This window comes from Beta vulgaris, chromosome 3, assembly GCF_026745355.1.
Source record: "Beta vulgaris subsp. vulgaris cultivar EL10 chromosome 3, EL10.2, whole genome shotgun sequence".
NCBI lineage: Eukaryota > Viridiplantae > Streptophyta > Magnoliopsida > Caryophyllales > Amaranthaceae > Beta > Beta vulgaris.
This window is the reverse complement of record NC_079204.1, coordinates 12,445,956-12,584,740: the sequence shown is the minus strand read 5'-3', so window position 1 is coordinate 12,584,740 and position 138,785 is coordinate 12,445,956. Positions and strand designations below refer to the sequence as shown.

The following is a 138,785-nucleotide window of genomic DNA, read 5'->3' as shown; positions in this document are numbered from 1 at the left end:
CCATTGTATTTGGTTAATTTTTGTTAGCTTTTTTTATTGTTCTTTTCACACCAGACCAAATCATAAACATTTTGATTTTATGGAAATAAATCTTCGCTTTTCTTTTAATTGCATGCAACTTTCGTGGCCAATTTTCACTTTATGGTTTAAAATTTTAGAAAACTATAAGATATGTGCTATTTTTTTTTTTGGAAAATGTTTGAGTAACCCTTAGGGTTGTCAATCCTCTTAGACACATTAGAATAAAATATTGATATGTATGTAATAAACGAGGAGAGAAGAGATATAAAAATAATGTTTTAATATATTCCTAACCAATGAAAATTCAATAATAAGAGGGTTGGCAATCCTTAGGGTCACTCAATCAATGTCCTTTTTAAATTTTAGGAAAGATATATCTCTATTTATTTGAGGAGGTGAAGGAGTGGCGGGATCAAAACTCAAGAAACTCATTTGAGGAATCTCCCTTGTCTATTCTCAAGTGAGCCTACTTCATCTTATTTTAAAAAAAAGGTGTTATTTAATCAAGCTTTAAATTCATCTTAATGTAATCAATTTGATTTTAAAAATTGAGAACTAAAAAAATATGAAAATAATAATTTTTCATTTCCATATATTTGTTTTATCTATCAAAAATAATTGTTATATAAAGAGCTAGATGTAAATATTTTATTTAAATTATTAAAAAAAAAAGGTATGAAGTATATATATGGAAAATGATCTGCTGTATACTACAAAATCCAGAGATATATTAGTTAAGAAATCACAGTTGAATACCCATCACTCTATCAGATTCTGTTTGGTATTATATATTTTTCCTTACTAGAGCTGCTTTCTTTCCATCTTTTTATTTACTAGCATTTTTTACACGCGATACGTGCTTCGATTTTTTTCGAGATAGAAATTCGGTTTTCTTCAACATAAATAAGAGTCAAAATTTGAACATTAGACATACGAGGTATAATTGTTTTTAGTTGCAAAATTTGATTGGTTTAGTCTCTATCACTTAAGTCTCTCACCAATTATTTTTTTTCAAAGTTAAATTCTATGAACAAAATAGAAATTTTATTGAATTTATTTAAGATTTCTAATATTATAATTTTTTAGTTGATTTTTGAATTAAGTACGTACTCTACTTCATAGATTGTGAAGAAAGTGGACACTTTGATTTCAAGTCAAATTTTTGGTGAGTATGTATTGACGTTGTAGTGTATTAGTTGTAGTTTGTAAGTGAATTTTTTAGTCCAGTAAAGTTTCCTCGTTTGACTGATTTGTATAATGTAAATTATGCAATTATATAATTTTAGTTGACTTGTGAGTGAATATTATAATTTTATTTCCAGTATTTTTGTTTGAAGTCCCCTTTCGTTTTTAAGTGAATTTGTAATTTAGAAAATTAGGGGGGGGGGGATAAGATAGTCTCTTCATTAGGGGACACCATACCTCCCCCCTTCCCTTATATAATATAGATAATGGAACTTTTTTCCATGCATGTTTCTACCCATTTAGTCATCAATTTAACATGAGTCCGGATCCTCTATAAGGTAAAGTTATATATGAATCATACATTTTTAAATTAAGGGCTCATATTGGTGAGAAGGGAGAAATAAGTGGGTGGATTTTGATAAGAAAAAATAGGAGGAGTTTTGGAAAGATAATATATATATGAGCCATTAATTTTTTATTCAATGATTGATATTGCTCAAACTCTATCTTAGAGTTTCTTCAAAACTTTAGAGGATCCAAACACACTTAACATGCCCTTTATATGTGAATTTTTCTAACCTAAGCCATAAGGCATAAATTTCAAGATTAATTTCATTAAAAAAATATATAATTAAATAAGTATAGATACTTAAGATATATAGAGATAATTATATAATTTTTTCAGTTTAATTTGATTGAATTTTGAAATGGAAACTTTTTATATAATGATAATCTTATATAGGATTTTTGATACTCTAACTTATGCCTTATGACATGTTGGAAAAATCCAATAATATATATACTATACCCATTGCTTTTGGGAACAGTGATTTATAACCCTTAGTAAATGATAGACTAGTATCCCTTCATCTAAACAAAAAATATTTCTGATTTCATAAGAAAATTATACTAGTGGATGCCAATTAGATTAATTATATTGATTAAAAACTTAAAAGGTGGTGCCCAAAACGTGGAATCATATTACGTCTGCATCATTTGCTCTTGTGAGCTTGTGGCTCTCTCTACACACCAATAAACAAAGTTATACTAAAATACTCAATTCCTTCATAAGGCATCCAAATTTTCTAAGGTTGAGGAGAACATAATCTTTTTACAGCTTGCATTATCCTCGTATGAGCTTATTAGTTACGAACTTAAAAAATTTGAGTCCATTAACTTATTAAGATTTATTGTGGTTGTTGGTTGAATTCAAGTGCTCGTTATCAAATTTAACTTATTTATGACTTATCTAACCTTATTTGAAGTTAATCTTGAACTTACATTACCTCAAATAAGTGAACCTAAAGTGAAGTGAACAATAGCCTAATTAAAACGGCAAAATTTTCATCTCGTAAATAGTTCTTCCATTATTTTTATAGTATTCTATTTGACTTTTCAAGTTCAAACTTTGTAAACTTCAACCTAACATTCTTTCTAGTATATAAATGATATTGATATAACTAAAATCAATCCAATAATATCAATTTATATAACATCAATTTTTGGAAACAATGAAAAATACCTCAAAGAAAAAGTATAAAAGTTTAGAAGAACACTTTACTTTAATAAATGCCTTAACACTTGAGCAAAATTTAGCTAGATAGCTATACCAAAAAGGAAAAAAAAAAGTACTAAACGTTCACAAATTTATGACGGAAAACATGGCGGCCCAAAAAAAGTCAAAAGCGAGAAAGATAATAATGGAGGGGCTTGATTTGGCAACTAAAAGGTGGAATCCTAAAAAGACTCTACGAACATAATTTTGATATTTAGATATTATTAGTACGAGCATAACTACACTTGATAGATTAATGGGTAAATTACTTATTGGATAAACTAAATTTTATCTAAAAAGACTCTAAAGGTGGAGTATATGTTTTGACGGTGAGTTGGATTACATCATATTTAAATTCTTATTGGATAAACTAAATTTTATCCCATTGTACAGTAGTATGTCTTTTCCAATAGGTAAGGTCAAAATAGTACCACTTGATGTCTATTGGAAAAACTATACTTATCTTGGTAAAATTGATACCAAAAATTATACCAAAATTCACTTACACTAGGTATTAAAACAATAGCTATTTTGGTATTGGTACTTATTTTACTGAACTTTAGTATAAGGGTCTGTTCTCTTCGGCAGAAAACAGCTGAACTGAACTGAACTGATTGCAGCTGAATTGAACTGAACTGATTGGAGCTAAATTGATTGGAGCTGAACTGAACTGAACTGAATTGAATTAAATTGAATGTAATAAATATATAAATAATATTTAAACATAATAATATGAATATTAAATAATAATTATAATGATGAGTAATAATAATGAATAATAATAATAATAATAATAATATTTTGGATATTTTTAAATGATAGTTATAAATAAATAATATTAATAATCATAAATTAATAATAATAATAATTAATGATAATAATGATAATTAATAATAATTATTTTATATTATTTGTATTAATATATTAATACTTGATGATGATTATATAATAACAATAATATCTAAGAAGTAAATTAATATTACTATTTTAATAATTAGATTTAATAATATAATAATATTTAGTAATAAAAATAATGATTGGGTTGGACCGCGAAAATTGCATCATAAACCGTTTTGACGCGATTTGATTGGTTTATGGGCTTAATAACGTGGGTTTATTTGTGCTTTGACCTAAACCATGATCCTCCTAATAATAATAGTAATAATAATGAGTAAAGCTATAATAAACAAAATAATATATAGAAACAACAACAATTAACAACAATAATAATAAAATAATACTTCCTCCGTTCCATAATAAGTGAAACACTTATCTCTTTTATGTGAGAGCTTTTTTAGAGAAGTGTTTCACTTATTATGGAACGGAGGAAGTAATAATAATAATAATACTTAATAGTAATGATATAAAAATAAATAAATAAATAATAATTATAATAATTATAATAATAATAATAATAATAATAATAATAATAATAAGAGTAATTAGTAAATATAAATTATACTAACATAATAATAATATTTAACAAAATGGTTATAAAAGAATGGAGTTGAACTGAACTGAACCGATTGGAGCTGAACTGAACTGAACTGAAAATAAGTTGGTGAGAACAGGTCCTAAGTTGGTGCCAATGTTGAGTGTCTGTTTTTTGTCTTTTTGTGCGAAATGTCAAGCGTGTCCCTATGAGAGTCAATTTTGGCCTCTCACGATGAGAGACATAGAGAAACTTAGGGGTATTCTGTGGTTAACCATCCCGAAATAACATTTTGATTCACTCTTTTGAGAACCGTAATCGTTTAGACCGGTTACCGCCTAAGCGCGGTTAACCAATTTTTCATTACGTTTTTCGGTTAACCATTAACCGTTATTTAAGTTATACTATTATGTTTTACTTAATGTACATATATATTTTCGATTTTTGTGCATATATTTTAATATTATATATATACTCTAATATAAAATGTATTATAAAGTGGATAGTAATAAATCCATTGTAAAACATAACTAACACTAAGAATTCACTGCATTTCCTAATTATAGTGTTTATATTTATACTAGAGTTTTTAAATAATTACATACTTTCTCTAATTGTTGTAACTTATTAGCAACAAATATTAGAATTAATGTAATTGTTTGAAAATGTTTCACAACAATTAAATAGAGAAAAAAATATTTCGTTTAACCGTTCATTCAAAAATCATAAGTACTGTAATCGTACCATTTAACCGTTAATTTTATCGGTTCGACGATTCGGTAACCGTACTGTTAAATTTTTTTTTATCAATACGGTAATCACCTATTTAAACCGGTTTTTTAATACGATTTTTCGATTTCGTTTTTTATGAAAACCCTACACAAACTCGGACACTTTCTGACCACGAAGTCGTACCCAGACTTCCTGACCACGAAGTCGTACGTACCCGACATGCATGTGTGTCTATCAGTATTCCACTATAGCTTGGAGTTCACGAAAAGAAAAGAAAGAAAAAGAAAACAAGAATATGTTCGTCAACTGGCTTCAATACATATTCTCACAACATATATATATAGCTGCTATTTTCATTTCAATTAATAAGCAGATTGAGAACTCGACATATTTTCTCATTTCAAAGCTATTATTATTATTATTATTAGCCCACAAGAAAAGGAAAAAAAATGAACTCGAGTAAAAGTGAACGAGATGCAGAAATAAAAGCATTTGATGAAACAAAATTAGGAGTGAAGGGAGTCGCAGATACTGGTGTTTCAACCATTCCCTCTTTTTTCATTGACCCAACTATTATTACACCCACTTCTCAGTCTGATTATGCTGTCTGTAGTATCCCAATCATTGATCTTAGCGCCGCCGCCGCAGTCGAGAAGATTCGAGAAGCATCTGAGGAATGGGGTTTTTTTCAAGTGGTGAATCATGGGATTCCTGACACTGTTTTAGAAGAGATATTGAAAGGAGTAAGAGAGTTTTTTGAGGAAGATGATGAAATGAAGAAAAGTTACTATTCTAGGGATTATGAGAATAAAACGTTTGTTTATAATAGTAATATTAATTTGTATAAAGGAAAGACTGCTAATTGGAGAGATTCTTTTGGTGTTATGATGGCTCCTTATCCTCCTCTTCCTCATCAATTGCCTACCCCATGCAGGTTTGTCTCTTTTGATCTATTATCTTCTTATTATTTATTACTAGTATTGTTTGCACGCGATGTATGCGAAAACAAACAAAAGGTCAATTGCGTAATAATATATACAAAAAATTGTTCATAGAGTTCATTGTATATTAGTTTTCTAGTTTTTGAAAACCAATAAATCAAGGACGATATAAATATTTTGTTAATTGAAGGTATAATGGTAAAAGATGGTGAATTTGTATTTTATTACTTAAGGGGGTTTATAGTTTTTGGTGTCCCCTTCCTCTTCGCTTATCTTATATAATTTTCCGAAAAACTACCAAATACAAAAATGTTGTGAAAATTAAACTACATAATATATTGTTTTATTTGTTGTAAAATACTACCATTTCTCTCAATTGATAGACAATTTGGTTATATATGGTTTATATATGGACGTGTAGGGAAATACTAATAGAGTACTCAAAGCAAGTGATGAAGGTGGGAAAAGTGTTGTTTGAGCTACTATCTGAGGCACTTGGATTGGAAGCAAAGCACTTAAATGAAATAGGTTGTAGTGAAGGGCTAAATGTTATGGGTCATTATTATCCAGCTTGTCCACAACCAGAATTAACACTGGGAACCTCAAAACATGCTGACAATGTCTTCTTAACTCTGCTATTGCAAGACCAAATTGGTGGTCTTCAAGTTCTTCATCACAATCGTTGGGTTGATGTTCCTCCCACTCCTGGAGCTTTAGTGGTTAACATAGGGGACCTTTTACAGGTAAATAAGTACTTCTATATATGTTGAGTATGTTGTATGTTACTCCCCCGTCCCAAAATAGAGTTCACGTTTCTTTTTGCACAGTCTTCAATACATATCTTTGACCTACAATATCTTTAATTTTGTATTAGTAAAAATTATAAAAAGTTGATATTATGAATGTACACATTAAGATGAATCTAACAAGATCTCATATGAAGATGTTTTAATCTATACATTAACGAGAATATTTGGTCAAAGTTTCTAAAATTTGACTTTCAAAATAGAAACAAAAACTATATTTTGAAACGGAGAGAGTATATTATATACTTCCATTTCAGTAGTTCAACAATTTGACTAGTGCCTAACTGCCTTTGTCTTCTTTTTTTCTTTTTCCTTTTGTCAATATCAAACAATAACATATAAGTTTAAATGTGGCAACTGGACATATACATAAATTTAATGTGTCTAATGTATTTGCATGTATATTTTCAGTTGATAACAAATGATAAATATAAAAGCGTGGAACACAGAGTATTAGCCAACAAAAGGGGTCCAAGAATATCTGTGGCATCATTTTTCTCGACATTTTTACTTGAGACATCTAGAAAGTATGGACCTATCAAAGAATTATTATCGGAATCAAATCCGCCAAAGTATCGTGAGACCACAGTGAAAGAATGTAGTGCCTACTTCATAAATAACGGGCTTAATGGTGGCTCAGCTCGTGAACATTTCAGACTCTGATTGACATATTCTTCCGTATATGTACCTCATACATGATGCAAGAGCATGCGGCATTTCATCTTTTAGAGAATCCTAATTCTATTAGGATTTTTCATAGTATCCTAGTTCTATTAAGATTTCTCATAGTATCCTAGTTCTTTAAGGTTTCTATTTATGTACGGTAGTATTTTGATTAGTAGTATTAGCAGTATTTTACTTACAAGTTTTTACTACTCTATTTAAAATATGTTTTTCTTGTTTTATGTGTATTATGAGTTCTAGTTTGCTTGAATGAGGAAAGAAGCGTGTTGCTATCTATATATTCACGCCAAATCCGAGTTCGCCCCCTAGGATTAGGTTTGTAATGCCTATTTAAAGGCACATATATTATTCAATAAAGGTGAAGATTTAGAGAATTAAAATTACGAGAGTTTTTTTGAGTTGAACGTAAATTAACTACTTGATTTTCAAGTAATAAATCAAAATCAAACAAACGAGAAGTGATTTATCCGCTCTTAATCGTGACTTAAGAGCCCCTATCCTTTTTTTTTTTAGTATTAGTTACTTTTCATAAGTACCACAAAAGATCTTGTTTTCCACAACCGTAATCACATCGCTGCATACACGCGATGCGTGCGACGATTTTTTTGGCATAACTGTTGCTCATTATTGAAACAAACCATGTAAAGAGAAGATCAATACTGCTAATCAAGATTGATATATATTAATTGAGGTTCATGCCAAATCATGTCCAGAGGAGACAAGATAAATATAATTTGTTTTCATGATTTTATTTAATATTATTGTTTCACTTATAGATAACCAAGTATGATTAACGTTAGTTGTTTGTTAATAGTCCAAAAAAAATTGTAGCCAAAACCACAAAGCCACAGGTATGCAAGTAACAAACCCACATAATTTTACCCATCTATCCATATGACTATCAATCCCACCTACCATATAACTATCCACCCCATATACCCATATGACTGATGTATCTCACTTTTTTTCATCTAATCCTCCTTTCATCTTCCCACCTAGAACCTTATATCTTCCCTTCCCTCAAAAAATTAGAACGATTCTTTCAGAAAAAAATAGATAGACTCGTCTACTTATCCTCGCTATCATTTATAGCTCACTAAATAAGATCGAGATTTCATATTTATATTCATATTTCATGGTAAACATCATATTAATAAGTCAATTATGGTGTCATAATTAACCCCATTAACGCTCCATTAATTTTTAGGATAATTTTGGTCTCTGTTTTTGTGGATCTTTTTAGGTTTTTCATTTCGATCGTGTGGTAATGCTCAAAACGTTCGTGGAAATAGAATTGAAATTGGAGTTATGTGGTTGACGAATTAAATGAGGGGCCTCAAATCTGAAGATGGTAATTCTTTACGTTTTATGATCCTGATTTTGTCCCAAATAAGTTCTTGAATCATCCACTTTTCCTTTCCCTTTTTTTTTTTTATCAAGACTTCTTCTACTCCTTTTTCTGGGTTTTTAATTATTCATACTTTTTCTACTCATTTTTTTGGATTTTAAATTATTCATAAGAAATCTCAGTAAAATCAATCATTTTTCGGTTTTTAATTTCAATATTTGTTTTGGAAAATTAGTGTAATTTCATTTTTAGTTTGTTTTTTGTGTGTTATTGTATTCAAAATTGATTTATATTTTATAATGCCTTTTTTTGTTACAAACATGTACTGATTTTTTTAAATAATTATTTCGGAATTTATACCATACAATAGAGACTTAAATTATCCATGTAATTCGAATATAAGAGTTAGTTTTTTTTCAACTAATTTGAAATAACTTGCAAGACAAAAAAGAATTATGTACCTTTTTTTAGAAGTTCGCATATTGCCAATGGACAAATGTGAATCTTCCCGTCAAAATCGTATGTTTTTCGTAGTTTGTAATTTGTATTGACGTTGTAGTGTATTGGTAATTTTTTTAGTATGTAATTGTAAATGGTTCTTGGGAACGGAGTATGCAATTGCTATTGGGTTATAGTTGGTAATTGAATTTTCTTGTTTTTGTAAAGTTTCCTCATTTCATTTTTTTTGGCCCCCACTGGGGACCCGTTGATAAGAAGAAGGACCCTACTGGACCAACACCTCGCTCAGGTCAGCCAGCCCAGCAACACAAGTCAACGCTTGAGAGTAGAGGGGGGTATAAGAGAATCTCTACTCCCAAGCATATGTAGGTAGTGGAGTTCGAACTTGTGACCTCCAAGTCACAAGGTGAGTTCTCCACCACCTCCACCAAGCAAGCTTGGTTCTCATTTCAGTTATTTGTATAACGTGAATTATGCAATTCTATTGATTTCAACTGACTTGTGATTGATTGTTATAATTGTATTTTCGGCAATTGAAATTGGTCTTGTAATTCAAAAAGAAAAAAAAGGGTAAAACAGTATATTCAAATGCGGACAAATGAGTCCACTCATGGAACACTCGGGTGTTCCATGCTCATGGTACACCCAGGGACATTTTCGTAATTAATTGCAAGTTAAGGGGCACGCTGGTAATTTCGGGGCAATAAATGACAAAAAGCAAAAGGCAAAAATCTGAATTCAATTCTTCTTTCTCTCTCCTCCTTTAATTCGAAACCTTATAAACAGAAAAAAAAATGGAGAAACCAACACAACCTTGCAGATCATTAATGGCATATTCAATTCAAACACAATAATGGAGATCTGAAATTCGCTCATTTATCTCAATTCTTTCTCGCCGGTAAAAAAAATCTGATTTTCAATTCTTTTCTCTCTCATCTTTCCAAACCTTCCAAACACAACAATGGAGATCTGAAATTCGTTGAAAAAAAATTCCAGATCTGAAATTCACGAGATGAACGATGAGATGATGATGACGCGGACTCGAGATGATGATGATGAGGCGGCTGAAGAGACCTACGACCCATCCACGACGATGATGAAGACCCACGACCAAGGTCTGATTATATTTTTGCTCATTAGTTTTGTTGTTGTTTTGCTCATTTCCCCTCAGTTATTCGTATTGCATAAACCAGTTGAAGATTATGTGCTCATTTACATAATTTGTGTTGGATGATTATTGGTGCTTAGTCAACTCTTATGTACTTGCTCTAGTCTTTTTTTTTTCTATTCATTTCATCTCTTTCTTTATTTTCTTTTTTGCTCACCTGTAATTAGTTTGTTTTCATAACTGCTCATTTGCACCAAGTTTGCTCATTTTCTTAAATGAGTAGAAATACTTGCTCATCTGCTCATTTCTCATTTACTCATTTGATCCTTTGCTCATTTTGCTCATTTGCTCATTAGCCCATTTTGCTCATTTGACGAAAATAGCCTTGGGTGTACCATGAGCATGATACACCCAGGTTTACTATAAAGATTCTCCGGACACTATAGCTCCTCCCTTCCCTTACATAATAAAGATATGTGCAGAAGTTTTCTTAAAAGAAAAAAAAGAAGACAAAAGCACTAGTCAACAATGTGACTACTGCCTTTGTACTACTAAGGCTGCGTTCTATTCAACTTATTGGCCCTGAACTTATTGGACCTTATCTGAACTGAACTTATTGAACCTGAACTGAACTTATTGGAACTTATTAAACCTTATTGGACCTGATTCAACTTATTAGACCTGATTGAACCTGATTGGAACTTATTGGACCTTATTGTAACTTATTGACCTTATTGAAACTTATTAGACCTTATTGGCCCTGATTGAAACTTATTAGACCTGATTGAAACTTATTAGACCTTATTGGACCTGATTGAAACTTATTTGACCTTATTAGACAAAAACATTGGACCATGAATAAACATAAATATTACCACTAACGTAAATACTACCCTCAAAATTTTTTATGGAGTAATAATTATTATAATTAGCCCTTTAAAAAATAATGATTATTAATTATCTCTCATGATAATTAATTTAACAAAAAAAAATTACTATTTATATATTTGCCTATACATAACTTTCACCACTAATATATCTAATAGTCTTATTTCGATTCTATAAAACACTAGTAGAAAATCAAAAATTTATATCTTTCGTTGTTATTAGTAACAAAAACATGTTATCTCTAGTTATTAAAACTCGAATTGCAAAATATTGTAATTATAATTATTATTATTATTGTTAACCTTAATTATTTGACCATGATTATAATATTATTTAATAGCAATATGAATAATCAAATAATAGACAATAATACAAGTATAATACTATACATTGTGGTACTTTAATAAAAAATTCTAATAATAACATAATCAGCTAATAGTAATATGAATAATAAAATAATAGACATAATACAAATAAATAATAAAATAATAGACACTAATACAAGTATAATACTATATAATCATTGTGGTACTTTAATTAAAATTCTAATAATAATATAATCAGCTAATAGTGATATGAAATTATGAATAACAAAATAATGGACAATAATACAAATGTTTATTAAACATTGGCTATTTGGACCTTATTGGACCTTATTAGACCTGATTAAAACTTATTGGACCTTATTAGACCTGATTGGAACTTATTGGACCTTATTAGACCTGATTGGAACTTATTGCACCTGATTGGAACTTATTGGACCTTATTAGGGTGCGTTATGTTCAACTTAAAAAATTAAGTTTCAGGTCCAATAAGTTCAGATAAGTTCTAGTAAGTTGCAATAAGGTCTAATAAGGGCAATAAGTTCCAATAAGGTCTAATAAGATCCAATAAGTTCCAATCAGGTGCAATAAGTTCCAATCAGGTGCAATAAGTTCCAATCAGGTGCAATAAGTTCCAATCAGGTCTAATAAGGTCCAATAAGTTCCAATCAGGTCTAATAAGGTCCAATAAGGTCCAAATAGTCAATGTTTTAATAAAATATTTGTATTATTGTCCATTTATTTTATTATTCATAATTTCATATCACTATTAGCTGATTATGTTACTATTAGAATTTTAGTTAAAGTACCACAATGATTATATAGTATTATACTTGTATTAGTGTCTATTATTTTATTATTTATTTGTATTATGTCTATTATTTTATTATTCATATTACTATTAGTTGATTATGTTATTATTATAATTTTTTATTAAAGTACCACAATGTATAGTATTATACTTGTGTTATTGTCTATTATTTGATTATATTCATATTACTATTAGGTGATTATATTATTATTAAATAATATTATAATCATGGTCAAATAATTAAGATTATGATTGGTGACTTCGTGTTTGTGTCTCTAATGGAGTATTGGAGAAAAGCAAAAAACAGAAGGAAGAAAGGAGAAGAAAGGAGAAGAAATGAATGCAGCGATGTTGCAAAGCTACGTTGATTTTGAGCATTTTTTTTCTCTTTCTTTTTGTTTTTTTTTTATCTTCTAGTACATTCACATAAATGAAAGGAGAAGAAAGGAGAAGAAATGAAGGAAGGAGTTAATGCTATCTACTTACCTTCACATTAATGAAAGTGAAGTGAGAATTTTTTATATGTGCGAATTTTAATTTGTTAGCAATAAATGTTATTTAATTTTTGATTTTCTACTAGTGTTTTATAAAATCAAAACAAGACTATTAGATATATTAGTAGTGAAAGTTATGTATAGGCAAATATATAAATAGTAAATTTTTTTTGTTAAATTAATTATCATAAAAGATAATTGATAATCATTATTTTTTAAAGGACGAAATATAATAATTATTACTCCATAAAAATTTTTGAGGGGTAGTATTTACGTTAGTGGTAATATTTATGTTATTCATGGTCAATGTTTTTGTCTAATAAGGTCAAATAAGTTTCAATCAGGTCCAATAAGGTCTAATAAGTTTCAATCAGGGCCAATAAGGTCTAATAAGTTTCAATCAGGGCCAATAAGGTCTAATAAGTTTCAATAAGGTCAATAAGTTCCAATCAGGTTCAATCAGGTCCAATAAGTTGAATCAGGTCCAATCAGGTTTAGGGTGCGTTCTATTCAACTTATTGGACCTGAACTTATTGGAACTTATCTGAACTGGACTTATTGAACCTGAACTGAACTTATTGGAACTTATTAAACCTGATTGGACCTGATTCAACTTATTGGACCTGATTGAACCTGATTGATCTTATTGGACCTTATTGGAACTTATTGACCCTGATTGAAACTTATTAGACCTTATTGGACCTGATTGAAACTTATTATTAGACCTTATTGAACTGATTGAAACTTATTTGACCTTATAGACAAAAACATTGACCATGAATAACATAAATATTACCACTAACGTAAATACTACCCCTCAAAATTTTTTATGGAATAGTAATTATTATAATTCGTCCTTTAAAAAATAATGATTATTAATTATCTCTTATGATAATTAATTTAACAAATAAATTACTATTTATATATTTGCCTATACATAACTTTCATCACTAATATATCTAATAGTGTTGTTTTAATTTTATAAAACACTAGTAGAAAATCAAAAAATTAATTTTATAAAATACTAGTAGTTAGTAGTTACTAATCTAAGCTGAGCAAAAGGCAGTGAACTTTCATTGTGAAGGGCTTGATTATGGGCCTGATTCTCCTTTTCCTAATCAATGAAAATAAGCTGAACATTTATTGCTAACAACAACTCCTTCATTCATGCACACTACATAATTTTATTCGTGGCAACATGCACGCTACATAATTTTATTTGTTTACATGATTTAGGAATTCCAGTTTCGCAAGTAGTTGAAACCATGGAACCAAGAGCTGATTTAAATTTGACTGACAAGACGAGAACAAAGAATATGGAGATAACTCGGGCGAAAATTGCAGATGAAATATGGTTGGCTGTTGATGAAGAAAACGTATTGATTGAAGAGGATGATGTAGAAGATGAAGAAAGATACTCCGATGAAGAAAGATACTCCAGTGATGATAATGAAGCAATCAATTGATAACATTTATATATTTCATAGTTATTAGTAACGAAAACATGTTATCTCTAGTTATTTAAAGACGAATTGCAAAATATTGTAATTATTTTAATTATTATTATTATTGTTAACCTTAATTATTTGACCATGATTATAATATTATTCAATAGCAATATGAATAATCAAATAATAGACAATAATACAAGTATAATACTATACATTGTGGTACTTTAATAAAAAATTCTAATAATAACATAATCAGCTAATAGTAATATGAATAATAAAATAATAGACATAATACAAATAAATAATAAAATAATAGACATAATACAAATAATAATAAAATAATAGACACTAATACAAGTATAATACTATATAATCATTGTGGTACTTTAATTAAAATTCTAATAATAACATAATCCGCTAATAGTGATATGAAATTATGAATAACAAAATAGTGGACAAATAATACAAATGTTTATTAAACATTGACTATTTGGACCTTATTGGACCTTATTAGACCTGATTGGAACTTATTGGACCTTATTAGACCTGATTGGAACTTATTGCACATGATTGAAACTTATTGCACCTGATTGGAACTTACTGGACCTTATTAGACCTTATTGGAACTTTTTGCACTTATTAGACCTTATTGCAACTTATCTGAACTTATCTGAACTTATTGGACCTGAAACTTAATTTTTTAAGTTGAACAGAACGCACCCTTAATAAGTTCCAATAAGTTCAGTTCAGGTTCAATAAGTTCAGTTCAGATAAGGTCCAATAAGTTCAGGGCCAATAAGTTGAATAGAACGCATTGGAACTTTGCCCTTATTAGACCTTATTGCAACTTATCTGAACTTATCTGAACTTATTGGACCTGAAACTTAATTTTTTAAGTTGAACAGAACGCACCCTTAAAAAATTAAGTTTCATGTCCAATAAGTTCAGATAAGTTGCAATAAGGTTTAATAAGGGCAATAAGTAGTTCCAATAAGGTCTAATAAGGTCCAATAAGTTCCAATCAGGTGCAATAAGTTTCAATCAGGTCTAATAAGGTCCAATAAGTTCCAATCAGGTCTAATAAGGTCCAAATAGTCAATGTTTAATAAACATTTGTATTATTGTCCATTATTTTGTTATTCATAATTTCATATCACTGTTAGCTGATTATGTTATTATTAGAATTTTAATTAAAGTACCACAATGATTATATAGTACTCCCTCTGTTTTTTTTTTATCTTTCTCACTTAGAATCTTGACACTATTCATGCATAGAGAGAATCTTCTCAAATGTTCTGATCTCAATTTATAAGAAAAAACATAGTCATGTGGGGTCTTGTTTGATTCGTCTCAATTAGTACTTTATTAATATTCAATCGTTATAATTTTTACAAATATATAATGAAAGATATTTAAGTTTTAAAACGCGCATTGGAAGACGCGCACAGAAAAGTAGGAATGATAAAGAAAAACAGAGGGAGTATTATACTTGTATTAGTGTATACTATTTTATTATTTATTTGTATTATGTCTATTATTTTATTATTTATTTGTATTATATCTATTATTTTATTATTCATATTACTATTAGCTGATTATGTTATTATTAAAATTTTTTATTAAAGTACCACAATGTATAGTATTATACTTGTATTATTGTCTATTATTTGATTATTCATATTGCTATTAAATAATATTATAATCATGGTTAAATAATTAAGGTTAACAATAATAATAATAATTATTATAATTACAATATTTTACAAGTCGTCTTTAAATAACTAGAGATAACATACATGTTTTCGTTACTAATAACAATGTAAGATATAAATGTTAATTAATTTTTGATTTTCTACTAGTGTTTTATAAAATCAAAACAAAGACTATTAGATACTCCCTCCGTTTCCTAAAGATCTTCCCACTTACTGTTCTTACAGATACCAAGGAAAATCAAGTTGTGTGGGGCATGGTGTGAGTAAAGTATGAGAGAGAAGGGGGTTAAGATAAATAAACAAATAAAAAGGGGTTAAAGTAGGAGAGAGAAAGGGAGTAAAATTGAATTAATAATGTAATGGTGGACCATATGATAGTGACATGAGAGGGTAAATAGGGAAATTTGTTTTGCCAAATAAAGAATAAAGCAAAAGAGGGAAGATCTTTTGGAAACACCCTTAAACGGAAAGAGGGAAGATCTTTAGGAAACGGATGGAGTATATTAGTGGTGAAAGTTATGTATAGGCAAATATATAAATAGTAATTTTTTTTGTTAAATTAATTATCATAAAAGATAATTAATAATCATTATTTTTCAAAGGACGAATTATAATAATTACTACTCCATAAAAAATTTGAGGGGTCGTATTTACGTTAGTGGTAATATTTATGTTATTCATGGTCAATGTTTTTGTCTAATAAGGTCAAATAAATTTCAATCAGGTCCAATAAGGTCTAATAAGTTTCAATCAGGTCCAATAAGGTCTAATAATAAGTTTCAATCAGGGCCAATAAGGTCAAATAAGTTTCAATAAGGTCAATAAGTTCCAATAAGGTCCGATAAGTTCCAATCAGGTCCAATAAGTTGAATCAGGTCCAATCAGGTTTAATAAGTTCTAATAAGTTCAGTTCAGGTTCAATAAGTTCAGTTCAGATAAGGTCCAATAAGTTCAGGGTCAATAAGTTGAATAGAACGCACCCTAAGTATTATCATAATTAAATGATTTTTGTACTACTAGGGGTTAGCCATTGATTTTCTTGTTTTCTTATTGATGGAGTTTTAATTATGCACTTGGTTGATAACAAATGATTTTCAAGTTTTCTTATTGTAATATCTCGAAAATTTAAATTGGTTAACATTGATAATTAGCTTAAATAAATTATTTAAAATGTATTTATTATTTAATCACTTTTCTAATATATTTGAAACAAAATAAAATCAAGTATTTAATAAAATAACTTAAGTTAAATTTGTAGTAGATTAAAAAAAAGTTGGAAAAGTTACTATTTTAGTAATAGCAAAAGAATTAGAAATTTTCCCAAAAAAAAAGGAAAATCACCATGACCACACAATTCATCTTCTTCCTCAAGCTTTCTCTCCTTTTTTTCCAAGACATTTTAGAACATCTTTCAAAGTATTCTTCAACATTAAAGTATCTATTAGTTTAACGAAGTTTAATTCCTAAAACTTACTATAAATAGTATGATGATTTCACTATTCATCTCCACCCAAAAATCAAAAGATCTCAAGCACAACCTCCATAAATATTCTGGCCGCCACCACCACTCGTCTGCCCCCTCGCCGGCGCCGACCAACCGTGCATGCCACCCTCCCTCTTTCTCCTCCTCTTCTCCCTCCTCTTTTTCTCGTTGCTCCCCCTCCCCCCTGACTTCTCTCTCCTCCTCGGCCCCACCTAGGCTGTTGCGCACCTGACGCACCGCCACCCTGCCGGCCAGCACGCCTGCTCCTCCGCGCCACCTGCTCGTCGGAGCTCCGACCAATAGTACAAAAGGTTTTATTTTTCAAAGAGACTCTACTTAACTAAAATATATAATTAGCTAACAATAACTTTTTTTTTACAGGAATAATAACTTAAAGTTTAAGGCTCATTCGGTATTAATGTGGTTTTATGTATTTGGTTGTTCGATTTTCAAAGTCATATCACATATGATATATGTCCTATAACAAATAAAAAATTAATCAAATTTATTAAAAACATGATAATTTTGAAAACTGATTACCAAAAAGTGAAAATCACTTTTTCTGGTTTTCAATATTGATTTTTAATTTTTAGTTTTTTCAAAATAAAAACTGAAAACAAAAAACGATAACGAACGGACCCTTAATTACTTAGCTACTAGAATTTTTTGCACGCGATGCGTGCTTGAATTTTTTTCGAACAGAAACTCAAATTTCTTCGGCATAAGAGTCAAAATTTGAACATTAGACATACGAAGTATAATTGGTTTTAGTTGCAAAATTTGATTGGTTTAGTTTCTGTCACTTAAGTCTCTCACCATTCTTTTGTTTTTTTTTTTTACTTTTCAAAGTTAAATTCTATGAATAAAATAGAATTTTTTTGAATTTATTTATGATTTCTAATATATATAATTTTTAGTTGATTTTTGAATTAAGTACAGTACTTCATAAATTGTAAAGAAAGTAGCACTTTGATTTCAAGTCAATTTTTTATAGGTTGTAGTTTGTAAGTGAATTTTTAAGTTTTTGTAAAGTTTCTCATTTTAGTGATTTGCATAACGTAAATTATGCAATTTTATGATTTTATTGACTTGTGAGTGATTATATAATTATATTTTTGATATTTTTGTTTGAAGCCCCTTTGATTTGTAAGTGAATTTGTAATTTAGAATGGAAGGGGTAAGATAGTCTCTTCATTCGGCGACAACATAGCTCCCCCCTTTCCCTTATATAATAGAGATATGTTGTACTTTTAAAATTCTTGAATGATATTTATATAAACCTTTTTACCTTGATAATTTATCGCTATTATATAATAGAAAAAATACGTCCAAATATATGTAAAAGTTTCATTATATATAGGAAACACTATAAAAAAAGTAAATAATTTTTTTCCTTGTCTAATTTCTAAATTCTGATTTCACTACAAATACACCTCTATTTTTTTATCATGACCCACCATTAATTGTGAATGGTTCTTGAGAATAGTGATTTATAAGTAAATTTTTTGTATGTATTGACGTTCTAGGTTATTAATTTTAGTTTGTAATTAATTTTAAGTTTTAATAAAGTTTCCTGATTATTTGAGTGATTTGCGTGATTTTTATAACGTGATTTTCTCAATTGTATGGGTGATTTGTAAAGTTTCTTCTTTTAAGTGATTTGTGAGTGAGTGTTGTAAATTTATTTTCGGTATTTTGATTTTGACATTCATTTTGTAATTTAGAAAAAAAATGGGGGCAAAATAGGCGTTTCAAAAGAGGACATCATTGCTCCCCCTTCCCTTATATAATAGAGATATACTCCAACTCAATACCGGATCTAGACGTTCTCAAATCTCAAGTGACAAATCCTTCAAAAAAAAAAACTACTTCCTCCGTTTCAAAATAGATGGTACATTGTGATTAAAACGGACTCCTAGGCAAAATTTCATAAGTATGTTTAAGTAGTATAAAGGGAGGTAGATTAATTCTAGTGGTCCCATGTGAAGAGGAGGGAGAAAGAAAAAGTTGGGGACCACATGTATTAATCAAGTAAAATGGTAAAAGTGTAAGGCAAAAGTTACTCAATAAGGAAAAAAAAAATAATGTATCATCTATTTTGAAACACCCATAAATAGACAATGTATCATCTATTTTGGAACGGAGGAAGTAATTCTAAGTGACGGAAGCAGTGACGGCCCATACACAATTATAGTCAAACTCAATACCGAATATGACTACGTGGGGGGTCATACACTCATACTGACTGACATTCATTATAATTTGTTTAAAACATTTTTGCCTTGGAGTCCACGAAAAGAAAAAAAATCTGTTTGTACCTTGCTTGAGTAAGAGTTGCTGACTTGCTTCAATATATATTCTCACAAGTCATAACATAACTTCTAAGTTCTAAGCTACTAAGCCAGTGTACATTTTTGTACTATTATTACTAGCAAAAAATGAACTCCAGTAGGAGTGCACGAGAAGCAGAAATAAGAGCATTTGAGGAAACAAAATTAGGAGTTAAGGGGCTTGTTGATGCTGGTGTTTCAACTATTCCCTCTATTTTCATACATCCCAAAATTACACCCACTACTTCTCATCATCTTAGCTTTAGTATTCCAATCATTGATATTTCTTCTGCCGCCGCGAATGCCGCCGCGGCAGTCGACAAGATTCGAGAAGCATCGGAGGAATGGGGATTTTTCCAAGTGGTGAATCATGGGATTCCAGACATGGTTTTAGAAGATATAATGAAAGGAGTTAAAGGGTTTTTTGAGCAAGATGATCAAGTGAAGAAAGGTTACTATTCTAGGGATTATGAAAATAGAAGATTGACTTATAATAGTAATGTTGATTTGTTTACTGGACCTGCTGCTAATTGGAGAGACACTTTTGGTGTTATGATGACCCCTAATCCTCCTCTTCCTCATGAATTGCCTCCTCCTTGCAGGTATTTCACTTTCCCATCTTATTTATATGGAAAATTTGCCAAAAAAAACCTTTTAAAGGTTCAATTTTGCGAAAAAAAACCTTATAAAACATTCTTTGCAAAAGGAAACCACAAACTTAAATTTTCTTGCAAGAAGAAACCTATTCCCATTTTCCGGTGTGTTTTTTCTCAATTCCGGCGCTGACTCTTCTATCTTTCTTTAACCCTCTATTTCCAGTAACTGCAGCAGCACCCCTATGCATCTCAAAAACTACACCGGAAAATGGGAATAGGTTTCATCTTGCAAAAAAAATTAAATTTGTGGTTTTTTTTCGCAAAGATTGTTTTAAAAGGTTTTTTCTCGCAAAATTGAACACTTAAAAGGTTTTTTTTGACAAATTTTCCTATTTATATTATGGAGTTGGTCTTTTAAATTATACGTGATACCTGATATGTTGTATGCTTAATGTTAAAGGACCAACTCAACCAAAAGTTTAAGCTGATAGTTGAGGTCCCAGTAATAGATTTATACTCTATCACGCCTCATCACGCAAGAACCCTCTGGGCTTGAACACAGGTCTCCCATGACCTTTTTGTCACGCTGGCTCTTGATACCATGTTAAAGGACCAACTCAACCAAAAGCTTAAGCTGATGGTTGAGACCCCAGGAATAGATTTATACTCTATCACTTAAAAACTGTTGCAATATCGACATATTATACCCTTTTTAAGTGTTGTTTTTACTTGAAATTCACGAACTTGAACTTATTTGGAACATATACTACTCCCTCCGTCCCAAAATATAGTTCCCATTTCTCTTTTTTCACGGTAATTTATGCAAGTTGGGATAGTAAATTTTTTTTGTTTATTTAAATAAATGTTGTATGGGAAAAGATGATTTTAGGAGAGAGAATGGAGATAATTGGTGAAAGAGCATTAATTGTAACATTTTGGTTGAATAAACAAAGGAAAAAACAAAATTCAAGAAGCAAATAAATGATGGGACACGATTTTTCTAGGCAAATTACGGAAAAATGTGGAGCTAAATATGGAAATGGGAACTATATTTTGAGACACCCAAAATGGAAATGGGAACTATATTTTGGGACGGAGGGAGTAATATATTTGATTACTTGAAATAAGGTTCTTTAAGACTGGTGAGAATAATGTAACTTAAGTAATAGAAAAAAGTATGGGAATGATCCAACTATTATATAATGACCTTTGAGTAAAATTGAATCATATACTTTATCACATATCAGCAGATCCATTGAGATTATGCAGTAATAATTCCTGCATCAGCTTTTTTAATTACAAAAAACTTGTTTATTATTATGAATGTGTAGGGAAATTCTAATAGAGTATTCAAGGCAAGTGATGAAGGTGGGAAATACGTTGTTTGAGCTATTATCAAAGGCACTTGGATTGGAGGCAAACTACTTAAATGAAATAGGATGTAGTGAAGGGCTAAATGTTACAGGTCATTATTATCCTGCATGTCCACAACCAGAATTAACATTAGGAACCTCGAAGCATGCTGATAATGTCTTCTTAACTCTGCTATTGCAAGATCAAATTGGTGGTCTCCAAGTTCTTCATCATAATCATTGGGTTGATGTTTCTCCCACTCCTGGAGCCCTAGTTGTTAACATAGGGGATCTTTTACAGGTAAATTAATATGTTTAGCATGATTTTGTTATGCACATTCATTTTCATTACATTTACCTTTACTTGTTTTTGGATCAAAGAACAAAGATAAAGTTCCATCTGTGTAATATATTGTCTTTATTTATCTTTCACAGTTGATAACAAACGACAGATTCAAAAGTGTGGAACACAGAGTATTAGCTAATAACAATGGTCCAAGAATATCTGTGGTATCTTTCTTCACAACCTTTTTTCTTGAGACGTCTAGAAGGTATGGACCTATCAAGGAATTATTGTCACAATCAAATCCCCCAAAGTATCGTGAGACTACAGTGAAAGAGTATAGTGCCTACTCCACGACTAAAGGGCTTGATGGCACCTCGGCCCTTCCACATTTCAAGCTATGATTTACAAATTACTTTAGTTTGTATATGTATCTTACTTTAAACCTTAGTATATATGTCATAATATCCATGTATTTGATGTTATATTGTTACATTTGGACATGTTTGAATGAGAGTGATTACAATATTTCGTAATATATTAACAAGAATAATCCTACCTTTACACCCCTTTCCCACAAGAGACCTAAGAAAAAAGATGTACAGTTTGTTGTTGACAAGGTTAGGGGAAAATTAGCCTTATGGAAATCAAAATTCTTATCAAGAGCTAGGAAACTTACCCTTATTCAGTCAACCATGAACACCATTGCCTCTTACTATATGCAAGCGACTCAACTTCCAAAAACAACCCTGCATGAGCTGGATAAGATATGTAATAATTTCCTTTGGGGGCAATCGGAAGAAAAAAAAAAAGATTCACTTAGTAGGGCAAAACCATACATTCCAGCCAAAAAACAAAGGGGGGTTGGGGATTAGAAGCCACCGAGACTTAAACCTTGCTCTCATGACTAAAATAGGCTGGAAATTGACGACCTTAGGCCCAGACAGCCTAGCTAAAGCTTGTATTTCCTCGAAGTATGTCCGACCAAACTACATGATGGCCTTCAAGAAAGGTTTGCAAATATGGAAAAATGTTGGCAAAGGCTATAATAATTTGAAAACTAGCATGGTGTGGAACTTGGGTGATGGTACTTCGATCAACCTATGGCTAGACAATTGGTTGGGTATAGGTCCTATTCGAAATTATATGCATGGTCCTCTGAATAAAGGGGAAGAGGCAATGAAAGTTAAAGACATAATCATCGAGAATGAGTGGGATATTAGTAAACTTTCCTTTCACTTTCCACCTTTGATTGTCGTGAGAATAACATCTATGCAAATTCCCTTTCAAATCCCTGATACTACTTGAGTACTTTCTCATCCTTAGTGGACCGTGACAAATTCTCCTTGTCCGAAACATATGACAAGATCATTAACCAGAGAACCCATCTCGGGGAAGTGAATGGATTTGGAAGGCGAATACGCTTCCTAAGCTCAAGTTTTTCCTATGGCTTATGTGGTGGGATCGTCTCCCACACAATACTCTCCTCCATTGCGCCATATAATATCCTCTCTAGAATGCCCAACATGCCCTGAGATTAATGAGCATACGATGCATGTTATTCGGGACTGTACCAAGGCATCTCAGATTTGGAACCTTACCTCGCTCCCGCGGGTTTTTGGGGATTGCAACCATATAGGTGATTGGCTTAAAATGAATGTTAATGCTCACCATATAAAAATGGAGAAACATTGACTGGGCCCTCTCTTTCCCCTTGATCTGTTTTGAAATTTGGAAACCCCGAAATAAATTTATCTTTGAGCAAAAACCTTATGCCTCTCCTGAGATCACGTTAAATCAAGCCCTTAACCTCATAAAAGAATTTATTGCTAATCAACTCACGATCCCTTAACTAAAGACTCCTCAAATCTCTCAAAAATGGAAAAACTATTCAATGCCTTATGTACATGTGAATGTTGATGCTTCCTTTGTGAATATTGAAACCATAGCAAGTATAGCAGGTGTTATAAGAAATGATCGAGGAGATTGGCTAAGCGGGTTTCAGAGTCTATCATATGCTACAAACCCTTTTCATGCAGAGTGCCTTGCCATAAGGCAAGGTTTACAAATTGCTAGCAAGGAGAAATTTGCGTACATTGTTATACACTCGGATTGCAAAAAAGTCGTCGACCTTATCAACTCTAATACTAGCTATATAGATCTATATAGTGATATTATTAATGATTGCAGGGAGTTGAGGCATTACTTCATGGACATAGTGTTAGAGTTCGTTAGAAGACAAGACAACCAAATAACAGATGTAATAGATAAGAAAAGTAGAAATGGGGCCAACCCCCAAATGTAATTAGACATTTTACTGCTGGATTCGGATTGTACTAGGCTTTTTAGAAAACACTTAATTTAAGTTAAGGTTATCCTTTGTTAAAAAAAAAAAAAATTTACTTTTCTCACGCACGAAAATGTCACGGTTATTTTCCCACACCTCAACTCTTCTCAAACCTCAGTTCTCCCTTTCTCTCTCATAAAATCTCAGTCCCTTCTTCCTCCCATCATCCGGATTCCGGCCTCACCGGCGGCGTCGACGCGCGAACTTAAAGAGAAATCGGTCGAAGTGACTCCGAGTCTCGGGGCGGTAAGCTGTTGCGTGGTTGCTTCTGCAGTTCTGCCTTGTATCCAGTGGCGAAGTGACTCGCCGACCTGCAGAATCGGTCGGAGTTGGTGTACGACGGTGGCTGATTTCTTGTTCTGGACGACGGTCGGAGTCTCGGAGGTACACCGTACATCTTAATATTATCAATTTGTCACTTGTTATGGGTGTTTACAGCCCCGTTTCTGAGATTTTGGAGGCCCAAGGGCGAGCCTACATATTAGGGCCCTGATTAAGTTCAAGTTTTTTGAACGTTTTATTTTTCGGTCTGGACCAAAAAGTAAACAATTTTTTGGTCCGAAATTTTTGAAAAAGACGTTAAGATAAGGAGGTAAGTACATGCCCAATTAAATGATTAATAAAGAAATTTTAAATAAAGTTACAACCATCGAAAGACCAAAGGCGGAAAATTTTAACCTGGACCGAAATAAAGTGATAAAAAATAATTGAAATTTATATTAGATAATATCAAAATTTTATTAAAAAAAATTATGGATTAAAGGTCTATTCTTTTAATTAATTTGCTTTGCATTATTTTAATAAAATATTATGAACTACTCTAAACTTATTCAGAACAAAAAACAATAGGGATAAAATTAAATTTATCATTTTGTTAATAGTTTAGATTACACTTATTAATTAGAGTAAAAAGACCCGTTTCTCTGTGGATTCGACCCTACTTCCCTATCTACTTTAATTAAAGATTTAGGTTATTACTTTTGATTGGGTTATATGACTTTAGCATGTTAGTTAGCAATACTATATTTGCTACATAAACATCTTATTCACGCCGCTTAATGGATTAAATTTTTAATCAACTCATAAGTGAGACAAGTAGGTTGCAGTTGCTTTTTTTATCACTTAACAAAGACAATGGAGGAAGAATATCAGATTGGACAACGTGGAATATTTCTTGTCCAGCACAAGTGCATACTCACTCTCTAACTATCTCAATAAATCCACAATCTAGTGGCTGTTTTGGCCTCCATAGATTAAAACTCTATGAGAACTACTCACCAAGTAATGGCTTAAGGAAAACTAATAGTCTAGATATTGCAATTTCACAAATCAATATGCTAACAAAAACCTTCTCCATATCAAAATAAGAATCCAACCAAACTCTAAATAAAATACACAATCTGAAGATAAACCCTCAAATTATCAACAACAACCCCAGAATTACTTCGAATTATTTATATTATTAAATTAAATGCACAAAAAAATACATAAAAACATAAACCAAACCACAGATTTTACAAGAAATTACTTCGAATTTGTGTTTATAACAACCAAATAAACTACTACCAACAATATCAAATCATCATAAACTGCATTTTTGAACAATTTCAACCAAAAATTTCAAGCAAATTAATGTACTTGAATTTAATTAATGTACTTCAAATTCGAACAATTTCACACAAATTCACAACAATTTCGACCCATTTCAACCAAATACACAACATTTTCGAACAATTTCAAGCAAATAAATGTACTTCATTTTCGAACAAATTCAAGCATACATACAACAATTTCGTTCCAACAATTCAATTGGTAAACCCGCACTCACAATTTCGAACCACCAAAATTCACCTTCTTCAGATATAAAGGGTTGTCTGCTTTCCACGACCTACTTCTGAACGCCACCAGCAGCAACGTGCTTCGCCAGCTCATTCTTAAACTAAAGAGATTTTGTTTATAAAACCTTAGTTTTATTGCAAACCATGAGAAAAAACGACTTAGATGATGAAAACAAGAACCTACTCCCAAAGCTCTTATTGGCAAAGCTCTTGCCATGGATAATTTGTTGCATAATAGGCATAAAAGCGAAGTAGCTGAAATGTGAAGATTAATAGCAAAAGCAAGTTAGAAATAATTTTTTTTTAACAACAACGCCCCAACGCACATGTAAATTATTGTTCATAAACCACCTTTCCCACTCTTAAAAGGGTAGGATGATGCATAGTTTATAGTACTACGTACATCTTTTTTAAGTTGATACTCCTTGCAACTATACAAACGTTGTTCAGTCCGCCTTTTTACGATCTCCAACCCATCATATTATTGTTTTTTATTAGTAACTGATAACATCTGCAATATAAGAAAGACTTAAACAACACATTTGAGTATGGAGGTATTATCACTAGTCTAAACAAAAACTAATAAGAACAGTAGAGGAAAATAGAATCAGATAAAATAAATTGACAAAAATTTAGAAGTTTGCAAATTAATAACTATCATCAATGTTAAAAGGCATACGCACCTAAGGATTGCATCTACCAACTCCATATATCCGCCTAAGATTAGATAAGTAAGGTAAAAAATAAGATAAAAGTCATAAAACTATTTCTGGAACCAAAATTATCCTTTTATGCATCAATCTTATTTATATTGCCTCTCTTTTTTACTCTAACCATTTGACCTTCACCTGGAGCAAATGAGAATCATTGGGATGTCCTTCTATAATACCATCAGGGGGTGTTTGTTTAGGGGGATTACGGGGTGGGAATGAGATATTATATCCCATGAGTAGATATCCCATGTTTGTTTGAGGGGATATCTAAATTACCATGTGAAGGGGAATGAGATTAAAACCCTCTTATCCCACCAATAAGACATGGGAGGGGGCAGGTATTAAGGAGGGAGATTATTTCTAGTTATGCTAAAAGACGAATTTACCCTTCATTAAAATATACTTCACCAATATTGTTTGCTCTTATTTTACTATCCTTCATTAAAATGGGTAAATTTGTAATTTAGCAATATATTCCCTACTTAAGTACCTCATACCAAACATGGGATAATAATATTCCCAACATAATCCCACTAACATACCAAACAAGGGATTGGGATATATTTAATGAATTTCCACCTTCTAACTCCCATTCCCAATCCCATCCTCTAATCCCCAAACTCCCAATCCCTCATACCAAACGCCCCGTCAGATTCACCAAACTCGGTAACAAACCAACTCATGGAGCCCGTCACAATGGGTTTTCCTTCACAATTCTTCAAAAAAACCTCAAGGATTAGATAACCACCTACAGGAATTACACCCTTAGCATAGCAAACAACGGAAAATGAGAGGAAAAGGAAAACTAATTTTCATGGAAAATATTTTACACACTACCAAACGGAGCATGAATCCAACTGATTGTAACTGAATTGAAAATAAGATGGAGAGAACAGGCTAGGAATAATAATCCTATTTATATGATAATATTTAGGATTTTAATAGATCATCGATGTACAATACGCTATTACTAGTCTCATATGCATAAATTTATGTTAATGTATAAGTTCTTACTTTTTAATTGTTTGAAATTGCTTTAGTTAGATTAGTTTCATTTTCAATCAAAAATATCTCTTTTAAGCATATTATTTTGGAAAATATTTTATGTGTACATTATATCTTATTATAAATTAAACAATCTTAAGTTTCCTTATTAGTTATTACACATAAATATAGATCAAAAAAGAATTGAATATTTTATAGTTAGTATTTTTTAATAGTAAAGGGTAGAACAATAATTTTACAAGACGACACCGTAGCTCATCACTTTGCTTATATAATAGAGATAAACTCGTCAATTTATGTTACATTTTCGGATGTTGTGCATAAAAAAATATGAGTTTTGCTATTTGACGCCCTAAATTTTTTACTAACACCCTAAATACATTGTATTTTTATACGGTATTTAGTACTTTACCTTTTGTTCTTACTCGCATATAGTCTTAAACTACATACTTCCTCCGTTTTTTTTAGATGTTACATTTCTATTTTAGGAAATTTTAAATTAGATGTTACACTTTTATTTTGGGTAATAACTTCTCTCTATCTCTCTCCTATCACATGTTCACGTGGGGCCTTTTGTTTTTCATTCTGTCTATCTCTTTCCACTCCAAAAATTACCTAACAGTGTGTTTGGTTCATTTTTAGTAAAGGAAAGAAAGGGAAGAGAAAGGAAGGGAAGGGAAAGGAAGAGAATAGAAGAGAAAGAAAAAAAAAACTTAATTTTTCCCATATTTGGTATAAATTTTATTTTTCTTTTCGAATTCCCCCGCTTTTGGGAGGAAAGGAAAGTGAAATTTTATTAAAGAATCTTTCCTTCTAATTCCTGCCATTTCCTTTCACTTAATTTTTTTTAATGAACCAAACATTGGAAAGTAATAAATTTCCTTCCACTTCCTTTCCTTTCCTTCCAAATTCCTTCTACCAAACAAACTGTAAGAGTCCGTGATTTAAAAAGTGTAACATCTGATAAAAAACGGAGGAAGTAGGTATATAGCCTATATCCGAGTACGGAGTAACACTCCAAAAACGCTCACGGTGCCGGTGCCGAACTCATAAGCAAATTGAATTCCTTTAGAACCTCTGGAATCTGGAACCTCTCATATGTCATACGCAAAGCTCGAATTGCAGAAGCTCGTTCCAGGTTGTTGTTTTTGTTCCTTAGATGAATCTACTTGTTTTGTTGCGGATTTTGGTGTGGAATTGCGATTTTTGAGATCTACTTCATGTGATTATTCATGCGATTGGTTTTATGCTATTTGTTTCATGAATTCAACTTATTTTTTCTTTCTCATACATGATATCTCATGTTTTTAGTGATAATTTACATGTTATAAACTTATGACTCGAGCTTCTGGTTTAACTTCTTATCTCATCTTTGTTTCATGGAAGTAAATGATAAGAAAATTTATGTTACAATTTGTAGATGCGCACATTTGTGTTCACTTGTTCTTGTTTAATTTCATGAGATTAATTTTTCAAGTGTTGTGGCTGGAAATCAGTAATGAATGACCTGTCATCCCCGGGCCCAGGGCGGCCGCCCCTCTTGCCCTGGCTCAGGGACGGGCCTGGGTGTTTATATATCAAATTATATAATTTAGAATTGTATAAATGTTGATTTTATTGTTGTATTTTGATTTGAGTGTTATTGGTGTTTGAAAATTGAAATGACATTATATTTGAATTGAGTGTTATCATTGTTAATGCTGAATTTGTTGATTATAGTTTATGGTCTATGGCCAATTGACACATGTTTCATTTGGTGAGATACATCTTCATTTAGGCTCCGTTTGGTAGGGTATGAAAATGAGTTTTCCTTTTCCTTTCATTTTCCGTTGTTTGGTTTAATAAGGGGTGTAAAACAAGATTTCCATCAAGGGAGCTTTAGGTGAAAATCATTTTCCTTTCAAAATGAAGGGAAAACACATTTTCCTTTCTCTTCCTTAACCACCTTTTACTATCCTCTTATCCATTCTCTCCCTTCCCCTTCCATTTTTCTCTTTTCCATAACTTTTTTTACATTGAACCAAACAAAGTAAAATTAGCTTTGCATTTGAATTTTCCATTGTAAAATGTTTTACATGAAAAATCATTTTACATTGAAAATGTTTTACATCCAACCAAACGGAGCCTTAGTTCAATTGGCACATGGTCTATGGCATACAGGCCGCCTGTGGAATTCGTATTGTGGTTGGACCGTATGGTTATTTTCTTTTCTTCTCTTTTTGGTGGTGATTTTTCAAAGAGTGTATCTTTGCAGGTTTTCTCATGACATGAATGTTGTTAAAGTTGGGAAAAGTTTGGCAATATCTTATACATCTACAATCAAATTAGAAAATTACGAATAATGCTCCTGAACTGAATAAACCCGAGCCTAGGAAACTAGCCAAATTATACTCATATTTTAAGGCACTTTTTCCTTAGGACAAATCTAGGCTATTACTTATTTACTTCTATGCCCATTTCTAATAAATAGGGGTAATGGCAAATTGGTAATGAAGTTCATTCCCAGGTATGAGTGTTGCTTCATGAATTTCCATCAATTTTCAATGTCATCTTTCCAAGTGATTATGGATGTTAATAAAGAAAAGAGATGTTTTGGGTTAATTAGCATTACCATGCAATCATGCATATTGACATGCGACTTTCCTTACATATTTAGACTCAAATGCATTACAACCACTCGTCAAACAGGCAGTTAAGGACTTAAGATGCTGACTACGTTACCTTGTCTTTTCTTTTATAATTCTGTCGTAGCCCCTATTTTGAGATTGCTGATCTGCCCCCAACGCATGTTATGATTAGAAGACATATCTATCTAATTAGTGCCTCTCCTTTCATCTAATGAACCTAAGTGAGCCATGCTGGAAACTATACAGCAAACATACACTAATACTCCTTTACACAAGGAAGGTTACTAAGTTTTCTAGTTCATATATTGCTGCAAACTGTGATTTTAGTTGGGAGTATCACATGTTCAATATTACGTCTATGACCACTTTTCTATCTTTATGTGAGGTTCTATTTAATTATTCTATTTTCATTTTCTTAAATTTATAGTTTACTAGTTCTATACTGGATTCTGCACTATGTTTGTGACTGCTCCAATGATGTTGGTTGCAGGCTGGTGGTCATCCATTACATGCTTGCATTAGTAGTACGGAATACCCTAAGATTTATGAAGCTGTGTTAGAGATTCTTTGAGAAGAGAAGAATGCCTGGCATACCTCTCGTGGCTCGGGAGACGATGTATGGGTATATCAGTCTATTACTTTATTGTGATTTTTTCCTTACTTTTTGCAGCTAGTTTTTTGTGACCTCATTTTCTGTTTACGTGGTTGGATTTGACTTCTTATCTTAATTATGCAGAGTATATGGCTAACTTTAAGGTTTGGAAGGTCGTTGATGCTTTCAGGTTTACTTTTTAGTCGTGAAAATTTATTTCTCCTCTTGTAAATGTCGGTCCAACATCTTTGGAGCTTGTATAAGGTTTCACACATTGACAAGGCATGAAAGATCCTTTTCTGTGTAATTTTACTTGATTCTAAATAACAGAAATTTATAATGGAGATTTCCTTTTCCAGTGAAATATATTAGTGAGAGCCTGGGAGGTCTAAGTCAGTAAGTCTAATACATGATTAATCTATAAATCTATATATAGGCTTAGAAGCATCAGTTCTTTACTTTTCCAAGAAATCAGATCATTTTAATTAGATAAGTTGTACAAGTGTTAATTGAATTTGAACCTTATACTTTTATTTAAAAATTATCAAAAACTTCCTAAGGTTTTCTTGAGGACCATGAATTTACAAGCTTGAATAATTCTATCTTGGACAAGTTGGAGCATGATGCCGAGTATAGAGGTATGAAAGATTTTGTCCACAGGCTGGACTTAGAAGCTTTCACAAGGGGTAACCAGTACTTTTGTCATAAATTACTGTCCTGAATAGGGAGTTTTTTTTTTTTTAAGAAAAATCTATTAGCATTATATACTTACTGATAAGTGGGTTGCTCCCTGTCCTCCCCCCAAAAAAAAGTTCAAAAAATTTCAATGACTTTTTTCTGTTTTCAAGAGCATGCTCTTTTGCTGAAAGCTGGAAAGACAACTAAACATGTTTGTAGGATGATCCTTTTCTTCTGCTGATTGGTAAATCAATCACATATACAAGTATCTCAGTGATAGAGGAGTGTAGGCTTTTCCAGTTTATGTGCATGTGATGTTGATGAACAGGGGACCCTCAAGTTTTATAGTCACTTCTTGCGCATGCTATACATATGTCTTTTAGGGTTAAAACATTTGAATGATCAACATTATTTTTTTAGCTGCAAAGTATTTGAACTTGGAAGTCTGAATTGAGGAAAAAAGTACTTTAGTGAAAGCCCTAGATGAGTATTAGTGCATATGTTTTATCCTTCCGTAGTCGGTATGATAGGATTATTAATACTCTGCCGGCTTTGGCTCTCTCTGAGGTTTCTTTAGCAGCTTGTTCTAGGATATAGAAAAGGTTTATATTAGGTGTTGATATGGGACAGTAGAGATGGCCATTGGGCGGGCTGGGCTGGCTGGCCATTCCCCAGGACTGGACTACAAGTTTTGCGGGCTGGGTGGGCTGGTCTGGTGGCCCAGTTTGCTCGGCCGATGACAGTCTGGGCTGGGATTTCGTGGTTCAAGGGGAGGGTTTGGCAGGCCATGGGTTTGATGGGCTGGTTCGGGTTGGACACTTGGACTAGGCTAGAGGCTCTTTTGAAATAATAAAAAAGTGTTCAAACAAATTAATCAAGCATTAATAATTAAGCATGACTCAATGGGTAATGTTAATGATATATTAATATATAGCATTATTATATAATTTTGCACTTAACAATTTTTATTCTCATTATATTAATTATTTTACACTTGGAAAGTAATTTTTATAAATAACGATTAGTAATTTTCATGATCAATAGCATTTATTTTTATCATCATTCCATCTTACTAATTATTTACACTTTCATAGTAATTTAAATAAAAACGATTGAAAATATTAACAGTTTTGCGGGCTGGGCTGGATCATAGGCTGGGCGGTTTTGCCGGTGGGCTTTCATGGATTGGGCTCAAAAAAATAACCCCGCGACCCATCTAACAATTTCACGGTTCTGGACCGGGCTGTTCACAGCCCACCAGGTGGGCTGGGAGCCTGGGAGGGTGGTCTGTATTGGCCCGCACCATTGGCCATCTCCATTAGAAAGGTAGGAAGAACTTTTGGGCTATTCTTAGTATCCTTTGTCACTCCCTGTAGTCATGAAGTGTACTCTTCTAGTCTCATCTTTATTCTCTATTATCAAACAGAAACAAAAAGAGGCTTAGATACAGGGTTATAATATGCTGTCATCTGCCACCTTTAATCTCTCCTGCAAGATTCGGAAACAAGGTTTTGTGTATACTCAATCTTCCTTATTTATCAAATACCTCGAATTTTCAGACCTTAACTTGTGTTCCATCAGTGCGGCTTGTTTCTTTTTGTGAATTAAAAAAGTGAGGTCTGTAGCAGTAGGCACTGCCAATTTGAAAATACCGTATTTTGTTTGACTTAAGTGTTCCATGGAGACTGGAGAGGGTTCATTCTATGGATTGGAACTGTTCCATCAGTAATCCTTAATTATATGGTTTTAAAGGTAGTAACGTCTTTATGATTGCAGCCAATCTAGAAATGGAGATCAGCCGTGCCGTCAAGATTCTCTGGTACACTTATCTGCTGAGGAGGAAATTGCTGCTGAGGAGAGTCTATCAGCTTACTGCAAACCTGTAGAGCTTTATAACATTCTTCAGCGTCGTGCTATAAGAAATGTAATTTCTGTATCCTTCTCAATTCTTGGAGCTACTTCTCGTACTCTTAAGACAGCTTTGTCAGTTGAGACATGTATAAGTCGATGGACAAGCACACAGAAGAATAGTTTAAAAGAAAGGTTGCTTCTGGTTTGAATGGAGCCAACAGTTTACCATATTCATCTCGTCTCTGCGTCCCATTTCTCACACTTGCTTTGGTGGTGGTGAGGAAATGGAGACGGGAGGTTCTTAGCTTGTGGAACAACAATCCTAAGGAGTTAATAGCAATGGCCTTAGAACGCCAACATCTTGAGTTGATGAAAATCAACACAAAATTACAACTCTAAAAGTATTACTAACCAGCAACAAACTGGCAGTAGTATTAATATGCCGCAAAGTTTAGTAAGCTACTATTTTGGGTCTATGTTAAGTTGTTAACACAATATCAACATGTCCTGATCTACTTAAATTAGATGCAACTGTAGAGTTGTGTGCTTTTCTTTTGCTTTAGGCAGCATTTGTCCTTAAGATTGCGGTTGAACTTCTATATGAAGCTGAGCAATCAGAGCATTTTGCTTTATGAAACTTTTGAAGATAATACGCGTTCCTCTTTATGCCTCTTCTGTTCCTCTATCAAGATTCAGGACTAATTACTTATTTTTGATAAGGTACCGCTGTGTTTTACCGTTTTCTAGTGTGTACCCCTAATGTTTTTTCTTCTTCTTAGTTGTACCCTTGAATTCTTTATTTGTTATGTGTTGTACCCCTCCATTAAGTCAATGTCAACTTTTATTTCTTTTCTTTAGTACTTTATACGGACATTTGGAGGATAGTTTTCCCAAAATAACCTACCCTACTGCTCCACTATGTCCAACCTTTTTAAAGCTGAAAAATTTCTCTTACTTCTAATGTAAGTTTAATGAACTGAAAATATGAAACTAACAGAAAACTTAATGTTGATTTAACGGAGAGGTACAACATACAACTAATTAAAAGTTTAATTATACAACTTGGAAGCAAAAAACATTAGGGGTACAACATAGAAAACACAAAAACATAGGGACATAGAGGTACTCTGTAAAAAAAAAACCATTATTTTTTAACAATTAGGAGTAATGCACATTTATGGAGACTTTATCTAAAACATCAACAGAGTTGTGTTGTTGGATTTTCATTTCTTGAAGTTATATTGGTAAGAAGCCTTTCTTTTCCGTAATTTGGCTGACTGAAGCACTTTTTGTTGCAGCCATTATATCTTCAACGATGCTTGCATTACAAAGTAAGAGCAAGGCACCACAAAAGGTATTTAGTTCTCGTGTTGATTATTGTTAATGATATTGTAATTTACATTATTTTACGTTTATTGTTATTGTTGTTGCTGTTTGTCTTGCTGCTACTATCACTGCTGTTATCTTTTGACTGTTATCACAACTGATAGTAGTGGCACGTAGTGGCGGATTCAGGATTATGCGAACGGTAAGTCACCACTAACCACCGTAGATTGTGAATCTTCCACCGACCAATCAATAACCAACCAAAAAAAATCCTATTGTGCCGCCTCAAAATTACCTATCTTGTTGAATACTCCCTCCGTTTCCTAAAGATCTTCCCTCTTTTCGTTTAAGTGCGTTTCCAAAAGATCTTCCTTCTTTTACTTTATTCCTTATTTGGAAATTCTTTTTCCCTTTTTACCCCCTCATATCTCTATCATAGGGTCCACCATTACATTATTAATTCAATTTTACTCCCTTTCTCTTTCCTACTTTAACCCTTTTTTATTTGTTTATTTATCTTAACCCCTTTCTCTCTCTTACTTTACCCATCCCACACCCCACACAAATGGATCCTCCTTGGTATCTGTAGGAACAGTAACAAGGAAGATCTTTAGGAAATGGAGGTAGTAAAAGACAACTAGCAAAATGTAGACACAATCATACAAATGTAAGTCTAATTTAATTCACAATTCATATTTCAATTGTCATTGCAATTTGCATCCTAATTTTAACATTAACATAGATTAAAAGAACCTAAACTTTGCAATATAAGTTGAAGATTTACCATTAACTAAAGTTTAGTACGCCTCAAGCTCGACACTACGGGAACCGGAATTCTAATTGACATTTCTATATTCATCAATCATGGGATAACAAAATTTTCATGTTGATGGAGTCCAAATATCGATATACACATGTCTTAACAACAAGTAAAAATTGATTCAATTAATCTGGATAATAAAAGAGGAAACAAGAAGCAAGAAAACCCTAAGAAAAAAAATACTATAATCAAATTTTTAAACAAATCAGACTAGTCATCTCATCTGTCTTTAACTCGAAAGGAAGGTCTGTTCGTCGTGGTGCCCTAGATCCTAATTCCTCGCAAAATCGCAAATTATTGAAGAACAAAAAGTGAATATATTAGGGATGAGGGAAAGGAGGAGAAAGATCAGGAATCCAAGAAGAGAGTCAAAGAAGCGGGAAGAAGAAAAAGAGAGAGACAGAGTGGCGATAGGATAAATCAGGAGAGAGAAGGTCAGAGCTCATTTTTTTTTTCAAGTAATGGTGGTGCATGTGATCCACCAGGACCATGTGTAGTTCCGCCACTGGGGGTACCAATGTACCATTGTTTTCACAAGACCTATCGTGTGTCTTTATTACTAGCTTCTTTTCTCTCCCGGTAAAATCACATTAACTTGCGGCCTCTCCCTAGTCCCTATAGGCTATAGCTTATTCTTTACATTCTTTCAGAAGGTTAAGGTTTCAAAGTGGGCTGTAAGCATTTGTGTGGGCAGCTAGTTTGGAGAAGCTTAATAATTTGCAATGTACACCGGTTTTGTAGCCCTAGCAGGCTGTCATCTCATGCGTGTGTTCGTGTAGAGAGTCAGGGAATCACTTTTTCTTGCTTAGTTATGTTGCAGCTAATTTTGATATAGACTATTTAGTGTTATTGGGACGAATCGTTCCCCATCAACTGTTTCAGATAACTTCTGGATCAATATGCAAGCTGTATGAGAATCCTCAAAATTTTCGGGCAATCCGCTTTTATTTTTTCTCCTTTTGCCTTATGGGTGAATTGGTTGAAGCTTTTTGTTGATAGAAAAAGAATGTGGAATTTAGCATTCTGCATATCCTATTCCCATATTCAGGCATGGGGCTAATTTTGTCTCAGAATCTAAAGGCACATTTTTTAATGGTTTGTAGGATACAAATGACAGTTTCTCTGTCAGGGACATCAGATGATGGATTACAAATTCAAAATCTGCGTCCTATGTATATCATATTGGCTAAGCTGCTATCTGATATACCTAACCTGGAGGTAACATATGAGAATATTTCATTATTGCTTTATGACTTAATATTGTACTAGACATCCATCAGCACTCCTGATAGCGAGTAGCTTCGTTCAATGTGTGTCATAGTCTGTAGTTGAGATAAGTAAATCTCTTGAAGTTTAAGTTGCTGATATCAATATGATCTTATACTTTTTAGCAATTTTTCTGTAATGCTGTTGTCAATAGCACTCTGCAGTTTATCGCTACACTAAAGCTCGTCTGCTCACGACTCCAAGCACAGAAGAAGGGGGCAGTGTGGCACAAGCAAATTTTATTTTACCTGAGATGAATAAGCTAGTGAGGGAAGCAAAATCTGGATCACTTTTCATCTTATTTGTTAGTTATGGTATGCTGTTCAGTTCAACATATTAGTGGAGTGTTTCAGACATTCTAAATGTGTTTGCCGTTTGACCTCACAGTCTTGCAGCATATTCTTCTTCATATTCTTATCGATTTTTCTGGAGAATCTTGACTTGTTTTATCCTCTTCTTGATTGCAGCAGAGGCATATACTTCGTACGGATCTGAGACATCCAGAGAACCTTTGGATAACGTATCCCTTTCATGTAAGATATTTTGCCTTTGTACTTTCAATTGGAATTCAAAGTTTCTGCTTTGGTGGCCGAGGCGGCGAGAACACCAAAACAAAGATAGGGCCGTACTCAGGCTTCCTTGTTTTAACCTGTAAAACCTTACCTGAATTTCGCTAGCCTTCAACTGAATGTATTAGCCCTAATATGAACTTATTGGCCCGTATTTGAACTTATCTGAATTCTGAACTTATTGGCCCTCTTCAGAGCTTATTTTGGTTGTGAATTGAACTTGGGCAAACCATTATCTGAGGTTACTGGCCCTTAATTGAAATTGTTGGCCTTATGTGAACTTGTCTTAACTTAACTTATTGACCCTTATATGAACTTATTTCCAAAAACGTATTTTTTCATGGTGTAAAGAGAAAATCCTTCTTGTGTTATTTGTCTTTGCATTTTTTACATCGATGTGTTATTAGTAGTCAGTTTAGGAAGTAGTTGAGTTGTGGATGACAATTTTTTTCCGGATTGTGCGGTGGAATTCTGCACCGCAGTTGATTTGTAATATTATATCTGTATCAGCTTATGTTGAAAGTTGCATGGTCATTTTCATGCTGATGGTGCTAGTTTCTGCTACTCCTTGTTTCTAATCCTTGACGGCCTGGCCTGAGTCTCTAATTTTTATTGCTATTGATACTGATCACTGTTGCTGTTATATATTATTTTCGTGAATGATTATGTCTGTGGGATGATAGTACTAAGAATGAGGATAAATGAACTACATGGTTAACATTTTGAGGATTTTAGATGGAGGAGATTGAAGGAAAGGGGTGGAAAAGAGTTTCCATGATGTGTCGGATATAATTGACAACTTGGAGACATTATTTAGTGGATTTGGGGCATTTTAGCATACTTCACATGCTAATCAGTTATTTTATGTGTTGGGGTCAATGTCATAATTTGATTGCATAATAACCTCAATCTAAAACAGCAGCAAAGAAGCCAGTTCTATCATGTACTGGAAAATCCTGTAATCAAAGGAGCAGATTTTGCTTTCCATCTGACACAGTTGTCAATAGTTTCTAGCTGTTGTATCAGGCATTTGGAAGAGTAGTTCCAGTTTAGATAGTCAAAAAACCATTTTCGCCGAGATTTTATTTTAATGAGAATTTTAAGAAGCTAATAAACTAAATTATCATTATCATCAAATAAATAAACATTTAAGTAGTACATTTTTATTGTCTAGTAATAATAGGTAATACTAGTATTAGTATATTATGGATAGTTTCTTCATGTTTTTGCGTAAGAAGTAAAGAGTTAAAATTGTGAAAAGTAAAAATGTAATATGACTAGATTCCTCATGTTTCGGTGTAAAAAAATTTAATTTGTCAAAAGGAACAGATTTTCTTTGAAAGTCCTTTTCTTTCAATATTACTTCCATAATTTTAAGTGGAAAGTATCTTTGAACCTTGATCTAATTCTTTGATCTGTATTCTCTTTGTGTTTTTTTTTTTTGATAATTGTATTCTCTTTGTGTTTTATCTTTAACGGCAGCAATCGTGGTATATATACATGTCTATGGATATATTTTCAAGCTGCAAAAACTAGTTGGTTCTTGACTTTTTCCAATTCATTTCAGCAAGTGTTGAAATGTCCTGTTTATGGGGAAAGATATCAATGGAGTCACTCTTTTTATCGTGGGAGAAGTTTCCAAATTTGAATCGAGGGGAGAGAGTCGAAATGCTTTCTACAATTGACTTGCAACCTTGTCTTCTGAAGGTAAGCCCTCTTACATTCTTTTGTGAGGAGGATCAATTTTTGATTATGTACAACTCTTACTGGATCTGAAGCAACATGGACTAGTTGTCTGTATGTAACTTGTGTTTTATATATCTACGGAATTATTTGCTGAGTATAAAGCCAACATCTTTGTGTTTAAGATGGGCAGAGGGGGGAAAGGGGGGGGGGGACTTTGTAGCAGTAAGTAGAAGGATCATGTCTCCTTGATCCTCCTTTTTGTTTTATTTGGCTATAATTCCTTCCAATTCGAGGGAAGTGAAAACGGGAACATGATTAGAGTAAATCTGGAAGGTTTTGCCAATTGCATAGCTCTCTACCCCTGTTTTTCTTTGTTAATTATATAATTGTTTGCTTTAGCTTATATTGCACCTGGTACTGAATTGCCCAATTCTTGACCATTACTTTCTTTCTTCTCAATTTGTGTTAATCCCATCTTCTGTCTTTGCAGTCTGGTTTCTTGGGTCAGGAGAAATGTCTATCATTTCAGATGCCTGAGAGTTCTGCTCACATGGTTTGTTCATCAATCTATATCTTCCAAATTGTCTCTTATTTGCTGGTATTTCTAACAGCATTGAACTTTAAAATTTTTTATTTCTATTTTCCTTGTCTGTGTTTCTGCACCTTGCAGCATGTGCAAGTGTTAATTTCTGCTGAAGAGCGAGGGGCAAAAGAAAAATCACCCTATTCTCCATATACATATAACAACAATCCTGATACATCTTCTCATGTCCTTGGGTAATGCCTGATTTTCTCTGAGCTAGTTTTCCTCATTATTTGGTCTTATTATTTCCAACCAAGTCAAGAGTGAGTAAGAGTATTGCGAACCAATTTGTTTTCACTTAGCATGAGTAATATATGGGAAAAACTTTTAACTTAGTTTTATAAATAATACTACTATAGTACTGGGAGAACAAAAAATTGCAATTGCCTTTTTTGCTGTTAAGTTTCTAACGCCCTTAAAATGTGTTTTCTTTTTTTTTTTTTTTATTGGGGGGGGGGGGGGTAGATTGAGGACCGGCAATGTAATTTTCAACTACAGATACTACCACAATCAGTTGCAGAGAACTGAAGGTAATCTACTACACTCAATATCGAGCTGACCATTTTCCTTGCTGACTTTTGGTTCCATGCTATGCATGCTGGTAATTGTCCAGCTTTCACTCTAACCAGTGATTTATAAATGGTGTTGTGATTTCACGACTCTGGTGGCGTTGCTTATATCTTACAATTGACTTACAAGTAACTCTTACCATGTTACGATCGATCTTTTAGTGTTCTTACTCTGCTGTGAGTGGTTCATATCTGGTGCTTGCAGCCAGTAATCTACATTCCTAATGAGTGAAAATTCTAGATTTATTTCTCTTTGTGTTGTTATGCATACTGGACAGAGTACAGAGAAGAGTCTGGGAAAGCTTGCCTCAACGACCTTTCGCTTCTTTTTTCCTTTGGAATTTGGTCGCGTAGTTGTAGGGAACTAGGGATCAGGGCCCTTCTTTACAGAAAAGGATTTGGATAATGCATCTCATGTACTTGATTTTTGAATATTCATGAGATAATGAATGCGTCAGATCAGGTACTCTTAAAAATGTGAAATTTGTGATGGGAAAAATTTAGGTGGTTAGATTAGGGCCTGTTTGGTATACTTAATTTTTTTTTTTTTTGGAGAACTGAAAAGGAATATCGAAACTAAAAAACGCACCCTTTTGATATCCCCGCCAGATTTCAGTTTATGGTTTTAAGATTTAAGTTTAATGATTTAGGTTATATGATGAACTTAAATGTGATCATACTTTTACCAATCATCTTAATTTTAGAATATTGACAACAGAAAACTACTTTTTGTGGTTTCCATATTGTTTTTGGTTTTCAACAAAAATGGAAAAGTGAAAACAAAAACAAACAATGAATAGGCTCAGTTGTTTATAATTTTCTGTAGTTAGTTGTCAGAATAAGCATTGCTAATGTATGCGTGGCTAGTTTTAAGCTTATTATACAAACCTATATCATATAGCTTATAAAATGCTTAAAACAAAAGTTCCAAATTGAAAGATGTCGAAGAGGCCCTTAGGTAACGATGTTCAAAGTATTGTTACTGTATGTGTGGTGACTGGCTAGATTTAAGCTCATCGTACAAACCTATGTCATATAGCTTATAAAATTCTTAAAACAAAAAGTGCAAACTGAAAGATATTGAACAGGCCCTTAGGTAATGAAGTTGGAAGTTTGCTGGCTTTTGAATGTTAATAAGTTCAGATAGAAACTTGAGAGAGAAGGGAGAGGGAAGAAGTGGGAAAAGAAGCAAAGAGCTGGGGAGCAGAGAGGAGGGGGGAGGGATGATTTGCTTCTAAAGCTTTTCAACTCCGGTAGGATTTAGTTCATTGAAGAGGGAAATAAATTGGTCTTCTGTATACCTTTTTCTTTCCTGTATGATATACTATCTGAATATGGTAACAAAAAATTTCCTTCAATCTTCCTGCGCTCTATTTCTCTGTAAATTTCTCTTCCTAATAAACTATTATCTAGATTGTGTGAGTTTATATTATAGCTCTAGGGAGGATGTTGGAGAGAAGAGCAGCCTTCTTGTGTCCTATTTCCTTGGTTTATTCCTTTTTTTTTCTCTGCATAATGTACCTGTGCTGATTATCTACGTTACTCCGACACCCTATTCAACCTCGCGTGTCGCGTGTCGACTCGACACGACGCGCGACACGCCTGGAAATGGGCGTCGATACCCGTATCGGAAAAGTGTCGCCTACGGGACACCCATTTGACAAAAGTAAGAAGAAAAACGCAGAGAAAAGGGTGAAAATATACCTATTTTGTTGAATTCTCTTCAAAATTTGAAATTTAGGGTTTACAAGGTAAACCCTAGATCTGCTAATTGAGGTCGAATTACACGAAATTTTTTCATACTTTGTTAGGGCTTTTACTCAGGAGGTTAATCCGCACGGAATGGTATGCGTGAGAAGAGATGAAGAGAGAGCGATGGCGGCGGCTGCCGGCGACAGAAAACGCAGAGAAAACGCTCAATTGACAGGCTTGAAGATGAAGAGACGTGTTTTTTTTCTTTCTGATGAGGAACACTCAATCCGGATATTTTTGTTATGGGCCTCTGTGCCACATCTTGATAAACTTTGTATGGCACATTGACACCTCATCTGGGCCCAGGTGGCTTTTCTTTATAAATTTATAATACTAGTTCGGCCCAGGTGGCTTTTCTTTATAAATTTATAAACTTTGTATGTCTTATGACTTCTATATGGCACAAAGACCAAGGAAACACATTATAGATTTATAATACTAGTTCTTTTCTTTATAATTTTCTAAATATATTAGTATTGGTTTTATTTTTATTAAAATAAAGTGTCGGAAATTTTTTCCGACACTTTCAATCATTGACGTGTCTAGAATATTGGTCACGACACTCTATTGACCGTGTCGGAGTATCGGTCTCATTTTCGGAGTAGGGTGTCGGATCCTTCGATCCCTACTTGGATACGACACCCGTATCCGTGTCGGAGTAACATTGCTGATTATTATACTGATTATGCTTGGAACTCACATTTCCAGAGGCCACTACATGACTGGGATCTAGATGGACTTTGTTCTATAGTTGACTTCTTGGATCTACACTTAGTTATAGTGGAAGATACTAGGTTGTGGAGGTCTTCATGGTCTTTTACTTGTAAATCATCCTAGGTTGCTTGACTCGATTCTCTCTCAGTATCCAGGCTTTCAGTCACAAAATTCATATGAAAGGTTAAGGTGAGGAATTGTGTCGATGTTGGCTTTGGGTAGCATTAATTCTAATGATCTGCTTTGAAAGCATAGGCCGGGGTTGGCTATTTCTTCAGATAATTGTTTGCTTTGCTGAGTTATAGCGAGCGACATGGTTCTCTTCATGGTGAGGTGGAAAATTACCTTTGGAGGAGGTTGTTTCTATTGCATGAGGAGCAAGCCTTGGTTTAGTTTATTAACTGTATTTGGGATGGCTGTCAGTCCGATTTGTGGGCTTTGGGAAGAAAAGTAGAATAAGCTGCTGTGATGCAAATGTTTTATAATGCTTATGTGGTGCGTGTGGTTGGAGCAAAGCTCATGTGTCTTTTAACGCGCTTCCTTTTCTTGTGATTAACTGTGGATCAAAAACAATTATCTAGCACCTTTGTTGGCTCGAGCATCTGGGGACTTCAAAAGATACTCTATTGGGAAGATTCAAACAACTTGCAGAGTCTGTAATTTTGCTTTCTGTTTGGTGGACAGCTGAACGCCGCCTTCTCGTTTTCTGTACATCTTTTTCATCTTTAGTATTTCTTTTTCTTATGAAAAAGTAGAAAAATTATAGCTTTTGAACAATGAGAAGAATGGTCACTACTAAGGCTAAACGAAGCTAAAAAATCACATAATTTTACCATCTTAATACAGAGAACTGCAAGATATGCTGTCTCCAATCCATGACCATGCTTTTCATCTTTGATATGTTCTATTATTGTTTAGATCGGACATATAAACAAATATTGAATGTTGCATCTGGAAGAAGGGAATGGCATCTTGGAGTGATTATATTTCATCCTTTTTAATGGCTTTCGAGTGATATTGCTAGGAATAGAAGATTTGTATATGGACCATTTAGTAGTAGTCACATGTTTGGTCTCCGCTGTTGACACTCTGTTTTGGATGCTTGATGAGAGACATTTGGGGTACACTGGATTTGGATGGATTTGGTCATTTTTGGAGTTTTGGGTCACCGGAAAGTACAGACATCAATGTCGGAAAATCCAATGATAGCCCTTTTTAGGTTGTCCAGTTGTTTACTAATTTTAATATTTGGGTCTTCTTGTAGAAGCATCTCTGAGTATTGCTTTTTTTTATTGCTGAAGTATTTCAAACGAAAGCTTACAGGAATTTGAGATGTGTAGTCGCCTAAATGAGGTTGACTCTTGATTAATAATCACATTGGTGGGTGTGAAGTGTGAACTGTGAAGTAATATCATCCGTATGAAGTGGTTGTCCTGTTTATGTTCGTTTAACTTTTCCACAGCTAATGATTTCTTATATAATTCCAGCCAGTTTGTTTGATTTCTAAACATACCCAATACCCTTATGAGAAGCCCCTTGAAACCATTGAGATTTGTCCTCTATAAAGACTTCCTCTCTGCTTTGGCTGGGTCAAGGTTCCATACTTCTTTTTTGGCTTTTTCCGCTGAATATCTGCTTCGACAGGATCTTTAGAGGTGTGCAGTTATTCTTATTGGTCTCATCGGGCCTGAAATTGTTATATTACTTCTGTACTGTCAAGTTTCTTAGTAAATGTGAGATCACCGGGTTACACCTCTTTCTTTTCTTTTCTTTTATTTTCTTCCATTATTCTCTCGACAAAGCACACCATCTTGATGCAAAAAGGTTTCAAATCTTAGTCTACAGTAAAACTCTGAGATACCTGACCTACTAAGCTAGTTGATAACCTGTATCTGCTGGAGCCTGGAAGAATTTTTTATTCAGATTATATCTTACTCCTCAGCTAATAGAAGGGATCAAAGGCTCCAGGATATTATTCATTAAACTGATGCATAGTTATGACTGAGTGCATAGCAGGGTGTGATTTAGGGCTTTTATAGTGGAACATTCTTTCTGGTCAGTCAACACAGTTCTGTCTTAGTACCACTCTGGAAGTCCTAAGATCTCTTATAATTGGTAACTTGCTTGTTGTATAATGTATATCTTTCTATTTGATACTTTGATTGTGGTTTGAATTTAACAGTAAGATCTTTATCACTTAAGGAAGTCGGGAGTAACATTTTCAGACATTTTTAATTTAGAAGTTAGAACTGTACATATGCCATGAAAGAAATGCAGTTCAGCATGCTTCGACTCATGAATGATCAATATATTATGCATCAATCCTAAAATCTGTGATCTCTGTCCACTTTATCTTCTTTTACCCCTTATTACTTCTTTACTGCAAGGTCAAGGGGAAAAGAAAGAATTTTGCATCCCAGTATCCTATGTGCAAATACATGAATATCTTCTCCTGATGTTTTCTGTTAGAATTTGGAGGTTTCCCTCTTAGTTGGTACATGTTGAAATACAGACCTAAAAGTGTCCTACCTGAACATGCAGTGACTGAAGATTTCTCCTGTCCATTCTGCTTGGTTAAATGTGCGAGTTTCAAGGTCGGTCTCTTCTGTGCTGCATTGTGTATTTTATATTTTAATTTTATTGAAAACAAAGTATTATCTACATCTGTGTGATAAATTCTTGCAGGGCCTAAAATTTCACTTGGTCGCATCTCATGATCTGTTTAACTTTGAATTCTGGGTCAGTATACTATTGGAATCTACCATCATGATACTGTAATTTCTTTGCTGCAACTATCTCATATATGTTTTCGTTTTTAGGTGACGGAGGAGTATCAAGCTGTTAATGTTTCAGTTAAAACTGATCTACGGAGATCCGAGGTAAAATTTCAAAGGACTTATCACTGAGGTTTGACACTTGAACTAGCTCTCTGTTTGTTCTGATACTTGGAGTATTACCATATCCAGGCTGATTGGATTACTCTGTGACACAGTGACATTGTGACAAGTATCAGTTCCCTCGTTGTCGCGCTGTGCGTTATAGGTGTAGAAAATATAGCTCTGCAAAAACAGAAGATGGATAACAATGTGGGCCAAAAAGATTAATGTGATAATGAAGCTGTGACGTGTTGGAAACACTGTCTTAGAAGCAAATAGCGCCCTGACTATGGTGCAATCGGAAGTGGCGTTGCCCCCCAAGATTTCACACAGCTATTCCCCTTAATGTGCACTCAAATAAGGGAAATTAGAAACTCATAATAATGCTTAGAACTAAGAGAGAAAATCAGAAAGAAGAGAGGAAGAATATATGTTTTCTATGTATTTCTGAGGACAGCAAAAACACTTTTTATAGCCAAAAACAAAGTGTAACTGAAGAGAGATTTTAGGAGAGAAATCTGCCAAATTAAATCTGTCAAATTAAACCAGAAAAATAATCCATAAAAGCTCTCTATATTTAAGGAAAGAAAACAGATTTGAGGGAGAAAAATAAGTAACTGTTACAGCACATCTAAAACAGAGTGGAATAGACTTTGTAACTGATAAGCTTCATAAATATGAACTCTCAGATACAACAAGGCCCTTTTAGTCTATACCACAACTTCTATTTGCATTATATCTCCAACAATAGGCTGTTGCTGGACTATGCATCTTAAACTGAGGAAACTTCTAGTGACCAACAAGGAATTGTTGCCTTGTGCTTGGAAATGGGATCTGTGATTAATTAGTGGGGAGTTAGCAGGCCCGGCCCTGAGGGGTGTTTAGAGGGGCGGCGGCCCAGGGCCCAAAAGAACAAGGGGCCCATTTTTTGGAAAATCCAGAAATTTAGACCAAGATATCACCTTCTTTCTTTCGCTCCTTCCTTATCAGTCTCAGTCGTCTTCTACTGTACTTTTTCTATCTTTTCTCCTCTAAAATCTGGTAAACTAAATCTACACGCTTCACTGCTTCAGTTCAACAACAATCAATTAATCACTCATTGCTACTCAATATCTTGGAGATTTCGAAACGGGAAAAAATTATATGATAAATTTTGCATCTGATATCTAGTTTTTGCATCTGAAAAATTTTCTCATCTCTAGTTTTTGCATCTGAAATTTTCGATCTTTCGGTTTCTCTGATAACTCTTTCTTATCAAATACTCGATTCATAATTGGATACCCAATTTACAACTGATCATATGAGTTTGGGGCTTTGGACTTTGTGGTGAATGATTGTCCTTTGTCGATAATTTTCAATTTCAATCTGCCAATCTTGAATCTTCCTTAACGATGAGTTTCTTACTTCTATTTCCTTACTTTGTATTATTAAGTCAGTAATGTAACATGTGTTCATCTTAAATTCTTCTTATATTGTATGATTGATGTCGTTGATTTTTTATTCATTAAATTATGAAGTAATTATGAAGTAATTCTTTTAAAAGTTTATGGTATCTTTTTTTTAAAACCAATTTTAATATACAGAGCATACATATAAGATATAACATATATATATAAGACTCAAGACTTATTATTACGGAAGACTTTGCAATTCCTATAGGCGCTTATATTTTGGCTTGTACATGATTATCTCAATTATGGATGAGAGCTTCGAAGTAGATGAAGTGTTTTACATGAAATTGTTATACATCTTTTTGAGTTTTGTAACTACTAGATTACTATTGTTGATCCATGAGTTATATTAGAATATATATATAAAGGGCCCACATTCATCAAACCGCCCCAGGCCTAGAAATTATCAGGACCGGGCCTGGGAGTTAGGCTGTTACATGTTTCTGCTTTGCTAGGTAGTTTCTTCTTTATGGAATCAGCTCTTTGTTAAGGGTTTGCTGGGTGACCTACTTCAGCTTCCAGCAACCAGCATGCTGTTTTAGTTGTATGCTTTGGAGTTCTTTGTAGAGTCAACCAAGTGGTTTTGTTGTCAGCATCCTGCACAGCTACTGTCATAGCTAGTTGAGAATAAATTGGTGTTTGTGTACCTTTTCACCTTCGAAAGTTCTGCGGCTGATGGAGCCCATGCTGGCTGTTGTTTTTTTTTGAAGGGAAAGGGTTTATTGATGTCTGTTAATCCGATGGGCGTATCAACTAGAGGATAGGATTGTGAGAACTTCTTCCCAGAGGTCTGCATTTAGATGAAATAGAAATGTCTTTCACTGTCGTGTCAAAGATGAAATCTGCTTGAGTTTTCTATATTTTGATTGAGTTTCTTTTTATAAGAATCTGAGGTAGATAAACTCATTTCTCGGAAATATGTCCTTGATTTTAGATCCATCTACAGGATAAAGAGTCCAGAATACATTTCTCAAAACAAGTAATATATACATGGTTTTTGTTAGTGAATGTACCTTGTCTCTTATATTCAGTCATAGCCAGATACTTCAGATGCAAATTTCTTTCATTGTCGTGTCAAAGATGAAATCTGCTTGAGTTATCTATATTTTGATTGAGTTTGTTTTTATAAGAATCTGAGGTAGATAAACTCATTTCTCGGGAATATGTCCTTGAAGATCCATCTACAGGATCTAGAGTACAAAATACATTCCTCAAACCAAGTAATATATACATGGTTTTTGTTAGTGAATGTACCTTGTCTCTTATATTCAGTCATAGCCAAATGCTTCAGATTGCAAATTTTCTAACTATAAATTCCTTTTCCTTTTCTTCTGAAAAGTAAGGTGTACATAGATATTAGGGCAGTCGTCTCTCAAGATTGAAAGGAGCTTAAACTCCTATATGATTTCATCTACCTTTCAAGGATTGAATGATTTATTAGCTCTCATTCTGAATATTTTATTTTTAGATTGTTGCAGATGGAGTTGATCCGAAGCAGCTAATTTTTTTCCTCTGGTAAGGGGTACACATAGACTGTGATCTTACTGATTGTCCATTTCAATTTTTGAAAAAAAATAATAAATTATACAATGTGTTATGGTTTTCTTTTGATCGTACAGCTTCAAAAAGCTAAAGAGGAGAAAAACTAAATTTCTACTTGATAAGGCAAAGCATGTACAACCCATGACCTTAACTTCTGATTTGGCAGCTGGAGAAAGTGATCTTTTGAACAAGGCTGAAGGTATGCTTTAGCTTGTATTTTTTCCTCTGGAAAAAGGCTTTTGTGGTACGTGTTTTTGTAACATATGCTTATCTACTAATTTGGATCTGTTTCCATACTTACATTTGCCACCTAGTAATAGCTATGTGCATTTCATTTGTTTTTGTTTAGAAAAGTTGAATTGCCTTTTTGCTGCTTTTTAGATGCCTATTCCAGTAGAATTGAAAGGGCTCGAAGTTCAAGTGTCAATGATTCACGGAACGCTATCCCAGGTCATACAGCACATCTAGACCTGAAATGCTTCTTGAAATTTTCTCCAACTAACTTGTATGTCTAACCACTTAACAGATCCAGATTGCATTCAGTCTATTTCAGGAGGCAGTCTTGCTCCCCCCGCAATGCTCCAGTTTGCAAAGACAAGGAAGCTATCGATTGAACGATCCGATTTCAGAAAGTTTGTCATCACTTTTTTACCTTTCTATTTTCTGCTTTTAAGTTTTGCTTATCAATCTGTTGTACATGCATGTTCCTTTTTTGTTTGCAATAGAAGCTATGATGAGTATATTTGAATATCTGAAGACTCCCTCTATATCTAAAAGATCATGTCTACAGTTTGCAGTGTTGATTTAAAATCAGGGTCATGAACTTAAATAGCTAAGTCAAAATGTTTGTGGCGTGGAGAATATATCTTAGCTTCGTTTTCGGTAAAGGTGCTGTTTCTAAGGCTGTTCCCCTATAAGCTTTGTCCTATTCCTTTGTAATAAAATTATTGCTCAGAAATTTGAGTTTAGGAGAACGTTATGTTATACTGACAAATAAAAGGATGGATTGTGAACAAATTAATTTGTGATTTTTAAGTATAATGAGTGTAGTTAGTGGCAAAACTTAGAACCTTTTTTCTTTGTTGGGAAGGGGGTATAAATTTAAGGATTAATTTTCTAAGTCGCATAGTTTTTCCAAATAGGTTTTTTTATTTATACTGTATGTTTTCTCTATGAAAAAGTAGCTAAAAGGGCTACATTTTCAAGTTCTTGCATAACTAGTTAAAATGATGCTTACACACTTTCAACAATTTTATTAGTCATTTTTCAATATGCACCATCGTGATGTTTATAACAAATTTTACTTTGTTTAGATATGATTGTAAGAAAATGCTATAGTTTAGGATTCACTCTCTAAAAGACAAATTCAAATTAGTATTCAAGTATTGATACTTAAATTGTGGAAAAAAGAAGAAGACCTATACAGTTTCACGAAATCACCGCTTACTTTCTGACTATACTGTTTACAAGTGACAAGGGATGATCATTTCAATAAATGCCACCTGCAGATTTAGTAAGGTGTAGCAAATTCCTATCATCTCGTCCAAAAGAAAAAAGTTCTATTTTACACAATAGTTGGACAAAAGTGATATATTTAGCCTACCTTGCATAAAAAGTCAACAATAGAACAGTTTTGCCAAAATGTTATCGGAATAAGATGAGGTTGGTGCATGAGTCAAGAGTTCATCTCCAATGATCGTCCTCATAGCTCTTCTCCCTCCATTACCTATCATCAAGTGCTTTATGAACCCATAGACCTAATTCACGATTATTTTTTAATGCCCTCTATTCTAGTCCATGAATCATCTTTGTTAGGGCTGGCAAAAGTTGACCCAACCCGATAACTCGACTTGAACCTAACCGAGAAATTTCGGGTTTGGGTTGAGATTTTCAACCTGAAATAAAAAAGGGTCGGTCCAACCTGACCTGAAAATATAATAGGTTAGGTTTAGGCTAACTTTTTGAACAACCTGATTTAGAAGTCGGGTCATATTCAGGTAAATTAACCCGACTTTTATAATTTTTATGACCTATTTTCTATTTTCCTAACTTGTATTGGGCTAAGCTCGTTTCTTGAATCTTCTAAATTTATAAACATATAAAAGAATTTCTAAATTTGATTAAATTGACATTTGAATTCAAGACTCACTCAACGTGCTGAATTGCAATGATTAAATTTAATTTCAGGTTATTTTCGGTCAACCCGAGACTGGCAAGGTCGGGTTCAAGTTATGATTTTCGACCTGAAATTAAAATCAGGCCGGGTTTGGGTTAGGGTTAAGTGACTCGAAATAGAATTAGGTCAACCTGAAATTGACCCAACCCGACCTGATTGCCATCCCTAATCTTTGGGCTATCTCGAGTTTTTCAAAAATCTTCAAAATACAACTTTCAAGTCTAACTACCCTTACCAGTGCATATCGACTGGTCAACCTCTCACATCCCCCAACCAACATAATTTGTGCGTTTTTATCTTATCTCAAATATCCGTTATTCCAACCATTTTCTGAAGATGTTCTCGCATTTCAATTAACACATCTCTTTACCCCCATTTTTCTAGTATAGTCCCTAAATGTGAATACTCCTACACGTATAATAACTCTGATGACTGATCTGATAGCCTAAATCTCCAAGATTCTAACACTTGCTTTCATCGCTTCATTCTAGCATTGACCTTATCTCTGATCTCGTCCATGAGACCATGAATACAATGGCGTTCTCAAACAACATACACCACAATATCTCATCCTAGATAGACCATCTTAGCTCATCTGTTGTTGTTGTGTGAATGAAATGGCTTAATGCAGATCCTTGATGTAGTCTTTATTGTAATAGGAAACTTCTGCTTTACTCCTAAACACATCTCACATTTGTTTTTACGTCTCGATACATATCCTTGACTAAGTAAATATATTCCTGCTTTATCCTTTTCGACTTTACTCACCAGTCACCACATCACGTCTCTTGGTACTTCATCATAAGCCTTATCTGGGTCAATGAAAATCATCTGCATACCCTTCTTCCTCATCCCATTCCTGTAAATGAGTATTTCTATTGAGGTCTGGAGATGCCTAGGGAATATTGGTATTGATGGGTGAAGAGACTTCTTCAACAATGGGTTTGAATGGTTCACTTAGAGAGAGAGAGCTGAGACATACATATAAAAAAAATTAATTTTTTGAATGGCTTCACATTAGAGAGAGAGAGAGAGAGACATACATGAAAAAATTTCTTAATTCTGGGGGGAGTTCTAGGAGGGCAAAAAATTTAAGAATTTAACTATCTAAAGCCAATTGTCCTTTGCTATGGCTTTATGATTGAAAAAATAGCGATGTGGTCAAGGGTCTGACCTCTTCAACTTATTTTCAGAAAAATTAGGGAACGTTGAAGAAGTTCAAAAATATTGAAATAAGTTTTGAAATTATTAGGAAATGTTCACAAAAAATCAGAAAAATTAATATTAGTTCAAGAAGAATGAGTTGAAGAGAATAAACCCTAATTTAATGGTAACGGCCTAAGGGCTTGGGTGCCATGCCCTCTTTCACGCTAAAAATTTCCGTCGTTGAGATTAATATTATGAGCAAATTCTTCGACTTATCCAGGCCCAACTTGCGTCCTACTTGAATAAGTAAAGGCTTTCTTCATGTTAATTACAAATGCATTTTTCCAATAATTCATTGAAGTGGACGAGTTTACTTTTCCTACAGTGCTAGACGCTCACAAAGTCACAACTCATTATCTGTAATCCTCACCTGACAGAAATGGTTGGAATTTGGATGTGCAGATGCTGATAAGAAACTATGGTTGTCCTAATAGATCTATACTTTTGTAATTTTAGACGTGGTACGTCTGTCTGGTGTATCTTGCTTACTATGGCTTTTCTGGTTGTTTCAGTCGTGCTTTAATGGAGAAGAGACAGTTCTTTCACTCTCACAGAGCACAAGTATGGGGAACTTTGTTTCTTTTGGGTTGCTGATTTGCTTTCAATTATATTGTTTTATTTCTTCTTCCAATTGCGTCATCAATTTATATATGTTTTCTACAGAATAGAATGTTTGCAATACCTCAACGAAAATGTCTCCGAAGTATATCTGTGATCATAATACATCCTCGAAACTGATTTCCCTTGTGTCACAGTTGGGTATTGCTGTGTTGTGCTCTGTGATGAGAATTGACATCTTACAATTCAAATAAAAGATACGCTCTGAAGACCTATGATTGACAAATTTGAAATATTCTTCCCTCTATCATAACTCATTCACCTATCGTATGACTTGGAATGTGAGATCCCGCTGTGTCTACATCTGTGTTTTTACAGTAGTTCTTATTTAATGCAACAATAGGAAAACTAGGAATTAAACATTTCTGGATTCCTCTTCTCTAAGTATACAAACTGCTAAACAAATAGAACAAGCGGAAAGCTTTTGTATGGATTGGCCGATTCTGGGCTTTCGTACTTCTGCCCTACAGTTTTTGTTAAGACTTCAGAGTCTAAGGTGTTCAAAGTCTACTTCCATATCCAAACCAAACTGCAAGTTGCCAAAATTGTGATTCTCCCAAATCTCTCAGTCTATAATTAATCAAACCTCAGAAAAGATAAAGCAAGTAATGATTTGACCTTTGCAGTTCAGGCATTATTTACAATCCAATAGGTGAACTAAAATCTGTCCAAAGCGATGTGGTGATTCAAGACCATGTCTTTGAAGTTAAAAATTTTGGTGGTTTGGTGTTTGACCACACCAAAAATGCAAACCTATGCTTTTGTACTGTTAGTCTTGGGGGAAAAAACCAAATCCTTAAGTAATATGAAAAAAGAATGACCATACTGTAATTTCCAAACTGGAAATGGTGTCAAACATCAAAAGACGGTTTGTTGCTGTTTGCTTGTCAGTTCCAGAACACATTTTTTTCCATTGACCTAGTGAATGTGCTGTCATCTTATGAAAGGTCTTGCTTATATGTTTGTATCAGTTAAAATTAGCCGTGAAAAAAGCTTACAACATGATATGTTTTTGTGACTGTAGCCAATGTTATTGGAGCAAGTTTTGTCGGACCATGATAGTGAGGATGAAGTTGATGATGATGTGGCTGATTTAGAAGATCGAAGGGTATGTGCTATGTTTTTATGTTAATTATGGAAGATTATTCTTGTGGATTTTAGCTGTGGTTTTAGCTGGAAGTAAGTTGTCTGGCTGGGTAAGTTGCACGAGTTACCCGGCCATATTTTAAGGCTTCCAAAATAAGAGAAAACAACATACATCTTTGAGCAGAACAAAATACTGGTGATATTATTTGGAACTTATATTGGAAATTGATTGACGCACAGCTTCATTTTGTCCAGCATGAGTACATTTGATTGGTTGTTAACATAAATACTCAAATTTTGTTGTGAGTGCCTACTCCAGAGCTAGTTTTTCCTTGATCCCTAATTTTCTTCTTCCTCTTGCAGTAGTCACCATTTCTCCTTTTCTCTCTTTGCTGCTTTCTTTTCTCTGTCTCCAGCTTTCTCTTCTTTCTCATTCATCTTTCCTCGCTTCTTGCCCCGTTTCTCTGATTTCTCTTGTCTAGCTTACAGTGATTTGGCCACCACCTCGATTTTATTCCAGCTAAGAACTTGAGGGCCATTGCTTGTGGCTGTCTAGACATGCTGCAGAACTTGAGCCCTTTTCTCTCATTAGTTGGTGTGCACCGGACCTTCCTGCTCCACACCCCGTCCCTTGACTTCTGTTGGGAGATCAAATTCTTTTCCAGAATATACCTATTGTGTTTGGCAAGATTTGGTGTACTGACAATAAGCGACAATCTATGGCATAATCACCAGTATGAACTGCTACCTGTGCTGTGGAAGTTGGAATCTTGACCAAATCTGCAGGTTGCTTGTGGCTGTTGAAATTCTGGAAGTTGGAGTTGGTCCTAAGAGAGGAAGGGAGGGAGGGTTGATGAATACAAAACATGAAGAGTATTAAATTATTTGGACTTTCTTGAGATTGATTTGTGAGTAGACAGTTAGACACACAGTTGCCGCGGGTTTAGCACTTATTGTATCAGATTTTTTATTTGGAGCTCTATGAATTGCAGATGCTGGATGATTTTGTGGATGTTAGCAAAGATGAGAAACAAATTATGCATCTTTGGAACTCTTTCGTAAGGAAGCAACGGTATGTCTTGTTGATTTTTAAGTGCTGATTTACTATAATAGAATATATGCAGAAAATTAGAGAGTTTTCTGCAGCTGCTCTTTAGTGATTCTTTGAAGTTTCTAGTAGCTTGAACATCTCTAGGGTGAGACAAATACTTTGATATTTTTTTTATACCTGGAGATATTGCTCATTTGGTCTTCCCTGGGGGCTTATAATTAGTGTGACCTTATCAAGCTTTCTTTGGTTAGGTAAAAAGCGATCTAAACAATTCTTAACCTGAGTTCAAGAACATGGAGTTGACCTATCACAAGATTCAGAACTTAGGACAGTGCTTAAAACTTGTGTGAGAAAGCATATGTGTAACTTTTGGGGTTGTATTAACTGTTATATTTCGTTGCTGAATTTAAAAGTTTTTAGCTGAATAAACAAGCTTAAAAAGGGCTGTTTCTTTACTCAATTTCCATGTAGGCTTTCTTTGTGAGGGAAATTTTATGTATGTGTTCAAAATATGGAAAATGCTGCTACACTGATATTTGAAGCATTTTATCAAATAGTATTAATCCTGCCTTTATATCTCATCGCCAAAAAATACTTGTTTCTGGTTGAGGGAATGAGCTTGCGAGGGCCTCTTTAGTAGGAAATAAGTTTCTGAAACTCTTTCAAGACTTCATTGATGAGTATCGTATTTGCGTTTTCGGATGCTATTATGTCTCATTGCTGAAGTGATTTATTTCTGGATTATGTCAGAATTCTTGCTGACGGTCACATACCTTGGGCTTGTGAGGCATTTTCACAATTGCATGGACACAACCTTGTCCAAGCTCCTGCTCTAATTTGGTAAGCATCTCTAATTTTTGTCCTGGATCTCTATCTTGCCCTGTAGGTGTCCATTGTTTCCAAAATTCATTTTAATGATGGATGAATGCTTCCTGCTACAATGCTATTAAAGCACTGAAATAGTGCTGTAAATTGATGTCCCTAATTCAATTAGGCTAGAGAACACCCTCATTGGGGTCAATTCTTAGTGACACTTCTTATTGAAAATAGGTCTCAAAAACACCCATAGATCAATTTATCAATGCTTAGCAATACCCACTAGTAGTTTTTGTCCATGAATAATTATAAAAGGTTTTTCATGATAATCAACTTGAATTATAAGATTTTTAGTGGGGTGCTAAATGCAACCTCAATTTGCTAAATAGTTCTCGAAAACAGCCATAGATCAATTTATCAATGCTTAGCAATACCCACTAACAGTTATTGTCCATGAATAATAATAAAAGGTTTTTCATGATAATCAACTTGAATTATAAGATTTTGTGGGGTGCTAAATGCAACCTCAATTTGCTAAATATAACCCTCGTTTCATCCTATTATTCCATGTAACCTACTCTATGCCCTTTTCCTTTCCTCCTTATCTCTCACCTTCTATTAGTGGTCAATAGAATTCATATCAATTGTATTTCTTGTGACAAAAAAACTAATTGGACTTGCATGGATTGATGAATATTGACCCAAAAAACAAACAAAATGTAATAAACTGGAAATGGTGGACAGTAGAATAAAAGAAGATGAAGATGATTTTCATTGATAATAATGGAAATAACAGAAAATAAAGGATAATTATCAAATTTTCGAGTGACTTGACACACTCCCAAAGCTAACCACTAAAATTAACTCTCAAATATATCTTCATACTCCTTCGCTATCACTAATCCATTATATTTATAGAGCTAACTTACTTACTTACTCCCCGAGCCAACCTAATTATATTGTAATACCCATATTACCCCTCCTCCTAAACCAATCTATTACACAAAATAACTCTAAGGCTCTTGAATACGTTTCTTTTTCCCCAAATTTCCTAATTTTTATGCAATATGGCCGAAATCTACTTACCTATAACATGAGGTACCCTTGAGGTTTGGCATAATTCTCAAAATATCCTTATTGAATTTTGAGTTCGTAAGATTAAGTTTCAAGGGTAGTTAATGAAATTAATGCACTTGAATTACCATCTATAGTAAGGGTATTTCGAGTAATGTAACAAACCATAGGGGTGTATGAGAGATTTCCAAAATGAGAGGGGTAATTTAAGAATTATGCTATTCCTGAGGCGTACCTCAGGATATCTCCCTATTTTTTTTTGGTCATATCACCCCTTTCTCCTTCTCTCCACCAACCCTTGATCCCATGACTTGAGGTTTAGGACATTAAGTCCGACGCCACAAACACCATGAAGGGTCAGACAGACAGACTGAACAAAGTTATATATTGTTTTGGTGCAAATTGTACGAAAGACCACTTTGTGCACTCTGCATGATACAACAAAGATTTTTTGTTTTAATTGTATAGAGTTGTGGATATATCTTTAAAGAAATTGTGTTGGACTCCATAATGATAATCTAGATGTATTAGACTCCATAATCAATACTGCTTTTATATTGGATATATCTTTAAAGAAGTTGAGTAACATGAACTACCTTTATGATGCACATATTGAATCATTATTGCAGTGGCTTGTTTAATTAGAAAATGATACGAGTTCTTTTTTGATAGATGGGTGGTAGAATGAAAATATCCATATGGCTCAGATTTTAGTAAATTCAAACCAAAGTTTGGCTTAAACTTCATGTATCTTATTGCTGGTATAGTACAAAGATTTGAAAGAACAATAATGGAACTTCTGAACTGTTTCCAGAGCTGTTTGTTCTTGTTGGAGTTTCATGGATAAGAGGGTTGGTGATTGGTGCTTTTTTTTGTTTTGGGGGGGGGGGGGGGGCGTCGATTATCAAGAATGAGTGTCGTTGAGGGAATGGGAGGAGAACGTTGTTCTGATGGAGGAGAGAAAATGATGAATGGTTGAAAAGGGAGCAGAGTATTTTGGGCGATAAGAAGCTTTGCGATTGACAACCATTATAAAGATCAATGTGTCCCTTGAATTTTCGTAATCACGTAACTTAAAATTTATCGAAGATTATAATTTTTAGAAGGACAAGAATCTGGAGGCCTTTTTGATATCAATATTTTAGTAAGTACACCTTCAATCAAGTAAAGTAACTAGAATTAAGTATCATCTAATATGAATCTACAGTCTACTGTTAACGAATTGTTTTTGGACAAAAATGTTCTAATGGTTACTGCTGAAAATAAGTAAATACTTGTGGATGTCTTGAGAATTGATTTGTTACTGAGAAATGAAGGTCCACTGAAGGTAGTTTTCTTAGAAATTTTCGAGTCTATATGTATGGTATTGGAGTGAAGGTATCGAGTCTTTTGCTGCATATCTATCATGGATAAATCGCAACATTTTGCTTTCCCGTTATTCTTCTGCAGGTGTTGGAGATTATTTATGATCAAATTGTGGAACCATGGACTTCTTGACGCACGCTCCATGAACAATTGTAGTTTAATCCTTGAGCGTTGCCAAAAACAGGAGACAACTCCTATGTAAAAAGCTCTACAGGTATCGGCATTGTGCAGTGACATTTTTGAGCCAGTAAGCTCGTTTGAGTTGTTGCTGACCTTATGTCATGGATTATATGAATTGCCAAAGGAATCACTGTTTCGAGTATCAGTTCTGGCTGAACCTTGCACTTCTGGGGTAAATAGAGGCTTAAATATGTCAAGCGCAAAAGATACGAGCTCTTGCTCTTTTCTCTAACTTCCATTATTCATGATTATCTTGATAACGATTTACATGTAAAAAACTATTGATTACCTTTGGACGTGTAATCTTGTTTTGTTTTCTATCTACTCTCTTAAGAAGTCTTTTTTTCATTATTATATGTGCTTAAAGTTCAATCTTTTGTATAAATATTGGAACATTGACCCAGAAGTTCAATCAGGAGGGGATGAACTATCTATGTTATCTTTCTATTTCTTACCACACAAATTCTTGTGTTAAGGTTGAATAATCTATAGTATCCTTCTATTTCTTACAAATTCTTGTATCAATTGGTCTGACATGAGAAAGTATATGGTGGACCTGGAGATATATTAGGTACAAAATGCTCAGAAGGGTCTTAGACCATTTTGTTATAAAATAATATTTTTACTATTTTATTTTTGGTATATTTTTACTATTTTGTTAAATCTAAGGTGTTTCCTTGCAAAAGATCAAGATAACATTGAAATATTTAAGAAAGTTAATCATTTTTTCTAGCTATTTTTAATCACAAAATTAAATTAGTTATAAAATAATATGAGATTATGGATCCGTTTTATAGCTCTATAAGGCTTTATGTTTAATGTCGGGCATAGGGTCTCGAAGTTGTTCGAGACGTCTCTGACAATGCTCCTACTTTGAAATTCATGAATGAACTACCTATTAATATTCATGAAAATCAGCTTTTAATTGGAAGCTATTGATGTGTCAATGGCCGTGTTGTTTTTTTGATAATATCCATGGCCATATTGTTTGTTGAGAAATAGGAAACCCATTAATTGAGATGACATACATGAACTTAGCAGTAAGTGTTCAACGTAATGAGCTCGAAACCCTGCATCCATACAATATATATCTGCCACTACATATTTGTGGTTCATTTATGAACTTTTGATATAATACTATCAACGGATTTCAACTAGAGATCGCTACTATTGTGGGTTGGTCGGTAGGTCCTACTAGATCGGTCTGAGATTTCACGGTTCAGGATCAGACCGTGAAAAATCTTAGCCCATACCGATTTGTTATCGGTTTCCACGGTTCACAATTTGGTTGAATAATTACTTGGGTTGGGCTGGACGCTTTCGTGGACCGAGCTGGACAGTTTTAGTAGCGAGCATTCGTGGGCTGGGCTCAAAAAATATAGCCCATGATCCACCCACCAATTTCACGGTTCGAGTTGAGCTGGATCGGGAATTATGCAGGCTCAGCTCACATGACCCAAGAGACGAGATGGGCTGGATAGACCCGCACTGTTAGCCATCTCTAATTTCGATGTCTTATGTAGCAAATACATCGAGCAATGAAAAAAGAAAACTGTAATACAAAAGAAGAAGAAAAAATAAAGGGTGTTTGGTTTGGGGTCTTCAAAAAATACAATGGGAATGATTCCCCTCCATTCGTTACCTACTTGAGGTAAATGAAGTTACCTCTAACTCCTCTTTATTAATTACACACAATTACTCTTACACTTGGCCACTATTATTAATCAATTGTATATCTCATTCTGCTGGAAAATGCTTGAATAAGGGATAACCTTTATTGTTGTCAATTCTTTTAAACACATTAAAATAAAATATTGATATGTATGTAATAAATGAGGGGAGAAGTGATATAAAAATAATGTTTTAATGTATTCTCAACCAATAAAAATTCAATAATAAGAGGATTGGTAACCATTAAGGTCATTCGATCAATCTCCTTCTACGCAGGCATCACCATATCACAACTCGCCATTGGAAAACTTACTAGCCGCTTGATGTCCCCGCCCAAGCCACCCCTAACCATGGTCGGAAGATACTGTTGACTGTTGATTGTTGATGGAGATCCTGGTTACCAACAAAACATAAATTTGAGGGGTTTTAATTCCTTTCCTTTGTTTACCCTTATTTTATCCTCTTTCTCTTGAATCAACCAATTAATAGTTATTTTCTAGAAAGTTGAATTTTATAACTAGTAATTTATAGGAAATGTATAAATCTTAGTTAGTTGATTATGGGATTTTTCACTTACCTAAAGTAGGTAAGTTTCTCGATTTGTTGAAAGTAAAACCTATTCAAAAGTTGATATTCTCATGTTTTTGTTGATAAAAAAAAACCCTTTTCCCTTCCTAGAAAATTTTACGTTTTTTTCACCACATACCATTGACAAATTTTTTTTGCACCATATACCCTTTCAAGTTTCCAAATTCACCATATACCCTTCACCTTACAAAAAATACACCCACTTACCCTCAATGACTAACGACGTTAATGTCCATTAATTATTAACCCCTAATCCCCTTCGAACTCAAGTTAACTAACCTAAACCCTAACTTCCATCTAACCTAATTAATCTTAAACCATACCCTAATGTTCCCTCAAATCCTGATTAACCCTAAACCTATCCTAACCACCCACCCACCAACCCTCCCCCACCCACCCCTTCCCCCACCCCAGCCGCAACCCCCTTCCCTTTCCCCGCAACCCCACCCCTTCCTCTTTTCCCAACAACCCCACCCCCTCTCCGCTCCCGCACAACCACCACACCCTGAACCCAACGCCACCACACCAACGAGATACGCCACCACGCCCTGAACCCTCCCCCACACCGCAGCAAGTCGAAGGAGAAAAACAGAGACCGATGATCCCCCTCCCCTATCCCCCTTCACCTTCGAAAACAGAGACCGGCGAGAGAAACAGAGGAGAGTTTCAAAAAATAGAGGTGTGTTTTTCAGGCGAAATAGAAGAGAGAATCTGGTGGGGTGGGGTGCGAAAATCAGTGGTGGTAGGGTGCGAAAATTCGGTGGGGTAGGGGTCACAGGTGTGAAAATCTGGTGGGGTAGGGTGGGGGTAGGGGCTGGCGAGGTTGTAGTGGTGGGGGTGGTGGGCTGGCGAGGTTGCGGCTGGGGGGTGGGGGTGGTGGGCTGGGGATGTTGGTGGTGGTGGGCTGGTGGGCCTTTAGGATTAGTTAGATTTTTAGGGTTTATTTAGGGTTTAAGGTAGTTAATTAAGATTAGGAGAGGATTAGGGTCTAATGACTCACGAAAGTCTAACACCGTTAGTCAAAAGGGTAAGTTGATGTATTTTTTTGAAAAGTGAGGGGTTTATGATGAATTTGAAAAGTTGAAAGGATATATGGTGCAAAAAAAAATTTATCAAGTATATATGATGAAAAAATCAAAAATTTTAATATCTATGTTTTCTTTTGATCTCCAGACAAAGACTTAACTAAATCCTCTTATAATATGACTATATGAGATACTTTTTGTAAGAAGCAGCGTTAACATCGTGAACGTAGGTAGCCAAATACTCCATCCGTCCTTTATTAGTTTACCCCTTTGTTTTACACAGAGTTTTAGAAGAAATAATGTTGTGGGTCATAGAAAAAAAGAGAAATTATTACTTTATATTAAAATTGAATGTATGTGTGATGAAAAGTTTGTAGTTCCATTCCAAAAACAACAAAAAAAGAAAGGGGTAAACTAATAAAGGACATCTTTAAAAGAAATATGGGTAAACTAATAGAGGATGGAGGGAGTATAATATTATGAAGGGTTGAAGCAATGGTTATAATTTTCCACATCAATCAGTAACGTGGTAAAGGAGTGAAGGACCGGTCGTGAAAGCTTTCAACTATTTTTGTGGTTATCTAACTTATTAATAACTAACATATAAGGCCCATTAGAAAAATATAGGGTGTGAGTATGGGAGGGAAAAACTTTATTTATTTTGTGGATTAAAAATTACTATAAATAAAAATAAATAAATAATAAAATTTAACTTATTATTTTTAATAGTTTTTAAATTTTTTATTTTTAATGGGTTAAATATTCACCGGATAGATGTAGTGTTGTTCATCTAAAAAAAATAGATGGTTTCATGAAAGATACTTATTTAATATATTCTTTTTTTTTTTGAACGGATTATTTAATATATTCTGGTAGACTGGTAATAAGATTAGAGTCAGCAATCTTGGATGTCTCATTAACCACCTTGAACACGTGTTGATTAATATTTATTTGGCTTCTGAAATACGTGTTCAACCTTATACGTACATGCATTGGCTATAGCATAGTAGCTTAAGAAACATATCCTCCACTAATAAATTTATCTTTTTAAAATGGTAGATTTCTGTCTTTCTAGTGACTTTTCCTTTTTGCTTTTCTATTACTTTTTTATAATTAGGTAACTTACCTATAGAAAATCCGCAACATAAAGGGTGAAGGAGAACTTAAAATAGACTAGAATCCTAGAATAAAGGTCATAAATTGACCATTAGCCTATTAGGCACATATATTTTAAGTATTTCGACTATGTTTGACAACATATTTAAGTCATCTTAAATGAGTAGGTGCTAAAAGTTTAAGTCACCTAAATAAAAAGTCGTGTTTGGAATAATAGCTTAAATTATCAAAAATTGACTGAAATTGAGTTGCTATCAAATATAGCATCTCAATTTAAGGTGCTGAAATTTTCAGCTACCTTATCATTTAAGCTCGTTTCAGTTACCTTATCAGTTTCAGCTCTATTTTAACTTATGTTCCCAAACATATAAAGTTGTCACTAGCTAGAAGGCTACAAACTCAATTAATTAACAGATCCCATATGATTCTCTTTTTTAAACTTCCTTTAATTATTTGATACATACTATAGAAGTATTTAAAGCGTGACGTGTTTTATTTGTTGTCAAATGTAATTTTTTTTTGGGTGAAAGGTCAAATGTAATTACATATATATACAATTCGTAAATAATTCTGTTTCATTTATTGTCAAATGTAATGCACGATAAAGTGTCATGTCACATGTGTTTTTGGTATACATATACGAACATACATTGGAGTTTAAACACTTGATTCTACTTAAATTTATAAGTTAAGCTCACCATAAAAAGTTGAGCTGGTGCCTGGTGGTAATCAAATTGTACTCAGAGCTAAGCTGATGCATCAAATATTGTAGCTATGCACAGTATATAAACATCAATATTATGTATAATGGAGTCTTCAATTTTTATATTTTGTTTCACATATTTGTGTTTGCTATTGGTCGAGAAACAAGATTAATTACATGAGAAATTATGGTTTCTCTAAATAAAAGCCGTATTTTTGAAGGTTCACGCATTGACCAATGTACGTCATTCAATATCTAATGACATATTCCAAAATATCTTATCTAATAACTGCAACGTACGTTAGCCTAAACCCTAATGCGACAAATTAATTAAATTTGAATCGATCAAAAAGATTTGAAAATACATACTTTATTTTTATAGCATCATCAGAATCTAACATCTACATAGAAGGTACTAAGGTAGGTCATAGTCACCTAAGGTAATGGATACTCCAAGTTTCCAATCGGATAATCGAATTTAAACCTGAAAATAGATACTCCAAGTTCCGCGGAAATTTGCAAGACGTATTATACTTTTTTCTCATAAATACAAAAATCTAGAGTAATATACCACATTAGCAACATTAAGCTAGGAACTTTACATCTCAAACTTTATTGCTAATATTGCGCTGAAAAATATGTACAATATATTTGACTAGTCAAATGAAGCTTTTAATTGATTAATTTTGTGTTCTAAAGACAATATATTATTCGGTCCACCAATTAACCCACCTTGCTGCGCAATGATAAAAAAAATGGTAAATATATAGTGTTTGATCATGTCTTCTATTATAAATATACTACATTTTATTTCACAATTTGAAAGTATACTATAAACGAACACATAACCATTCATCACAAATATATATATATTACTATTAACTTGCATGATGCATTTTGTAGAAACTAGCAAAGGTTAATTAAGCACATAAATGGTTAATTATCTTAGCACATCTTTGAAAAAGATAGAAAAAAAGAAAGTACACAATCCTAGAAACAAGGAAGTAAATTAGAGATCAAGTAAAATTCCACAATTCCAGAAGCAAAAGCCATTAGTCACTCCTCATATAGTTAACTTTTTCTCTATATTTACTTGTAATTTCATAACATATATACATATTTCAGGAGGATGATGATGCATATATCATCCTACTAACATTAATCCTTGTCTATATATACTCTTTCCTTTCACCCTACTACCTCACTTCACAACATACACCTTCCATTGAATTTACTTATTTCATCACTTTCATTTTCTGCTACATTTGTAAGCATTCAATTTCCTTCTATCTTCTTGATCTTCTTTTTTTTTTCTCATCTCATACCTCACTTCACTTAATTCTTGTGATTTTCTTCTAAAATTAGAATAAGATAGAGAGAAATTAAATCTCTCATTAATCATCTAACATTTCACCTATATAAACAAAAAAATAGAAACATTTTACCTATACTTTTTTGATCAAAAGGAACAATAACATGTTTAGGGTAGACATGGAGAATATTTTAAGGCAGTACACCAACGCCTACCATGAACGAATTCGCTACCCAAACCCATTTAACGATGCGGACTTCGAAACCGATGATTTCGAGTCGAATGAGTTCCGAATGTACAGCTTCAAGATCAAGAAATGTCCTCTAAACCGTGCACATGACTGGACAATTTGCCCCTATGCGCACCAAGGAGAGCGAGCTCGAAGGAGAGACCCACGCAAAGTGCCTTATGCAGCTGTCTCCTGCCCAGACTATAAGGCATCATCAAGTGGAAAGTGTCCGAGGGGTGAGCTTTGTGAGTTCTCCCACGGCGTATTTGAGTACTGGCTCCACCCAACTAAGTATCGAACACGAGTATGCAATGCAGGTGACTGCTGCACACGTTCAGTCTGCTTCTTTGCTCACTCACCCCAAGAGCTCCGAGTGGAGCCTATGGCCTATATCCCCAACTGGTTTCGACTCGCACTCCGTGCTAAAACTGAGGCTGAGACAAGTAACACACTGTCGTCCACCAGTACTAGTGCTACTCGCACTAGTATTGCGAGTAGCAGTACTAATCGTGGGCGAGAGTTGGGCGTGATTGGACGTCCTAAGACGTCCAACACGCCCACATCCGCATTATGGGAACTTGGTAGTAGTAGTACTACAAGTAGTGTGGTAGAAATGGTTAGACCTACTCAAGAATTGAAGTTGGATTTTTTGGAGAGTCTAAGGATGATGAGGATTAGTGAATACTACTACAACAATCAAAGTAATAACGTTAATAATGCAACAAATGTGAAGTCGGATGTGCCTAATTTTGATTGGGTTACAGATTTGCTAGCTGGTTGAGTAATCTAATCAAGGTGAGAGTAAATACAAGATTACAATCTTAACGTATAATAATGTTTGAAGTTTAACACTGTGGTTTTTGTAACGCTCGGTTCGATATCCGGCATATCCCTACTTATAAGTTTTCATTTCCCCAACAAAGTAATAACTTTTTGTTTTTAGTTTTGTTGCTATGGTAGTAAAATGTAGCTGTTCTTTAGTGTTAAATGGCAGGTAAAAACATAGCTGGCAGAGGAAACAAAGATGCTGTTTTTACGTGCATGTAACGATCCTTTCATAGGTCGTGGCCCTCGTGAAGAGTGAAAATTTAAGAAGTAATTAATCCATGTTTACATGTACATAATTATGTGTAAATTCACTATTAATTTGTAATGATATGTTTGTAGAATTTCGTTTATATGCACTAGTGTTAAGATTTGGTCAAGTTGTATTGTATTCTCATTCATCATCAAAAGTATTTATACAATGTAGAGAACGGAGTCCTGATGCTATGCAAACTATGCATAATAAAATCTATCTATAATGTAATAGGAATAAGAGTCCTACCACCCTCCCTCAAGTTGGAGTGTGCAAATTGCGAACGCCCAACTTGGACAATAAAAATTCAAATTGAGTACTACCAAGTGCTTTAATAATTAAAAATGTCTGCCAACTGAAACTTAGTAGGAACATATATATGACGGACTCACTAATCCTTCAGTCACAACATCACGAACAAAATGACAGTCAGCCTCAATATGTTTAGTATGTTCATGAAACACCGGATTCTTGGCAATATATAAAGCAGCAGATTGACTATCGCAATATAATCTCATCCTTACAGGATACTGAACTCCAAGATCACCTAGTAGCGGCTTTAACCACTTTAATTCACAAACTATAGCAGACATAGAACGATATTCTACCTCTGCAAATGATCGAGACATTGTAAGTTGCTTCTTCGTCTTCCAAGAAACAAGAGAATATCCCAACAATACAAACCACCCACTCAGGGATCTCTAGGTAATAGGACAACTAGCCCAATCAGAATTTTACCACCCTTCAAGACAGAGATCATTATCAGAACGAAATGATATTCCATGTCCTGGATTTTTCTTCAAATATCTAACCACTCTCAGAGCGACCTCCCAATGAACAACTTTAGGAGCGTGCATATACTGTGAGAAAACATGAACAGAATACGCCAGATCAGGTCTAGTAACAGCAAGGTAAATCAACCTGCCCATCAATCTTGCATCATCAAATAAAGGACCATCAGCCAAAGCGAGCAGATGGTATTGCTGCATAAAAAAATCTGCTGGCTTGGCATCCAATAAGCTAGCCTCAAATATGATATCGAAGGCATATTTTTGTTGACTCCTAAATATTCCATGCTCCCCCGACAATTTCAAGACCTAGGAAATATTTCAACGCACCTAAATCCTTCATTTTAAAACACTTTCCAAGGTAAGCTTTGAAGTTCAGTCTGCAGACATAAAACGATATTCTACCTCTGCAAACGATCGATACATTGTAGGTTGCTTTTTCGTCTTCCAAGAAACAAGAGAATATCCCAACAATACAAACCACCCACTCAGGAAAATCTCTGGGTAATAGGACAACTAGCCCAATCAGAATCACACCACCCTTCAAGACAAGATCACTATCAGAACGAAATGATATTTCCTGTCCTGGATTTTTCTTCAAATATCTAACCACTCTCAGAGCGACCTCCCAATGAACAACTTTAGGAGCATGCATATACTGTGAGAAAACATGAACAGAATATGCCAGATCAGGTCTAGTAACAGCAAGGTAAATTAACCTGCCCATCAATCTTGCATCATCAAACAAAGGACCATCAGCCAAAGTGAGCAGATGGTGTTGCTGCATAGGAAAATCTGCTGACTTGGCATCCAATAAGCCGACCTCAAATATGATATCGAAGGCATATTTTCGTTGACTCATAAATATTCCATGCTCCCCCGACAATTTCAAGACCTAGGAAATATTTCAACGCACCTAAATCCTTCATTTTAAAACACTTTCCAAGGTAAGCTTTGAAGTTCAGTCTAGCTTGTTGATCGTTCCCTGCAATAATCATATCATCCACATAGATGAGAACATTTAGCTGAACTTTTTCCCTGGTCAAAGTAAACAAGGAATAGTCATAATAAGACTGCTAGCTTAAAAGTTAAAGCCATAGTATTTCAGAGCAGTGGCTGATTTGACAAACCAACATCGAGGCGCCTGCTTCAAACCATATCATTAATAATTTCTTCATCCTGCACACCATATTAGTGTTCCCTCCTTGAAATTAAGCCAGGGGGAATTTTCATATACACTTCCCCTCCGAGTCACTATGTAAAAATGCATTATGAACATCCATCTAATGAATATCCCATTTTTCACCGCTGCAATGGCTAGGAAAGTAACGGACTGTAGTTATTTTTGCTACAGGACAAATGTTTCATTATAATTAGTTCCTTCCACATGATGATGGCCAAATATAACCATTATGACCTTCAACCTCTACAAGTTTCCTTGCTCATTCATCATTATCCAACAAACTTGTACTGTTAAAATAAATTTGAGTCAAGACATGAAATTTGCTTTACATGTCCAACAAAGAGTGAAAGGGTTGGACTACTCCCAGAAAAAAAATCAAAAAACGAGAACTTAAAAGTCATACTCCCTCCGTCCCAAAATATAGTTCCCATTTCTATTTTGAGAGTCAAGTTTTAAAAACTTTGACCAAATATTCTTACTAATGTATACAAAAAAAACATATTCATGAGCGGTCTTGTTAGATTCATCTCAATGTATAAATTCGTAATTTCAACTTTTTAAATTTTTTACTAATAAAAAATAGAAGATATCGTAGGTCAAAGGTACGTTTTGAAGACTGTGCAAAATGAAATGGGAACTATATTTTGGGACGGAGGGAGTATTATAATGTCAAGTTATCATGGTCCAGAATCATAACTTTGAATAGGAAAGAACTATTATATTCTTATTTGTACCATTACATGTATCACTCAATTTTATTGGTTGATATTAATTATTCAATATTCCTTTAACATACATCAATAAGGAAATAATAACATCTTAATCAAGATATAGTTTAAACATAAAACTATCATGCACTAAGCCGATATACAAATGGCTCTACTTTCAGTAACTCATTGCAAAATTGAACACTTATGATGTCACCTTGAAGGCAAATCATCCCATTTATAACTTTTGTTCACATTCATATTTCAGTTAGTACCATTAATGCATCCAAACGGACTAACAAAATGCCGGTGGTCTACAAAGCAAATATCGTGTTCAAGACATAACCGTCTGTCATAGTTATGACAATTTTGTTATAATCGTTCCCGTAGTTTTCTTAACTTAAAAGTCGTTTTGTGCCGTTTAAACAATTATTTTGCTTCAACTTCCCCTACAAAAATAGTTTTATTACTGTATAAACAGTTTTGTGTAAACTGTAAAGTAGAAAATGGGAGCCTTGAGCTATATCTTCATGTTCTCCTACTCCTATTAAACTGCGTTTTTAGAAAAATCGAATTATTTTTATTCATATATATTAAAATGTAATTTGGTCTAAAAATATCAATATTAGAAGTGTACTCGATCAATCTTCTTGAATCATCTTCAACATAATCACCTCTAACTCAAATGTTTTATGCAGCGGCCAGCGCCATATGCATCCTTCAGCTTCCGCAGCAACAAAATTGCATGCATGCACCACCAAAACTGTATAAGAATAGATGTTTGTTATTTGTGACTTGAAATCTTGTGAAAATGGCATAAGGCTTGCTTTGAATGCACATATCTCTTAATATATAAATGGTTTTGATGTAATTTAAATTGGAGGTGATATCTTGTTCCAAGAGCTTTCCAAAGATAGGCCATATGCCCAATTTCGCTGAGAAACGAGAAAGTTATATATGACTATTTTTACGAAAAAACTGTCAAAACTGAAATTCCTCTCGCATCCGACCGGGCAGCAACGCCAGACAAGCGATTTGGCCCCGGCGGCGCGTTTTTTCACGGGTTATTCTAATTTTTACCCTAAGTTTATTGATCCGTCATTAGACGTATACTAGTAGATTATTGAAGGGTTTATTAGGGTTTCCTTATGTTATAAAAGGACCCTCTTGGTGATCATTGTTTGACACACACACATCTTTAAGCCATTAAGAATTTTAGGGCTCCTTGTATATAAGAAGCTCTCGAGTTCCCCACCTGTGGTCGTAGGTATAATTTGACCGAGCCACTTAAATTCTCTTGTTCTTCTTGTTTATTTTCTTTATCGTTTTTCTCGTTCTTATTATTTTGTTGACATTTTTCCGCATTAATCAAACGTTACACCACCCTTTTCTTAACAAACTGGTATATCAAGAGCAAAGTTTTAAGGTCTTAGGTGTTTATAGACGAGTTTAATTTGATAAAATTATGTCAATGAAATTCGACTTTGAGAAATTCGATAGGCAAGTAAATCTTGGCTGATGGCAATTGAAGATGAAAGCCATCTTAGTTCAAAGTGGTTGTCACAAGGCTCCTGAAGGTGTATCCAAAAAGCATTCGGGTCTGACATGTGATAAGTTGGAGGTGATTGATTTGGATGCTCTTTCGGCAATTCAATTATGTTTGTCTAATGAAATTTTTGAGAGAGGTTGCCAAGGTGACAATTGTTGCGGGTTTGTAGTTGAAGATGGAGTTACTTTATATGACAATAAAGAGCGTGATCGACAAACCACCATCTACTACTCAAATCTAGACATCCTGATCTTAGTCTAGAAGAATGTAAACTGCTTGAGTCTCATCTAGATGAATTCTTCTCTATTATCATGGATTTGCAAAACATCGATGTTGAGATCGATAATGAGGATATGGCTATTAGGTTGTTGTATACTTTACCGCCTTCGTATAAGCACTTTCAAAATACTTTATTGTACGGTAGAGATGATTTGAGTTTGGAGGATGTTAAGGGTGCCTTAACTTAGATAGATTTAATTGACAATAAGTTGGTTAATAAATCTTATAATCATTCTCAAACTAATGATTTAGTTGCTCATAGTGTAAAGAATTTTAGCAAAAGTAATTAAAATTTGTAACTATTGTCACGTAAAGGTTCATGTCAAAGTCGACTGTTGAAAATTAAAGAAGAAGAATAGGAAAAAGTCCAATGAAGACCAATCTGCAAATAATATTGCCATATCTTTGATGATGATATATTGCACTTTAGGGTTACAAGGGCTTGCAGTTTAATTTCTACGATCGCTTCATGATTGGTCCCCTATTTTGAGATCTCTTGCTGAAACGAGAATTTGTGTGGATTTTGCTATGAAGTCTATGATAGATTGCCTTTGAGTTTGTAATAAAGTAGCAATATTGGTTATGCATTAGATGTTGTTCTAGTTATGCTATTTCTTACCTCAATTTGATACTTTTGTGTTTTGTTAAGTACAATTGTAATTTAGAAATTATTGATGTAATTTAATTTTGGAAAATTCTACATAGTGATCTCCTATTTTACACTTTTTTATTTGATGGCATGGCCAAAAAAAATTATACCAAGTAACTATCAACTTTAGCTAATTGCACATATTAACCTAATACAACTAAAAATCCAGCTAACCCTTTATTCACAAGGAAATTACTAACCTACCCTTATTAATTATCTTTTGTACGTTGTTTTAATCTACAAAAATATTATTGTGAACCACGCAAGACTAACTCCTTTTTCTTTCCAAATTCTTCCAATTTTGGAAAGAAATGGAAAGAGAGATATTTATTATTAGGTTTTCTTTCCTTCCATTTCCTCCCCTTCTCAATTAACTTCCTTTGTAATTTCTTTTACCAAATATAGAGAGGTCTCTTATTTCTTTCCATTCTCTCTTTTCCATCCCATTCTGCCCTATCAAACAGTGTAAAATTCTACTTTTCTGCATAATAATAGTTTAAGCAAACAAACATTTATGTATCAAAATTTGAGACTAGTATGCATTTGTACATCGAAGTATAGGAAGGATATAGACTAAATTACTACTCGAGAAAGATAATGATATAATTAGAGATGGAAAGGAATAAAATGAAATCAAAGTAGCATAACCAATTTAAAGAATTCCTGAGCCTGCTATCAGATAAAAAGGTCAACAAACGGAAAAAAAAAATAACAAGATCCCACATGACTATGTATTTATTCACGTATAAATCACAAACGAGAGTCAAAGGGTGCGTTCTATTCAACTTATTGGACCTGAACTTATTGGAACTTATCTGAACTGAACTTATTGAACCTGAACTGAACTTATTGGAACTTATTAAACCTGATTGGACCTGATTGCACCTGATTCAACTTATTGGACCTAATTGAACCTGATTGGAACTTATTGGACCTGATTGAACCTGATTGACCTTATTGATCTTATTGGAACTTATTGACCCTGATTGAAACTTATTAGACCTTATTGGACCTGATTGAAACTTATTAGACCTTATTGAACCTGATTGAAACTTATTTGACCTTATTAGACAAAAACATTGACCATGAATAACATAAATATTACCACTAACGTAAATACTACCCTCAAATTTTTTTATGGAATAATAATTATTATAATTCGTCCTTTAAAAATAATGATTATTAATTATCTCTTATGATAATTAATTTAAGAAAAAAATTACTATTTATATATTTGCCTATACATAACTTTCATCACTAATATATCTAATAGTGTTTTCAATTTTATAAAACACTAGTAGAAAATCAAAAAATTAATAATCATTATTATTATTGTTAACTTAATTATTATTATGTAATTTTATTATTATTATTATTATTGTTAACCTTAATTATTTGACCATGATTATAATTATTGTTAACCTTAATTATTATTATGTAATTATTATTATTATTATTATTTTATTTTTTTTTTTTATGTAATTTTATTATTTATTATTATTATTGTTAACCTTAATTATTTGACCATGATTATAATATTATTCAATAGCAATATGAATAATCAAATAATAGACAATAATACAAGTATAATACTATACATTGTGGTACTTTAATAAAAAATTCTAATAATAACATAATCAGCTAATAGTAATATGAATAAATAAAATAATAGACATAATACAAATAAATAATAAAATAATAGACATAATACAAATAAATAATAAAATAATAGACACTAATACAAGTATAATACTATATAATCATTGGTACTTTAATTATAATTCTAATAATAACATAATCCGCTAATAGTGATATGAAATTATGAATAACAAAATAGTGGACAATAATACAAATGTTTATTAAACATTGACTATTTGGACCTTATTGGACCTTATTAGACCTGATTGGAACTTATTGAACCTTATTAGACCTGATTGGAACTTATTGCACCTGATTGGAACTTATTGCACCTGATTGGAACTTATTGGACCTTATTAGACCTTATTGGAACTTATTGCACTTATTAAACCTTATTCCAACTTATCTGAACTTATCTGAACTTATCTGAACTTATTGGACCTGAAACTTAATTTTTTAAGTTGAACAGAACGCACCCAAAGTGCAATTTGTGAATAGTGTAAAATGTCAAAGTGTAACAATTAAAAAGAAACGGAGGTAGTATATTGCTAATCTGTGTAAAGATGAAGGTAAATTGTAATAATTCCAAAACTGAAAGAGCATGTCTAGCTTTTATTTGTTGTCCCAAAATATAAATTTGCACCAAAAAAGAAGATAGTCTTGGCTAGAATTTAAGTTTTTGCGACTAATTAGATACTCCCTCCGTTTTCTAAAGATCTTCCCTCTTTCCGTTTAAGGGTGTTTCCAAAAGATCTTCCCACTTTTGTTTTATTCCTTATTTGGCAAAACAAATTTCCCTATTACCCTCTTCAGTCACTATCATATGGTCCACTATTACATTATTAATTCAATTTAACCCTTTCTCTCTCCTACTTTAACCCCTTTTTATTTGTTTATTTATCTTAACCTTTCTCTCTCCTACTTTACTCACACCATGCCCCACACAACTTGATTTTCCTTGGTATCTGTAGGAACAGTAAGTGGAAAGATCTTTAGAAAACGGAGGGAATACTATCTAGTAATGAAATTATAGAAGAAAAAAAGATATTGAAGATGAGATATAGCATTGTCGCCATAGATAAAGGCATGGCATCTTCTTTACAAATTTATACTCCAATACATTACCATTATCATCTACCATTATCATCATTTACGCCTGTTCTCCCCAACCAGCTTATTTTCAATTTAATTCAATTCAGATCAATTCAATTCAACTCTGGACAATACTTTTACGCTCACATATCACTATTCGGTTCCGTTTAATTCAATTCATCTATTTTATTTCGAAAAAAACAGGCCCTTATTACTATTATCATCAGGCCATTATTACTATTATCATCATTTATGACTACTAATCAAACAAACTGTTTGGAGCGTAAAACAACAAACAAAAAATAAAGGAAGTGGTTCTCAAGAGCAACTAACTGTAAACGAAAAGCAGCCATACATCAAATATAAAATGCACAGAATATATTAAGATTAAAGAACACAACAAAAATTAACCAAATTAAAAGAGAAATTTCAAAAAAGGGAAAAAAAAACAATTACAAACTCCACCACATCTTATAAACCCCAAAACCCTTGACCATTTCCTTGTCCATTTACTAGCATCAAAGTTATTCCATCACAGATTTTCAGTTGCATGCATGCAAATGCAATACAACACATAACACCATCTTTACTATATATATTTTCTCATACAAATTTCTCAAGTACTCTGCTGATGAGTACCCCCAGTTGTCTGCTGAGTATAATGCTCCCCTTTCTCCCTAGCCTCCCTTGTCTTTCCTGCTAACTTCATTCTTGCTTGATCCAGCTGATCCGCTCCCGGCGGGTGGCGTCCCGTCACGTACCGATAAATCCAAGCCAATACCGACACAGCTGCCACCCCGAACCCACCCGAAGCCAAAAAGCCACTGATCAGCAACACCACAGTAATCGCCGCGGGGACCAGCACCGGACTGAAGATAACCAACAACGGCGTAGCGATAGTCAAGGCGATTACGGTCCCTGCTAGGGTTAACGCTGAAAGGACTAGGAGGGATCCACCAGCGGTGATGGCGGTTGCCGCCTTCACCATCTGGTGGGCCCGTGGTTGCTGCCCTGGATGAGTGGTGTGTTGTTGCTGGCCACGGTGGGTTACTTGCCCTCCATGCTGCATGTAATCAGCCATTATTTATGATATTTATGGTACAAAACTTAGCAACAATATAGTGTAAGGATGTTTTTTTGAATTAGATTGAGTTGGGGTGAGATGAGTGATGAGAGAGGATTTGTGTTTATAAAGGAGGGAAAGGGGGCACGTGGAGAAGGGCGATGAGGCACGTGTTGGGTGGCTTATCATGCAGGAGTCGCATGCAAGTGTGGTAGTGTTGGGAGATAACACGTAGTCTTTTCGTTTGTCCCCATTTTGTTTCAACTACACTTTATGCAACAAATTAAAAGATGGAAACTGAAAGAATCCAAAGGCTTGATGTCTTAGCTCATTTTTATGGAAAGGTTAAGAGTAAAACTGACATTTAAATTATGGATGGTTTGTAAGAGATCGCTTAATTTTAACTTAAAATCATATACGATTTAAGTTTAATATTAAGAAGAGAACATGTTAACTTTTTTAATATATTGACTAGTCTAATTTATTTAGGGATCATGTTAATCTATTTCGTGACCAGTTTAATCTATACAATAACGACATTATTTGATCCATTCAGTGACTAGTTTAATTCATCTAGTGACTAATTTAATCCGTTTATTAAAACAACCGAGTTTTTTTTTTGAAGTTATATGTTGTAGTTCGATAATCAAGAAAAAAAAAGGAAGGAGAAGAGAAGGGATGACTAGAATAGTGTTGGGCTAGAGTGAAATGGAATGGACTTATTAGAAAATTAAACATTTGTAACAATTTGTAACAATTTGTATTGAGAATCTGAAATTGAACATTTGGAACCCTTAAAATTAAAATTTGTATTGAGAATCTGAAATTGAACATTTGTAACAATTTTTGTTAAGATATAATATTAAGCTAGAGTTTGGTCACTTGGTATCATCATCACTAAATTCAGCCTTAGAAAATCATCATGTTCTTAAGATCATACCATCAATTTCATGGCTAAATCACCTAAAAACCGTCCATTGAAATCACCTAAAAACATTCCCAGGGGCTGAGATAGAAAGAAAAACATTAAATATCTTTTAGGCTTGTGAAAATAGAACACGAATATATACTTTATTTTCATTTTTAACTTCTTATTTCACTAAACGATATTTGACACTATGGGACATTAATCAATATAGACACCTCAGGGCTCAGACCAAAAATATACTCCTATAAATGTTTTCATTGGACAACCAAATCTAATGCCTACAGCATACTGAAGTCCGAGATTAGAGCATCTCCAATGGTAAGCAGCTGAGACGGTAATTATCTTTGTTATAATCAACTGAACTTCATACTTCATTTAATTGATGCAGCAGATCTCAATTTAGATATTTGTAGTTCCCCCTTTATCCTTATTTTGTAACATTCATTTACAATTGAACCATAAAGAATTGACAAAATTTAACCATAAACAGATCAGGTTCCAACTCTTCAGCATATATAAATACATACAGCCTCCAGACAGCTCTGCACCTCTCTTCTAATCCTTGCGCAAAGCAAACAGGAAAATTCCATGAAATACCGATCTTTTAGTGCACGAGCCATCCCAACCAGTTGCTCGAATGAATGAGACTCAAACCACCATATGGCTTGACGTTGGCATTACATTTGCAAATCACTCAGACTACAAAGTGATCAATCATATGCAGGATAACATCTGCTCCTTCTGCATGCATGTAATGGTCTTTTACCTGAAATCAGTCACACAGAAACTATAAGAATAGTTCATTATTTCTTCATGCTCCTAGTCTAGGGTCACAGAAAAAATACTTGTGTTTGCAAAGAAATGAAAAATACTAAAAATAATGTCATTTAAATTTCCATTAGCGTGTGTACAAGTATCTTAGAACACAAGCATATCCATCTATATGACATCTCAATTTTCAATACTAAAACAATCAATACTAATAATCCCTAGATGGTTCAGATTTGTCATGTCTCAAATCTTAGTCCAACAAAGCCTGCAAAGATAATGGTACTCCCTAAATAGCCTGCATATGGTTGTCCCTGCACATACGATCACAAATGAGCCCCTACTTGGTATTCACAGAGGTGGCTAGATAAGTACAGAGGTCTTGTGCAAGAAAAGATGAAATTGGACTCTTGATTTGTCGAATAAATAGACCATACACACTTGTGTACAGTGAGGATCCTACGTGGCAACCGTATTATGTTATGTTTGAGAATATAATAGGCAAAAGTTTTGTAACTCCATAATATTGACAGAAAGAGCACCATGAGTATCATATACATGGTTGTATAGTCTAAATTGCATGGATTGTAATTTGAAAAATCAGAAGAGATATAAAATGCAAAAACATTCTTTTTATAAACAAACTAATCAACAAAATAACAATATGCAATCAACAATATTCAAATAAAAGGGACCAACACCAACAACGAAAAAAATCTAGTAGAGCAACTTACTATGAATATAAATGTAGTAATGGGAGGCCCCAAATTTTGGGGAACATGGCCAGTGCCGCACATGCAAATTCAGATACATAATGCAATTTTTTTGAGGTCAATGGCTCAATGCATCAAATGAGGTCTTCTCAAAGACCTGGTTTCCCTTTGCAGACTAAAATTGTTGGGCAAAAGGGAGCGACTTCTTGTACTAATCAACTTGACGAGGAACTAGATTTCTTGGAATTCTAAAACTGAAATAGACGAAAGAACTTGGGTTCCTACAAGAAGTTAAGCGGAGTAGCTAATGCCGACATCCCTGAGAAGTGAGAACCACTAAAGAGTAACTAGCAGAGTGTACCAGTTGGCCTCTGTAATAAGTAATCTTAGTCAATAAACAATATCGTCAATTATGTATTATAACCTAAATTGTCCACCTTTTAAAGTGAGCAATCTCTAATCACATAGACTTTGCTTAGATAGATCATAGATCCAGCCTAAGTGTTGTCTGACAGACTTACCAACTTAACTATCCTTCTAAAACGCAGACAAACAAATACACGCAGAACTGTCACAGTAGGTAAGAAGAGAGCAAATGAGAAAGACCTGTATTACACTATGGGCAGAAAACCTCGATCTACTGCTGTGGAAGCTGACATCAACCTTCTCCCATGACACCTGTGCTAGACCTGTCACAAGTTCCTCTGCAAGTAATCAACCAAAGCAAAAAAAATCAGATGACTGAAAAATCGAGACTTGAAAAAAAGGAAGAATATAACAAAGTAGTTACAGAAATGGCCCCAAACGTAAGTGCACTAGCCAAACAGTTCAGCAGATTCACCGTACTCCAAAATAGATCGCAGGAAAAAGTAATAGCTACATAAATAACAAAAACGTGTGCCGTAGTAGAAACACTAGTAACTTCTTGATTGCAACAGTGTTTCTACTACGACACACGTTTTTGTTAAACAGTGTAAACTAAACAGAAGATAGACTACATGGACAGAATTATGAATGCAGCTGGGTGTATGAAATTTTTTAATTCACAAATATCATGTTCCTTTTTGTAAATAATTGCAGCATGTCTCCATTTGAGTTTGGATCCAACTTACCCTTGGTACATACTACCTCTGTTACAACATACTTAACATTTTGAGTTTTACATTTGCTAAAGCACGCCTTTGAACATAAATTAATCTAATTTACATTCTAGGAAAATCTACAGAAAGTTGATATTTTTCAAAATGTATATTGAGGTTAATCCAACAAAAATCTGCATAACATTTTCTAGTCAAAAAAATGTCATGAATAGTGCAAAATTCAAAGTGTTGCCAAATGTTTTGAAACGGAAGATATATTAAGGTAATATTTTTTGCTTATTGCCCTCCAGATATCATCAAGGGTGTAGTAAGAAAAAAAGAGCAAGTTCACAACTAAATTATATATATTCTAAGAGCTTGATGACATCCTTAGGAGTTAGGACCCTCACATCTTTTTATTTCATGTTAATTCCCCCTCCCACATATCTTACTTGGTGTCCCCCTCATTCTAAGTTCTAAGCCAGCAAGTAGTATTAGAGTTGGTCATTGAGATTTGAGAGATACAGCTATATGACCCTCTAACCCCCAACAAGAAAAAAAAAAGTCCTAATATCCCTTGAAGTCATATTCACAGTGATAAAGAACATGTACAATAAATAGAAAAAGGAACACCCCCCAACACACACACACACACACAACAGGAGAAAAAACCTCCAGATGGAAAAAAAAAAAGGTCAAAGCAACAACTGATGAAAGCACAAACACCGACATAAAACTGAACAAGTGGGAAAGATGAGCAAGAGAAGCTTGAAAATCAAACAGCAAAGCACATTTCAAATAAGAGCTTTATGAACCTTCTATTTTGTCAGAAATATGATCTTCTTCTGAAACAGTTTCAATTGGTTCGCGCGCTTCGCAGAATTCTTCATGGACTACATGCGGGTATTTCTCATTAAGGGAATCTTCCCACTGGCCAAAATGATGTTTGTGTCAGTCACACCAAAAAGATAGCCGAATATATATATATAGAAATCAACTAATGACAATACCTTAGGTAATTCACTCCTCCGTCTAATACAAGACGTTCTCCAGCCCACAATATCTTAACAGCATTCAGTTAAAGGAAATAGAAAAAATTTAGAAAAAAAAATTCATAGGAACAGTAGCAACAGTAGCTGTAAGTTACATGAATAACATGAAATTCCTAAATCACTGAAAGGATACGGTCATATCCAACATTTGAATATGCCACTCTACGTCTGAAAGCCCGCAACGCTGATCTGTACCCAAAGGCCAGCACACCATTTTCAGTTCAGGCCAATCCAGAAAGGGAAAGTTTACACATGCAAAAAATAAAGTCGCAACACATACATGAAACAATGTTCACTATTATCTTCCACCATTCGTTTAAGCAATGGAGGCTTCCCTTCATCATTACCATCCGTCAAGAAAAGATGTCTACCTGTTCTTCTAAATATCCAATGAATCACACGGCCAGCAACTTTTTCAATAGCAGTCAGACCAAAGAGGAATGGTACCTACAAGCCAAGCAATCAATAAAGGTTGTATCAACCACCAAGAAAACATTAATTTTAAGTTCATAGAGATACAAAGACGATGATATCTGGATAGGTTTTAATAAATAAGACTTCATCATCAATGGCATGACTCAGATGCAAAAGAAGGAGAAGCAGTAAAACAAAGACAGGTAAACCAGGAGGGGAAAGGGGATGAGGGGTACATCATGAGTGTTAATTGTGCGGCAACGTGTAAATCTATCGAAGAGATCCTCTAAGGAATTCAGATCACGCACCAAAAAGATGCAGGAGAATCCAAGAGATCGAGAATGTATTCAAGGCCACGGGTTATTCCAAAGTACTTAAATCTATCCCATCTAAATCCAAGACCAATATTAACCAGAGACAGTTCTATAAAGTATCTCTCTTTTATTTCAAAAAGACACCATATTTCGCATAAATATACTACCAGCAAAATTCATCTCTTCCATTATTTCTTTTGAATACAAAAGTCCAACCAATCTCTTATACATACAGTTATCAGGTTCAATATGCAAGACAGATAAATTCAAGTCTTTCTGTCCTTGTATATGATGCAATGATGCATTACCATGCCATATAACTCTATCTCAACTATTGACTTGAAACCCTTATTTACAAATTGTCTATAGTTATACACCTCAAGTTCTGTGAAAATCAAAATATAAGAACCCACTGGAAGGGACAATAAGAGCAATTCAAAGATGTATAAAGACAAAGGGGGATAATGTGCACAAATGAAAAATTTTAGAAGTGCTGGGAAATCCAACGTGGGCAACAAACTAATAAACAACACCCGTACAAATCTAAGTAGGAGCATGAATGCATGATGTGGATAGGAAAGAGGGGGGGAAAAAAAGGAAGATAATATGGCAAAATGACACTTGTTAGTAATATAATTTCCCAAAAGTGAAGTATATGACATTTTCAGCCAAAGTTGTAAGTTATAACTGATAAAGTTATATACTACTCCCTCAGTCTCAAAATACATTACGTATGTTGCCAATTTTCATTGTCGCGCTTCTCAAATGCCCTAAAATAAAAAAAACAATCCTAGGCTTCATCTTGACCAGAACATAAAAACAAATCACAGAACCACCTTCACATATGTGAGTCTCTCTCTCTTCCCCCCCCCCCCCTTTCCCCCCTCTCCCCTTCCCCATCCCTCCCTGCCCCTCCCTCCCCCTCCTTCTCTCCCTCCTCTCTATCCCCCTCTCTCTCCCCCCTCTCCTTCTCTTTCTCACCCTCTCTCTCCCTCTCTCTCTCTCTTCCGCAGGGGGGATGGACATTGAGCATTCTTAGTTTCTATAGCTTCATCTGATTTGCTTCATTAAATTTATCACATTCCTTTCTAAAGGCAACTTGGAAAACCCCAAGATGCCCTCTTGCTACTAATTAGCCACCTTATAAACCACTACAGTTGCACAGCAGTATTAATAATATATCCTCCTTGAGTTCACCTCAGTGAAGCCATCCTTCTTTGACGCCAAAGTAAATAATTTATAGTTCTCCTCACCATGTCACGCAAATATCTACCTTGATTCTTACTTCTATAAATTGTACTAAAACAGCAAATGAATGGTGTTCCATGACTGTCCACCCATCCTTCACCCTAACTTGTTATGTTCCATATCAAAAGCTCACTTCAGTTTTCATTGTAAAGCCACTTTTTTATTAACTCCTCCAAAGCCTAGATCCCCTCCAATGGTCCAACCTAGATATAACTTTAATCTACTTGATATCCGGACTGCTCTTACAAGACATCTCATCAAACTTCTAACTTCCTACGCTATTCCGTGTAACTAAACCTATAGCACCATCCTAAATGATATACCAATTCAACCCATCCGGCATTCTAAGATAGTGGCCATAAGCACCATAAACCAAATCTCGCTAAATGAATGGGCATAATACACAAAGTGCATAATTGCTCAGTATCAAGGTAAGTAAACCATTCTAAAACCTACACGTGAAGAACAAAAGGAACTTGTAAAGCCATTGCTAAGAAGGCAAGAAATCAAGTTTCACAAGTAGTGACTCTTTACATGAATAAAAATATCATCTCTCTTCTCCACATATCAATTAAACCACTAAGAGCATTAAAAGCTTTAGAAGATTACTAAGACACCACTCCCAACCCTCATCCTAAAAAGTAGAATAGAGAATCTAGGATATAATGGGACAATCAACCTTATCAAATTTATCAAAATGGGCAAATATCCTTTCAGTTGCCTTAAGTGTACCAAAAAAGAAAATTGAATCAATACTCTTCTTTCGAAATGAGTAACTTAGGATTAATAGCGATGATCAACCTTATCCATTATATCCAATTGTTACAGTGCCATACACTTTATGATGTGTAAAAAATTGTATGTTATCTAAAAATATTTCATTATGTTTAGAGCATAACTCATCAGATTGGTTTTATGTACTTAGTAGATGCATCTACAACATGACATTTCGGAGCGAGTTTGGTTTCTACTAAAACTGAGTACATCTTCAATTCTTCATCTAATGGTCGTATAAAAAGGTAAAAAAACAAAGATAAGGAAATGAATGATGGCCAATAAAAGGACACACTATACTTTTGAAAATTCATAACATGATATTGAAGCAGCCCGTAGCAGTTACCTGCTTATTACCACGTGAACCGAGATGAGGAGTAGCAACAGTAATAAAGTTCACTGCTTCAAGACCACCTATTGTACCCCTTGCATTCTCATGAGAATTGTTAGTCGATGAGTCCACAACATTTCCACAAAGTGAAGGTTGATACAATATACCAATTGCATATCTTGCAACTAAACCACCAACAGAATGTGCAACAAAGGAAATTTTGCGAAGATTAGGCTTGTCTTTAATAATCTCCAGTACCTGACATAGACAAGCTCATTCAAAATGACATAATGCACAATATATGACTTCTAAGGTGTATAAGAGGAAATAGAATGTAATAAGAAGTCAGCCACTTCTTTGATAATAAGTTTTGTTGAGGTAGGTAAGGCTGATATAAAACCAACCTCATCAGCCAGTCTCTGAGCCATGACATCTACACCATCTAAAGTCAATTTTGCCCCATTTTTCTCACTGCCTGGAAAAATGAATGGAAAATCAGATAAAATCTTCTTTAAAACAGTCTTACTACAATTTAATCACTTGAAGTGCCCTCCATCTTTGAGTGAAAAAACCTTGTTAAAAATCTGACATAATACATTCTTCACTTTCCGATTCTCTCTACTTTACATTCTGTTCGTAGCCAAAGCCAGTAACAATGGCCAGGACATGCATAGAGAACATGATGATCAAAAGAGGAAAAGCCTCAAGTGTGTACAGCAAAATTGTAGACGAACACATTTAACTCAAAAAAATTGTATGAAACTTTTCACATGCTGCTACAGGGTTACATCGAGATAAAAGAACTGCTGCTAGATTTCTTCAATCAGGAGCAAAAAGAAGCACAGAAAACAAAAACAAAAAAAGGATAAATTTCGGCAGAGATGCAGATTAATGTCTAAAAAGTTATATAAGGACTCAAAACTGAAAAGGCAATGTATAATACTTACTTACATTATAGCATATTAACATAATATCAGAAAAGAAATATTTCTTACAATGAACATATACTTTATCTGGAAGCATTTTAACAAACTGCTCCGCTCCAAACTTCCAATCAGCAGCACTGCAGGTATGCACATACCAAACATTAACTAAGCAAGAACATACGGCGTAAACTCAAATCCATGTATTTTCCACAATCAACCAACTCATAAACAGAAAATTGGACAGTGAGAATGACTTATTTTTGCTCAATTGTACTTTTACCAATAACTAACTAGATAAACTATCACCAAAAAAAATAAGTATCCTCTATCTCATACAAAATCACACAGGATTGTAAAACATTGAACACCATTAAAACAAAAACCAATCATAAGTCAAGAGCAAGAAAAACACCACAACATATACTACTATAAACAATCAAAGAACCGAAATTTCGCCACAAATATAACTAAACAACAAAACCCAACTCAAAATTCGTCAAAACAAACCTCAATTTAGTGAAATTTCCAAAAAGTAACCAAAGAATTATCCCAAGCAAAATATTATAATGAAGATTTAAGTTTGACCCAAGTAAATCAAGGTTATGATCATGTAAAAGATGAGATCAAATAGATCAAAATAAAAGAAATTAAACCTGCCCAAAATGCCATGAACCATAACAACTAGGTGTTCAGAAGAAGAAGAAGAAACTCCATTTTCACAACTCCAAACATCATGCCCTCCATTAATAGTATCCTTGTGACAAACACCGTTTTCTGCAACTATGCCGTTTAAGTTTGCCATCCAAAAATAATCCCACAAAAAAAAATTGAAACTTGCTCAAAAACACTGATCTTTTTTAACCAAGGTGTACAAATACAATACAATATGATCAATCTCTGTAAATTTTTTACAGAAATTTTTGATGGGATTTTTCTAAACTTCTTTAGAAGGCTAAATTATTGTTGGGGGTTATAAGAACAATTAGAAATTAATCATTTAACGAGTAAAAAAAAAAGAGGAGAGAGAAAGAGAGACGGTGGTCGGTGAGGAAAAAGAAGGAAAGCATTGGTGGTTGTGGCGTTACGGGGAAAGGGAGCTTCGATAGAAGGAAAGAAACAGGTAACTACGTTGTCGACAGGAGTACGTGTCCCTTCCCCACCATTTTATTGGCTTTTTTTTATACATACTTTTAACACATTACTTATAAATTATTACGAAAATTTAAAATTGCACTTGACTCCAAGAAATATGGCACATTGGCACCCAATAGAGAAATAAAAGGATTGTCAAATGCCGCCATCAAATTATTTAGAATTTTTTGTTTGAATAATACAAAAGTGGATTTTAATTCTTAAAATATGTCAAAAAAAAAAACTCTCTGCGTACCGTTTATGTAGGACGACACGAGAGAAACTTTTTTTTTTGTTTTTGCCCACGAAAATCGCTACTCACAGTAGCGATTTATTTTAAAATAAATCGCTACTTTAAGTAGCGGTTTATACACATAAAACGCTATCTCAAGTAGCGGTTTGTAAATATAAACCGCTACTCTGAGTAGCAGTTTACCTGGCAAAATGTTGCAAGCACATATCAAATTATGGAGTTGGGGATTTCAGTAAACCGCTACTTGAAGTGGCGGTTTACAAAAAAAAAAAAATTGTAAACCGCTACTTCAAGTAGCGGTTTTACTTAAGTAGAAAAAAAAATCTCGCATGCCGTCCTACGTGGACGTTACGCAGGGAAATTTATTTATTTTTTGGACATGTTTTGGAAATTAAAACCCACTCTTGCATTATTCAAGGAAAAAATTCAAATTATTTAAAATCACTCCAATTCTCCTTTAAAAGTATCATTATATCCTTACTATATTTTTTTTTTACAATTTAACTTCTCCTCTAATTCATATTCTCTCTCATTTTCGCCATCACCACCGACGAGCACAAAATTCCGACGAGGTAACAAAATTTTAACGAATTGCATGGGCCTAGCATGTGGCATGTACATTGGCCCCATGGACACAACTTCTGGCCTAGACGTTAAAAAAAAAGTTACCTCGTCGGGAAAAAAAATACCTCGTCGAAAGACATTGTTGTCTTCGGTGGGTTGGAGGTAGCAATTGGTGGCTAGTGATTTTAGGTGGTGGTGGTGGAGAGAGAGTTGTAAAAGCAGTCAAGGATATAATGGTAAATTTACATGGTAGTTGTAAGTAATTTCAGGATGATGAATATAAGTTAAAAAAAAAAACCCAAATGGAGTTCACCAAGGAGAAAACGATAGATGGCTAACAGTTATTGGATAGATTGATCATTAGTTGTGGTAAAAAGGTAGATACAATCGAATTTTGAGGTGAAAGCTAATGGAAAAAGTATACTTTGTTACCGAATGTAGAAAGAATCATATATAGGAGAAAAATGTATCTATTAGTATTTTTAGTGTCCTAAACCCGACTTGTGTTGTGGTTGTATCTCAAATGAACGAATAAGTGTCCATGTATCTAGTACTATTACTAGTACTACTGTTTTAAGTCCAAATTTTCTTCATTGCAAATAACATTGTCTTTATTTTATAGAAAAGTGTCACCAGGGGTGCTAATCGAGCACGTCAATCATGAGCAGAGGCTTGCTCGACTCGTGCTCGCTAAGTTTCGAGTCGAGCCGAGCTGCTCACGAGCAACTCATTTAGAGCTCTGGTTCACCTAATTAATTCTAGACATTTGATTATTACATGCTCTTTTCTTTTCAATTTGTTTTCCTTTTATATTAGATCAATATATTTTTATTGAGTGGTATCAAAGAGAAATTAATTGAAAACAATTGAGTTGTGTGCAAGATTATTGAGTTCCGAGCTCGAGCTAACTTGAGTCGAACTTTGACCGAGTCGAGTTCGAGCTACTCGTAAGCTGCTCAACTCGATTAGCACCCCTAAGTGTCACAATTTTGATGTTTGTATCTCATGTGAATGAATTAGAGTCTGCATGACACGCAACCTAGTACCACGCAGTGAATAACTACTAATTAATTATATCAAAGTGAATAATAATAGTGTCACAAGTTTGTAAGATAGTGTCTTAGGTTATAGGTAGTGTCCTTTAAAATCAAACTTGTGTCATATTGGTTTTTTGGATAACGAATATAGTATAATAGACGTGTTGAACCCTCCACTACCGCAGCCTATCAATCCCTCGTCCACTCCACCACCGCAGCCCATCAGTCCCTTGTCCACTCCACCGCTGCCTATCAATCCCTCGTCGTCCCGCAAACCCTCGTCGTCGTCGATCATCGTCAACTCTCGCACTCCCATTCGAATTCCAGATCTGACTTTCTCTCTCCTCCCGCAAACCCTCGTCGTCATCGTCATTCGCCGCCAGTGTTGTTATTCGTACTTCATTGGTCAGACTCCATTTTTAGGTTTTGTGATTTCAGATTTCTCAGAGAGAGAAAGTGAAGAAGGCGAAGGAAGGAGAGACAAACAATGAATTCAACGGGGAAATCGACTGGGAGGGGTCGCGACAATGGAAGTGGAGGGGGAAATTGACTGGGAGGGGGTGTGACGGTGGAAGGGGAGGGGGAAACCGACGGAGGGGCTGCAGCGGTGAAGGGGGTGGAGGCTGGGCTGGGGTTGAGGGAAGAAGGAAGGGGTGGGGTGGGGGGGGGGGAGGTTGGGTTGCTAGCGTGGGTGGGGGAGGGGTGGTGGAAGAGATAGAGGAGGTTTAATTAATTTAGACTAGCTTTATATGCACGCAATGCGTGCGATAGCGTGTGATGGCATATGAAGTAAAAAAAAATTAATTGGGTAGAAAAACTGTCTTTACATTTTGTTTTCTCAAAAAACTGATGTTTAGTTTAAATGTCCTACTTTCCCCCCTTTTTTCATTCAAAATGAAACGCTTAGTTATCTCCTTATTTTTTTTTCTTTTATTCATTTTTTTATTTTTTGGTGTCCCCCATGTGTTGCCTTATATAATAGAGATTAATATATAATAAGGTTAAATTAATTAGGTTTAATTTTGGTTAAATATTATAAGTAAAGGTAAATTAGTAATTTTACAGCATAAAACTTTCTATTTTGGAGAAGGAAAAAAAGTATAATATATATTTTGTACTATTCCATTTAAGGAAAGTGTAACATGTAAAAAAAATAAAAATGAGGAAGTATTAAAAATCAATATCAAAAAAAAAATTGATAAGAAATCAATATCCCCCTCAAAAAAAATCAATATCAAAAAGTTTAGACTTGATAGCGATGCTAAATTGATAAGAAATCAATACTATTAAAGAGTTTAGACTTGAGAGGGATGCTAAATTGGAGTAAAGATAAAATTTCAAAAGAAGTTTGTAACCTAACTCTCCAAATTCCAATCCCTAGAATTTGCTAGGGAAATTCTTCTCTCTCCATATTAAAGAAAATCTAAAACTATCGATTTCGAATTTTTCGTATTTCTCAGTTTCAGTTCAATTTACTTCTCGTGGACCGAAATTGAAGGATTTTTCGACGATTCCAAATAATTGAAGGTTTGTTTACGACTAATTTAACTATATATCGTAAAAAAAAAATCAGATTTTGGGGTTCAGTTGAACCCACTATCACTGACAATGCGTGATTAATTTGATAAACCTTCTTCTGTTTTAATTTACAAAATTTGTAGGGTTGTACAATGTTGTCAAGATGGAGCAGAGCTGTTGCTCAAATATCCAATGTTGGATCACAAGGCAAAATCAAAGGGTTTGTAAATGCTGAAAACGCTTTGTTCAGTCACAATTACGCCAAAGTTGCGGCTGTTTCAATGCCTTCGTCGGTTGATTCTTTCGGAAAGGGTTTCGACAACACTAATGTTGCCATGGTAAGACATTCACATATGCATTGAGTTGAATGTCCTGAACTATCTGTTTTGTAAGTCTTATGGTTGTTACTTATTTCAGTAATTACATATTGGACTGAAGTATTCTGGGTGTAGAACAGTGGTTCGTTATGCGATTGTAGAGTAGTTGGAAGGTAGAAGAAAAGAGTTTTGATATTGGTATGTTTGTGTTGGTATAGTTCTATGATTGCCTAAGGGTGATTGATGGGGTGAGGTATATGAGTATCCTCCTTTACAAGTAATAGGGATTGAAGAACCTGTTATAACATTGGAATAAGTTAGTTTCCAAGATATGGCTTTTGTTAGATTACCGCTCATCTAATGTTTCTTCTGCTATGATCAATATTTAATGCTTCATGGTGTTTTGTTGGGGCATTGTATTTTCGAAGGTCTCTAATTTAGCTCACTGGTTCCCCAAATAGTACATATTTCTTCCAATACGTGAGAGTGGCTGCTTGATTTTTGTAGGTTAAGCTGGATAAGTTATTTTGGTCTAAGCCATGTTCATTAGCTTTGGCCAAGGATTCGCCTTTAAGGATTGAGGAACCAAACTACGAGGGCATCCGTCGTTTCTTCCTCAAGTTGATGCTCTTTTACAGTAAGCAAAGCAAGTCTATTCGAGGGGCAAATGTGGTATACAAACGCATAATCTCACAGGCTGATATACCTGCTATCTATGATGGTAAGTATAAACTGGTTTTTCAGTATCTTAACTAAAATAATGATAGAAAGAAGGGAAAAATGGCTTGTTACTGTGCATGTGTTCGAAACTTGATGTTGTTCTTCTGAAAAGCTTCCGTAAACTTCATAATAAGTTTAAGTCTACAATATCAAAATTTTGACTTTGACTTGTTTATCATAATATATAAAAAGGTTGATGACGTGAAAACTCCAGGTCCATATGATATGTGTTAGATTTATCAATCATCTACGAGAAAGTACAGGTACAAACTCTACAAATTTGAAATATCTATCATCACCACAAAGGCACATAATGTTAAAAATCTATGTCTAGGAAAATAGACTTTCTTAGATGGTGTGGTAGCATAAAATTCTTACAAAAAAAATGCTACATGTATTGCCTATTAATAACTAGTTGTAGCATTGTAAGACCCTCCACTGAATTGTGAACAGAATTCCCAACTAAGAATCTTGCTTCATAGGGTTTATGGAGTTCCAAACGTTCCTAAAGACGCTACACTTAACTAGTATGAACTGGAAGAGAGACTACTTCCAGAAGATGACAGAAGTTTTATGTTTTTCTAAATTTCTGAGAAGGATTGTAATTTTTTTCATCTAGCAGTTGGTAGTAGTAACAGTGTTAAGCAAAATGACTAAAATAGAATGGTGCTAGTGGTAAGTATTAGAAATTAGAAGGCATGATTGGTACTAGTAATAGTAATAGCAACAGAAGCGGAGATAGTGTTGATAATGATGATAGCAGTGATAACAACTTCCACTACGCATAGGTATATGGGCAGCAATTACCAATATAGTTATAGAGAAAGGGATTGATAATATGAGTGCGGAAAAGAGTAGAGAGGACTGGAGGGTTGTATACTTTAATATTATAGGGCGGTAAAGATTTATGTGGGAAATTAGATGGGAATAAAACCCTTTCAAATTTAAACTAATGAAGTATGAGCACCCCTGTTTTAGGTCAACTACATGAATCCTATAATGCCACAAATTCATATGCTTTGTAAGCTTTAGAGGAGTCATTCTGTTTGGCCATCTTGCCCCAATTCTTCTTATTTCTATCTCGTCTTCTCTTACTATTCTTTAGGGGGATCTTCTCACATCTCTTGGCCTGCATGATCACTCATCTTTTTGCTTGCCCAAACTACCAAAGCCTCACTTTTCTAATTCAATTGTTACTGGAATTGATATCCAGTATCCACCTGGTTTCGTATTTTTATCTGATCTCGTAACACATTCAAGGACACATCGTCATATTTGCCCAAACATTAACTTGTGGACTTTCCCTTGAGTTTGCCTGATACTTTTTTTTATCCCACAGTTGCCACTTGCCAGTGGCAAAAAATTCCTGAAGTACTTAATCTTATCTATTAGACATTGATGCAATCATACAATGTACAACATATCCTTTCATCTCGTCGTTAATGAGGTGGGCAAATAGATATTCATGTCCATTGTCGTTCATATCCTATTAAATAAACACTGAATATGTTTGTAGTTTGAGAAGTATATGTGGCATGCTATGCTACTGTTGTACATCATGCATAGGGCTCTAGTCAAGTACTTGTTTGGAGCCTTCAGACTGCAATTTTAATTTTTAATTGGCGTCTCTCTATTATAACATTCAAAAAATTTGTTGGGAGACTTTTGATTCTCAAGGTTGTAATTATTTGCATGATATGAGCTGGCTGTACGAAAACATATAATTGTATCCTTTCGCTCTATTCTATGGTTGGATTATAGTATTATAGTATTTTAGATTGCTACATTTAATGGATATATGTCAAGTGCTTTAGTGGGAGTATGTAACTATATATCAGAATTTTGCTACTGGTGGCCATGTCCATTTTTGTTGAGAGAAGGCACAATGTGACTTAATTTTGTCCTACAATTAGTTGTTTAGGAATGGCTTAAGGTGTCTCGCCCCGAAAATAAAAGAAATTTTAACTCCCAATTGCTCAAATTTTTGTACTTGTCTAATGGTAAATCTTTCATGCAGTTTTTAACCTAGAGAGGACTTTTAAAACTACGTTTTCTCTCCTTGTGCTTCATATGTGGATGTGCTTGCGACGGTTGAAAGAGGAAGGGAAAGAAGGTGTTGAATTTGGACAGTACGTGTACGAGATTTACAATCATGACTTGGAACTGAGAGTATCTAAAGCTGGGGTTAGTGTCATCTTACATCTCAAAAAGGCAATTCTAGATGCATATGCTAGGAAACTATTTCTACAAATTTAAGTTCACTGTCCAGTCCTTTGTTTCATATTGAAGGTCCTTTCGAAAAGAATTTAAGCAAAAATGTCATTCACTTATATATGGTATATGGTAACTTCTTGATGTTTGAGCTTAGTGTTGCATCACTTTGTTTGAAAATGTTTATGTTAGAGATGAATACTAGTTCATAAGATTTACGGCCTAGCATGTATGGTCCACTCTAACAAGTAACAAGTATTAACAGGGCTTATTTTATCAAGTTATTTTTATATATTGATTATTTTTGGTTTCATTTTGTCCACTTAGAGATAAACAATGTATCTCCCTCCTCAATTTTGATGGAGTTGCCTAGGCACTATAGGATAAGACCATAGAACAGTTTCATGTACTGCTTGGAAGAGCTTAAGCTATAAACTCACCTACTTGCTTTATTGACTCTTTTCATTAGGGATCATAGTGCCTAATCTTGGACAAGGACACAAAGCCATGTGGTACTATGTATATCTATTTGTGCTTGTTTACTGGTGATACGAGTCGTTTACCATACACAAATTAATAATTTATAATACCTATCTTAGCCCTTCAAAAATATTAACAACTAGTGAAAGGGTAAGAAAGGGTCGATCCCACGAGAAGATTATTAGAATTCCCAACTTTTAAAAGTTTAACTAATAACAAAAATAAACCATTACACACATAACGAATATGAACACTAATATCTACATTATTTACTCATATGAACATAGAAAAGAGGGGGGGGGGGGTTTGGAATCATACTTGAGTACCTATTAATCTAATTCTAACAACTAATAACTAATATAGATATGTACAAGTGACAAACAAGCAAGCCAACATAACAGTTCGATCATAGATTAATTCGACAACTAACACTTATTTGATACTTATGATTTAGTTCCCTTTAATACTCGATTTAGCAATTAGGTTGGTGAATTATCGCCGCGATTAATTCTTGTCTTGCTCACTAGAAAACTAGAATCTTACTAAGACAAATACAACCAACTTGTTTATTAGACCAATTCATATACTTAGTAAAATTAAGGTGAGCCGCTCACAATAATAATAAAAAGTCGTTAATTCTAAATAACCATTAAATGCCGTGCCTAATGACTACTTAGCACAGTTTAATCACTCTCCAATTGTAAACCGTGCGCACAATCACAAGCAAAGAGATTATATTTATATTAAGAACACGAGAATACGAATTGAATAATTACTAAATCAACTATTAAATCATGACTAACGCCGCGTTCAATCATGTGAACTAAAAATATAAGAACATCAAAACAACTGAATTAAATCTAAAATTAAGAAGTCATGAATACAAGAACAATCAAAAACTAATTAATTGAAGGTAAGAAGGGAAAAACTCATAAATTGCAGCTTCGTCGATGCAGCCGCTGCCCTTGATTTCACCCACAAAAAACGACCGTCCACCTTCATAGGCCTTCAATGTCATAGCCCTAAATCGAACTCGGACCATCTTCACTATCTCACAAAACCCTTACATTGCGTATAGTTTGTCCTCTTGTGGTGGACATTAGGGGTTTTTATACCCAATTGAGAAATCCCCCAAACTATTATAATTGGGGAAAATTACTTGTGGAGAGGAAATAAACAATTGAATTTGCTCCATATTTTCTAAATTACACCCGTGATTTTGCTATCAATGAGATCTTGAAAATTAAGGAAACAAATTCCTCCTCTTGTGCTCTGTTCGTGGAAGAGAGAAATAGGAAAGTTTCCTATTTCTTTGGCACTGCCATCAGCTCGTGAAAGTGAAGGATGAAGAAGATTTTCTTCATTTCTTCTCTCTCTTCTTTTTTTCTTATCTTGCTTGATTTTCTTCTTTGCTTAATTATTTTGCTCTGCTTTCTTTTCACGTGATATCTTCTTTCATTTCCTTTTGTTTCCCACGTCTATTTTGTAACATTAGTCAAACATTTGGTTTCCTTTTCTCGTTCTTCATAGGGGCTATTTTTAGTGGGATGTAAGTAAGAATTTGGTTGGATTTTGCTCCCGAGTCTTCCTTCTATTACAGGTTGCAACCTGAGCCTTATTTCCTTGGTTTATGATCGTTGATACGCACAAACAATAGGATAGTAGAGAGCGTCTTTAGTCCATTAATTATTTCCGCTCCACAAATCCATTTATTAGGTCCAATAAACAATCAAAATAATTAATTAATGAAGACTAACCTACTGTAATAATATGTAAATAATAATGAAAAATAACATATGTAAAACATCCAAAAAGATGTATATTAGAAATGTATATAGACTTTAACACTTATCAACTGGTCATTGGATGACAAACTCCCAGCTCTGTATCAATTTGTGGCAGAAATTTCAATTTTAGATATTTTTCCCATCTAGCTTTCTGAAACACTGCGAGAGATATTGATGATGTGTAAATTGAAAGTAGATTGTTGTTATGCTTTGCTTAGGTTTCAACCCAATTGTTTCTTTCTTGTTCGACTGTTTGGAAAGTATATCATTCTTAACTATTGTGACATCTTCTCATCTTAAGATTGGTGTTGAAAGGTATTTCCTTGTGCAACTATTCTTAGGGCCTTTAACACTTTTCCAACAAGAATCAAGTCAACTCTTTATATCATTATTAATTACTTGAGCCACTACCAAGATTATTACCTCCCTCTTTGTTGGTTATATAATAATGACTAAGGATGCCAATATATCATATTTTGTTGACTACCTGTATGATTTACATGTCAGTTTGTTTTATCTAGTTTATCATGGTTACATTTTGCATACTTTAGAGACTTGGAACTCATGTATTCTTATATCAGATATTGTTATCAGTTGCTGCTAAATTCATGCTTAATTCCTCCTTGTTTCCTTATTGCTTTTCTGTCAGGTTAATTTGCTATTGACAAAGTGGATGAAAGATTTGGAGAAGATATTCTATGGAAACCTTGTTGCATATGATGCTGCCTTGCTTCCACAAGCTGGAAAAGATGATCTTTTAAATGTCATATGGAGGTATTAACCTAATTTGGGAGCACAACCACTATAGGTTGTGGTCACAATGTTTTAGATAATGGTCCTCCTGTTCTTGCAGGTTCTTATAACCGGTCTCTGTGTTAAATGAAACCTGACTGTAATTTTATCACTTTAATGCTCTAGTTAGTTTGCATCTAAAACATAATATAGAACTGCTCAAGTTTGGGAATAAGTGTTCTGTAAGCTGTGACACTGATCATATTGAATTCTTTTGGCTGCTGAAAACAAGGATCAATTGGCGATGGAGTAACTATATGAGATAGGTCATACTGATGAAGGGGTAAGGATGGGTAAGGGGGTCACTAGAGAAGTTCTATGCTATGATAGGTTGAATAATGCACAAGGCTTTTGGGAGTTTACTGTTTCAAAAAGTTTGAAGCTACATAGTTTAGATGAATTGGTGATGAGAGAAATGATGATTTTCTTTGACCATTGTTTTGGATCCCTCCTTGTCTACTCTCAAGGTCATTCAATTAGTTGTAGTTTTATCCATCTCCTCCTGAATGGAAGTTGCTCTTAGATTTTTCTAGACAATTAGATCCTTTAATTGTGTTTTGTGCAAGGAAGATCAATAGATGACAGTTCTCATATTTGTGCGGATTATTGAGTTTCGATGAAGGTGGTTTGGAGAACTCAGGTCCTGCTCTCATATCTTTGGCGATAATAACAAAAGAATTATGGATTTGGGGGGATACAAATTCTCGGCTTCTAGCTAATGGAGTAGAATTATGATGATTTGACTTCCTTCCCTTTGTGGCTGTATTTAACCGTAATAACAAAAGATCATTCTTTTGAATAGGGAGCCAACCCTCCTAGAGCTCAGTTGCACCTGGGGAAGCTATCTTGCCTATATTGCTTCAGAAAGTTTAAGTTATTTCTGATAGCAGTTAATCAGTTATGCAGTTGTTCACGGACATGGATTATGAGTTATAAGGAGATTGCGTCAATTGGCGTCATTTGGTGTTGGACTGCTTTTGATGTAGTTAGAGACTTAGAGCTCCAAATCTGGACTTGTTAAGGCACATAATAATTAGCACGCACTCATACCTCTTTTCAGCCGATTAATATTTATAGACCTCATGAAACAATTGGTATTTGCGGTTGGTCCTCTTAGGTTGTGTTTGAGGATCTTTTCTTTTTTAAAAAAAAAATCATTCGCAATTCATCTCTAAGATACAAATGGTTTAGGAAAATTTGCAAGTGCTAGGTGACAGATTGTGATAAATTTGTGGTGTAGATGGATCATTGAATAATGCATCTAAAATGTGATCTATACCCAAGAATCATATGGAGCTCATTGATAGAGCCTTCACCTGCCAACTGCCAACTGCCAACTGCCAAGGATGATCTCGGGACACCATTATTCATGAAATCTAACTTTAGCTCGGCCCTCCGAGGTGGGGGGGGGGGTTGTTTGTGTATTGGTTTCTTGTGTTATGGAAATTATTCATGAGGTTAGGCTTTGCCATTTTTTCCCCCCTGATCACTTTACACAATCCCATTTAACAGAAAATAATTGACTTTTGCCCTCCCCCACAAGGTCGAATTTTTCATCTGGTTCTGTTTCTAGAGACCAGAGATGTGTCCATATGAAACCCACATTCAAATTGAGGTATTTTTTTTGGAAGAGCCGCAGCGGAAATCATTTTCCGAATGGAGAACAGTTAGGATCAAGGGTGTGTTTGGTTGGACGGAAAATACCAAAGCAAAGTGGTTTTCCACGAGGAACACTCAATTCTAGATTGATTTTCCTTTGTTTGGTTGCAAGGAAAGTAACTTTTTTTTTTTTTTGAACACATTTTCCTTTGTGTTGTGTGTCACTTGATAGAGTGAGCGAAAGCGTGACTTCCCTTGCCTCCCTAGGGAAAGTAATTTTCCACCCTTGGAAAATGAAGTTCTCATATTTCCCCCTTCCTCAATCTGGTCCAAACCAAATAGAGGAAAGTGTAAACACCTCCCTCTCAAGTCTCAACCAAACACACCCCAAGTATTAAACAGCTGTAAGGCCAGAACATTTATATGATAAGAGACTAGGACACAAGGTATTAATTGGGAAGTGGCTTTATAAGAGGGGACTTTGAAACAAAAGCATATTGATTCCACTAAAGCTTGTGACTCGCTCTTACAGTAACACTCTTCACTCCTATTCTTCTCCAGATCTCTTATTGAGTTCTACTCTTTGTATTTCTCTGTCTGGTAGTACTGTAGAAGCATTCATACCACGGGGCTTTCACCTTTTTCCTCTCCTCTCTCCCTGTATGATTAATCGTAGTCCATGTGTCAAAACTGTATCTCAAGTATTTACAGTGTACTGACTAGCAAAGGTGGCTTAGGAGGACATCTTTATTCTTATGCATCTTCGTCTCCCCGGCCCTCTTTTAGATGTGAGGGGTGGGTTGCAAGTAAAAGCCACATCTGTAAGTGATTGGAGAAATTGAATTTTTCCAATTGATTCCCATACCTGAAATCTCTTGAAAAATAAGCAAATGTCTTCTTCATCCATTGTTATCAGTCCGGGTCCGTTTGGTAGACAATATTGATTGTTGGTAATGGTAATGAGCATGTATGATGTATGTATGATTAGAAGAAAAGTCACATGCAAATGTCTAAGGTTATGCAACTTTGTCCCCAAGTGTGTGTTTCCTATATAGGTTTCCTTTAGCACTTATTGCCTCAAAGGTCTTTAAGAGTAATAATTGGAATTTAAGTAGAAAAGGATGTACTTAGATGTGGAGAAGCATTTCATGATGCTGTCATGGGACTTTCCTAGCAAAATTGCATTTATTGCCGCCTACCAAACGGGGTTGTCAGAGTACTTAATTGTGAATTCTCTTTTCTTGCCTTCTTTTAGATATAACTGTTACAAAGATTTCTGAGACTATATAATCTTGAGCTGTTCATGTTATAGGAATGTATTTTCCGAGGATGGTGGACCAGAACCAAGTAATGAAGCTAGACCTCCTGTTCAGGTGCATTTTCGTCTTTGAAGTTCTATTCTAATTTGTCATCACTAGGTGATTCAGAGTCAGACAAAACTCATTGTCTAAATTTATTATAGATTTTTATCACTACTTTATAATTGAATTGGTGTACTAGAATATTCTGTTTCTGATTGCTACTCTGATATGTCTTTCAATCTCTCTTATCCAGATGAAATTCATACGTGCAACTCTGTGATCTGCTTGAAATTATGATGCATTCTGCATATTACTATTCCTGATGTCCTTCAGTTTAATTTTTTCTTGGTTTATGATCTACATCGGCCCTATGGCTTTGGTTGGCTGAAGTTAAAGCTCTTCATGTCTGATTGTGGGGGGCCTCATCTTATACTCTCGCAATAAAAATTATGCTTTTGGCCTCTTGTTGATGTTACCCCCAACCCACGTCCCCAAGAAGAAAGGAATTATCCTTCTATAGAGGACAGAACTTGAAAGCATTCCTCTTTGTTTGGGCAGTGCATGACTGCTGGCATTAAGACAGGATGATAATTTTCATGCTAAATTTTAGATTGACATTGCACTATTTTCACTTTTTCTTGAAAGTCATTCGCTCATATCCTCTGTCCCAAATAGATCTGTAAAGTGTTATCATCTACAAGTCTTTTAGAAGGTGAGGCGTGACCGCATGAGGAAGTTGACGAGTATAACGTTGCTGTGACAATGAGCATTTTTCTCTCTTTTGAATGAACAAGAGTCAAACTCTTTAACATTTGATGCCGTATTTTTTATCAGCATTTACATTACATTCTTATATGGATTTTTCAACCTTTACAGGCTATGGCTCGATATGTTCGCCGTGAAATTAGTTGCCTCTCCTTGACTGGTATGTGACTTGTATTACCTCTGATATATATTATTCCTATCTAGTTTCACATTTCAAGCACCTTGCTCTGTATTTTCAACAAACATGTGAAATTGTCTACGATTTACATCAATGACTGATATGTGCTGCATGATGAGGTAGTCGTTAAGTATTACTTGTAGGACAGGAGTCATCAGTTCATCAATGTGCTAAGCATATTGCATTAGGGAGTGCTGATCCACTAAGAGCTGATTGAAGTTGGCTGGAAATTTGCAATTATGCTGTTTTTTTTTACTACTGAATAACATATTCGCATACATATATTTGACTGAGATGACATCGCCTCCTGCTCCTTAATTTAAATACTTCATCCCAAATTCTTTCCATGGTTTTCTTAAGTAAACATCACTTAACCAAGAACATTGAAATTTTGTTCTTAACATCTATCCTGTTTTGCTGTTGTTAGCTGTGATGTGGAATTTCATTTTGAGAGAAGTGTTATGTCTCCCTTTCAGACATAGAACTGATTGGTGCACCAATTCGTGCACTCTGTTTTTAGATTTTCATAGGTGTTTTGCTTCAATTTTAGATGCCTTTTCATCTCATCACAACTTCGGCCATCAATATTTATAATATGGAAGTTTTACAAGGATGTTTCCATGTCTAAAGCATTATGTCTTCTCTACTCTCATTCTTTCTTTTTTTTTTTTATAAAAAATTGTATGTATATGAGAGGTGGGCAGTTGAGATTTCTAACAATTTTAATGGTTACATTGCAGATAGGGAAGCAATGTTCTCCGGGAACTTCAAGTTCACTCCACTGGTGAACTCACCTCTGAATTCAACGAAACCATGATGGCGAAGTCTTTAAGGCGTCCTAACATGCAAATTGAAGTTATGATGCAAGAACAGCTTTAATTATTTAGTTACTCCAACTTTTAGATATCATACTGGTCATATTCTTGATAGATCATTGTTTTTTGTTTAGTTGTAAAGCTTTTTTACAGCATATATGTAGTGAGATTTGGCGCTAGCAGTTATTTATTTTGCCTAATCATGGTGTAGACTTTCTTTAATTATATGGTTCCCTATATTTAGTCCATGTACATGATCTTTTAATAAGAGTATACGAAAGATCTTCCTTCTGCAACAAAGATACCCAATTGATTTACCCCATTCTCCTTGTTTGTTCAGATGGATGATTAAACTTATTTGCTTGATTTTTAGGACTTGTGTTAGTAGTTGATCTGTTGGATAGTACTCCTTATCTATAACAGTTGGTTTTCTGTAAAGCCAACCTCACCTAATATTATATGGTGAGGCGGGAGTACAAGTCAACTGTTAACGATATAATGACCCCCTATAATAAATGTATCTTATATCTCTTCTATAACAAGGATGACAACCATTCTCTAAATAAAACAATGACAATCTTATTTTGTATGTTATTAATGTTCTGCATCGTTTGTTATATTTGACTATTATTCCCTCCGTTTTTTTTATTGCTACATTGTGTTTTACATAAGTGTTTAGTGTGGGTTTATCCTTCGGATTCAACTCGTGTTGCATCAGCTTTTCACTATTTTTTAATTTTACAGATTCATTTCAGACTCATTCTAATTTTATACTTTATCCTTCAAACTTTCTCCAGATTCACTCCACATTACTTTAACATTAAAAAAAGAGACAAATGACATTTTTTTGGTTGGGCAAATTCTTTGAAGCAATACCATAGTCTTAAGTAGAGTTTAGTATTTAAAAACTCTTCAAGACTTTGCAAGACTTCACCTTATTTCATCACCAAAATGCTATTGGTCTTGTCAGAGTCTTTGCCAAAGACTCACCTCCAGACCATGCGATAAACTCACCCTTAGACAATGTTACTTTCAAGTTTTTTAAGGGGTATTTTTTGACCCGTTTAAGGTAAATAAAGGAGGAGAAGTGAAAAAGAGTACTTTTTTTGGTGAAAAAAGAGAAAAAAAAAACAAGTAATAACATTATTACTTTTTGGTGGGTAAAGTACTCCAAATAAAAAAAAGTCTAAACAATGTAGTAATTAAAAACAAACAATCATTTAAAGAAAATGTAGCAATTAAAAGATGAAGGGAGTAATATCTATGTATTGAGACAACCACAATTACAATTTACATAACAAAATTATGTGTACATATTAGTTAAAAAGATCATTTTAAGACTAGTTCAAATGTAGTAATATGTTTTTCTAAACATTATAACGTGCAACGTGATTATAATTTATAAAGTTAAAGAGTAAGAGTTTTGAATTTTTGAACCTTTTCGGATGATAAATGTTTAATATATAGGGTGGGAAATTATTGTGAACGACCTAATTGTGATAATTTCTCAACCATCATCATTCATCAGTAGACATGGGATGATGGATAAGAAAGTATATGATGAATTGGTGTCTTATGTGTAGATTTGAGTCTCCCTTAACACTTATAAATAGAACTAGTACTATTATATATGATGACACAACACAAGAATACAACTTGAAGTCTTGAACTACTTGCTGCATGCACTATGCAGAGCAGCAGCATATGCACTGGGATTACTATCTACTCCAACTACTACCCTAGGCATTGTTGGTTTTATGTCATTTACCATTTTATTTGACTGATGTGATCCTCATGGAACAGTGAAAAGTTAAGAAACTTTTATGTCCATTTGTAAAGAGAATATCTACTACTATAATGACGTTTTCTGACAATCCTCCACACAAAAAAGTTACTCTAGCAAAATTTTTAGAGATCAATATTTGTCCTCAGTTTACTAATATAGGAGTAAAAGTTATGGAGTTAGTCTTGCGTAGACCTGATCCATACTAATATTATTGTGGACCGAACCATTCACATGACGTATTGATTCTTTTTTTTCGGCTAAAGTGATGATTAGGCCTTTTAGGTTTGCTCAAAAGTGAGATTAAATCCCTTAGGTTGAATACGTGGTAATTAACCCCAACAACTTCACCCAAATGTGAGATTATATACTTATTAGTGTATTTAACCATTTTTTCTTTACTAAAGTATTTTCTTTTAGGAAATATACTTGTGAGAAAAAAAAAATTGAAAATTATTTATGATGATTCACAATATATAAACATACAAAAGCTTAAAACACCAATTTCTTCAAAGTGACCTTGCGACATCTCTTCTTCCTCATAGCTGAACAAAAACCTTCCTCAACACAGTTCCTTAAGTTTCATCTCTTAATCAAGGTCACTACTATATTATATCAAGAATAAGTTGTATAAAGATACGTATAATTTAATATCTTATTATTAAAAAAATACTTTTACTAAATAGAAAATGGCTAAATACTCTAATAAGTGTATAATCTCACTTTTAGGTAAAGTTTTGGGGGGTAATCACCATAAGTTCAATTTTAAGGGTTTAATCTCACTTTTGAGTAAACTTAGGGAGTTACTCACCACTTTCGCATTTTTTTCATACAGTAATTGTCAAAAATCTTAAGTTACACTATTATTATTCAATATAGTGACTTTTTTTTATATAGTTACCATTTCTTACATTAGTTTATTATAATATAAATTTCACTTTGTAACATAGTAACCTTTTCTCTCACATAGTTACCCTTTACAATCTCCACATACTCCTTTCTTTTATATACTTCCCCGTTTCAAAATAGTTACAATATTTGGTATTTGGACACTATTCATCAACTAATTTTAACAAGCTTTCTCTCACCATTTATATAAGAAAAAACATAGTTAAGTGAGATCTTGTTAAATTCGTCTCAATACGAGGATTTCAAATATCAACTTTTTATAACTTTTACTTATACGCAATTAGAGATATTCATGTTTAAAAAAGCGTTTTGGCAAACGTGAAAAAGCAAACGGTGCAACTATTTTGAAACGGAGGAAGTATATACTAACTTTCTAAGCACGTGAAGTGTGCGATGATAATTTTTTCATTGTAATATTTTGTATGTCGAGTAGCTAGTTCTACAACATGCAATACATGTAGCAACAACTCATTATGATAGTTTAAGTTGACAAAAAAAAAATTCAATAAAGACTATGTGTTATTCAATTTATTAGAAGTTATTTTCAGCAAAAATAAGTTCATATAAAGTAGTTAAAGAAAGCATGCACTTCTAATTAATATTTTAAACATCGTACTAACAAAAGTGTCCATGAGAATATTGTATAATCACCTCTTTTGTCAAGATTATCTAATTTGATTAGCAAATTAATTCATAGTTGCAAATATATTTATATTTATTTATCAGTGGAAATCAAATAAAAAAAGAATATTTTTTTCCTATTTTTTGCTTTTTTTCATTTCCAGATTTGATTCAAATTTATGTTCTTCATAATTGCAAAGATTACCTTCATATAGAGATGGCCAACAACGCTGGCTAATCTAGCCCATCCCACCTCTTGAACTGTGTGGGTTGAGCCCGGTCCAGTCCAACTCGAACCGCGAAATTGGTAGGTGGGCCATAGGCCAGATTTTTTGAGCCCATCCCACGAAAGCCCGCTAATAAAATCGTCCAGCGCGGTCCAGGAAACCGGTCCAGCAAGTCCAATCCAAGTAATTATTCAACCAAATTGTGTACATATTAATTAAATTTGTATATATTTTAATCAAATTGCATATATTACAATTCAATCAAATTCAAAAAGAATAAAATTATTCATTAATATTAATAATTGTATATATTTTAATTGATTTTAAACATTTTGTACCAATAATAAATGATTATATAACTTTGAAATAAAAAATCCTCATGCCGGCCCGCTTGCCTGTTAGGCCCATGAATCGCCAGAATAGTTTCCCGAACTGTGAAAATCGGTAACAGATCGGTGTGGGCCATGATTTTTCAGCACGTGGACTAGCCACTCAAACCGTGAATTTCACGATCTGGTTCTGGGCCGTGATATCTCAGCCCGACCCACTAGGGCCCACAGACCAGTCCGCACCAATGGCCATCTCTACCTTCATATCTTTGTACTTTTCTTTTGTCTTCTTTTGAATTTTGATTTAGTTGTGAGCAATTTTCAATACTAACTCATATTTGTCTATCATTGATAGTATAGCTAAAACTAATTCAAATATAGTACGTTGTCTTGATCAGTCTTATGTAATTAACTTGCACAAATTGAAATTATATACACCCATTAAAATGATACTCCCTCCGTTTCCTAAAGATCTTCCCTCTTTCCGTTTAAGGGTGTTTCCAAAAGATCTTCCCACTTTTGCTTTATTCCTTATTTGGCAAAATAAATTTCCATATTTACCCTCTCATGTCACTATCATATGGTCCACTATTACATTATTAATTCAATTTTACTCCCTTTCTCTCTCCTACTTTAACCCTTTTTATTTGTTTATTTATCTTAACCCCTTTCTCTCTCCTACTTTACTCACACCATGCCCCACACAACTTGATTTTCCTTGGTATCTGTAGGAACAGTAAGTGGGAAGATCTTTAGGAAACGGAGGGAGTATTTCTTTACATGACTATGATGTTGTAGAAGTATATTGCTAATTTTGTATTTTAACAATTTTCCTTTTGATATTATTAAATGAATTTGTTAGCTTTGTTTTTTTTGTAAACCTTTTTAGTCTTTCCTTTTTAACTTATTCTAATTTTAGTTTTCCAAAATGGCAAATATTTTAATTGATTAATTACTCATTATTATTTTAGAAATTTAAACAAAATTGATGTAATTAAAAAAAATAAGAATATTGTAGTCATTTAATAGGGAACACCATGCCTCCACCCTTTATTTATATGATAGATATATGTTTTGTTTGATACAATAAACCCTCTTTTTTTTTCATAAATCACATATACTATCATTAAGTCCACACTCCACACTAATTTAAAATGGATCAGGTCCATATAAGTTTTTTACAAGGTTAAGGGCCTATTCAATTTTAAATGAATATATATATATATATATATATATATATATATATATATATATATATATATAATATATATATATATAATATATATATATTAATATATATATATATATATATATATATATATATATATATATATATATATATATATATATATATATTCTTCAAATTTTAATTGACATTTATCTAAGAGTATGGAAGTATTTCCTCCAGATTTATTTTATACTTGCCAATGGAAAGTCTTCGCTTCACTTGTTAACTTTCAATATTATTTAGTACTACACTAGTACTAAAAGTTTTGAAAAGAAGCTAGTAGTATTTCATAAGCACTCTCTCTGTTTTTTTTTTTATTAATTTTTCTCACTTGAAATCTTAACACTATCTCAATTTTTACAATTTATAAGAAAAAATATAGTTATGTGGGATCTTGTTTAACATAAATACTTGACTATAATTTTTTTGTTAATTATAATCTTTTAAATTCCATTTAAACTTTTGAATTCCTCACAAAAAGATTTTAACTTGTAATTGTAAATGTAACACCCCTCTTCTGTAACACCCCTCTGGGGAGGGCGAACCCGCTAGTAGATATTGTCCTCTCTGAGCCCTAGTTCGCAAGGTTTTGCTTTGGAGTGGGAACGACCCACCCAAAAGGCCTCTACTAGGTTGAGGTATCCACCTCTATATAAAGAAGGTTTTGTTCTGCTCAACTTCCGATGTGGGATGGCTTTTACTCCCTTTCCCCACCCCCCTTAAAGGGTGTCTGCGTCCTCGAAGGCAGGACATGACATCGAATCGGAACCTGGCTCGAATACCATCCGTAACACCCCTCTGGGGACCGCGAGCCCGCTAGTAGATATTGTCCTCTCTGGGCCCTAGCCCGCAAGGTTTTGCTTTGGAGTGGGAACGACCCACCCAAAAGGCCTCTACTAGGTTGAGGTATCCACCTCTATATAAAGAAGGTTTTGTTCTCCTCAACTTCCGAAAGCCATCCCACATCGGAAGTTGAGGAGAACAAAACCTTCTTTATATAGAGGTGGATACCTCAACCTAGTAGAGGCCTTTTGGGTGGGTCGTTCCCACTCCAAAGCAAAACCTTGCGGGCTAGGGCCCGGAGAGGACAATATCTACTAGCGGGCTCGCGGTCCCCAGAGGGGTGTTACAGATGGTATCAGAGCCAGGTTCCGATGGGTGTTACAGAAGCCATCCCACATCGGAAGTTGAGGAGAACAAAACCTTCTTTATATAGAGGTGGATACCTCAACCTAGTAGAGTCCTTTTGGGTGGGTCGTTCCCACTCCAAAGCATGGTATCAGAGCCAGGTTCCGATTCGATGTCCTGTCGTGCCTTCGAGGACGCAGACACCCTTTAAGGGGGGTGGGGAAAGGGAGTAAAAGCCATCCCACATCGAAAGTTGTGGAGAACAAAACCTTCTTTATATAGAGGTGGATACCTCAACCTAGTAGATGCCTTTTGGGTGGGTCGTTCCCACTCCAAAGCAAAACCTTGCGGGCTAGGGCCCAGAGAGGACAATATCTACTAGCGGGATTGCGGTCCCCAGAGGGGTGTTACAATAAAGAATAAAAAAATTATGTGTTATAACGGATGTGAGAGAGAAACAAATAACGAATTCAAAAGCAATAAAAACAGACAACAGAATTACATGGTTAACCAATTTGGCTACGTCCATGGCAGAGAGAGAGAATATTTTTATTGATGATGATGATCTAAGGAATACAGAGTTACAGATGTTATATATAGACTATCTTAGTCGCATAAACGACCTAAGGGTAAATCGAAAATTTAACCCGTCTAACAACAATTAATGAAAACATGAGTCGCAATCTATCCACAGAACCGCGAGTCGAGGAATTGGCCGCGAGTCGCGGTCAACTCTCGTCAGCTCTTCGTAAAACGATCATAACTTTCTCGTTTCTTAGCAGAATTGCGCATATGACCTATTGTTGGAAAGCTCTTGGAACAAGCTATCACCTTTAATTTGAATCACATGAAAACCATTTATAGCTTGAGAGATATGTGCATTCAAAGTCAGCCTTATGTCATTCCTTCTTCACGCATTATACCAAACACCTTCTAGCTAAGGCACCATTCAAGGCACTATTCTTACAAATCTCCACCTTGACTTGAATCCCCTCACAATAAACCCCAAAAACAGATGCATTGATCACAACGCTCAGAATCTCCCTTCAACCAGATTTGTCTCAAACGACAACCAGACCAGATTTGTCCCTGAAGAGCACCCGACTAGACTAGCCCCTCAGTACCCTAAACCAGATTAGCCCCCTAAGGGCCACTAATATTCACTATCAGCTTGTAAGTCCAAGCAACCTTGAAACTTACCCTGTGGAATCAGATTCGAACAGATGTGTTTCTTATACTCTTTCCTAGCACAAGTAACACCTTCCTTGGACGACCCAAAAATATTCACCTCTCCGACATACAGTGCAAAACCCACCATGTCTTCACAACCGTCCCATTGGGGAGAGTCCCCAAAGATTTCATGCTAACCAAGAGCCAAGTTTGACTGACCCAATTTTGATGACGAAGAACACGGAATTTCAGATTCAGATTGTGAGTGTTGATATATTTCTCCCGGACGTGAACCACCACTCCAACCTAGAGTGCCTCTATGCTCCACCTGTTTCTCAACACTATCACAAACAGCCAATGTAGCAACCCTAGACTCAGATAACGTAGATCCTTGCAACACATACAATGTCTCCCGTTTAACCCCTTAAAGAATCATCTTCGAACCCCTGTAGACATACAACCCTCCACCCTCACCTTTGAAACTGAACCCTTTCTTGTCTAACAGACTAAGTGAAATCAGATTCTTTGTGACTTGTGGAACATGCCTAATACCATTCAAAGTACAGACTTTGCCATCACATGTCCTAATTCTGATGGACCCTATACCAACTATCTTACAGACCTCACTGTTGGCCATAGTAACACTTCCATCAACCTATTTATAGTTCATAAACCACTCCCGGCACGAACACATATGACAAGACGCCCCAGAATCAAGAATCCACGCATCCCTACAATGTGATTGGCTATTAGCTACTAGGGTCATATCTTCCTCAAAATCACCTCCAGTTTCTGCCAGAGCAGCAGAACCTTCATTCTTGTCCTGCTGCTTCTTTTTCTTAGGACACTCCCTTTTCCAATGCCCCGTTTCCTTGCAGTAATTACAGACATCACTAGATTTAGGACCTCTAAAAGACGGTTTCCTGGATTTTTTCCCCGAATTCTCCTGTCCATTACTACTGGCTACTAATCCAGCAGCCTAATCGACTGTACCTGTACCAGACGCCTTATGACGAATCTCTCTAGTGTGAAGTGCAGATCTTACTTCTTCTAATGACATACAATCTTTCCCAACAATAAAAGAATCCACAAAATTCTCATACGACGAAGGCAAAGATACTAACAGAATTAAAGCAGCATCCTCATCATCTACTTTAACATCAATATTACGAAGATCTGGTAAAATAGTATTCAATATATCTAAGTAATCCCTTAGAGACGTACCTTCCTGCATACGCAGGCTGAACAGACATTGCTTCATCATCAACTTGTTGGTTAGAGATTTCGTCATGTATAAACTCTCTAACTTCAACCAGCAGCAGTTTCCTGCTCCGCAACTTCAGTAATTATGTCGTCAGACAGACACAACATAATTATTGAATGCGCCTTTTCCTCCAGAATTTCCATCTCAGCGGTGACTGAATCCGTTGCCTTCTTTGCCAACGGTGCCCACAACCCCAGTTGCTTCAGTAAATCCCGCATCTTGATTTGCCACATACTAAAACTATTCCTCCCAGTAAATTTATCAATTTTGACATTCATCCCAGACATCTTTCTCACACAGATCGAACACCAGAGCTCTTGATACCAATTTGTTGTAACGGATGTGAGAGAGAAACAAATAACGAATTCAAAAGCAATAAAAACAGACAACAGAATTACGTGGTTCATCAATTTGGCTACGTCCACGGCAGAGAGAGAGAATATTTTTATTGATGATGATGATGATCTAAGGAATACAGAGTTACAGATGTTATATATAGACTATCTTAGTCGCATAAACGACCTAATGGTAAATCGAAAATTAAACCCGTCTAATAACAATTAATGAAAACCCGAGTCGCAATCTATCCACAGAACCGTGAGTCGAGGAATTGGCTGCGAGTCGCGGTCAGCTCTCGTCAGCTCTTCGTAAAACGATCATAACTTTCTCGTTTCTCAGCGGAATTGGGCATATGACCTATCGTTGGAAAGCTCTTGGAACAAGCTATCACCTTTAATTTGAATCACATAAAAACCATTTATAGTTTGAGAGATATGTGCATTCAAAGTCAGCCTTATGTCATTCCTTCTTCACGCATTATACCAAACACCTTCAAGCTAAGGCACCATTCAAGGCACTATTCTTACATTATGGAAAAGATATAATTTTGTACAAATATAAAGGACATCGAAAATATAGTTATAAGTAGTTAGTGAGAAGTAAACTGTAAACAACATTCTTTTAATGATACAACCATTATGATATACAGATTACAGATATAGTATATGGACCATGTCAAATAAATATTCTTTAAATTTAGAAACTTAAACTAATTAGATAAATGGAAAACAATGAGCAAACAAACAACCTCAAAAATAAAGTATTTTCAATGGTTTTGTTACTTTTGTATATCCTGATTCCTGACCATGCCAACAATATATCTGTCCCTACTCCCAGATCGTTACAACCTTTTTCCACCTTTATGGCCTACTCAAAAACCCTCCCCCACATTCTTCAAAATGTGATTTAGCAACAACACAACATACATACATACATACATGAGATGGAGATGACCCCTCCAAACTTCAAGCACTAATCTTTTTTTTTTTGTTCTCTCTCTCTCTCCTCTCTTCTTTCTCTATCAGAAAAAATGGAACATACCCAAATGCTGAAATACCTTTTTCTACTCATCCCATTTTCAATCATCATCTCCATTTTGTTATTATACTTATACAAAAGAAAAAACACAGAAAATGAGAAAGAAAGGAGTAAATCAGCAGCTGACCCAGAATTAGGTAACATGATTAAAAGTGAAGTAAATGAAGAATTGATGTGTTTTGAAGGAGGTGAAGATCTGACAATTCCTGACATTTTAGATGCACCTGGTGAAGTTATTGGAAAATCAAGTTATGGTACATTGTACAAGGCTAATTTATCAAGAAATAACTCAATTTTATTGCTTAGATTTTTGAGACCTGCTTGTAGTGGGACCATTAAAGAAGTGATTCCTGTAGTGCATGCTATTGGGTTGGTTAGGCATTCTAATTTGGTCCCTTTAAAAGCTTATTATATGGGTCCCAGAGGAGAGAAGTTAATGGTTCACCCATTTTATGTTCATGGAAATTTAGCTCATTTTATTAAAGGTAAATTCTTTCTCTCTTTGTTTTACTTCAATTTCAGCTCATATTGTTGTTTGGTGTTTTTGATGAACTGGGTTCTTTTTATTTTCTTGTTTGGTTGAAGAATTGTTTATTTTCTTGATGATTTTTCCTTATCTTCAATCATTTGTGCTGGATATCTCTGAAAATGTTTTGTACAGTATTGATGAAGAGTTCTTACTCTTAAACCTTAATTGTTGTAGAAATTCATAAAATTTAAGAATCCTAATTTTGGGTTTCATTTATAATCTTGTTTGTTAGTGTTAATTAAGTGGTAATGTTGTTTTGGTTGAAATTTTTGTTTAAAATGTCCTGTGTTAATATTTTGCATTTGATTGTTTTTTGGTTCTAAATTGACTTTACTTATGCATCAAAGTTTGGTATAAAAGGTTATTTAATATAGGAACATAACCCTGAATACTCTTCTTTAGAAAATTAATGATTTGTCTTAGGTGCTAAGAAAAAAAAAGGGAATTTGGTCTATGAGAGTCTTAGTGAATCTTTCTGATGCTTGCTTTCTTTCTGTCGTATGCTTTCCTTGGTTACAAGCCATGTTTACATCATATTTGGTTAATCATACTTTGCTTCTAAACTTGGTTTTATGCATGATTTGGTTGTATTACTTACCTAGATTCCGAGTTTATGTCAACCAAACAACCACTTAGATTCTTTAACGTCGTTAATTCATAATCAATGACGCCGTGGATCCAAAGTAACTATGCTGCTTAGTGGGATGCTGCTGTCCACCTGTTCTAATCTTCTCAATCATGTCACTTCATTCCATTAATTTTGATGTTTTGTATGTGCTCTATATCCAGCTAACTCTATTCTAGTGTCAATATCAAACTTTACAAATTTTAACATCGGGGTCCATTTGGGTGTTTTAATTATGGCCGTCTCTTGCAAATTAGATCCTACACTACAGAAAAGAGCATACAGTTCAAAATAAATGAATATGAAGTTCAGAATTAAAGATTGTAATTATCTTCATCCATTAAAGAACGATAACATGGAGCATATTGCACATCATGGTCCTTGTGTATAATCCGAGCTTCGGACTTTTCTCTGCTATGAATCTCTAATTTATACATTAGCAGACAGCAGTTATGCCGGTTTCTTAAGTCTATCTGACCCATTCTTTTGATTCCATTCTTTTCTGTATTGGCCTTCCACTTAATCCTAATTCTTGCTTTCAAGTGTCTGGTCCTCAAGTCTAAGTTGAAAAACTTGAGCAAAATTTAGCATTATTTAGCATTAAAAAACTTAAGAACTATCCATCTGAGGACAGCTCAAGTAGTTGTGGGGATGTAACTTTTATGAAGCTTTCAAAGCAAACAGCTATCGCCTAGCTCATTTCTTCTGCTATTCTTGATATTATAGTATTCTCATAAACTAGGACTTGTTCCTCAAAACTATTCTATTTCACAATTTATCTATGTTGTTTAGACTCGGGTACCCATGTCCGACACGGGTACATGTCCAAGTGTCCGACTCGGCTATTTTTTGGAATTTTTTCTATTTGTTAGCCCAAAACAAAGTGTCCGAGTGTCCCACCCATGTCCGAGTGTCGAGGATCCGACACGGGTACTAGAGGTGAAATGAAGAGTCCGAGCAACATAGCAATTTATTATTACTTCCACTTTGATTTTTGCACTATTAACACTATTCTCTTTTATTTGTCCCAAATTAGTTTTAATGCTTTCATTTTTGGCATATTAGTTTTAATACTGTTATCATATTAGTTTTCTAACACCCTTTAGCTGACACTCTATCTCTGTCAAATAAAAAATACCTCACTTTCTCTTTCATTCAATAAAAAAAATACCCCCAACAAGTTCTATCACATTTACTTTTAATAGTATAACATTTGGTAACGACACTATAACTTATTACCTTAAACTACGTGTCCCAACAAATGTTCATATCCTTCTTGAATGGAGGGAGTTTTTAAAGATATTAATAGTCAAAGTTGTACGTTGTCAAACGTAAAAGTCAAAAGTATTTGATAATTTTTATATTTGAAGTAGAATCTTGCCTTCTTTATATTCTGTCCCAAGTTCCTAACCTAATGCATCATATTTTCAAAGTCATTTTCGGTTGATTACAGTTCTCATTAAGTATTTGAAGGACATGCATATTAAACATTTGTGTTTCTATGAGCAGATGGCAATAATGAGTCCCACAAATGGGATGTGATTTATCATATCGCCCTCGGTTTAGTAAAGGGATTGGCTTATCTTCACACAGGATTGCACAAACCCATAATACATGGCAATCTCAAGTCTAAAAATGTATTATTGGGTTCAGATTTTCAGCCATATATATCAGATTATGGTCTACATCTACTACTGAACCCAACTACAGGGCAAGAAATGCTCGAGACATCTGCAGCTCAGGGCTACAAGGCTCCCGAGCTGATGAAAATGAAGGATGTAAGTGAAAGTACTGATATATACAGTCTTGGAATACTCTTACTAGAACTGCTAACCGGTAGAGAACCCATTAGTGCAAATTCCTCGGACTCTGAGGAAATTTACTTGCCAAATGTTATCCGGAGAGCAATTTTGGATCATCGAATCAAGGATATGTATCATCCTGACATTGTAAGTAATCAAAGTGGAAGACAACAGCTCAGAACAGAAGATCGCGCCTTGAAGTTAGTTCAGCTCGCAATGTCTTGCTGTTCTCCATCACCTTCTCTTAGACCACAAGCTAGTGAAGTTGTAAGAAAGGTTGAGGAAATTGGCAAGGAACAAACTTTACAACGCAAAAGAACTTAAACATTTGTTTTTTTTGGTGTATATGATTGATGAATGATAATTAGGCTAAAGCTCAGATTATGGGTAATTCTTTCATTGCCTTAGAAGGCATGGGACAGGGACAACACAGATCTTGCTAGTTTCAAAATTTTGTGACCACTTTCTGAACAAAGTTGAAAGTTTGAGTCAGAATGCAAAGGAAAAAAAAAGGCATTGGAATTTGTGCACAGGCTGCTGGATTTGCTAAGATTTATTTAATTGCCAAGGATCAGGGAAACATGGGTTGCTGGATATTTTTGGGACCCTCAGAATGATTTTCTTGTCTGGAAATTACCGCAGGATATGGTAAAAGGGGGAGTTTTAACAAGATGATGAAGATTAATGATGATGATGCTAAACAGAATGATTTTTTTACCCTTATGTTTCTTTTTTTTGGGCGGGTATAATTTTTTTGTGGATATATACTCAACTAGAAAAAGCTAGAAATTTGTCTCCGAAAGTGTTTTTCTTGTACTTCAATAGTTCAATGTAAGCACGGGGAATTTTCAAAAATTGTTAACTCATGGAAAAATTGACACTATCAGTCCCAACTATATCCAAATTAATTTCATACTAGGTAATATTTTCTAATGCTTTTTTTATCAACGATTCTTCACCTTAGTTAACTTGTTAAATTAGTTAATCACAAAGTCTTATAAAAGACGGTCTCACGTTAACGTGAGACTTGTCAAAATAAGCATGTATTGGTGTCTGGCCCAAGCGCTTTACAGGCCCAAGCGCTACTGGTCTAAGTATTTTTTTTTCGATATAACTAATATACTTCAGCACTTAACTAATATGCCTCAGCGTTTAACTAATATACTTCAGCGCTTAACTTATACCTCAACGTTTAACTAATATACTTCAGCGCTTAACTAATTCACCTAGAAGCAATTTAAGGCTAGCATAACTAATAGGTGCAAGCGCTTAACTAATTCTACTGCTGGTTTGATGCACGTGCGTGATGTTAGCATGACATCAGCGGTCTCACGTTAATACTAACGTGAGACCGTCTCACCAAAGACGGACTCATAGAATGTTACTTCGGACCCCGATCCAGTGAGTGTGACACAACTGTTTGGGCATTTTCCCACTTGGTGTACAACTGATTGAGTGAAATCTCTAATTTGTTGTTTATAATTGGCAGTGCTGCAAATAATGTAGGAGGCTGAGATTATGTAGGTGAAGTGTTGTTATCTGTTTTTGACTTTCTGTTCATGTTAAGACAAGTTAAACATTAATAGAGAAATTGTCTACTTGATGGTCATCAAAAGTTTATAAGGGGGTAATAAACAAATTATCAGATTTTGGTTGTGTGTGATAAAAACAAAAACTTGAAGTAAAATATTGTAGTAATTTTTAGTGTTCCAAGATTCAACCATGCTTTAAACATGAATCTAGATCAACTAAGTGACAAATCCACCAATAAAAAATCATTATTTCTTTCTCTGACTCTGATTCCATCAATCTGAGTCTTCTTTTTCAGTTCTTTGATAAATTTTTATAGTATAATTGCCTAAATGGCAAGTGGGAAATGGTCCTGGCATTAAATTTTTTTGACTGGATGTGTATGAGACTATGAGGTAACTGCCAATCAGCTTTCACTATTAAAAGATTTAATTGTCCATTTTTAAAAGTAACTTTTTGCTTTTAATTTTTTTTTGAAAACTTCTTATGATCATCAATGGCCAAATCCATAGAGAATAGGGTGGCATTTGTCTCTTTGTTACCCTTCTCCAAAAGAATCATAAAATGATTTTAAGTGATGAAATACAACCATATAAAGAAGCAATTAGATATTTTTCTTATACAATTTTAATGTCTATTAACCAAATTTTCATTGAATTTCGTGAAATTATTTAATCATATGACTATTATTAAAAAAAAAGTAAAAGTTCACCCTATCTTTCATCTTTAATAACTGATACGTAAACATATAGAAAGAAAAAAGAAATTTTCTTACAAAAAGAAATTTGAAAAATATACTCCTATAACTTTAACCTCCAATTATCTCAATTTTTTCATTGTAGCTTAGTTTGAAAACACACTTAATTTAATATCTATTGTAAGAAATTAATAGACATTTATAATTTTGTGTCCTTCACCCTCTATTTAATTCTATTGTAAGAAATTAATAGACTCATTAGTCATTCCCCTTGTTTTGTAAGAGACCACCTACTTTTAAATTAAAATTAGGCAATGGTAAGCCCATTTTTAAAAAGAGAATTAGCCCAATAGTAACTAAGTTAATTTCTTTCAGTGACTAGTTTAATCCATTTAGTGACTAAGTTTACTTATATATTAAATCTAGACCGTCTCTTTTAATAATTTTTGAAAAAGTTGTAATGGACAGTTCTTCACCAAAGAGTGCCAATTCATGCAGAAAGGTGAAGAAATACAAGCATCAAATCTTTTGGTCCTTTTCTACAAACTATCAATATCAAACAACACAATATACACAACTAGTAATATAAACACCCTTATAATGCAGTTCCAAAGTTCAGAAACTTTGTGTATTTGCATATCCTATCCAATGTACAATTATTTACTTCAAATCTTTAGACTAATATATAGAATTTTTACATATATTTATGGTACCCTACTAACTAGGCTACTACCCTTTCCCTAAGGAATATAATACATGGGATTAGGGAGCTTGAAAGAACGAGTAGACATTGCAGAACCCAACAAATCACTCCACTGATCTCCAGAGTTTCCCAGAATCCTGAATCCTTCCTTCACCATTTCAATCCTCTTCTCTGATTTGAATATCATCGCTAACTTTCCATGGTCTTCTGTGTCCCTGGGATTGTATTCACAGAACAAATGTTCAATCATACTTTATAATGGAACTATATCACCAAAACAAGCCTCACTTCTTTTTTCCACTCTAAGAGATTCGCTACATAAATCACCAATTCGCCAAAGAAATATACAGGCAAGAAGAGGTAAGTTGAAACTCAGCATTTCCCTAGGTAAGTGAGTAATTAGTTTGTGTTATCTAAGAGTTTGACGTGTAGGATACAACGAAAATTGAACATTAGTCATTACATTACAGTTAAAGATAAAAAAAAAATGTATATGCTACTCGAAAGGAGAAACAAGGAAAAGTTTATGATCAATCAGCAGGCATTTTGTGGCTTCAGAAATAGATGTTAATGCTGCCATATACACTTATGTTTTCATCATAGGGAAGGCAGTTTAGTATTGGTTATAAAACCTGCTTAGATGATTTAGCAAAGCGGGACAACGAACTTCGTTCTCTTCTTTAGACTAGATCCTACAGGAGTTGAGTGACTTTGGCACATCCAGAACAATATTTGTTCTATTACTTCTCAGCACAACTTTGCACCTCCTTCACCTTCCGAGAATTGATAAATCCATCTCACAGATGGAGAAATCAAGCCCAATCTCATGGCATTATTTGTGTACTTTTGACCTATGAAAGAGTGTTTTAGTTGGAATTTCCCCTAATCAAGGATGTTTTTGGAACAAAAATCCTCGAGATTAGATAATTATGCCCATCTCTGAGATGGGATCATCGTGATTGAATGATTAGGCGGGGGGAATCCTGAAAAGCACATGTAATAAGCCCCATAGAAATCTAACTAATGCTTACTACTGAGGCTTTTTGAATATAGGGGATTAGATTATCCAAGGAGTGAATTCGACAAGTTAAATTTAATTCAGATCACGAGTTTAGAAGGGAAGTGAAGATGATGACACAAATGAAAGTGATTAAAGTTGAGCTAGAAATTCAGCAGGTCCTCAGAATCTCCATGACAATGTAAAATCAGATAGCACAGATGAATTTTATATCTTCACTTGGGCAAAGTGAAGCAATCTTTCTGAAATCCACACACAGTCTCAATGCCGTTAGATAGACTAACAGGATCAAAAGAGTAATGTTTCTAAAGGGATTCCAAAATATCGATCTAAATTTGAATTTCATATCTTTGCTTGGGTTATGAATCATACATAATAGTCAAATCAAGACTGTATAATTTTGTCAAAAATGCTTCAGATATTATCAAAACAGATTCAAGACAGGTCTAAGCAAACATAATGTATTTGTGTTACTATGTCAACCAGATACTAATCCCATTATCAACAAAATCAAGAATTGCATAGAATTGAGAATAGATGATCATATTCTTTACCTCAAAATAAGCTTATCCCAGTTCTTAAAACCTGCATTCATCAAATTCTGAGCAGTAACATCCCTTCGCTTTTCGCTACGCCCTGTAAGTAGGAAAACCTTGAATCCCAGACTTAATACCTCCTCATAGAGCCTTAAGCTGGGCTCAATAGCTGGAGCCATGCCCTTGTCAACCCATTTATCAAACTCCACACTATTAAACACCTCCAACCTACAATCATCCATTAACATATGCACATCAGATTATACATCCATTTCACCATAAAATCCCTACAATGAACATCACAATAGGAGCTAAAACTAAGATGCCGTGAACTAAATTTCACTTTAAAGGTCTAATTACTGGTTTATTCAAGGACAACAAGTAATTCTGATACACACATGAGTGAAATTACCAAAACACCCTAAAAAGAGAGGAACTTACCCATAACCATGTTGAACATAATAAGGAAGATTAGAGAGCAAAGTCTCATCAACATCAAAAACCCAAACATCATTACTATCATCACCAAGATGAACACTTTTAGCAAAAACAGAAGATTCATAAGAAACCCTCTCAAGATCCAATTGATAACCTTTGCCCATCATATAATTCTTGACATAATCACCACACTCTTGTGGGATAGTTTTCCATGGATTCAAGTTATTTGCCTCAACTCCAAATCTCCAACTTGTACACTGTAAATTTATTTCTTCTTGTTCTGTTCCTTCATCTGGGTATTCTAAAATCAATGGTCTTGGAAGTTGATGAACATTTACTGATTCTTGGGAAGACAATGAGGGGGACAAAAGCAACAAATACAGAAGGAAAAACATCAAAGGTCCCATCTTTGAGAATTTGGGTATATGGGTTTTTGAGATTTTATGAATTTAAGATCAAAATTGGTCTAATTTGAGTAAAATCAATTGATCAAAGAAGAGATTTTTTTGTGGGTTAGAGATGAATAATGAGGTTTTGTAAAGATTGATATTTGATATAAATGTAAACGCGTTTTTTTAGATGTTGAAGATTGTGGATTTGTTGTTGATTTATATGTAGGGGAATTGAAGAAGAAATTTGCTTGGCAGTGAAGCAATAGGCCGACGGAAATTAACTAATTTGGTTAAGCAGGAGGAAGCATGCCTATTGCCTGCAAGCATATTCTATTGGAGAGAAAAGAGTATTCAATTCTCAAGAATTTTGGATTGGATGTTATGAAAATCTATTTAATAATGACAAGGTCAAAATATACAATCATAACTCCACGTCATTATAAGAGTCATCGTTCATTTTGGCCGGCAAGATCAATTTCAACACACATAATGACTCCATAAATAAAAAGAAGTACAATGGAAGTAATTAATAGTACAATCCGTCTTGTGTGGACCCGGTTCACATTAAAAATAGTGTGGACCAGGCCTAGACACGTGCCCCCACTACAAACTAGTCACTCCCGCTTTTCAAAATCCGCGCGATTTTCTCTCTTCAATAAGATTCTCTCGCCCTAACATTTTAACAAAAACAGTTGTTCAGAATAAACATACACTATATTATTTTAAAATACACTATATTATGTCAAAATACACTATCATGTCAAACACTATAACGATCGATTATGATAATTTTGTGTAATATACAAATAAACTACATTATAACATTTCAAAATAGACTATATTATGTCAAAACACACTATATCATGCAGCACTATGATGTGTTTTAAAATATACCGCAAGTGCACGGTGTCTGTTTAGCAGAAACTGGCAAATACGGGTCGATCCACAGGGAGAGGAGTTCTACAGATTTGTGTCAATTATCTAACTATTTGCAGAGAGTAAATGATTGATTAATTAATAACTAAACTAAAATAAACTAGAACGCAGAAAAATGGAGATTTATCAAATAATTAAAAGCCTAGGGCAATCGATTCCACCATGCTTATACCAATTTAATCAATATAATATAGTTCAACAACACTTGGATTGAGGTTCGAATAAATGAAATATTTCGCTAATCCTTGGTCAGGCATTAACAACTCCTAGATTAACATATGCCAGTACGGTCGCTCAACATAATCAAATCTACCTATTGTAACAAGCCTCTAATGAATATGATCTTTCGATTCTAATTCTTATTAGCTAAACATAACTCATGATATTGCGCAATTACATGAATTAAACAAGTATAACAAATCAATAGGAATTATTCTAATTCAATCCAATTATTGAAGAACATCAAACCACAATCAAAAAGGTATAAACATGGCTTCCCTCTCTAAACCCTAGAAATAGACTACTCACTCATGATGATATTGAAAGCAATAAACATAATCAAAGTAAAAGAATTCATGAAATTAAACTAAGTAGAGAAAAATACCAAAATTGAAGAACGATGGAAAAGGAAATCGACGATCTATATAATCTTCCAATGTAAAAGTTCAACAAAAGTAGAGAGAATAAACTAAGTGTTTGGCCCTAAAAAACGTAGAAAATAAGATAGGTTCCACGAAAATACTAAAAACCTATTTATACTAAATACAAAACCGGCTAAAAAAACCCGAAAAATCGCGTCCTGAGAGTCCGCCCGGTCGACCGGGCGAAATCCGCCCGGTCGGGCGACGGTGATCGCAAACTTACGACGAAGGAAAAATTCCGCCCGGTCAACCGGGCGAAATCCGCCCGGTCGGGCGCGTAAGCGTTTTTCTTCGTCTGATCGCCCGGTTGACCGGGCGAAATAAAGGATGAAAAATCCCAAGTGTTGTAGTTCGCCCGGTCGACCGGGCGAATCCGCCCGGTCGGGCGCGTAAGCAGTTCAAGCTTCCATTTCTGCAGCAGCTAAGTCCGAAGATTCGCCCGGTCGGGCCACACCGCCCGGTCGACCGGGCGGAATCTTTTCCTTAGCTTTTTCTTCGTGGAATCCAACCGAAATGCTTGCGTGGTTTTCCGGATGCTCCTTGGACCATGTGTGAGTGCTAGACTTCCGTGTCGCGACTCAGATAAATGCACAAAGTGCCTAATCTGCATCAAAACCTGCAAAATACGACAAGAGCTTCAAACACATCAAATCCACAAGAAAAGAGCTCAAAAGAGCCCAAATCGACTATCAAAAGTAAGGGGATTAGAGCGAATAATCGATGAATAATGAACACATCACACTATCATGTCAAAAAATACAACAAAACACTATCATGTCAAAATACACTATATCATTTCAAAATACACTATATCATGTCAATATACACTATAACATGCAACACTATCATGCCAAAAAACTCTGCAAAACGTTATAATTTTAAAATACACTATATCATTTTAAAATACACTATATCATTTCAAAATACACTATATTATTTTAAAAATATATTATCAGGAGAGTAAAGTTATCAGAGGAGAAAGAAGTTATCAGGGGAGAGAATAGAGCGGAAGACTGAACGTGGCAAAAACGAAAAGTTGTAATCATTAAAACTCATGTGAGATGGATAAAGTGTACACTAAGTTAGTGTGCATCGGGTTCATATTAGTTTTTTTTTATTAATAGTATTTATAATTGATTTCTCAATCACCTTTTCTTAAAAAAAAAATCTTTTAAGCTTCAAAATAATAATTTCCATAAACCTTGGATATAAGGATCAATGCCTATATTTGACAATTAGAGGATACTTACTTCGATTCTTGGATCATATTGACTTTTTACATTAATTGGATATCAACTTTGACCATCTTTAATTACTAATTTATAAAGATAAATGTCATAATTTTAATTGTTGATGGGTTAATGTTAAGTCTACTTTCAAAATACTGTTTTTTTATATAATTTTTAATAATATGTAATTAAATATATTGATGGCTAAACATGTGCATCAGCAAATGTGTCAAGTCAATATTATGCATGTATTAAGAAACATAGGAAGTAGTATTTAGCTGATAATGTTTCTTTTTGACGAAACTGATAGTTGATTGTAATAGCAGGGTTGACTATCTTATTGTATTAAAATGTTCGTGTAAAAGTGTTTGATAAGTATCTGATAGTTTAATTAATATTTGATAATGTAAAAGGACCAAATTTTGTTTATGAAATCGTCTTGGTTGAAACACGTCTCAATCATAAAAATGACTAAGGTGAATTTTAGTTTATGACATTTTTGTATCAATTGAAGACACTTTTGTACCAGTTTAGAATATAAAATTATCGATTTAAGTCATCTATTTATTAGTTTAGGATATAAAATTATCGATTTAAGTCATATATGTATGAATGTATCAGTTTATGAACATTATTAATCCGTTTATGGGCATAACTTATTAGTTTACGGTAACAAATTTGATGAATTTATGAGTATAACTTATCAGATAATGGCATGCTCATAAACTTGTCACTTTATTGGCACAAACTACTAATGAGTTACTTTATCAGATTATGGCATGCTCAAACTAATCATCTTGGCTCTCGCTGGCTCGCTGCTGTTTTCGTGCGTCTCTCTCTCTCTCCCTCTTCGTGAACTAACAAACAACAACAACAACACCACACACGCTAACCATATGTATCATCCAAAGCCAAGAGTGAATACCAACATACATCTTTGCTCGGAGACACATCACCTCTGATCATCTTCAGAAACAAGATAACAAGGAGGCTCATGAAACATCATTTTCTTAAGTTGTTGCTGCTCATCAATCAGTTAATAATGGTGATGATAAGTTATCATCGTTACTGGATGACAAGTCTTAGTGGGGGAGTTTTAATTTTCTCACTCCGAAAGTTGCTTCAAAAGAACAACAAACTCCTTTTTCCATGTTGTAGTTTAAAGTGTTTTTAACTTCTTTATACTTCCTCCGTTTGTTATTAGATGTTACACTTTTCTAAAAAGCATGTTTTAAATTAAATGTTACACTTTTTTTTTTCTTTCCTAAATCAGTAAGTTTTACCTTGTAAAATGACCAACTTACCCTTACTTATAACAATTAATTGAAATTAAACCTATTTAATTTAACCAAATTTAACCTAAATTAATAATTAACCACCATCCCTCTTCCATCCAACCTAGCAGTCCAACCCCCTCCCCACCATCGCACCACACCCAACCCGACGAAACACCACCCCACCCGCCGAAAACCCCACCCCATCCGCCGGAAACCCCACTACACTCGCCAAAAACACCACCCAGCCACCAAAAACCCCACCACACCCGCCGAAAACCCCACCCACCCACCCGAAAACCCCACCCCAACCTCGAAAACACCACCCTACCGCTGAAAACCCTACCCACCCCTCGAAAACCCCACCCGCCGGAAACCCAGTCGCGCAACTGCAAAGGGAAGGAGAAGGGGGGGTTGGGCGTTCAGCAGGGGAAGGGGAGGGAGAGGGGTGTCGGTGGTTGATTTGGTGGTGTCGGTGGTCGATTTGGTGGCGTCGGTGGTCGCGGCGGTGGCGCACTGGTGTGGCCCACTGGTGGTGGTGGCTCACTAGTGTTCCCCACTCCCTTTAATCCCCACCCTTATTAGTTTCTCTTAATCCCTCATTAAAATTTTGCATAGGTAACCGAACTTTTCAAAAGTGTAACATCTAAAAAAACGGAGGAAGTATAGAGTTATGTCACCACTCGGGAGTGTGGTGCGACGTGGTTGTGGGATACTTTCGTTAAGTTACTTATTTTTTGCCGAAAATCAGCATTCATATCTTCGCTGATTTCGTAACTGTTATTCTTTCCTTAATTATTATTTTTGTTATTCTTTAATATCCGTCTAATTAATTGTCTTCCTTTTTTTGGTTTTTTCCTTCCTCTATATATATATTTTAGCTTGCTCAATACTCTGAGGGAAAGAGACACAAATTCTTCTACTCCAAATTTCAATGGGATTCTTCTCTTCTCCGGGCATTGTTCGAAGTGTTCTCAAACTGTGACTTTGTACTACACCGGAGGAGCAGTGGTTGTGTATCTCTGGAGGTTGATTGCCAAGAGTCCGTGTGTATGTAACGGGGTAAATTCAACTTTACGGATGCGTTTATTCGCGCCACGACTTTCAGATAAGTTTATTAGAATTATTATTTTACCAGTTATATTTCCTACATTCACAAGGTAGCACGAAAACGGATACGAGTACAGGTACGGGGACCAAAAACGACAAAATCAAATTTTATGAAACGGGTACGGCATGGATTCGGCAAAAAAAAATAAAATAAAAAATAAATCTGGAAAAAAAATAATGTATTTTAAATAAGTTAAAGTGTCAAATGTCCAAAGTAAATCTGGATAAACATTGTTGTACTTTTTTAAATTATGTTTTCCTTCTAATGAATAAGATAAGTTAAGGTAAACAAAAAAAAGCTGAAGAAAAAAATCACTAGGGGAAAAAAAAGAAAGGGATGTGCTTTTTCTATAAGCGCAGCCCTTCACTTAGTAGGGTTGCGCTTTTAAAAAAAGCGCAGCCCTTCTTATAGTAAGAAGGGCTGCACTTGTCTAAAAAACGCAGCCCTTCTTAGAAGGGTTGCGTTTTTTAGACAAGCGCAACCCTTTATGGGCTTTTTTTTAATTTTATTTGAAAAGAAGCGCGCATTGGGCTTGTAAAAGTTAATAAGCGGGCCATTTTCTCTCCTCTCTCTCCCTCCCTCCCTCATTCTCACGCTGCCTTGCCTCATTCTCTCTCTCCTCTCTCACAAACGCTGCCTTGCCTCTCTCTCCCTTCACTCATTTTCTTTCTCTCACAAACGCTGCATTTGTCTTTGACCCATTTTCTCTCTCACACAAAATGTTACAGTCGATTTCGCTCATTTTCTCTCTCTCGAACTTCAGTTCCCAGTCGCTCGTTCGTTCGCTCCATTCGTCTTTTAGTCTGAAATTTCGAGATCTACTGAAAATCATGAGAAAAAAGACGAAACGAAGAAGGAATAAACTAAGAGGTACAAAGTTTTGAGATGAACTTTTTGATTTATTGTTATGTTTTTTTGATCTACTGAAAACTAAGTGGAATCAGTTCTGTTTTTTTATTTCTTCTATTTCTTAGATCTGTTTTTTTTTTTTCGTTTTTGTTTGGGGTGAAGGTAGATCTGGTTTTTTTTTCCAATCATAGGTTTAAGGAGTACAAAGTTTTGAGATGAACTTTTTGATTTATTTTTGTTGACATAAAAATATGGGGATAGTAGACTGTTTCGATTGTTTAACCTGTTTTGATTTATTGTTGTTATAATTTAATTTTTAATTTTTCTTAGATATGGTTCGTTCATATCATTTCTTAATTTTTCTTTTTGTAATTTATCTGTTTAATTATAATATTTAATGTTTACTCCCTCCGTTCCCTAAAGATCTTCCCTCTTTCCGTTTAAGGGTGTTTCCAAAATATCTTCCCTCTTTTGCTTTATTCCTTATTTGGCAAAACAAATTTCCCTATTACCCTCTATGTCACTATCATATGTCCACCATTACATTATTAATTCAATTTTACTCCCTTTCTCTCTCTACTTTACCCCTTTATATTTGTTTATTTATCTTAACCACTTTCTCTCTCCTACTTTACTCACACCATGCCCCACACAACTTGATTTTTCTTGGTATCTGTAGGAACAGTAAGTGGGAAGATCTTTAGGAAACGGAGGGAGTATAATATACTCATCTGTTTTTGCGATAATATATATCTGGCTAAATATCTGTTTTTGCGTTATTAATCCATGTTTCTAATAGAGACCATTGGTTCTTAATGTGGAATTTGTAACATCAAGTCGAAATTCATTGCATTATAGCGAACCCTTTGAGCTACGAAAAAAGAAAATTGACTTCAAATTTATAGAAGATAAGCTTAATATAAGTTTATTTGGTGTAATAGAGAGCCCCAAAAGCGGTGATGGTAGTCAAGACTTAATCCTCATTTACCTCAATTCCTAATGGCTTAAAACCAAGGTCAGGCTATGCCCATCCAACGTGTTTAGTGGTCTAAAGTTTAAGGGAACCATCGTTATTTACATAAAATAGGACCAATTCAGTGCGGTGATGGTAGTTACCTCAATTCCTAATGGTTTAGAATTGATTTTGTGTCAATTTGCATAAAAAAATGCAAAAAAAAAAAAAATTAATTTTTTTTTGGGTCAAAAGGGCTGCGCTTTTAACAATTAGCGCAGCCCTTCATGCTTAAAAGGGCTGCGCTTTTTAGGTAAAAGCGCAACCCTTTTAAGCTTAAAGGGTTGCGTTTTTTGGTAAAAGCGCAACCCTTCGTTGTGAAGGGCTGCGCTTGTAAAGCGCAGCCCTACTTAAAAAGTGAAGGGCTGCTATTGAAAGGGCTGCTGTCAAAAAGCGCAACCCTAAGGGCCTTTTTTAGCGCAGTCCTTCCTTATTTTTCCACTAGTGAATGTCTTTAAAGACCACATGGGAAAAGAAAAGGGGTATTAAAAAAGTGATGAACCCAACTTCTTTTATGAACTTAAAAGCAAAAGTCATAACTAGGTTTTTTTTCCATCTCACCCAACTCAGCTACTGTGAAGTTCAAATACCACCCATTTGTCTCTCTTAGGTTGTCGACGTCAGTAGAGAAGGATGAAAAATAGAGAGAGAAAGTTGAACTCGTGTATTGTGATTGAGTTTGAGAGAGGGAAGAGGAGAGGGGAAAGAAAGATAAATGAAAAAAAACACTTATTGTCCTCTGATTTAGGAATTTCTTCAATTACTCTCAATTGCCAATTCTTCTTCTTCCTTTACTTTCTTGCATTTAATGTTCCAACTACCAACTTTCAAACATAAAACAAACATTCTCTCTCTCCATTAGCACGCCTAAAAATGCAAACCACTTAACGTTTGTTAACCTGCCATCAGTAGTAAGGGCAGTTTAGACCCAAACATAAACCTCTGGGGTATCTGAGGAATTCTCGAAACATGGGGGTAATCTGGAAATTATGCCAAACCTCAGGAGTACCTGAAGAAATTTCCCTTAAATTTTCTCATATCTTCTCTTTCTTTCTTTTACCCCAATGCTCTCCCCTGTTTTGGGCCACCTACCCCACACCACCACCTAACACTGCATCACTCACTAGTCAGCACACCCATCCTCTTCTTCCATACATCATCTTTCTCCTCTCGTGCCACCATGCTGCCACTATCACGATCCAGACGTTGCCACCTGTCGTCTCTACTACAGTGCGTTCTTGTCCATATGCTTTATCCCCTTCACACACTCCTCTTCTCTCTCTACTTTTCTTTCCTTTTGTCTCTTGCGCCACTCTCGCTCGGCCCGCTGTGCCGCCACACCACCACTTTCCACCGCATATCACGCCCACTGCCACCACACTCTCCAAAAGCCATCCCAGAACCCTGGTCAGCGAAGAAAAAGATCCCTCCTCCCCTCGAAAATCCCCACACCCACCGAAGAACCAAGTCGGTCTAGTTTTACGGTGGGTAGGGGAACTTTTCGAGGGGAAGGGGGGATTTCGAGGGATGGGGTGGTTTTTAGGGGGGGGGGGATTTCGTCCATTTTTCCTGGTGGGATGGTTCTCCGGAGGTAATGCGGCGGTAGTGGTGGGTCAGGGGATGGTTCTCCGTGTGCCAATAGTGGCAGGGTAGGGGTGGGGGAAGTTTTTTTTTCAAATATAGTCAATTAGAATTATTTATGATTTAATTGGTAGTAATTTAGTTAATTAGGAATTAATTAGAATAATTAGGTTGATTTTACTTTAATGACTAACGAAAACTTGACGTCGTTAGTCAATAACGACATTACATGCATTTTATTTCAATAGTAAGGATATCAGGTGCATTTCTGAAACTATAGGGATACCCCAGAAATTTTAAAATTCCACAAGGGTACCATGTAAAAAAAAATCAAATAATCAGAGATTGTCCTGAAACTTTTACCAAGAAAGTAAATATTACACTCAGATAAAGCACATAACAATATAAATTATTTAATGACTAAAGTCCTAATTAGCCCATCTTATTAGTCATCAAAGTTTTATTTATTAAAATCTCTTTTCCTAAGCCCAAAAGGAAAAACCTCTATTTAAATATCCTAAAAACCCAAAATTTACCCTACACACTTTATTTCTCTCTCCTCTTCCACGTGACTTTTCTTTTCTCTCTCTTCCACTCGGCGCCTTCTTCCTCTCTCTTCTCCTTTGTGCGCCATCTTTGATTTTCTCTCAAAAATTGTTTTTTCTTCTTCAAGTAACGTTTCTTGTTGAACAAGAAACGTCACAAAACTTTTATTGAGCCAAGAAACCGCTGCCGACCGGTCCTGTGCTGCTGCTATTGCCGCCGGTTTCCTCTTCCTCCATTGTTGTGGTTGTTTTTCTTTTCTTCCTCTCTAAGATTCCATTAAAGTATTAATTTTATATTATTTTATTATTAATTAGCATGGTTATGATTTAAATTATTGTTTTATATGCCTAAAAAAATATTTCGGCTGTCATATATATTAGTATAATAAATTCCAGATTTTATTATATTGAGTTATTTTCAGTTTTTATTATGAAATTATAGTTTTTTAGGGTTTTAATCACTAGAAACTATATTTATAAAGTATAAATTATGAGATTTGGTTAGCATATAATTTTATGCGTATTAAATATATTTTCAGAAGATTTATAACATTTTATAAGTGCTGTAATTTTAGAAAATACGTATTTTAAGGGTTTTAAATGATTAAAAATAACGAAAGTTTGATACGTAAAAACGATTTTAAAACACGTTTAAGGGGGGTTTTGATCGTTTTAAAGTTGCTGTAAATTTTTAGTTCGAGATATTTATTTCATTATTTTATTTCTAGGGGAGATTTCGTATAGGAGACTTTTAGACGTAAAAGTGGCTACAGATTTGTTTATACAAGGTACGTACATGTCTACGTGCTATATGATTTAGAAACATGCTCTAAGAATGTTTTATTTATTAGTATCATGTATAGGACTCTATTTGTTCTATATATGATTCTGGAATTGTTTTACATGTTATTTTTGTGTGCTACATGTAAACTAGAAGTATTTATGAGTATTAATGTTTGTATGGAAGTTTGATGCAAGTAGATAAGTCAAGTTTATGTATTAATTCGTGAGTGAATTAATGTAAGTAAGATTGAATCATGTTGTACATGGATTCTTGAGTATTATTTATTTATCTTATAAGAACCTTGGATCTTATTCGGTAAGTACAAGTTATACCTATATAAGAGGTAATTTTATTGTTGGCTAGTTCAACAAGTAAGTTGTAAAGTATAAAAAGAAGTTAAAGGAGTCTTGATTGATAAGTTGTGAACACTTGTTAATCCAAAGATAAAAAGGAATTCTTTATGATTGTGTGATTATTAGTTATGTGTTATTTGCTTGGTTGGTGTCAACACAAGTATTAAAATATATTCAACGTAAAGTGAAACGAGAATAGGTTATAGACTTTAGACTGGTGCACGTCTAGAGTTGGACACTAAGGGTTGGAGTACATGGTGGTAGCCCATGGCTTTTCTAGGATTGGATTGATCACCTTCCTCATTAGTTAAAGGTTCCTCGATATCGCAGGTCATTTTGGAATATGTGGTAGCTCCCATATTTCCTATTTCTCTGTATAGTAACTCGTCCAATAACTATTCCATTTAAAGAAATAAATAAAGTTAGAGTCTAGTTCAGTAAGAGTTGTCTGCAGATTATTATATGTTTTATTATTGTTTATTCCTGCAAGCTATATTTTTGTAGTATCATGTTTAGGGTTATGTATGTCTGATATGTAGTACTCAGCTTTGCTGATTACGTGCTTGTCTGTGTTTGTGATCATGGCTTTGCCTATTGATCCTGTGGTGATCCTTCGGGGGAGCAGAGTTGAGACGGCATTGACATTACAGGTTCGAAGATGCATCTCATTGGGAATCTGGAATGGAGAGACTCTTGTATTATTAGTTTCATTTAAGTTGTTTTCATAGGAGCTTACGTTTTCAGACAATAGTTTTAAGTTGGTGTGTTTAGTTTCTGACATTGTTATTGATTTCATAAGTTTTAATAAAGTTGATTTTAAATAAGTTATTTTCCGCTGCAAAATTTTGAGTAAGCCGAAACGTTATCACACGGGCGATAATACCTGGGTAATTCTCTAAGGTTATTATAAAAGTATTTTCTAGAAAGAAAGAATTATCGGGGTGTTACATGCACAATAATTAGTGTGCACCCGATAGATGTTATATATGTTGTAATGAATATAAATTCTACTATTTTGTCTTTCTCTCTCCTCATATTTCCTTACCTTTTCAGTTTCTCTCTCATAAGTGCTTCATTTTCTCAATATTCATGTAATATCCCGAAAATTTAAACTTTCCTAAGTTAATTAATAATAATTAGTGATTAAAATTGTCCTTTAATTATAAGATATGACTAAATTTTGTTACTCTATACCCAAGTAAAGTAATAATTAATTCGTTAAATAAATATATGTTGCAAATAATAACATATTAGGTTAGATTAAATAATTATATTAGTTAAATCAAGAAATGAAACAATAATCAAATTAAGTAATATTGGAACAACTTTGTTAGTATTTGAAATAAAAAGGAAAAGAAAAAGAGAAAAGAAAAGAAAAATGAAAAAGAAAACCCAAGAAAACAGTAGAAACTGTTTTCATCAACATTCAACCCATTTTTCATTTTTCCTTCACAAGCAACCCGACAATGGAATTGTAATTCATGACAGATTTTTATGCACAAACAAACTCAAACTTCAATTAAAAACCTCAATCCAAATCAAACCCATCTAAAACTTCAATTTTTATCAAATCAAACCCACCCAAATTTCAGTTTCTTCATCAAATCAACCCACCAAAAATTCAGAAATTTCAAACCCCAACCATGGCTATAAATAGCCATGATTTCTCCACCATTATCACTCACTCACAACCCCCCAAACCTCTGTTTTTCGCAACATTTACATTATCTCTCCTCTGTTCGAACCAACCCCCCCCCCCCGGCCCACAACCGCAGTGCCGCTGCACTGCCGCGCCACCGCAGCGCCACCACCACACCTAACCACCGCCGCCTTCTCTCTCCTCTCACCTGCACCTTCGCTCGCTTTCTTCTTCTCCCTCTCTCGCGCTCCATCTCCATCTCTCTCGTGTTTCGCTCTCTCTCCTCGTGCGCCGGCGAGCCACGCCATGACCGCCGGAATCCCGCGACGCCTCGCCACTGCCGCAGGACCCCGTCGCCAGCCTCCCTTTTCCTCCCTCCCCTGTTTTCGTGACTGCTCAGTTGAGCAGGAGGTATGAAGATACCTCTCTTAACTTAGTTTTCATTTCATTCTTTTGTTTAAATGAGTTAAAGCCCAAACATCATATTACTCCCTCAATTTAATGGGCCAACAAGCTGATTTTCTTTCAATTAAAACTAATCCACAAAATTCATCAACTTATTAAGCTTAATGGACTAATTAATTAGTTTACATATTTAATTAGTTATTCTAATCAGGCAACAAGACCTAAACTAATTTAGATAATTATTACCAATAATTCACCTTATTTTGTAATATGAAAATTGTTAGACTTACTTAAGTTAATATATTAAATTTACGACAACTATTTATGATAATAAACGTATAATATTATGAATTGACAAGAAATTAAACTTAGCAATAACGTCACTTAATAATTATCCATTTACTCTTGTAATCTGAAAATAATAAATGAATATTAGTAATTTATGATTAGTTGGGCTACGATAACTTAAAATTATTATAAAACTTGTTGAAGCTTAGTTACTTATTAAATTGAATAAGATACCTAGTAGTATAAACAAATGATAAGTTAAATTATAATTCTATTAATTATAGTAACGTAAGTAAAGTTAATTATAAAAGTTGAAATAATGAATCTTTGTAACATCACCAACGACCACTATTTTAATTTATAAAATGACGAATATGTTTAAAGGGATCCTATGACTAGTGGAACGAAGTTTCGAACTAAAGGTTAACGAAAGTATAATATGATCTTAATGTTCAATTTATAAAATACAAAATGGTTATAACAAGACGTTCATGCTCACAAATAATGAATTACGACTTAGACGCTAAGTTGTTAAGTGAAAAGGGAGCCTACGACTTTATATCAACCACCAAAGAAGTTAATATATAAAACTCCTACACACCTCCTAAATTGGACACATGATGGAAACAAATCAAGAAACTCAAATTTAGAATAAAATATTAACAAGTCTTTTTATTAATCCCTTAATTGATTAGATTAAACGAAAAGGATGTTACAGCCTCCCCCGGCTTTCAAGGTTATTAAGCAGGAATCCAGGTAACATCTATTGCTAACACCCACGATTCCCTTCGAAATGTGTTTATGAAATGATGTTTATAATTATGTTGAGGATTTTGCGATGTGATTCTTATATGGATTGTGGGATTAAATTGTTTTCGAATGAGTTTCGTAAATGATGATCTTATGAGTTATTGATGCTCAAGTATGATTGATGAAAGATCTATGGCTTATGCCGATGAATGCTAAACGAACGAAACATGATAAATAAATGTGAAAGAGGTTCTGGCAGTATAATGTTATGCTTATCTACTTTATGATCGTGCACGTACCTTCGCACCTGTCGTACACCCGAAAAGGGAGCTGGGCTCCTTGAGGGGTACCGCATGCTATTTTGGTGTGGGCGGTATATCCAAAAAGGGAGCGGGGCTCCTTGAGGATTACCGCATGGTGGTGTATCCAAAAAGGGAGCTGGGCTCCTTGAGGATCATCACATGGTGGTGTACCCAAAAAGGGAGCTGGGCTCTTTGAGGGTCATCACATGTCTATACTCGCCAGTTACCAAGCTAAAAGATGAAAAGATAATGGGAACTTATGAAGTATCGAGATGCTATTCATAAATGTTTACTCTGCTATTATTTCATTACGAATTTGAAATATGTTTTACTATATTCTCTTCTCCCTGTTTGCAAATAAAATGAATTGAAATGAATTTACGATGTTAGGGTAGTATGTTACTGAGCTTCAGCTCATGATGTTTTGTTTTCTGTTTTAGGTATGAGCATAGCCATTGCAAGTGCGCTGTTAATAAGGAACATGTTCAAGGGAAAGTGTGCGGTACCTGGTGTTGGAGAAATTATCATTATTATTTGAGTCGAGTATTTATGTATAGTTATCAAGGACTATTTAAGGTTGCATTGTATTAGTGGGCCATATCCCACAGGCTTAAGTTCCATTTCCGCTGCTAAGTATGAGCAATTGTGTTTCATTAAGGTTGTGAATTTTCGGGGAGTTACAATTCAAGTTTTTACTCTATTTTTCAGTTTTTGTGATATAGTTGATTGTACAATTCATTAGAATTATATTGTCGGTTTCAATATAGTGTATTTGTATGTGGTGTAGTGTGTTTCTCTGTGCTATAGTGTTTTCATTTGTGATAATGTTTCTTTGTGCTATAGTGTGTTTGTGATACAGTGTATTTCTTTCCGATACAGTGCATCTGTTTGTGATATAGTGTCTTTCTGTGTATTATATTTGATTGTACAATTGGACCTGTTATAGAAGATTATGATAATATTGTCAGTTTTGATATAGTGTGTTTGTATGTGGTATAGTGTGTTTCTCTATGCTATAATTAATGTTTCTTTGTGTTATAGTGTATTTGTTTGTGGAGTTGGTCTTGTAAGAGACCGTCTATTTTTAATTTAAAATTAGGTACGACCCAAGTTCAATATTAAGAAGAACATGCCACCTCCATCGTATCACACATCTCTCCTCTCCCACAAAACCCTAATTTTCAATCTATGGGCTACTACCACCCTTTTGGACGGTGGCAAACCCCTGTTCCCCTTTTGTTACTAGTTTTTTATGTTTGTGTTTCTAATAAACTTCAATTTCTCTCTAATGGAGAGTTTTTCTACCCATATATTGGATTATATCTACCTATATATTGGGTTTTTTCTCTCTCCATGTGAGAGTTTAGAGATTTTGTTTTTGGATTTTTGTGTAATTCAAGATGTTTATTTGTTGATCGAAATTTGTGCGGAGTTGCAACAGATGCCAAGACTTCGTTTACAATCACTTGAATTGAATACAGTTCTACTTCAAACTTACAAAAGACCGACAGACCCCTTGCAAAAGGCTACATCAGACAGCGAAAGACGAGGGTGTTCAAAAGTGTTAGATCTACTCAACGATCGTGGTTTTGTCATATTAGATTTTATTTATTTCATTTTGATATGTATGTGTTTAGTTTCTACTTCTATTATAAATGTCGTATGGCTTTGAATCAATGAATTAATGTTAATTTCAAAAAAAAAAAAAAAGAACATGCCACCTTTTTTAAAATATTGTGACTAGTTTAATCTATCTAGGAACCCGTTTAATCTATTTCGTGACCAGTTTAATCCATTTAGTATTGATATTCTTTAACCCATTCAGTGACTAGTTTAATCTGTTTCGTAAGACTATCGCGTTATTTTTTGAAATTGTTTGTTGTAGTTTGAGAATTAAGAAATCAAAAGGAGAAGAGAAGGGATGACTATAATAGTGTTGGGTTAGAGTGAAATGGAATGAAGTTGTTAGAAAAATTCAGTATTGAGTTCGTTCAGTTTTATGTTAAAATTAGACCACCTATTCAATAGTTTTTGTTGTCTGTGATATAGTGTATCTATAAAAATATATTAAAAGGCGTGCGAAAGAAAGTTTATGTGTCACGTGGCATTCTCCTCAAATTTCTAATGCAAAATGCTTTATGTTCATGTATACTCCTCACTTTTTTAAAAAATGTGACCTTTGAAATGAAAAGTAAGAGCTTAACCATCAATATACTACGACTTTATTGTTGAATGTTTCAAATAAAATATGATAAAGTCTTGTAATTATTGTAGTTAACTAAAAAGACTTAACAAGTATATACGCCCTTATTGCTACATTAACATTGTTGTATGCATAATAATTTATGCAATGTCACTTTCAAACTTTTTAGAGTGTAATTTTTGATCCATTTAATGTAAAATAATGAAAAAAAGTGAAAAAAAATATTTTTGGGTGGGAAAATAGAAGATTAAATATAAAAATATTACTTTATGGTGGGCCAAGTACCACAAATAAGGAAAATGTAGCAATAAAAAAAAAGAGTTTGTCTTGTAAGAGACCGCCTACTTTTGAATTAAAATTAGGCAATGGTAAGCCCAATATGAAAAAAAAAAATTAGCCCAATAGTGACTAGGACAATTTCTTTTGGTAACTAGTTTAATCCATTTAGTGACTAGGTCTACTTTTATATTAAAATTAGACTGTCTCTTTTAATAATTTTTGAAAAAAGAAACAATCATTTAAGAAAAATATAGCAATTAAAAAAACGGATGTAGTACATCTTTAACACTCTTATTACGTAACTTACAAGAGAATATTGATGTTATATCCTCTTACCACAATTCCTTCTAAGTATTGTTTTCAAAGTCAAAGCTTTCAAATTTTTTTTACTTATCCTGTCGTGACGTGAATTTTTCAATTTTTTAATGGACAAAAAATACGAAAAGTGGCAAAATAAATGATGAAATGAAAAATTATAAAATATTTATTTATTGTAATTGACCTGAGGCATCGCCCGGACAAAAAAAAAAAAAAAACTAGTTTCGATCATAGATAGTGTATGTGTTTGTGATACGATAAATTTCTATGTATTGTGTTCCAGATTTAAGTACATAAATTTGGTGCACGCTAATTTTACATAACTAGTTTCACACAAGTCGGATTGTATGTAATATAATAGTCTCCCAAATTGCGGTGTAGTTTTAGGTGAATTTGAGATTCAACGTCATTCTGAATCAAGTAAGTGATCATAGACACAACAAGGGGAGAACAGGAGGCAATAGCCATGGGTGCCCCGAAAATCAAAGTAGCGAATCCAATTGTTGAGATGGACGGTCAGTCATCTTCCCTCCGCACTCTCAATCTCTCTATTCTTCTTCATTTATCAATTATTGCAGCTCCAATTTCACTTCAATCTTCTCTGCTGAAAAACCAAAAATTAAGCTTCTGTATACTCTCTTTCATTTTCTATACTGATTTCTGATTATGCTGTGAAAACAATTTCAAAGATTGTCTCTTTTTTTCTGCTTATGGAAAAGAGGAGTAATATTAATTATAAAAAAAGGCCATATATTTGAAACATTAGAGAAAATTAGAATTGAGGATATAGATTAAATAGTGAAAGATTTGAGTTAGAGCACTAAGAATTGGGATAGTTGATTCAGGAAATGTGATTGTTGCTGTTGTAACATTTCTTTTGAAGCTTCATAGATATATTTGATATGGACATATGAATTGACATTTAAGAAACTCTAAAATCAGTGACCACTTACAAACCAAACCATTCCATTGATCTTGTTCCAGTACAATGTCTTTACAAATGGCCTGGCAGGATTTTAATAGATTGAAACGCGTCGTTGGCCTACTACTTTGATAACAATTAAGTGAGAAATTTGTAAAAGTATGGGGAAAGCTAGGATTGCTTATTAGGGTATGGGTGTATGATTTCAACTCAGAGGTTTAGGTTGTTCAGGAACTTTCTCTATTTCAATTGATAGTGTAAACTAGGGACACGAACACGATGTACTAATATAGTCTCTTGCCATATATCCCTCCTCACTTGTTCTAACTAGTGCTTCAATATAACTGAAATCATAACCTCATTAAATTAATCCTAATTAAGATAACAATGTAGATTTTTGAGAATCCAATGGCAACTATTATGTCCTATATAATTGATGTATATGGAGAATCAAAATTAAAGGTGCTTCTAGAGAGTAATTGTCAAAAACCTTAAATTGCTTAATGTATGCTCTTTCCGTCTGATTTAGTCTCCATAGATCTAACATTTACATTTTTAACGAGGCAGGAGATGAAATGACTAGAGTTTTTTGGAAATCCATAAAAGAGAAGGTCAGTGATATATTCTCACTCTGTTGAATCAGTCTGTGTCTTTCTTTATTTGACTTTGTAAGACATCTAAATGCAATACTTTTGATGCTGAGAAGCTTATATACCCCTTTCTGGAGCTGGATATAAAGTACTTTGATCTTGGCCTCCCAAATCGTGATGCCACCAATGACAAAGTCACAATTGAAAGTGCAGAAGCTACACTCAAGTAATTACTTTTCCCTATTGTATATTGTTTTCTTATGTCCCATATTGTCACCACTCACCAGTATTGCTATTTGCTGGTTATAACAAGCTAAATACTCCCAAGTTCTGTATATTCTCTAAGCTTTTCAGCTATTGTTAAAATGCATATAATATGCCAATTATGTTTCTGCTGTCTGATTTCTGCGTAATTGCATATTGATTTCTCTGTTTCAGGTATAACGTTGCAATTAAATGTGCAACCATCACACCAGGTATCTGATTCTGGATTAGAGTCTGATCCTTTTAAATAGTAATATTAATCATTTTTGAGGTTTTCAGTCCACAACTCCACATATGTGTTTCAGGGTAAAGAATTGATAGTCAGATTCTTTGAAAGTACTTGCTGATTCATTTTCAATAGTTAAGGGAAGATCAGTATCTAGGAGACTAGGAGTAACTAATGAAGGATTCTTTTTATTTTTTTTTCATTTTTAACAGCGTTGAAATGCTTTATAGTCTGGGAGATAGTGTGATAGTTGTCATTCTTGTAATTAGGTGATATATGAGGGATTGAAGGGTTAGGGACTGTGTAAGGGACTAATGGTAATGAGTATGAAGCTTTTGGTGCTGAAATGGACATATTTATGATTGAGGGACATGAGTCATGACTATGGGTGTGACGAGATATACTATAAAATATTATTGGAAAGAGTCGACGATGGAGGAATGCGAAATCTTTAACCATCCCTATGAGATTTGGAGGTAAAGGAAGAAAGCTTCTATGGTGACATGTTTGCAGTTTGCTTCACCATTATGTGATTTTGTGGCTGAAGAGGAAATATAAGATTTTCTTTGGTAGTTTAATAGGTGTTTAGGGTGTTAATTATGGGATATAGTAGTTCGAGCCTATTTACTGTAGATGTAGTATATGTGGTGGTTGTTTTATCAATTCAAATTAATCCATGCTCAGCTATACATGGGATCAAAAGCACATAATTGTCTTTTAATTTGTCCATATACTCATTATTGTGCTAATATCATTGTTGTCCAACAGATGAAGGCCGTGTTAAGGAATTCAACTTGAAGCAGATGTGGAGGAGTCCAAATGGAACTATCCGAAACATCCTTAATGGTGGATTTATTTTCTTTGTTTCGCATCGTGCAATCATGTAATTATTTTATGATGTGTTTGACACTCGAGGTACTGTTTTGCCGAGTGTTCTATCTAGGGCCCTTGATCGATATTTTGAAGATAATTTCTTCAGGGTTCATGATATTAATGCTTGTTTGAAGTTCTAGATTTAATTGCTGCTCTTATGATGATCACATGGTGTGCCGCATGGTTCTTCTTTACATCAACCAATATGTAGCTGTATGCTTGCTATCTTATAAAGTAGCAAGTAGGGAGCAGAGAGAGAGAAAGAGAGAGATGTAACCTACCGCCACTTTGAAAATCCTTTATCTGCCTCTTCTCTGGACTCAGGGATCCTGAGTTTAAGTCTCCTATCGAGCATGGGTTCACTTAGCCCCTCTCCTTTGGTCGCTTATTTTCCACTGCACACTGGTGGAAAGGATCCACTTGAACTTTTATGCCGTTATGTTGAACTTTTCCTTAATTGTTCCGATAGCATTGTCTTATTATCCGACTGAATCCTAGAAAATTGCATGCTGATGTATTATTTATAATCTTGCTCATACATTGTATCATCCTTCCAGGCACGGTCTTCAGGGAACCGATAATCTGCCGAAACGTTCCCAAGCTTGTTCCAGGTTTATAAGAAAGTCCTTTTAGGTTGGTTTTCACAATTATCATGTTGAAACTGTTGTAGCCAAATGTTGTAATCAGGTTGGACAAAACCAATCTGCATAGGGAGACATGCTTTTGGTGATCAGTACCGTGCATCAGAAGAAATAATTCGAGGAGCAGGAACTCTCAAAATGGTATTTGGTAAATTCCTGTCCTGGCTGAGACTTTGCTGTTCCTTAATCAGTGGATCAGATGTCCTAGAAATGTTATTTCATTTAGAGTGGAGTTGACAATTTTTCGAGGCCAATATATCAGGCCATCCTATTCCTTCTGTTAAGAATAAATACGATTGTTCTTAGCTTTATTGTAAGATCTCTGTGTAATCTCTGTGCAGTTCCAGATGGGCAAGGTGGCAATACAGAATTAGAAGTTTATCGCTTCAAACATCCAGGAGGAGTTGCGATGTCCATGTATAACACTGATGAGGTACTGTCTCGGATAACCTGAATGATTGTCGACTGAAGTTTATATGTTTGTAATTTTTTCTTTTTGTGTTGAACAGTCAATACAAGCTTTTGCTGAGGCTTCAATGAATACTGCTCTCCAAAAGAAATGGCCCCTTTATCTTAGCACGAAAAACACCATCCTGAAGAAATATGATGGGAGGTGATAATTCAATTTTGCTTCTTTTCTATTTTCCAAGTCTTTTTTATGCACATTATAACTTCATTAACTTTATTTTTGGCTTGCTTCTGATTTCTCATCAAAGATTCAAAGATATATTCCAGGAAGTTTATGAATCAAAGTGGAAGTCTAAGTTTGAGGCTATTGGAATATGGTGAGATCCAGATTTTCTTTCTTACTAGTACATTATTTATAGATGAACTATTTCTTTTGGTGACTTCAATTTTTTGTCAAAATATAGGTATGAACATCGTCTTATCGATGACATGGTTGCTTACGCTTTGAAGAGCGAAGGGGGCTATGTTTGGGCATGCAAGAATTATGATGGAGATGTCCAAAGTGATTTCTTGGCTCAAGGTCTGAAATCAATTCTGCTGTAAAGTTAAGCTGATTGTGTGAAAATGCCTATGAACCAATAATTTTCATTTTTCCAATTGCTTCTTTTTTATTAATGCAGGATTTGGATCACTTGGGTTGATGACTTCTGTTTTGGTTTGTGTTTTGCTGATCTGTGCTCTATTTTTCTTGAACCTTCTTTTGTTTTTCTGGATGTGATACCTGTCCTCAATTCTGATTTCTAATTTTGGTTGTATGTTTGTTTTTTGTTCTAATTTTGTCCCTTGGGGTCCAGGTATGTCCAGATGGACGGACTATTGAAGCTGAAGCTGCCCATGGAACAGTTACTCGCCACTTTCGCGTTCATCAAAGAGGAGGCGAAACCAGCACAAATAGTATAGCATCCATTTTTGCATGGACACGTGGGCTTGCACACAGGTA

At 34.3% G+C, this 138,785-nt stretch overlaps 10 protein-coding genes across 21 annotated transcripts in view; 7 read left to right on the top strand and 3 right to left on the bottom strand.

The window, feature by feature from the left end:
• Positions 1-5,274: 5,274 nt before the first annotated feature.
• LOC104888746 (1-aminocyclopropane-1-carboxylate oxidase homolog 1) lies at positions 5,275-7,577 on the top strand. The gene is made up of 3 exons (XM_010673796.4): positions 5,275-5,859; positions 6,288-6,609; positions 7,084-7,577. The coding sequence occupies exons 1-3, from the start codon at positions 5,375-5,377 to the stop codon at positions 7,333-7,335; spliced, it is 1,059 nt and encodes a 352-aa protein (XP_010672098.1). The 5' UTR covers positions 5,275-5,374; the 3' UTR covers positions 7,336-7,577.
• A 12,128-nt stretch (positions 7,578-19,705) lies between these two features.
• LOC104885098 (1-aminocyclopropane-1-carboxylate oxidase homolog 1) lies at positions 19,706-22,532 on the top strand. The gene is made up of 3 exons (XM_048641092.1): positions 19,706-20,365; positions 21,691-22,012; positions 22,147-22,532. The coding sequence occupies exons 1-3, from the start codon at positions 19,872-19,874 to the stop codon at positions 22,396-22,398; spliced, it is 1,068 nt and encodes a 355-aa protein (XP_048497049.1). The 5' UTR covers positions 19,706-19,871; the 3' UTR covers positions 22,399-22,532.
• Positions 22,533-28,877: 6,345 nt separating this feature from the next.
• On the top strand, positions 28,878-58,834 carry LOC104906656 (polycomb group protein EMBRYONIC FLOWER 2). 12 transcript variants are annotated; one of them, XM_048641086.2, is made up of 23 exons: positions 28,878-29,035; positions 31,015-31,140; positions 33,571-33,718; positions 34,944-34,999; positions 36,895-37,009; positions 37,212-37,371; positions 37,525-37,590; positions 39,194-39,333; positions 39,803-39,865; positions 39,983-40,089; positions 40,361-40,425; positions 45,472-45,524; positions 45,616-45,669; positions 45,750-45,809; positions 48,726-48,772; positions 48,877-48,998; positions 49,181-49,249; positions 49,326-49,431; positions 52,694-52,742; positions 53,824-53,907; positions 54,878-54,957; positions 55,687-55,776; positions 58,276-58,834. In XM_048641086.2, the coding sequence occupies exons 2-23, from the start codon at positions 31,106-31,108 to the stop codon at positions 58,391-58,393; spliced, it is 1,887 nt and encodes a 628-aa protein (XP_048497043.1). In that variant the 5' UTR covers positions 28,878-29,035; positions 31,015-31,105; the 3' UTR covers positions 58,394-58,834. The 12 variants fall into 12 exon arrangements, 10 of the variants coding, with proteins under 10 accessions (XP_048497043.1, XP_048497041.1, XP_048497042.1 ...); XM_048641084.2 differs by having other exon boundaries at positions 31,015-31,146; XM_048641085.2 differs by lacking the exon at positions 28,878-29,035 and adding an exon at positions 31,261-31,306 and having other exon boundaries at positions 31,009-31,140.
• Positions 58,835-64,965: 6,131 nt separating this feature from the next.
• On the top strand, positions 64,966-65,796 carry LOC104906666 (zinc finger CCCH domain-containing protein 23). The gene has a single exon (XM_010695451.2). The coding sequence runs from the start codon at positions 64,966-64,968 to the stop codon at positions 65,794-65,796; it is 831 nt and encodes a 276-aa protein (XP_010693753.2).
• An 8,543-nt stretch (positions 65,797-74,339) lies between these two features.
• LOC104906655 (oleosin L) lies at positions 74,340-75,150 on the bottom strand. Its single transcript, XM_010695440.4, has one exon. The coding sequence runs from the start codon at positions 75,057-75,059 to the stop codon at positions 74,595-74,597; it is 465 nt and encodes a 154-aa protein (XP_010693742.1). The 5' UTR covers positions 75,060-75,150; the 3' UTR covers positions 74,340-74,594.
• Positions 75,151-76,192: 1,042 nt separating this feature from the next.
• LOC104906654 (putative lipase YDL109C) lies at positions 76,193-84,729 on the bottom strand. The gene is made up of 10 exons (XM_010695439.4): positions 84,242-84,729; positions 83,658-83,725; positions 83,067-83,137; positions 82,678-82,920; positions 79,862-80,028; positions 79,715-79,770; positions 79,540-79,592; positions 79,345-79,459; positions 78,057-78,154; positions 76,193-76,735 (listed from the first exon to the last, which is right to left on the bottom strand). Exons 1-10 carry the CDS (start codon positions 84,388-84,390, stop codon positions 76,664-76,666), a joined length of 1,092 nt encoding a protein of 363 aa, XP_010693741.2. The 5' UTR covers positions 84,391-84,729; the 3' UTR covers positions 76,193-76,663.
• A 3,109-nt stretch (positions 84,730-87,838) lies between these two features.
• LOC104906651 (uncharacterized) lies at positions 87,839-99,373 on the top strand. The gene is made up of 8 exons (XM_010695438.4): positions 87,839-88,100; positions 88,235-88,429; positions 88,916-89,129; positions 91,146-91,312; positions 94,256-94,380; positions 97,310-97,370; positions 98,175-98,223; positions 98,982-99,373. Exons 2-8 carry the CDS (start codon positions 88,244-88,246, stop codon positions 99,056-99,058), a joined length of 879 nt encoding a protein of 292 aa, XP_010693740.2. The 5' UTR covers positions 87,839-88,100; positions 88,235-88,243; the 3' UTR covers positions 99,059-99,373.
• A 9,482-nt stretch (positions 99,374-108,855) lies between these two features.
• Positions 108,856-112,934, top strand: LOC104906650 (putative kinase-like protein TMKL1). Its single transcript, XM_010695437.4, has 2 exons — positions 108,856-109,577; positions 111,756-112,934. The coding sequence occupies exons 1-2, from the start codon at positions 109,085-109,087 to the stop codon at positions 112,370-112,372; spliced, it is 1,110 nt and encodes a 369-aa protein (XP_010693739.2). The 5' UTR covers positions 108,856-109,084; the 3' UTR covers positions 112,373-112,934.
• A 1,894-nt stretch (positions 112,935-114,828) lies between these two features.
• Positions 114,829-117,739, bottom strand: LOC104906649 (acid phosphatase 1). Its single transcript, XM_010695436.4, has 3 exons — positions 116,974-117,739; positions 116,551-116,760; positions 114,829-115,193 (listed from the first exon to the last, which is right to left on the bottom strand). The coding sequence occupies exons 1-3, from the start codon at positions 117,375-117,377 to the stop codon at positions 115,016-115,018; spliced, it is 792 nt and encodes a 263-aa protein (XP_010693738.2). The 5' UTR covers positions 117,378-117,739; the 3' UTR covers positions 114,829-115,015.
• Positions 117,740-134,218: 16,479 nt separating this feature from the next.
• Positions 134,219-138,785, top strand: part of LOC104906648 (isocitrate dehydrogenase [NADP]) — a 5,703-nt gene continuing 1,136 nt past the window's right edge. The window contains exons 1-13 of the mRNA XM_010695435.3: positions 134,219-134,376; positions 135,351-135,394; positions 135,490-135,599; positions 135,812-135,849; positions 136,632-136,709; positions 137,294-137,347; positions 137,424-137,525; positions 137,719-137,810; positions 137,887-137,990; positions 138,094-138,162; positions 138,250-138,365; positions 138,466-138,500; positions 138,640-138,782. Coding sequence (XP_010693737.2) covers positions 134,328-134,376; positions 135,351-135,394; positions 135,490-135,599; positions 135,812-135,849; positions 136,632-136,709; positions 137,294-137,347; positions 137,424-137,525; positions 137,719-137,810; positions 137,887-137,990; positions 138,094-138,162; positions 138,250-138,365; positions 138,466-138,500; positions 138,640-138,782 — 1,034 coding nt within the window. The 5' untranslated portion in view covers positions 134,219-134,327. The remainder of the gene's footprint in view (positions 134,377-135,350; positions 135,395-135,489; positions 135,600-135,811; positions 135,850-136,631; positions 136,710-137,293; positions 137,348-137,423; positions 137,526-137,718; positions 137,811-137,886; positions 137,991-138,093; positions 138,163-138,249; positions 138,366-138,465; positions 138,501-138,639; positions 138,783-138,785) is intronic.

Bases quoted from the DNA above. Each gene is read 5' to 3' on its own strand.
- LOC104888746 (XM_010673796.4), top strand. From the start codon at position 5,375: ATGAACTCGAGTAAAAGTGAACGAGATGCAGAAATAAAAGCATTTGAT. The intron at 5,860-6,287 runs GTTTGTCTCTTT...ATGGACGTGTAG, and splicing joins CAATTGCCTACCCCATGCAG to GGAAATACTAATAGAGTACT. The intron at 6,610-7,083 runs GTAAATAAGTAC...GTATATTTTCAG, and splicing joins ACATAGGGGACCTTTTACAG to TTGATAACAAATGATAAATA.
- LOC104885098 (XM_048641092.1), top strand. From the start codon at position 19,872: ATGAACTCCAGTAGGAGTGCACGAGAAGCAGAAATAAGAGCATTTGAG. The intron at 20,366-21,690 runs GTATTTCACTTT...ATGAATGTGTAG, and splicing joins GAATTGCCTCCTCCTTGCAG to GGAAATTCTAATAGAGTATT. The intron at 22,013-22,146 runs GTAAATTAATAT...TATCTTTCACAG, and splicing joins ACATAGGGGATCTTTTACAG to TTGATAACAAACGACAGATT.
- LOC104906656 (XM_048641082.2), top strand. The intron at 39,866-39,982 runs GTTTGTTCATCA...TGCACCTTGCAG, and splicing joins CTGAGAGTTCTGCTCACATG to CATGTGCAAGTGTTAATTTC. The intron at 48,773-48,876 runs GTAAGGGGTACA...TTGATCGTACAG, and splicing joins CAGCTAATTTTTTTCCTCTG to CTTCAAAAAGCTAAAGAGGA.
- LOC104906666 (XM_010695451.2), top strand. From the start codon at position 64,966: ATGGAGAATATTTTAAGGCAGTACACCAACGCCTACCATGAACGAATT.
- LOC104906655 (XM_010695440.4), bottom strand. From the start codon at position 75,059: ATGGCTGATTACATGCAGCATGGAGGGCAAGTAACCCACCGTGGCCAG.
- LOC104906654 (XM_010695439.4), bottom strand. From the start codon at position 84,390: ATGGCAAACTTAAACGGCATAGTTGCAGAAAACGGTGTTTGTCACAAG. The intron at 82,921-83,066 runs GTTGGTTTTATA...TGTCTATGTCAG, and splicing joins CTCAGAGACTGGCTGATGAG to GTACTGGAGATTATTAAAGA. The intron at 76,736-78,056 runs GTCTTTCTCATT...GACTGATTTCAG, and splicing joins CTGCCCATAGTGTAATACAG to GTAAAAGACCATTACATGCA.
- LOC104906651 (XM_010695438.4), top strand. From the start codon at position 88,244: ATGTTGTCAAGATGGAGCAGAGCTGTTGCTCAAATATCCAATGTTGGA. The intron at 89,130-91,145 runs GTAAGTATAAAC...TCTTTCATGCAG, and splicing joins TATACCTGCTATCTATGATG to TTTTTAACCTAGAGAGGACT. The intron at 94,381-97,309 runs GTATTAACCTAA...TTCATGTTATAG, and splicing joins CTTTTAAATGTCATATGGAG to GAATGTATTTTCCGAGGATG.
- LOC104906650 (XM_010695437.4), top strand. From the start codon at position 109,085: ATGGAACATACCCAAATGCTGAAATACCTTTTTCTACTCATCCCATTT. The intron at 109,578-111,755 runs GTAAATTCTTTC...TTCTATGAGCAG, and splicing joins TTTAGCTCATTTTATTAAAG to ATGGCAATAATGAGTCCCAC.
- LOC104906649 (XM_010695436.4), bottom strand. From the start codon at position 117,377: ATGGGACCTTTGATGTTTTTCCTTCTGTATTTGTTGCTTTTGTCCCCC. The intron at 116,761-116,973 runs GTAAGTTCCTCT...GGATGATTGTAG, and splicing joins TATGTTCAACATGGTTATGG to GTTGGAGGTGTTTAATAGTG. The intron at 115,194-116,550 runs GTAAAGAATATG...ATACAATCCCAG, and splicing joins TGGGATAAGCTTATTTTGAG to GGACACAGAAGACCATGGAA.